Source organism: Amblyraja radiata, chromosome 20 (genome assembly GCF_010909765.2).
Source record: "Amblyraja radiata isolate CabotCenter1 chromosome 20, sAmbRad1.1.pri, whole genome shotgun sequence".
In the NCBI taxonomy this organism is placed as follows: Eukaryota; Metazoa; Chordata; class Chondrichthyes; order Rajiformes; family Rajidae; genus Amblyraja; species Amblyraja radiata.
The window spans coordinates 32,322,977-32,467,155 of NC_045975.1; the positions used below are offsets into that span (position 1 = coordinate 32,322,977).

The 144,179-nt window shown below is 43.8% G+C and overlaps 2 protein-coding genes and 1 long non-coding RNA gene across 10 annotated transcripts in view; all 3 read right to left on the minus strand.

Moving 5' to 3' along the window:
* Positions 1-3,409: 3,409 nt before the first annotated feature.
* mdk (midkine) lies at positions 3,410-64,448 on the minus strand. Of its 3 annotated transcripts, XM_033039205.1 has the most exons (6): positions 64,309-64,404; positions 46,458-46,521; positions 13,277-13,365; positions 9,692-9,859; positions 8,721-8,879; positions 3,410-4,150 (listed from the first exon to the last, which is right to left on the minus strand). In XM_033039205.1, the coding sequence occupies exons 3-6, from the start codon at positions 13,362-13,364 to the stop codon at positions 4,125-4,127; spliced, it is 441 nt and encodes a 146-aa protein (XP_032895096.1). In that variant the 5' UTR covers position 13,365; positions 46,458-46,521; positions 64,309-64,404; the 3' UTR covers positions 3,410-4,124. The 3 variants fall into 3 exon arrangements, with proteins under 3 accessions (XP_032895096.1, XP_032895095.1, XP_032895094.1); XM_033039204.1 differs by lacking the exon at positions 46,458-46,521 and having other exon boundaries at positions 64,309-64,448; XM_033039203.1 differs by lacking the exons at positions 46,458-46,521; positions 64,309-64,404 and adding an exon at positions 64,128-64,300.
* On the minus strand, positions 6,810-8,714 carry LOC116984813. The gene is made up of 2 exons (XR_004415125.1): positions 7,094-8,714; positions 6,810-7,058 (listed from the first exon to the last, which is right to left on the minus strand). It is a non-coding gene; the product is annotated as an uncharacterized LOC116984813 (long non-coding RNA).
* A 39,065-nt stretch (positions 64,449-103,513) lies between the features above and the next one.
* Positions 103,514-144,179, minus strand: part of dgkz (diacylglycerol kinase zeta) — a 549,506-nt gene continuing 508,840 nt past the window's right edge. For 5 of the 6 annotated variants that reach the window (XM_033039211.1, XM_033039212.1, XM_033039207.1 and 2 more), the window contains 5 exons: positions 135,848-135,894; positions 131,390-131,510; positions 130,428-130,464; positions 126,869-126,968; positions 103,514-104,668 (listed from right to left, as the gene is read on the minus strand). In XM_033039211.1, the coding sequence (XP_032895102.1) occupies positions 104,552-104,668; positions 126,869-126,968; positions 130,428-130,464; positions 131,390-131,510; positions 135,848-135,894 (422 nt within the window). In that variant the 3' untranslated portion in view covers positions 103,514-104,551. The remainder of the gene's footprint in view (positions 104,669-126,868; positions 126,969-130,427; positions 130,465-131,389; positions 131,511-135,847; positions 135,895-144,179) is intronic. The other variant, XM_033039209.1, reaches the window with a different exon arrangement.

Consider the following 144,179-nt stretch of genomic DNA (forward strand, 5'->3'; position numbering starts at 1 on the left):
CCATTGGAGGAGACGGGTGCATGGTGGAATATTGGGTTGGGGGATCACACCATTGGGGAGCAGACCCAACGGGTCTGCACTTGGTCTAGTATACTATTAAAACTCTGTGGCTGCTGCCTGCCGTCCGGCTGCCGCCTGCCGTCCGGCTGCCTTTCTGCCTTTCGATTCGTTCCATCGTGTGATGTCACAATGCCCAATACTCGATGTCCAATCGAAATGGCCGATGCTCGCAGATGTCCAATCGAAATGGATCCATTTACATGTACGGCTGCCGGCTGCATTTCTTCCTTTGATTCCTTGCCACACCGAATCCAGATGCTCAATCGCTGAGATCTTTTCCATTTCGGTAGAGATTTCACTTTTCTTTCTAAGTATCCGCTCCTCATTACATTTCGTCGTGTTTAAGTACACGTTTTTAATCAAATCCTTCTCCCCCCCCCCACCCCCCAATATTTCAAAAATAAACTGGCTTCTCACCCATAGAAGCAGCCATTTCAGTAGACATTTCACTTATCATTCCAACTATCCACTCCTCATTAGATTTCGTTATGTTTATGTCCACATTTTTCATTAAATCCTTCTCCCCCCCCCCCTCCCTCCCATTTTGTCGCCTCCTGCTGGCCAGCGACCATAACGGCTGCTGGCGCCCGCATCTCGCCTCAAAGACGCCATTTAAAACCAGCCGCACTGCTCATTCCTGAGCCGCTTGAGTTGGAGGACCACGTCTCCCGTGGGGGCTACAGGTAGGGAACGGCTGCATTGGGGGAGCAGACCCAACGGGTCTGCCCTTGGTCTAGTGACAAATAAAACTGAACTGAACTGGCACAGGGGAGGTGGGGGAGCAAATGGATGGGGGGGGGGGGGAATACTATTATTATTCAAGTGGATAATGCTTGAGAACTCTTCCAATTGATGCACAAACATTTGTTTCAATTAGCTAAAAACAATAAAAGAATTGTTTATAAAAATCAGTACAATTTATGTTATTGTCCCTCTGGTTTTTCTCTCTCAATTGCTTGCTGTGGTTATTTGTCTTTATGCAGTTAGATTTAATTATTTGAAAATAAATAAGATCTTTTGGATTGATTACAGTATTTGATTACTCAATCTGGTATTTTATAATACAAGACTAAATATCTTTCAAGAGAGCTTTAGAGTAGCAGAACCATTGCGGTCTACAAATAGAGAGCATTTTGGGCCAAAAACGTCAGTTATAACACTGGCCAAGCTATCCCACAGAGTATTGGCTCTTGCATCAGTTAACACTGAAAAAGATGTGGAGATGTAAATGTTTGCAGAAGATAATAGGAATTAGAACAACAGGAATTAGATAATAGGAATTAGAACAACTATCATGGATAGAATGTGTTCAAAAGGGAACTGCAGATGCTGGAATATCTTCTTCACCCAGAGGGTGGTTAGTTTGTGGAATTCACTGCCCCAGGGAGCAGTGGAAGCAGAAACGTTAAATATATTTAAGTCAAAAATAGATGGTTTTTTAGCTGCCAAGGGGATAAGGGGCTACGGGGAGAGGGCAGGGATATGGACCTAGGTATGGTTAGTATAGTAGACCTGAGTGATCTCCTGGACAAGTGTCGATCGCCTGGATTGGGGTCGGAGAGGAATTTCCCGGATTTTTTTCCCAAATTGGACCTGGGTTTTTATCCGGTTTTTTGCCTCCCCCAGGAGATCACGCGGTTCTTGGGGTGGAGAGGGGTGATAGCGGTATAAAGGGGAGGGTAGTGTCTTGTGTTCTGTGTCTTGTGTCTACTGTTTGTGGGTAAGTGTGTCTGTTTAGTGTTCAGCCATGAGTGAATGGCGGTGCGGGCTCGACGGACCTGGTGGTCTACTCTCGCACCTACTTTCTATGATTCTATAATATCGAAGGTACACAAAATTGCTGGGGAAACTCAGCGGGTGCAGCAGCATCTATGGAGCGAAGGAAATAGGCGACGTTTCGGGCCGAAACCCTTCTTCAGACATGGATAGAAGATTGGCAGACTGGCAGAAAGCAAAGAGTGTCTTTGGCAACAGGAGTTTTTTGTAATTGGCTGCTAGGGGTTTGTATTGGGTCCATTACTTTTCGCGTTTTATGTTAATGATCTGGATGATGGAATTAATGGTTTTGTGGCCATGTTTGTGGATCATACGAAGGTAGGTGGAGGGGGCAGGTCGCTTTGAGGAACCAGGGAGACTACAGGAGGACCTGGACAGGTTGGGAGAGCGGGCAAAGAAGTGGAAAATGGAATACGGCAGATGAAATTGCTAATTGCGGATGGTATAATAATACTCTGTTTGTAAGAAAAGAAGTTCACTATGTGTTTGCACTTCGCACATGTGACAATAAGGCACCATTGCACCCTACAGACAGAACCAGATGTCAGGATTGAACTCCAGTTTCCGGTGCAGTGAGTTTGTTGGTCCACAAGCCACTAAACGTATGACACTTAGAGGTGAAAAGGGCTATCAAATGTGCCATAGGAAAATAGAGCAATAAAAAACATTTCAGAACTTCCTTGATGTTTGATCTTGAGCATTATACGTGTATTGATCAAAATAACCATATAAATGTCTTTCCTAAAGTCATAGGTACACAAAAATGCTGGAGAAACGCAGCGGGTGCAGCAGCATCTATGGAGCGAAGGAGATAGGCAACGTTTCGGGCCGAAACCCTTCTTCAGATTGAAAGGGGGTGGGGGGAGGCGGGGAGAAGAAAGGAAAAAGGGAGGAGGAGCCCGAGGGCTGACGTAAGAAGGGGAGGAGATAGCAAGTGTTAACAGAATTGTGAGAATTCAATGTTCATGCTACCAGGATACAGACTCCCCAAGCGGAATATGAGGTGCTGTTCCTCCAATTTCAGGTGGTGCTTGATCTGGCCGTGGAGGAGGCCCAGGACAGAGAGGTCGGATACGGAATGGGAGGGGGAGTTGAAGTGCTGAGCCACCAGGAGGTCAGGTTGGTTAGTGCGGACCGAGCGGAGGTGTTCGGCGAAACGATCGCCAAGCCTACGCTTGGTTTCACCGATATAGATCAGCTGGCATCTAGAGCAGCGAATGCAATAGCTGAGGTTGGAGGAGGTGTAGGTGAACCTCTGTCGCACCTGGAACGACTGCTTGGGTCCTTGAATGGAGTCGAGGAGGAGGTAAAGCGACAGGTGTAGCATCTCTTGTGGTTGCAAGGGAAAGTGCCCGGGGAAGGGGTGGAGCGGGAGGGAAGAATTGACAAGGGAGTTGTGGAGGGAGCGGTCTTTGCGGAAGGCAGACGTGGGGGGAGATGGGAAGATGTGGCAGACAGGGGGGAAGACTAAAGTCATAATGGTTTGTTCTTTCTGAACCCACATATACTGTAAGCATTGATTATCATTAGGAACAAATGGCAATTATCAGTCACCTTAGAAAGCACAAAAGCATATGTTTATAAAAAGATTTTATTGAAAAAAACCTCTCATCAAAGATCTGCTCAATGAATGGCAAACATTTAGGATAGGAAATGTATTATTTTTCATGAGCTATTTTATGCCTTCCAAATCTCCAATTCACAGCTTTAAAAAAAAAAGTTTTCTGATTTAGTTGTGTGGCGTTATTAGGGATCTTAATGTGTCAATATCATGCATTGTCAAGAACGCAACAATGGCGGTTTAGCAAAGTGGCCATTTCTGATCACATCACTAACTGCTTTAACATTTTTCTAAAAGAGAGTTAGGTTTTTTTTTTACAAAAGGAATATACTTGATGCATTGAGACGCCAAGGTCAGAAAACGAAAGCTCTAAAATTCTGCAAAGAACACATCGAGAAACTAAAAATAATTTTGAATGGGATTTAGAAGGACAATTGATACACTGTAAAAACTACTACAATCCTAAAGATTTGTAAGGCATTCTACATTGAAATTATACTGTTGCGGAAATGTACTGTACACACGCCAAAGTCTCAAGTTTATAAGCGATGAGACGAGAAAAAAAGCAACCATTTAAAAAGGTTGTTCCTTTACATTAAATTCTACAGATTAAAGGATTACAACAAAGCTTGGTTAAAGGTATTTTGGTGAGGGGTGGCTGTATAGATTGTGCTGCAGTTCAGATCAACAAAAGGTGGGTTATACTGTCAAATTTCTAGGAAGTTCTTCACATCGCCTTCCTTCCCTTCTTACCTGTTGAAAAAAACAAAACAAGATTGGCAATTAGGTTTACAGAAAGATAACTTTCTCAAACAACTTCCTGCGATATGACCCTCCTATCCATCCTAGTAGGACATCCTACTGGTTAACAAGAGGCTACTGTTCTTCTGGTTGGTCTTCTGATTCCAGGGATGGACATTTGTCATATGAGGAGAGTTAGGCAGCCTAAAGGGCCTGTCCCACTTTCCCGAGTCCTCTGCCGAGTTGAAAGGACCTTAAAAGAAAAAAATTAAGATTTTTGTGATCTACGAACTCCTCCTCCCAACTATCTTTTTACTCGGGGACTTTTTTGTCATGCTGGAAAAAACGTCCCAACTTACCTGATGCCCCGAGTACCTGCGGCTGGCATAATGAGCCGCTACGATATATCTACGGACTCCTACGGTCTCCTACGGACTCGCTACGGACATTCTCCGAGTTTGAATCAAGGGGAAAACTCTGGAGAATCCATGAGTAACTCGGGAAAGTGGGACAGGCCCTTTAGTTTGCACACTGGCTCCTCACTCAGCAATAACGATACATTCCTTCAAATTTGATTCACCACTTCACACATACTTAAAGCAAGACTCCAGTCTGAAAAGACTGGACCCTTTCCCACCCACCCCTCTCCAATCGCCACTTCACACTCAATTACCCACAACCTCCGTGCTGCACAACATCACTTCTCCATTATTAACAATAAAAATAGAGGAGGTGAAGAGACTTTTCAGAAAGCAGAAAAGCCGGAAATATCCAAGACCGGACAATGTTTCCCCCTCTACTCTCAAGCTCTGTGCCGAACAACTGGCACCGGTCTACACAGATATTTTTAACCAGTCCCTGCAAACCTGTACTGTCCCTGCCTGCTTCAAAGTCTCCACTGGTGTCCCTGTGCCCCAAAAGGCAAGGATTACTGGTCTTAATGACTACAGGCCTGTCGCACTGACCTCTGTAGTCATGAAGACCCTTGAAACGCATTTGCTGGCCAAGCTGAAAAATATCACAAACTCAGCAGTTTGCATATCAGGCCAATAGATCTGTGGATGACGCAGTCAACCTGGGCCTGCACTTTATCCTCCAGCACCTAGACCGCCAGGGGACCTACCTGCATGTGAGGATTTTGTTTGTTGATTTTAGCTTTGCATTCAACACCATTGTGCCCGAGCTACTACACTACAAACTTTCCGAGTTGACTGTGCCTGTACCCCTCTGTCGGTGGATCACCAGCTTCCTGACAGACAGGAAGCAGCATGTGAGGCTGAGAAATCACATCTCAGACCCGCAAACCCTCAGTATAGGAGCACCGCAAGATACTCACCCCACTCACCATCAACAACACCACAGTGCCAGAGTCCTGGGTTCAATCCTGACTATGGGCGCTGTCTGTATGCAGTTTGTACGATCTCCCTCTGGGACCATGTGGGTTTTTTCCGGGTCGTCCGGTTTCGTCCCACACTCCAAAGACGTATAGATTTGTAGATTAAGTGGCTTCGGAAAAATTGTAAATTGTCCCTACTGCATCAGATAGTGCTGGTGTACAGGGATTGCTGGCCAGCACAGACTCGTTGGACCGAAGGCCCTGTTCCCACACTGCATCTCTAAAATCTAGACTTTCTATGAGAAATAATGTAGTTGATGATAAGTCAGCAGTCCAATTCTACAGCTCTCATGATTTCCATTATTTAATCAATGATGATTAATTCCTCAAGATTCCCCTTGCCCTTCTCTCATCCTGAAATACATGAGCATGTGCCCTATGGTTCCTGTCATTCCTCCCAAAGTTCCTCTTCACCCTTTGTCACAAGTCAAACCTGATTTTGTCATTTGCTAACTATGTTGCTGATATCCTCTTCTGAATCACGTGATTGATATGTGAATACAATTACTACCTGCAGACCAGTACAATTCCACTTTAGTTTAGATCAGTCTGAAGAAGGGTCTCGACCTGAAACGTCACCCATTCCTTCTCTCCAGAGATGACGCCTGTCCCGCTGAGTTACTCCAGCATTTTGTGTCTATCTCCACTTTAGTTTAGTTTCGAGATACAGCGAGATACAGCCCACCGAGTCTGCACCGACCAGCAATCCCTGTACACGAACACTACCCTATACACACTCGGGCCAGTTTACAGCCTATTAAACTAGAAACCTTACATCTTTGGCGTGTGGGAGGAAACCGGAGATCCCGGTGAAAACGGACTTAGGTCATGGGGAGAACATACAAACTCTGCACGGACAAGCGGCCATAGTCAGGATTGAACCCGGGTTCTGGAGCTGTGATGCAGCAAATCTCCTGCTGAGCCACCGTGCTGCCCCTAATTATATTCCTCGGCTAAGATCACTTCCCAATCAATCATACTTTTGTGTTCCCTCACTCATCCAATGCAATCCATTTAACACTCCTGCAAATCTTTTAATAAAACATTCATGGTTTCTCTCTCCACAGATGCTGCCTAACCCATTGAGTGTTTTGAGGATTTTCGCATTTTTATTTCACATTTTAATTACCTGCACATTTTAGATTTTCAGTTCGTTCCCAATCCTTTACAAACTCTTTTCCCCAAATCTTTTGTCTCCCTGAAATCCATGCCTTTTATACTTCCATCCTTACGCTTCTCAACATCAATAATCACCAAACAATTATTTCCATTTGCCCCTGTAGGACTCTCCTTCATTCTGTTTGCTTATTCTGATTTTTGTCCATGTTCAGGTGTCCAGTTGCAGATGTTAATTTTATTACCCTCTCCAATCCTGAGGTGAAACTCTTTGCCCCTATATCAGCATTTCCTTATATAAATTGTTGAACTGTCACATCATGTTCAGCACTGTCTGCTTCTGCACTTTCCACTGACAAAAATAGCATTCTTTATTGCTTTTACCTCTTTTGCCCTCACCATTTTGTACTCACAAATGTCCAATTAACCTTAATTTCATAAACTAATCTGAATTCATTTCCTTGCTTGGCTCAACAAGTTTTCTTCGACTGATCCTTATTAACCTCTGCCATAAACAATTTCTAATCTTGGGAGTGCCGTTAATAAAGGCTACCCTTTGCCAAGGTTTTCTTGCCAGAGCTCCTCTTTATATATGGTTTTAAATTATTTTGTAAGCTCCAACCATTTTGCCACAACTGCTGCCAACTCTGTTCTCTCGCCTGCAGGTAAATCTATTTTAAATCTCCAATTTAAAAAAAGCTCCTTCATCAACAACAGCGTAAGATTCAGGAACAACACTAAACACAGTTTTTATTTTGCCATTTCCATTAACGAGATTGTTTTAGACCAGGTTATCACTTAATATTGAGGTTGCTTACTTTCATTGGAAATCTAAAAATGAAGAAAGAGCCACCACCAAGCGAAAGGTCCTTTTTATTTGTACAATTACATATAGAACAGTGCAGCTCAAGAACTGGCCCTTAGGCCCACCAGCACTAAGCTCTGACTATGATGCCAGTCTAAATGCATCCAATCTGTTTGCATATGGTCTGCATCCCTCTATTCCCTGCATGTTCATGTGACTGTTTAAAAGTAGCTATCATATCTGATTCTACTATCTGCCCTGGCAGCGCGTTCTAGGCACCAATCATTCTCTGTGTAAAAAAAAGCTTTGCAAATCTTCTTTCTTCACCTTAAAGCTATGCCCTCTAGTATTTACACTCCCATCTACGACTATCTACCCTACTCACCATTTTATAAACATCAATCAGGTTACATCTCAGTCTCCAGTGCACCAGGGAAAACAATCCTGGGATCAGCAATGTCAGACCAACTCCAGGCTCTTGTTTGTTATAAGAATGTAGCTGTTCAACCTCTCCTCTGCCCCAACACTCCCGACCATGCATGGAGTAATTATGAGATTCTTTCATCACTTACAATGGACTTCAGCTGTACGTCATCTGCCTCACTTCCTATACTTGGCCGGAGGAGAAACTTGGCCAATATTTGCCATTTCCTCTTATAGCATTTGACAATTTAGTTTTTCTTCAATTGATGCACTCTCTCCCTATCCACCAAGACCCTTAATCTCCACAGAAGCCTAATCTGCTCTAAGAAGACCTGACCAAGCAGTGGCTCGCCAATCTCCTAAACTGGCATTATTAGCATGAACCTTGGCATTCTGCCACATCAAGGAATTCGAGGAAATCTGCAATGCGATTTTTCCCGTCTTCCCACCCCCAATTATATTCTTCAGCTATACCATCTACAAATGATCGACAAGTCTCTTCACCAAATGCTGAGACTGGCAACCTAAAATAGGACATGGCAGTAAAAAGGGCAATTTCAAAACAGTAAATCCCGATCTTACACACTCTTCTTCCTCACAAAACGCCTACACTTGCAGCAACTACTTGTCCTCCAGAGCGGTTACCCTTTCATGTAAACATCAGGGGTGTTAGTAATGGTAAGTTTTCAGCAAGATGTTCTTAGTTCATCTATCTCTGCCAATGAACATTTGTAAACTAGCAACTCTCCTTAGTTGCAGGAGGGAGTTATAATTCACTATTGTGAGCCCCTTCTCTCTATTCGCTATTTCTTGCCCCTTCTCTCAGCAGGGTGAACACTGACCTTTTGATTTTGTCTTGGACTTATCACAGGACTTTGTGACCTTCACCGACTGCTCACACTCCGCGTTGAACAGAGCCTTCTTTAGAGTGCCATTGCGAGTCTTGAGGCCAGTCTCGGTGTCACATTCTCCCCAGTTTCCAAACTTGTACTTGCAGTCACCTGTGGAAACAGTTCCAGGTCAGGAAACCAGGACCTACATTAGTGGTCGATGGGTGAAAGTCACCCAGGTCCAACGGCCAGAATTCAGTCGTTGACCCTGTTCCTTGACAACCAATGCTGCATTATGAATGCAAGAACGATAGGAAGCATGCATGAATGGAGAGGGTGAATGCATGCAGAAGTGGCAGAACAAAGTGTAAGAGTAAGGAAGCGGGTATATATATGAGGAAGCAACAGATGAAAATCATAAGCAGAGTGTTAGAAAAGGCAAACAAGTGATTAGTAATTTATCAGGTAATATCGATTTGCCTAAATGAAGAAGGGCAGAAAAATAATTTTGCCTAACCAAGAAAAAAAATGGTGTGATACACTCTGAAATTACCTAATTATCACAACTGCCATTCATTAAGCTCCAGGTTCATAACTGTATCATTGCAGCAGTGAGCAATTTAAAGTAGCCACTGGAAATAATGTACAATAAGGGTCTATAAGCCCATAATATCAACCAGATGGCTAATTGCTTCTAAAAACTTATGGCTTCGGTAAAGTGAGCCCATTACTTTGAGTAAAGGAGCCAAGGTTAATTGGCCCAATAATATTGTGAGCTTTTCCCTCTGCCTCCTCGGGTTTTAAGATTGTCAGGGAGTTGCTGCAACTCTTATACACCTCCCCACAGCCAGTTACAAAATCGCCAGAGGCTGAGGTCTCAGTGCAGATCATTGGGAACGATGTATTTCCGTTGGGGGTGGAGTGGAGAGAAAATAAAGTCTGAGAAAATGAGACCCAGCGTTTCAAAAAAAAAACAAACTTACTTCCAAATTGTTTCTTCCAGTTACAGGGCACCTTGCACTTCACAGTCTTGGTGTCATCGTTCTCCTTGCAGGTTCCCTCACGCAGGCCAGTGCCACAGTCACCTGATGCTGGCTCGCACGCTCCCCACTCCCACTCCTTGCAGGCAGAGTTGGATTTCTTTCCTTTCTCTGAAATGCAACACAGCAGCACAGTCAGCCTATTGATTATGGTTTCGGTAAGGGGAAAGGGGGGAGGGGTGAGGGTGTTGAAAGAGACTTGCCGATTCAGTTCAGTTCAGCTTATTGTCATGTGGGCCAAGGTACAGTGAAAAGCTTTTGTTGCGTGCTATCCAGTCAGCGGAAAGACCCCAATACATGATTACAATCGAGCCGTTTACTGTGTATAGATGCATGATAGTTCAAAGCTCTTTATTTGGGTCTTTGCACCAGAGCTTCCCTCTTCTGCTGGTTGGTACTCGGGATGAAGATCATCCATCCTATCTCAAGAGATCCTTCCAATAAAAACAGCACAGCAATAAAAAAAGTGGCACAAAGGCACAGCTGGTGGGGCTGCTGCTTCACAATAAACAATAGGAATAGGACAATAGAGTAGGCCATTCGGCCCTATGAGCCAGCACCACCATTCAATGTGATCATGGCTGATCATCCACAATCAGTGCCCCGTTCCTGCCTACTCCCCATATCTCCTGACTCCATTATCTTTAAGAGCCCTATCAAGCTCTCTCTTGAAAGTATCCAGAGAACGGGCCTCCACCGCCCTCTGAGGCAGAGAATTCCACAGACTCACAACTTTTGTGTGAAAAAGTGTTTCCTCAACTCAGTTCTAAATGGCTTACCCCTGATTCTTAAACAGTGACCCCTGGTTCTGGACTCCCCCAACATCAGGAACATGTTTCCTGCCTCTACCATGTCCAAACCCTGAATAATCTTATAAATTTCAATAAGATCCCTCTCATCCTTCTAAATTCCAGAGTATACAAGCCCAGCCACTCCATTCTCTCAGCATATGACAGTCTAGCCATCCCGGGAATTAATCTTGTGAACCTACGCTGCACTCCCTCAATAGCAAGAATGTCCTTCCTCAAATTAGGGGACCAAAACTGCACACAATACTCCAGGTGTGGTCTCACTTGGGCCCTGTACAACTGCAGAAGGACCTCTTTGCTCCGATACTCAACTCCCCTTGTTATGAAGGCCAACATGCCATTTGCTTTCTTCACTGCCTGCTGTACCTGCATGCTTACTTTCATTGACTGATGAACAAGGACCCCGAGATCCCGTTGTACTTCCCCTTTTCCCAACTTGACACCATTTAGATAATAATCTGCCTTCCTGTTTTTGCCACCAAAGTGGATAACCTCACATTTATCCACATTAAACTGCATCTGTCATGCATCTGCCCACTCACCCAACCTGTCCAAGTCACTCTGCACTCTCATAGCATCCTCCTCACAGTTCACACTGCCACCCAGCTTTGTGTCATCTGCAAATTTGCTAATGCTACTTTGAATCCCTTCATCTAAATCATTGATGTATATTGTAAATAGCTGCGGTCCCAGCACCGAGCCTTGTGGTACCCCACTAGTCACTGCCTGCCATTCTGAAAGGGACCCGTTAATCCCTACTCTTTGTTTCCTGTCTGCCAACCAATTTTCTATCCATGTCATCACTCTACCCCCAATACCATGTGCCCTCATTTTGCCCACTAATCTCCTATGTGGGACCTTATCAAATGCTTTCTGAAAGTCCAGGTACACTACATCCACTGGCTCTCCCTTGTCCATTTTCCTAGTTACATCCTCAAAAAATTCCAGAAGATTAGTCAAGCATGATTTCCCTTACGTAAATCCATGCTGACTCGGACCAATCCTGTTACTGCTATCCAAATGTGCCGCTATTTCATCTTTTATGATCGACTCCAGCAGCTTCCCCACCATCGATGTCAGGCTAACTGGTCTATAATTCCCTGTTTTCCTGCTCCCGCCTTTCTCAAAAAGTGGGATAACATTAGCTACCCTCCAATCCACAGGAACTGATCCTGAATCTAAAGAACATTGGAAAATGATCACTGTGTCCATAATTTCTAGAGCCACTTAATTAAGTATCCTGGGACGCAGACCATCAGGCCCTGGGGATTATGAGCCTTCAGTCCCATCAGTCTACCCAACACCATTTCCTGCCTAATGTGGATTTCCTTCAGTTCCTCCGTCAACCCAGATCCTCAGGAAGATTGTTTGTGTCCTCCTTAGTGAAGACAGATCCAACGTACCTGTTCAACTCATCTGCCATTTCCTTGTTCCCCATAATACATTCACCTTTTTCAGTCTTCAAGGGTCCAACTTTGGTCTTAACAAGCAGTAACTCGGACCGATCTTGCTATTCACAATGCCAGAGACCTAGGTTCGATCCTAACCTGAACCTATTTTCATTGGAAATTATTAACAATGAATGGAGAAAACCTTTGTGGCTAATTTTCAATGAAGATAATAAGCTAGAACCAAGGAATTATGGGTCAGTTTATTTGGCATTATATGTAGATAAATGTTTGAATGCATAAGGAGCGTGCTATTTAAAGATGAGGTTCGTGGTTAATGAAGAATTGCCAAGTTTTGGGAAATGGAAGTCCTTTCTTTTTGATTTGAACACATTGAATAAGTGGTGGTTGATGAAGGTGATGAAGTTGAATTTCTGAATGAACCCTGATAAAGGATGCTAAGGACGTGCAAGCTCTTGGACTGATAAGCTGTTTAACTTTTCCAGCTCCAGAGGCGAGTAATAAATGTTAGTAGTACTGTAAATACCTGCAGCATTCAAGGAGGCAGCTCACCGCCCCCCAACCCCCTCTACCCCCCCATCCCAAAGCCAATTTATGGATGGACAACAACAAATGCCGGCCTCGTCGGTGATGCCCAGTCCCAAAACTGAATTAGTGACAATCATAGGAAGATGGTGCTTTACAGCACAAATGGGGCCATTGAGCCCATCATGTCCATGCATGACAGAAATTGAACCATTTTGGCCACTTCCATTTTCTACTTCACTATAGCATGTGGCTTTTAACTCCAACTGTTTCACCAAGGATATTTTAACTGTGACATGGATGTTCTGCCTCCATGACCTTTATAGGCAGCAAGTTCTTGACTCGTTTGGTGAAAACATTTTCCCTCAATTGCCTTCCGATCCTTCTATCAGCTAAGATATAGCTACGTTCACTGGTTATTAGCCAGTCTTCATTCATTGCTGGTGCACTTGGCTGCCTTGTCTCACTGGCTGAATGGGGCACACATTGTGGTCATAAGAGACTGAAGGAACAATGTCCTTTGACCTTATAGAGGTACATAAAATCATGAGGGACATACACAAGGTGAACAGCCACAGTCCCTTTCCCCAGGGCATGGGAACCTAAATCTAGAGAACATAGGTTTAAGATGAGAGGAAAGATTTTGAAATGGACCCAAGGGGCAATGTTTTTCATCAGAAATTCTCTTCAGGTCAACAAATTCTCTTCAGGTAAAACTGGGATTGTTGCCTGTACTTTGTGTTAACACAAGAAAGAACCCAAGGGTTCTGCTGTGCTGCACTCACCTTTCTTGGTCCTTCCAGCATCCAAGCTTCCTGTCATCAGGACGAGCATCAGCATGAAGACCAGCGAGAAAAGGACACGGGGCTGCATCCTGGGAAGAAACACAACAATCCTGCATCATTTCCCAATGGATTCAATTATCCAAAGTTGCCCAACACAACGCAGCTCACGCAGACGAAGACCAAGAGCCCAAACTCTCAGCATCTCAAAGTGGACGATAGATACATAGAAACATAGAAAATAGGTGCAGGAGTAGGCAATTCGGCCCTTCGAGTCTGCACCGCCATTCCATATGATCATGGCTGATCATCCAACTCAGTATCCTGTACCTGCCTTCTCCCCATACCCCCTGATCCCTTTAGCCACAAGGGCCACATCTAACTCCCTCTTAAATACAGCCAATGAACTGGCCTCAACTACCTCTGTGGCAGAGAATTCCGCGATGGCTCTGGGTACAGGATTGCCACCAAACCGTTTAAAATGAAGAATTAACATCTTGCCCCTGTTGTTGCTGTTCAGACATCTTCAACAATGGCTTCTTAAAGGGCCACAGAAAACTTACCCACAAAGTAAACACCAAGGTAGGCAGAAAAAGGAGAAAGTCACTTAAACTTGTTAAAAATATGGTTGAATGGCGAACAGTGCAAACGTAACCCATTTTGTACTGATTGCATCAATCACTTTATCATGTTCTGGACTCCCCCAACATCGAGAACATGTTTCCTGCCTCTAGCGTGTCCAAACCCTTAACAATCTTATATGTTTCAATAAGATACCCTCTCATCCTTCTAAACTCCAGAGTGTACAAGCCCAGCCACTCCATTCTCTCAGCATATGCCAGTTCCGCCATCCCGGGAATAAACCTACACTGCACTCCATCAATAGCAAGAATGTCCTTCCTCAAATTAGGGGACCAAAACTGCACACAATACTCCAGTGGTCTCACTAGGGCCCTATACAACTGCAGAAGGACCTCTTTGCTCCTATACTCAACTCCTCTTGTTATGAAATACTGTAATATCAAATAATTTGTGATTCTCCCATCGACAGTCCTTTGTTGCTTGAAACTTATATATAGACAACTTTATTCCTCCTTTGGTCGACTGGCGACGTTGTGCAAATTTATCCCCTCTTCCCCTTCAGGGCCAAAGGTTAATTGAGGAAATTAAATAACAACTATAATTGTTTTATTTAATGAAAACCTGACTGTACTAACTAGGTCAACAAGAGAAAACCAGCCTACATTTCAACTAACCATCAGTTTGCCAAGGAGTATTTCATTGATAACTTTTTAAAAATCAGTTTAGAAATTTAAAAAAATCTGCTTTTCTCTAGTTGGGCTGGTTAGTTTAAATACAGGTTGGAGCAATTTTAATTGTCAATTAATTTCCTTGAGCGAAGTCTATCGAGGAATTGTGTGTAAATTTATCAACTGACTTGTACCCTCATGGTGTAAACTGTCTAGTAAATTCATCGATAAAAGAGCTGATACTGACAATGAGCTTATTACTCTACAGCCACATGTAATCTGAATCAATAGTAATCTATGCAGTCACCTAAACTATAGGCTCCACAATAGAGCTTGCCATTTCTCTTGCATGTAAAAAAATTCTGGTCTCTTTGAGCAAAATTAAATGAATAAATTCCCCCAACTTTGCAGAGGAAAATATTCCACTGATCATTGGGATAATTGTGCCTGAATTAGAACCAACTGCAGAATACAACTAGTCTTTCTCTACAAAACTGAACACACTTTCATCAATAAATGGTCAAGTGCAGAGAACCAGGATTAAACCATCTAACAATTGCCTTCTGTGAGGCTTCACCCATTCACTGCCCTGATTGTTCCGAAGCACCTGGGAATCATTGACAACAGGCATAGGAAGCAAAATCATTTCAAAGTCAGCCCATCTGAAGCTTTGGACTGAAGCTGATATGAATAGTGCTTTGCAGACATGAAGGGCAGTTATTCAATAGAAGTTGCCGATGGGCTTAATGAAGTATGTAACAGCTCTGCCAGGATTGCCCCCAGCATGTCAATCCTGAACAAGCCACCGTTGTTAACCCAGATTCCAGGTGCACGATCGGTTGGCACCAGCCAATCCTGGATTTGCAGACTGAAAGAGTAGACTATTTACCGCACTGTGTTCCAGCCTGCATCACTCCCTACGCAATGGTTCTAATCATTTAATGGTCACCAGCTGGATGTCCCAAAGGCAACAGACAGTATTTTTTTAAAACAAACATGCAGCATTCAATCATGTTAATGAACAAGGGAACACTGACAAGTTACTTTCTTCCAGAAATCATGAACATATGGGAAAGGTTGAGGAGGATGGGCAGAGGGGTATTGGGAAGATTTCTTCTGAACATTTAAGATCCATTTTTCTACTAAAAACACAGGCACTTTTAAAGGCATCAGATATCAACAATCTAAACACTGCGTTTTGTAATTAATTGTACATTAATTGCTGTGGCTCCTTTCTTTCAACATTATCAACACTTCAACTAAACACTTTGCTGGCTGCAGCATTTTTGGACATTCTGTAGTTGAGAAATCTAAATGCGTCTTTGTCATATTTGCTTACGAAAAGAGAATGTGGCCACTCAGCCCACCGAGTCTATGCTGGCTCTCGGAACAGAACCACCTCATGGGTTCCATTCTCCGGATTATTTCCCTGCAACCCGACCACTCACAAAGCCAGCTAACACACGCTGACTGTCCTTATCACGCACCCACACTAGGGGCAATTCACAGCAGCCAATTAACCTCACAGCCCGTATGTCTTTTGCGATGTGGGCAGAAACCAGAGCACTGGGGCCAAATCTACATAGTCACGTGGAGGGCGTTGAAACCAAAGTTTGAATCTATACAGACAACACTGAAGGTCTGAATCGAACGTGAACCACTTTGGGCTGTGAGTCACCTGCAATGCCTACAGCGCCACACAGCCTTTCTTTCTCTTCCACCTCCCCTTTTCCGTGGATTATTATGAATTATGGGCACTGTGAAATTTTATCAGTACACAAGGCTACCCCCGAGAGTGATAACATCAAGACTCAAGAGAACAATTACCATCCTAAGGTAGACAAGTTCCAAGTTCTTGCCAATCCCAGGTTCGGCATTAATCTATTAAGCGAGAGATATCATCAATACTTCTGCACTCCAGGTATTTACACAACATACAACCTGCTGGATCAGTCTAATCTTAGTACAATTGAATCTAAATTCCTTGGCTTCGACACCACATAGAATCTGCTGAATCAGTCTTGTCTTAGTAAAATGGAACCTAATTTCCTTGGCTTCTCCCTCTCCATCACCTCTGCCTCTCCTTCGTCCAAGCCACTTTTTTCACATTCTCTGTGCTCAGTCCTGCCTTGCAGCAAAATACTCAGCAGCTGTGACTTCCGAACTTTCACCTGTGAGTAGTTTCTGACCTCAGGCACAAATGAGTTCAGTTCTTGTTCGAACTGAATGCTTTGAAATACCCGAATGGCTGGAATTTCAGGGCCAAAAAGCAAAATCCACCATGAATAGGATTACCCGAGGCAGTGAGGATCCAGCCCTACTTCTGGGTTCAATGATTATCATTTTGCAAATACTGCACAATGTCCACTATTGGTGCACATTTTTAACACACAGCACAAGAAGTTGGACATAAGAGACATTTAATGAGAATAATCACCTTACCATTAATGCTTCTATTCTCTGTGAAGCAACTGGATATTAACTCTTGAAATGCTGACACTATAGTTTACATTGACTGCCTGCAAGATGTGTTATCAAATTAATTTTGGGATTCATCGAGCACCATCTTTACTTTTAGTTACCCCAATTTGCATCAGCAGGACTGAAATGAAGATGGTTGTGAGCTGCAAGCTTCTAGACGTGAATATAACCAATCATTTGTCCTGTCCAACCACATTGAAGCTATGTTCAAGAAAGCACACCAATGTCTCTACTTCATCAGAAAACTAAGCAAATTCAGCATCTCCAATGACTCTTACCAATTTCTACAGCCGCACCTTAGAATGCATCCTATCTAGATGCATCACTGCTTGGTATGGCAACTGCTCTACTCAAGGCTGCAAGAAATTGCAGAGAGTTGTGAATGCAGCCCCATACCTCAGGCAAACCAGCCTCCCCCCCATTTACACATCACACTAGCACGAGAAAGTAGTCAAAATAATCCAGGACCACTCACACCCCGCGATTTCCTCATTCCCATTAGGCAGGTGATGTAAACACTTGATTGCACGTACCACCAGATTCAAGAATAGTTTCTTCCGTGCTGTTGTTGACTCATGAACGGACCTCTCTGAAGCCAACGATGAATTCCCAATCTACCTCATTGTGGCCCGTGCACTATTTTTTTAACCGCTCAGTCTGAAGAACGGTCTTCGAGCCGGAACCCTTCTTCCGACCCAAAACATCACCTATGCCTATCAGTCTGAAGAAGGGGTTCGGCCCGAAATGTTGCCAATTTCCTTCACTCCATAGGTGCTGCTGCACCCGCTGAGTTTCTCCAGGATTTTTGTGTACCATCACCTATTCCTTTTCTCTAGAGATGCCTCCTGTACCCAAAGGGCCAGTTTCTCTCTATCATGACATACTGACATCCACTCCGAGGTTAATATCACAGTATCTGGGAGCTTTGGAATTTGTCTAATAATTTATTTCAGTCCAATTTGCCAACTCATTTCATCCAAAAGATTATTAACTGCTAATTAACTCAGTAGGCCAGTCAGCATCTGTGGAGGGAAATGGCAAGCTGAACGATTCGGGTCAGAACCCTTATTCGGAAGTCCCAAGTCAAAACATTTGTCTGGCCAATTCCCTCCATAGATGCTACCTGACCCACCAAGTTCTTCTGGCAGTTAGTTCTATGCTCAAGATTCCAGTATTTACAGTCTCTTGTGTCTCCAAGTCAGGTTAGCCCCTTGGTTCTATATCCCATAGTGCCTGTATTCAATAAAAATATCAGAATTGGGGTTGAATTTTTTCAAATTACCTATTGCTAGCTGCTTTTCTGGGTGGGCAGTATATTTGTATTCCCTTTAGTAAGAAAGGAAAGCATTGGAACTACTCAGCAGTCAGTTAATATCAGTGGAGATAGATTGAAGATCCTTCATCAGAATGGCCTGAACTAATGGGTAGTTCCCGCAAATTCAGTTTTATTTCAGATTTCTCACACCTGCAGAGTTTTTATTTCAATTTCATCAGCCCCTCTCTGTTTGAGGGACCACATGAAATCTATCATTTGTCTGCAAGCAAAAAGGCAGCCAGACAATCTTGGGAGGGCCTTAAGCCAGGACTCAAGGGTCTGAGCTGTTGGGAGATGTTGAGCAGGATGAAGGGTGATCTCATAGAGGTGTACAAAATCATGAGAGGAATTGATCAGGTAATCGCAGATTCTTTGCCCAGATAGGGGAATCAAGAACCAGAGGACATAGGTTTACGGTGAGATGGGAAAGATTTAATGGCAACCCGAGGGATAACCTTTTTTTATACAAAGGGTGGTTGGTGTATCGAACAAGTTGCTGGAGGAGATAACTGAGCCACTGGCTATCACAACATTTAAGAAACATTTAGATAGGTACATGGATAGGGTAGGTTTAGAGGGATGTTGGCCAAAAATGAGCACGTGGGACTAGAGTAGATGGAGCACGTTGGTGGGCATGGGCAAGTTGGGCCAAAGGACCTGTTTCCACGCTTTGCCCCTTTGTCTCCTGGCAACCAATATTTTAAACCCAGTCTGCCGCTGGCTGTATGACTCTAGGTCATGGAATTATTAATTCCCATTTTACACTAGTACACAAAGATTGGATGCCCCTCGAAACTGGCAGACAGTTGGATGCAACTCTGCCAGAACACATGGTCCTAGAGGAATTAGAAACATGACAATGCAGAATCAGTTACATCTATCACTTACAGTAAATCAAAGAAATTTCTTTGATTACTGTTTAATAATTGGAAAAAAAATCATATTGAAATTTTGGAAGGGAACATTATCCCCCACAACCAAAATGTGGGCAACAGAGATGATGGAGACGTTACATCTGGAAAGAATTAGATTTGTCCTATTGGACAAGTATAATTCTTTTGAACAGATATGGTCTCCATATATACAGTATTTAGAGAAGTAGCTGTTCTTGGCAACACAGCTCGGCGTGCACCCTGCGGGATTTGGTGAGAATAATTCATTTTTATATTGGAATTACATATATGTCTTTATTGATACTATCACTTGTAGTAGTGTTATTAATAATACATATTGTGGTTACTAAAAAATTTTTTTTTTTTTTTTTTTTCGTTTCTCTTTTCTTTCTTATATATAATCAAATTATTATTTAATCACTCTCTTAATGATTTATAACTGTTCTATTCTTTCTCTATCATTATTTCTAAAAAAATAGTAGATAAGTATTACTAGTGTTTTACTTAATGCAAATTGAATTAATTTGATATAAAGTTGTTTGAAGCATTGTAATTGATTACCTTTAATAAAAAAATATATTAAAATAAAAATAAAAAAAAAGAATCAGTGTAAATGGGTGATTGCAGGTCAGTGTAGACCAAAGGGCCTGTTTCCATGCTGTATCTTTCTATGACTATGATGCACTCGCATGCAGTCTGAAGTATATGGCATGGGAGCTGTGGGCAGGTCAAGGCTTTCAGTTTAATTCACCATTTAGTGGCCTCAAGAAGAGCAGTGAGTGTTCTTAGCTGAAGGCAAAAATCAGAACATCAAGGGATTGCTGCAAATTCAGGTGTCACTAGCAAGACCATCATCTTGCCTTGAGGCTATTGTTCACATTTAAATGAGTGATTTTCATGTTTATTGACAGTAAAGGTTAACATTATTGTTCTGATCATCAAAAATAATCTGTCCACCTTCAAATAAGCCTGGAGCACCAGCCGAAAACCCAGGAGGTGTGACTGGGGAGCAACACTTAAATCCAGCACTCATTATTCCCTGAGGTAACAAATGTGCTGTGGGATGAACAGAAACTAGGCAAAGAATTGCTAGGTACACAAAAATGCTGGAGAAACTCAGCGGGTGCAGCAGCATCTATGGAGCGAAGGAAATAGGCAACGTCGGTTTCGGCCCGAAACTTTACCTATTTCCTTCGCTCCATAGATGCTGCTGCACCCGCTGAGTTTCTCCAGAATTTTTGTGTACCTTCGATTTTCCAGCATCTGCAGTTCCTTCTTAAAAAAAGAATTGCTAGGATCACAAGCTCTCAATGAAATAATTTATGCATTGGATAAATTAGTACCTCACTGTATTTCTCACATCTGCTTCATTGTAATTATCCAATTTGTAAATATATGGTTTCTTGATGCTTTACAGCTCATCACCTTTTGGAGCGAGCAAAACATACTAGGAATTGGGTTGACCCTCTCCGAGAGACCAGGACACACTAGGAACTGGGCTAACTGTCTCGGGATGAGCAGTGGAACATTAGACTTGGGTGTGATCTTAAAGGACCACTGTGTGCCCTGCATCTTATCAGTATCATGTGGATGAGTGCAGGTCATCTCGGCCATCTACGCAAACTAAAATTGTTGGGAGACTATCAACTTAAAGTCAAATGTGTCAATGGTGTTTTATCGTAACTATTTCTGGGACAAGTTCTATTTCAGCTCCACAGACTACAACAGTGAATACAACATTGTACAGGACAGGACTGAAGTGATGAACTCACACCTACTTTACACCTTTCATCTCCTTAGAACATCCAAAATCAATTCATAGCCACGCGACACATCTCATATGTAATTTAGGCAAAAAGGGGCACCCAATTAGTGGACTGAAAGCTTAAATAAAATAGCTAATTATTAATGACCCAATGGTCAGTTTTTGGTGAAGTTCCCAGAAAGATAGAGTTTTCTATACTGGAGTGGAACTTTTAGATTCCCCAGATTAACCTTAATTTAAATCTTAAATCCTGAATGTGGCAAATCTGACAATGAAGCACCCCCTCAACACTACACTAAAGTACCAGCCTAACAGGGAAATATTATCCAGGTCTTGCTGTGTGCAAGTCCAATTTCTTTTCATTTTCTGAGTAGATGCAAATAGAATTGAACACTGTGGATTTATCAGTGAACATCCCCACTTCTGACCATATGATAAAAAGGTAATTGATGAAGCAGCTACAGATAGTTGGAAGGAGGTCTCTGCTCCGAGGAGCATCTGCAGTGGTGTCCAGGAACTGAGAGGATTGACTTCCAAAAAATCGCAACCATCTCTTTTTGTGGAAGCAATGAATCCAAGCATTGGAGTGTTATCCTCTTAATGCCCATGATGCCAGGTTTACCAAGGCTCCTTAAGGTCACACTCAATCCAACAACACCTTCATATCAAGTACACTCATGTTCACCTCACCTCTTTCATCCACATTATGCCAAGGCCGAGATATATGAGCACAGTGCTCCTAGTGAAAACCAAATTGAACAGGATACTGGTGAGTTGTGTATGCCCCTGTCCCACTTAGGAAACCTGAACGGAAACCTCTGGAGACTTTGCGCCCCACCCAAGGTTTCCGTGCGGTTCCCAGAGGTTTTTGTCAGTCTCCCTACCTGCTTCCACTACCTGCAACCTCCGGCAACCACTTGCAACCTCCGGGAACCTCACAGAAACCTTGGGTGGGGCGCAAAGTCTCCTGAGGTTTCCGTTCAGGTTTCCTAAGTGGCACAGGGGCATAATAATTCTACTGTTAAAGAACTGCAAACGTCACCTTTCTCCATTTTGCGGCTGATTTGAGAATGGATTGGAGGGTTTGTAGCCAGACTGGATTTGTCCAGCATTTTTGTGAATGGGACACACCTGGGCAATTTTCAGTACTGTCATTCAAATGCCAAAACCGTAACAGCTTAGCCCTGGAGTGCACGTCTTCAGTACCACAGCTGGGATGTTGTCAGGTCCGAAAGTCTCTGCTGAATCCAACACTCACTCCCAGACATTTCCTGATGTCACCTGAAGTGGATCAAAATGCCTGAAGATTTGTTTCTGTGATGTCAGTAATCTCAGGAGGTTGTTCGTCTATTTGACACATCTAGTTAAACATGACTGGGAATGATTCAGTCTTGCCTTTAATACTCACAAGCTGGGAATGTTTTAGGAACTTCTGCCTCCTTGCAACTCTTTATTTAATCATCCACCACTATTAGAATGGCAGGACTGCAAACCTTTGATTTAATCCATTGGTACTGGGATTACTTTGCTTGGTGTATTGCATGCAGTCTGTACTGCATATGAATTTCTGTGTTGCTGTTCCATAAGATGGGCATCTCATTACTAGGTCCCAGAAATGCTCCTTGCACTCCTAATTGAACCAGGTTCATTCCCTTACTTGAATGTAATTAGAGAACCAAGGGCTATATATATACAGGGCTATGAGGTTACAGGTGGTAGTGAGGTTCATTTCTGCCGGTGATAATGTTCACACATACAGCACCATGGAGGATGTCCTCAGGTCTGCACAAGACCTATGGGTTGGTCACTTCCATGAATGACATCAAGAACAAACGTGTCTGCTAAGGGTAGATTGGTGAGAATGAGCTCGGGTAAATCTGTGCCTCGTTCTGGTTCACTCGTAGCATGGAGGACTTCATTGTCCATCACCAGGTGTGGCTCTTAATACTCACAAGCTGGGAATGTTTTAGGAACTTCATTGCACCATGAAGGTCACGGTAGACCTTATTGTGGGTCAATGTCCCTCATGACTCAGTCAGTGGTGATGCCACCAAGTCATTCTTAGTGATGGGCAATGAAGTCTTCTACCCATAGTAACTGCCACACATTTGCTACTTTCAGAGCTTGTTCAAAGTGAAGGAGCACTGATTCATCCACCAGCTCAGGGAGTAGGCGGCCATCAGGATAGGTTTTCCTTGGCCTAAATGTGACCCGATTCTATGAGGCTTTGTTGATCTTGAATCAATATTGAGGATCAATACAGATTCCCTCTGGTGGATTTCACCAGCCATTGAGGGAGAATGTACCCTTGGATTGGGGGAGGGAGGGGGCATCTATAAAGTCTGATGCTGTGAATACAACTGTCTGGCTGTTGATTGACTAGTTTTGGGAACAGCTCTCTCTCTGGTCACCAGGAGGCCTTTGCCTGGTCGACTGCTCTGAGACCAACATTGCTCATTGTTGCACCCAGATTTGGTGCCTGGGTTGAAGCCAGGAAGTCTGCTTGGTTTTATTCTTAACTCCGCTTTATTACAGCAGTTATGAGAAACTGTTGGGTTTGCAGCACCAGTTCGCAGTCAATCACATTGCTGTGGATCGAACCTGGCGTTGGAAGGCAGCAACTCTACCACTATGTCACAGTGCTGCCCAAAGGGCCTCCTTCTCAAGAGCAATTAGGGATGGGAAATGAATAGCTTGCTCAGCCCAAGTAGCCTTCATCCCTTGTATGAATGAAGCAAAATCTGCTGTTTTGGGCACTAAATTAAATCTGAAGAGAGGCGAGAGACTTCATATAAAACTGCTGCACACAGAACCAACACGAAGTGAAGAATTGGCTGAACATAAACATTGCAGGGAAACTTCAGCTGGGCAAAAATCCAACTTCTGCACCCCTCGTCATCATTTGACTCAGCGGAACGGAGTCAGAGCCACCTGCAAAGTCGCGACATGGCCAAGTATACAATACGACAGCTACTGCAGCTGAGCGAGAAGGTTAGATGCTTAAAAGAAGAGAACCAAAGGAACTTGGCATCGATCGACAGCTTGTGTATGTGTTTGAGGAACATCACACTAGAATGAACGATAAACATAACCATTTAACACCGGTGAGAGATAAATGGAAAAGTCAATAGGGTACATTGAAGCCAATTTAATCAGTTGTTACCGAGTCAACAGCTGTGAGGAACTGGAGATAATTAATCTGGCTACATTCTATAGAAAGTCTAGTTACCGATCAAAGACAAATTGATTTGTTATTTTAAGAAACAAATTTGAAACAGGGTCAGGTTGAAGTGAGGCTGCTTTGATGCACAGTAATTCTGCTCAAAGCGCCAGAGACCCAGGCTCGATCCAGACCTCACATGCTGTCTGTGTGGAGTTTGCATGTTGTCACTATGACCACGTGGGTTTCCTCTGGGTACTATGGTTTCCTCCCACATCCAAAAGACGTGCGGGTCTGTAGGTTAGTAGGCCTCTGTAAATGGATGCAAAAGTGGGATCATATAGAACTAGTGTTTTATTTTAGTTTTGTTTAATGTCATGTAGTTAAAACCTTTTTTTTTTTGCATGCTATCCAGTAAGCGGAATCAAGTTGTCCACAGTGTACAGATACTGGAACAAGGGAATAAGGTTTAGTGCATGATAAATTCCTGTAAAGTCCGATTAAAGATAGTCTGAGGGTCTCTGGTGAGCTAGATTATAAGTCAAGTCCACTCTTTAGTTGGTGATAGGATGGTTCAATTGTCTGATAACAGCTGGGAAGAAACTGTCCCTAAATCTGGACATGGAGTTTAGAACTCCACAAGTGTAGATGGAGCCAATGTAGATGGGTTGTGTGATGGTCTGGGCTGCGCCCACAATTCTCTGCAGTTTCTTGCGGTCTTGGATGGAGCTGTTCCCAAACTATAGTGTGAATAGGCTATCAATGGTCGGTGTGGGTTCAGTGGACAGAGGGCTTATTTCCATGTTGTAACTTTCAATTAATCACCGAAAACATCAGCCTGGTTACAGCATTGAGTTGCTTCCCACACTAGTTAATTGGTTGGCAGACAGGAAACAAAGAGTAGGGATTAACGGGTCCCTTTCAGAATGGCAGGCAGTGACTAGTGGGGTACCGCAAGGCTCGGTGCTGGGACCACAGCTATTTACAATGTACATTAGTGATCTAGATGGATTAAAAGTAGCATTAGCAAATTTGCAGATGACGCAAAGCTGGGTGGCAGTATGAACTGTGAAGGGGATGTTATGAGGATGCAGGGTGACTTAGACAGGATGAGTAAGTGGGCAGATGCATGGCAGATGCAGTTTAATGTGGATAAATGTGAGGTTATCCACTTTGGTGGCAAAAACAGGAAGGCAGAATACTATCTAAATGGTGTCAAGTTGGGAAAAGGAGAAGTACAACGGGATCTGGGGGTCCTTGTTCATCAGTCACTGAAAGTAAGCATGCAGGTACAGCAGGGAGTGAAGAAAGCGAATGGCATGTTGGCCTTCATAACAAGGGGAGTTGAGTATAGGAGCAAAGAGGTCCTTCTGCAGTTGTACAGGGCCCTATTGAGACCACGCCTGAAGTATTGTGTGCAGTTTTGGTCTCCAAATTTGAGGAAGGACATTCTTGCTATTGAGGGGGTGCAGCGTAGGTTCACCAGGTTAATTCCCAGGATGACAGGACTGACATATGTTGACAGAATGGAGCGGCAGGGCTTGTATACTCTGGAATTTAGAAGGATGCGAGGGGATCTTATTGAAACATACAAGATTATTAAGGGTTTGGACACACTAGAGGCAGGAAACATGTTCCCGATGTTGGTGGAGTCCAGAACCAGGGGCCACGTTTAAGAATACGGGGTAAGCCATTTAGAACTGAGATGAGGAAAAACTTTTTCACACAGAGAGTTGTGAGTCTGTGGCATTCTCTGCCTCAGAAGGTGGTGGAGGCCAGTTCTCTGGATGCTTTCAAGAGACAGTTAGATAGAGCTCTTAAAGATAGCGGACGGAGTCAGGGGATACGGGGAGAAGACAGGAACAGGGTACTGATTGTGGATGATCAGCCATGATCATATTGAATGGTGGCGTTGGCTCGAAGGGCCTACTCCTGCACCTATTGTCTATTCATGTCAAGAAAAAGAGGCAAATGCGACTTAGGCAACTGCAGAGCTGGTCTTTCTGTTACCTGCATCATCAGTGTCCCATTCACCTACCCTTCCTCGTGGTTGAAGAGTTGTTCCCACGTCACTATGGATGCTGTCCACATGGAGGCAGAATGCAACAACTTCACCAGGCAACAAGTCCAGAAGAAAAGCTGGCTATTCCACCATTATACACATCTTTGATAGCCCTCGGTAAAGCTTTTGGCTCCTTCAGTGAAAGTGGCACTGCGGGGTCTGCTTCTCTAATCTTCCCGAGGACAGATATTTAGCTCCATCTTCCTTCTACTTAATTATATCTTTCAACCAGTAGCCAAAACAAATGAGTTTAGCTTGACCAGCATTCTTTCAGAAAGAAAGCTCATCAATGCCTCTACTTCCTTAGCAGTTTGAGAAGATTGGGTAAGATTTGATTATGGGCCAAACGTAGGCAGGTGGGTCTAGTGTAGATGGGACATATTGGTCGCTATGGGCAAGTTGGGCTGAAGGGCCTGTTTCCACACTGCATGACACTTTGTCAATGAATCCTCCATTGAACTTCTTCTGGTGTACGTTAGAGAGCATTACTGACGGTGGCATCAGTGCCTGGTTCAACAAATCGAATGCCCAGGAACTAAGGAAATTGCAGTGTTAGACACTGCCCGATTCATCAAAGGTATTGACCTCCCCAACATTGAGGGGATCTAAAGGAGGTGCTGCCTCAAAAATGCAGACAATATCAAAGACCCATGCAACACCTGCTCTTGCCATCGGGAAGAAGGTGCAGGAACCGGAAAACCTTGACCACCAGGTACAAGAATGGCATGTCTTCCACAACCAGCAAGTTCTTGAACACTACACAATACTAAACTCAGCAACTATGTTTTTCTATGTCCTATATCTTTGTTGCACTCGACTTTGGTTTCTGCACGAGACGACTACCTAGTATCAGTTATTAATTTATTACATGTTTAGGTTTTTAAAAATATATATTTTAATCTATATTGCATTTACAATCCTGATATGCTGCTGCAAGAAAGAATTTCATTGTTCCATTGTGGATATATATGTCAGTAAAATACTCTTGACTCTTGAGCCTACAACAGAGCCAGGCCCAGTGTGGACCCGCTGATACCAGACTCACAATAAGAGATTCGATTTCAAGCCCTGTCATGGCAGGAGATCAGCACATGGACAGAAAAGAAGATTCAAGGATGTTCTCAAAAAAACGTACACCACCCCCACCAACTTGGTGATCCTTTTTAGATGGCCATCTAAAAATGGCGAAGAAACAATTGAGATGGCACTGAGCTGTAAGGTCTATTAATCAGAAGCTCACAGGAGACCACTGCCTCCCATGCTACCCACTTGTCTTATGACTTCTGCCGGTGACAGGGTCTACAGATCCTGTCTCACACCTTCTGCTTTAATTTCTGGACTTTGTTCCAACCATTTGCCAATCATAAACTCCCCTCAACTGTGCCCTCCTATTGCCTGCCACACGTTGTCCTACCCCTCCGCGCTCCCAGCTTTCTCCCACCCCCTTCCCCATAATCAGTCCGAATGAAGGTCCCGACCCGAAACATCACCTATGATGCTCCAGAGATGCTACCTGACCCGCTGAGTTACTCCAGCACTTTGTGTCCTTCTTTCTACAGACCGTACATTGGTCTCAAGTGACCAGCCCTGAAAATATCTCTGATACTGAGAGAAGGCCTATGAAGTGATAGTGCCAGTGATACTCCATCTAATTAGAGAACTCGCTGTTGGAACAACTTAACCCAGGTCATGAAACAGAAGGGTAAACAAGCAGGGACAATGGAAACCATTTCAAAAGGATTCAGACAACAAAGCAAGAACCTCTGACAATAGTCAGCTGAGCAAATAGGTGTCTTGGTTCAGCTGAGAATTGGTTCAGTTCATTCTCGAGCCTAAGGGTCGTGGGTGTCTTGATCTGGCTAGTATTTACTCCTCAACCAACCTCAAAGAACAGATTAACTTGACACATCTCACTGCTATTTATGGGTCATTGTTCGATCTAAACAATTTCTGTGTACCCTCCATTAGAAAAAACACTGAGCACCACTTCAAAGTACTTCATTTGTCTGTGAAACACTTCAAGACATCCTGTTGCAAAGAAGGTACTCTTAAAATGCAAAGCCACCTTTTTGTTCTTGATGTATCATTGTCTCCGAGTGCTTCAATGTTCACAATCAGCCAGTTCTATGAGCAAGGCGAAGTGCGGATTCAGAAATGGTTCAGGAGGTGATAAGAAATGCAATGCAGAAAACTTTTTGTTTGGGATATTTCAAGGTATTGAACACTGGAGTCATGCAACCAACTGAGGCAATAATCTGAAATTACATTTACTGCCTAAAGTCACTGCTGGGAAACTGACCTTAACCAAATGGTAGACAAACAAGATGTATGGTAGCAACTGATACACACAAAACTATTTGCAAAATCTACCAGCAGCAATTTTAAAAACAACCCCAGGTTGTATAGGAAAACAATGAACAAATTGCATATTCTGCAAAAAGGCACTTTATAATTCATTCCAAATTGATAGGAAGACTCAGAAAAGGGCATAGCACTTTGGGGATGAGGAAAAATATTTGTGGATATCAAAGACAAAAAAAATTGAGGAATTTCATCTACATTAAAAAAAAAGATTAATAACCGCAGGCTCCTTCTGAATCGACAGAGCTGACTTAAACAATTCCTGGAGCAAATCCTTCGATACAGCTTTGAGCTGCTAACTTGTAGCAACAAGCGTTCTAAGTCTAAAACCTTAAATATGGCTGCAGCAAGAACAAGTGGATAATGAAAAGGGAAACAAAACCAGGTCACGAGGATGGTTTTGCAGGTCAGACCGAGTGGTCACCAAAAGGCCAGTGATTATGGTTGTCTTGTTGCTTTGCTTTCTTGTCCTGGCCTATTGGACCTCTTTGTACGCTGCAGACACAAGCCCTTTTCAGGATTACAGTCTATGCGCTGGTGCGTCAAACAAACGCTGTCACGTTGAATTATACAATGAAGTAACTCAAATTTACAAAAGTGCAACAACATAACTGGCAAGTCAATATGATTATTCCAGGCCACATCAAGGCAAAATTCCCTGCCCCGGGCTTTCAGGAAAACAGACTGCAACAAATTCTGGGCTGTCAACCATTAAGGTGATGAAAATGCCAGATTTTGATTGCTCACCACGCAAATTTTGAAAGCATTAAAGTGAAGGCAATAATTTAAATTCCCCCTTCCATCCCTCCACCCTAACTCTTACCAAATTAACTCAATGAAGGATTATAATCCAGATATGACTGGAAATTGGATAGTGTATCTATTGAGCTCTGGGTGCATCAATACATGTGAGGTGGTGTGGGATTGATATGCAGCTGGTTGGACAAAGACCAGAGGAGAAAAGACAAAAAATGTGAGATAAGGATAGAAGAGGTGTTAATTGTTAAACTAGAGGACAGAATATAGATGGAAGGGCTGGGAGAGGGGAAAGGAGAGACATGATTGCAAATCCAGGGTAAGAGAAACAAAAAGGGGTTGTTTGTAGGTTAGTTACTTCAAATTGGTTAATTCAATGCTCATACCGTTAGGTTGTAAGCTACCCAAGCAGAATACGAGGTGCTGTTACTTCAATTTGCATGCGTTCTCACTCTGGCAATAGAGGAGGTCTAGAACAGAAAGGTCAGTATGGGAATAGGAAGGGAAGTTAAAATGTTTAGTGACTGGGATATCCTGCAGGCCTTGGAAGTCCGGGTGCAAGTGGTCGGCGAAACGGTCGCCAAGTCTATCCTCAATGTGAATTGGGAGGCTAAAGTGAGTGAGGAAGAACATTTCTTTAAAAAGGATAGGGAGCTGGTTGCATCTGGAGGAGTTGTTCTGGACTTATTGGAAAGTGGTAATTTACAGATCAAATACAAATTCAAATGCTGCGTTTTATCTTAATTGCGAAATACAGAACGCTTACAATGAAACACTTTTTAATACCAACTTTACTGGTGAGGCACACATACCTGACCCCTGCCTTTGGAAACTGAGAACCCACTTTGTTCCTGTAATTACCGGACTCATACACATATAAAGATACGACACATCTTTATTAGGATATGCAGTACATTACATGTCCGAACTGCTACATCTACTGCCTGACTTAGGAGAGTTCTTAATATTATAAAGCATGTACTCGGCAGGGCTACTACTAACAAGCACTATGATTGGCTAGCATGCTATAGCCGATCTTCAGTTCCTATCATCATGTGTAGGAAGGAACTGCAGATGCTGGTTTATACCGAAGATTTACACAAAGTGCCGGAGAACCTCAGCAGGTTAAGCAGCATCTCTGGAGAAAAAGGATAGGTGACGTTTCGGGTCGGAACTCTTCTTCAGTCTGGAGAAATGTCACCCATCCTTTTTCTCCAGAGACGCTGCCTGACCTGCTGAGTTACTCCAGTACTTTGTGTCTTGTCTTCTTGTTCCTCTCATCATTATGATTCTGCCTTCAGACATGGTCTGATCGCAGGAATGTTGCGTGAAAGTCCAGGTAATTACATGTGTCTCGTGTCTTATGCTTACAATGAAGGCCTGGGTTTCAAGATATCAGTTAGTTTAAGGGGAACACAAAAAGCTGGAATAACAGTGGATCAGACAGCATCTCTGGAGAAAAGCAGCAGGTGACGTTTCGGGTCAAGACCCATCCTCAGCATTCGCAGTTCCTTCCTACCCAGTTATTTTAAAGGCATGGGTCAGCTTTTCTTTAAATGGTCGTTAGTTATCATGTGCAGCTTATCACTCCAGAAGATTTCTGCTGAGAAAGACAATGTGAACACAAACATTTTTGAACACACAAGCCTCCTTTGAGTGAAAGTCCGTGCAATGGAGGGGTTGGATCCAAAGAAATGTCGATTTAATTGGAAGACAACATATCCATTCACAGAGTTGAAAAGTTAATGTGCGAACAGAAATTTTCCAGCATGATAAAAACTGAGTAACTTATTGAGGTGTTAATCCCGATCTCCCAACCTCCTTCATTGCTTACGGCCCTTGTGCTTTTTTAAAAAATAAACTTTGCACTTTCTCAGTAACTAACGTTATAATGCTTTACACTATATATATTGTGGACTGTGTTATTTTGCTCTTTGCATTATCTATTGTACTTCTGTATAGTACTCATTGTACTTGGTTGTAATCATGTATATGATTTGACCGGATAGCATGCAAACAAACATTTTCACTGAATCTCAGCATGTGACAATAATAAATCAATATGATTTAACTTCTCCGATGATAAAAGCAACATTAAATTGAATGAGCCCAAAGAATATGAATGTAAGTGTTCACCTCCCATTTGATCTATGTGAACCTATGTAGTTGCCCACCAACACATTCTAACTATGAGGTCTTCAGACATTTCATCAGCAACCTTACAGTGCTCAATGAAGTCACCCACCGGAAAGAATTGGCAGACCCCCAGCTAGCTGGGACAAAGACCCACCCACCACACTAATCTTAACACTCCTATTTAAAATAAAGCACGTCACCCTCTGAAATAATGCTGAAATAATCCCCTCCCCCACCCCGTCCCAGAAGATATATTGTTAGATGAATTGATGGGGCAAACATTTGTCCAGCACCACAGGCTTGAAGCAACTCATGAATTGAGTTATTTGATCAGCCCCAACACGAGGCCTCAAATGATTTATTTGTTTTAAACGTTCAGTTCAGGGGACTGAACAAATGTGGTGGAGAAACAAATGCAAATAGTCCTAAAGCAACAAAAAAGAAAGCATCTGCAGTTCCCTTTTGAACAAAAAAGAAAGCAGTGTTGAGAAGTGATACCATGAGGAAGCTAAATTTAGGCTTTGTTTCTTCAACAAGTATATTTTTCCTAAAGAAAACCCCGCTGACATTTTTTCCCCTGTTATGGTGTCTATAGAGTTTTCATTGACTAAGAATGGCCTATTCTCCTTCAGTAAATGAGTTGGACAGGCAATAGAAGTTTAGTGCTAAACATACCACACAGCATATGCCATTCACAAAGAAATCCGACTAAGGCTTACTCCTCTCATTGAGTGCAATTTTCAGATATCAGTTTCGCCTTCTTGAAAAGTGACCAGTCAATATAAAACCTGACAAAGACCAAAGGGAATCAGTAAATGATGTGCGCACTCCATTTTACATTCCTCCCCAAAAAAGGCAGGCCATGCAATAAACCAAAATGCCTTCTAAAGTCTTTTCCTTCAAAAAGCAGCTACGAATTGAGATTAACTGTACTTTGTGAGCTTGACTGAATGCCAACAACACTTAGCACAAAAGAAGGGACATCAGTCCTTATTTATTCTACGTTTGAGCAGCACAACCCTGTATCTGAAGTGGTTTATGGTGTTGAGACAATAAGAAAGCCTTTTGTGACTCAATGGGCTCTAGATTTCTGTTCACATCAAATGGGGCTGCCATGGGTGTTAATTTATTGAACCCCAACTGGTGTTCTACCTCATTCACAGTGCCCAATCCATGAACAAACAATAGCTGACAAAGGAAGCATTTCTTCATGAACCCATTCTCCTGCTCACGGTCTGTGTACTTTCTCAGTTTTTTCCCAGCTCCCTGGCTTCCCATAAATCAATGCTAACTAAGAATGTTTAGTTTCCCTATCGCACAGATGATCTGGCGAGAAGCTTCAGGTGAATGCACTGCACTTCTCAACAGAATTATACCTACACGCAAAATCCCAACAAAGATGGGAATCATTTATGAACTTTTACAGTTTATGGAGGTGCAGTGGCAAAGTTGCTGCCTTACAGCGCTAGAGACCAGGGTTCAAACCGATTACGGGTGTTAGGTGCGTGTTCTCTCTGTGACTGCGTGCGTTTTCCCCGGGTGCTCCGGGTTTCCTCCAACATCCCAAAGACGTGCGGGTTTGTAGGTTAATTGGCTTCTGTAAATTGTCCCCAGCGTGTAGAATAGAACTAGTGTACGGGGTGATTGCTGGTCGATGCACTCGGTGGGCCAAAGGACCTGTTTCTGTGCTGTATCTCTCAACTAAACCCCAACCTGCTCATCCCTGTATTATATTTATTCTTCCCTTGAAAGGGTGCCCCCGTGACAAAAACTGCTAAAAAAACAAAACTGGTTAAAAGATACGGAAAAAAGATTTCCTCACTCACATTAAAGTGCCCGGCCAAAGGGAATATACTTTTTTTTGAACCATCTACTTAACAAATGAGTAATGACAAAAAGAGAGGGAAAAAGAAACAAAGGTAGGAACTGTGAGATGATCAACAGCAGACACTGGTTATCTGATGCAAAAACCCGATAGATCGGGCATCATTTATGGAGATAGAAATACAGAGTCAGGGTGGGCGAGCTGACATCAGAATTGGTCAGCTCAGACACAAGTAGGAGAAACCATTATTTGGTTATTTGAAAATTCTGCACTCAATACTGAGTAATGAGGCCGGCTAGTGGGGTAAAGGCATTACCTTGGATATCTCTTATGTCTAGAATATTCGGTTATATACTCTCCCTCCTGGAAGTCTGACTGACAATCTGCAACTTTAAATCATTGTTCTGTGCTTTTCGAAGAATAAAATTATTGAAGATAAGGGCGGCACGATGGCGCAGCGATAGAGTTGCTGCCTTACAGCGCCAGAGACCAGGGTGAAATCCTGACTACGGGTGCTGTCTGTACAGAGCTTGTACATTCCCCTGGGACCGCGTGGGTTAGCACTGGGTCCTCCAGTTTCCTCTCACACTACAAACACATGTAGGTTTGTAGGTTAATTGGCTTTGTGTAGGATAGTGCTACTGTATGGGTGATCGCTAGTCAGCACGGACACCGTGGGCCGAAAGGCCCGTTTCCACACTATCTCTAGAACTACATATGAAGTTGATCAGTTACATACCATTGCAAATGATTTTCAATCAAACAGAAAATAAATGGAGGGTTTTTAACTATGCTTAAACATTTAAATTTGGTGTGGGATCATTTTATCCACAGGGCCAGATCAAGTACTCAAAAACACTTCCTGCCTAATCAGATCAGCTGGGCGGGGGGAGAACCATGAATAATCTTTCCCTATTACTGATGGCGAGGCCATTCACACAGAAGAAGCGTGTCCCTGCTGAGATCTAGCCTTAATCTCTCAGCATTGAAGCAGTAGCTGGATTTGAAGGAACACACATTCATTGAAGGGTTTGTCCATCGCTGCATGTACTTTAGTGAATACACTGGGACAGATGGGAACAGAACAAATAATCTTAGGAAACGGTCTCCTTCAATGAGGCAAAGCCTCAGCATCTTAGCCAACCTCGCTGAAAGCTGAACTTACAAACCAAGCAACGCGCGGCTTCGGAAACACCAGGAGGCTTTTTGAATTTTGGACTGTCAGATTGCACTTGTTCCCCTGCTAATCAATCAGTGGGAAGGGCAGCTGCTCTGTGCCGCATGTTACGAAGCAATCTCCACCACGTCAGAGCGAGGGAATGGGTGGCAGGTGGGAGAAGATGAAAACAGAGCAAAAAGAAATAGACAGACTTCACTGCACAAACCAGGAAGATTTATCATTAGCCAACGTGCCGCATCCAGTTCCCCTCCCCCCCCCCCCCCCCCCCAAAAATACATTTGCATCCAGATACAATTCAGACGTATACAGTTCGAGCAGTTTTCATCCAAAACATGAGAAGGTGGGGTGTTCGGCCACTTGCTAAAAGGTGCAGAAAAATATATTGCCAAAGAACTCCAGATGCTGGTTTACAAAGTGCAGGAGTATTTCAACGGGTCAGGCAACATTTCTGGGGCACATCGCTATGCAATGATTCGGGTCGGGAGCCTTCTTCAGACTGCTAAAAGGGCAGGCTATTTACAAATTAAGGTACAATAAACTTATTAAGCACTATGTACATTAACATTTTAATAATGGTCCATACAGAATGAGATGAGGGTAGTTCCATTAAAGATCATACTTTTGCTAGTTGTCCACATCTCTTGAACCCAGGCTCAAACAGTAAATGTGATACGAGTTACACATAGATCAACCTTCTTTGTGGCAAAGAATTCCAGATTCACCACCCTCGGACTAAGGAAATTCCTTCTCATCTCCTTTAAAAGGTTATGACCTCTAGTCCTAGACTCTCCCACTAGTGGAAGCATCCTCTCCACATCCAAGCTGACCCAACCTGTTTTATGCTGAGTGTTGAAGAAGGAACTGCAGATGCTGGAAAATCAAAGGTATAAGAAAATGCTGGAGAAACTCAGCGGGTGCAGCAGCATCCATGGAGCGAAGGAGATAGGCAACGTTTCGGGCCGAAACCCTTCTTCAGACTGTTTTGCATGATCTCCGTGAGCCTGCGGGCTTCATCCAGGGGCTCCATTTTTCCCCCACATCTCAAAGATGTGCAGACCAGTCATTGAACATTGTAAACTGCCCCCCAGGGTGTAAGTTAGTGGCAGAATATGGGAAGTTGATGAGCATGTAAACAGAATAAATGGGATTAATATATGATTAGCGCAAATGAGCCCCACTCCTACCTTGACTTGACTTTCTCCCTTCATGCCTCTTGCACAGACACAATCCTTTCTTTCAGTTTCTTTGTCTCTGCCGCATCTGCTTCCAAGATGAGGCTTTTCACTCGAGGACATCTGAGCTATCCGCATTCCTTAGCAAAAGTTGTTTCCTCCCTTGCTCTCAGAGATGGATCCCTCTCACCCATCATGTATCCTCTACGTCCCCTAGTTCTGCTCCCGCTCTCCCATCCCCCAGGTGGAACAAGGATTGAGCTCCCCATGTCACCTGTCACCACAGCCTCCGCATCCAACATGTCATTCTCCAACATTTTCACCACCAGTCAGTCACATCTTCCCATCCTCACTCCTTTCTGCATAGACTACTCTCTCCATAACTCATTGGTTTGCTTATCCCATTCCACCCATACACCCCTTTCCCAGGCATTTTCCCCTAAAACCACAGGAGATGTCACACATGTCCCTCAATTCCATTCAGCAACTCCAGCAGCCCTTCCAGGTGAGACAGAGATTCACTTGTACCTCTTCCAACCTCTTCTATTGCATTCGGTGCTCCCGATGTGGGCTCTGGTAAACCAAGCTGGAGATCCGTGAATGACAGAGGACTTCAACCATCCTATATATACTAGGATATGACGGTAGGGACAGGGTATGGGGATGTGGGGAAAGGGATTTTTGATACGTGCCCAGTTAAACTTTCTTAATGAATACGTTTCTACTCCAGTGAGGATGGAAGCATTGTTATCTTACTTGTCCATGGGGGAACCACATTGCAGAATCATGATTATATATTCATAGTTTAAAAGATCTATGGTAAAGTATATGGCCCTCTCCAAGGTAAAAGTAGGCAATTGGAGATCAAACAATTTCAATGGGATGAGATCAAATCTGGCCTGGGCACATTTTTTACAAATATTGACAGGAAAAAAACTATATTCAATGATGAGAGACCTTTAAAGAGTTGATGCTTCGGGTACAGTTTGGGTACTTAGGGCAATTAATGCCAAAGCTTCAAAAATAACCAAAGGGATAACAAATATATAATAAAGAAAGGTAATATTGCGGATGCCAGGTTATGAACATGAGTGTGCGCAAGGCTATTGTAGGAAGTTCACAGGGGAAGTGAGAAAGGAAAGAGGGGCAAAGAGAGGGAATTAGAAAAGACAGTTACAAATACAAGGAAGAATTAAAAAATACTGAACAGGAAACAAATAAGTAGCATCGATTGGAGACCATGCAAGGATACAAAGACAAAGAGCATGGCTGAGATCATGTTCTAAGTGATAGGAGCAGAATGAGGCCATTTGGCCCATCAAGTCCATTCCGCCATTCAATCATGGCTGATTCTCCTGCTTTCTCCCCATAACCTCTGACACTCGTACTAATCAAGAATCTATCTATCTCTGCCTTAAATATATCCACTGACTTGGCCTCCACAGCCTTCTGTGGCGATGAATTCCACAGATTCACCACCCTCTGACTAAAGAAATTCCTCCTCATCTCCTTCCTAAAAGAATGTCCTTTCATTCTGAGGCTATGACCTCAAGTCCTAGACTCGCCCACTTTACGTTAGTCTTCTCAAGAAGATGCTAGTGGAATCGCAGCAAAGGAAGATGTAATCGAGTTGCTGGATGAGCTAACCCTTGAAGAGTAGGTTTAGAAAGACCAGCTGCACTTAGTGGATAGATTATCTGGTTCGAATGCAATGCATCTCGAATTGCTGACCAAAGTAAGAGGAGGGAAGTTTTGAAGAATCGAGCCACAATCTTCCAAACACCTAGAGATACATGGGCAATGCCTTAATATTGCTTTTCCAAAAAATGCTATGAGGATATCCTCAGCATTTACGGAGCCACCAGGTCAATATTTATGGTGGGAAGATTATTAAAAATGATAATCATGAAAGAATTTGTAATCACTTGGGCATACGTGGATTGATATGGGAAAGCGAGCATGCATTTGTTAACGGGATGCTTAAGTAATTGGCAGGTTACTTGACGAGGTGAATGAATGGGTCGATCAGGGAAGTGATCTACCCTAATGGACTTTACAAAGCCGTTTGATAAAGTGCCACTTAATATGCTTGATGGAGATTGAAGTCAATAGCATGGACAGAAGATGTGCTTAGTGAAACAGGGAGTATTTAGGCAGTCAGGAGGGAAACATGTTCCTGGTTCAGTACTTTGATAAGTAGACACAACAAGATGGTGATATAGAGAGAGAGATATAATACATAATATAGATGGTGATATATAGAGAGATATATAATACATTTATGAAAGATATGCAAAAAAGTATCAATGATAAAGGAAACAGGCTGTTGTTTGCTAGGGGCAAGGTAAAAATGAGTTAGACAATGAGACTCAACAAGACGACTTTGAAGTTAGTATAACGGGTGGGGGAGGGATGGAGAGCAGGGGGATGAAAGGGATACTTGAAGTTAAAATAAATCAATATTCATACCGCTTATATCGGTTGTGAGGGAAATTTGAGGTACTGTTCCTCCAATTTGAGTTTGGCCTCACTCTGAAAACGGAGGAGGCCCAGGGCAGAAAGGCCAGTGTGGGAATGTGAAGGGGAATTAAAATGCACGGCAACTGGGAGATCAGGCAATAAAGTGACTTGGACTTGCTTGTAAAGGACATTATTGCCTTATTTGCAGATGACACAAAATGTGACAGCATTATGAATGACAAGTTGGGTACAAGATACAAAATGGACAAAATATGGTGGAAGAAACAATGCAGAAAAATAGTGGGTGCTATATTTTAGCAGAACAAGGAAAACCAGAGGGTACCACTCCTAAAAGAATATAGGAACTGAGAGACCCAAGGGTATTTGTGAATCATTTGATAGAAGTGGAAGGGCAGGTTGAGAAAGTAGTTATAAGTAAACAGGATCCTTTATGTTTTTTTAAACTGAAAAAGAAAATATTACATGGAAATCACGATGAGCTTCTATAAGGAGTTTTGCAGCAAATTCAGGACATTATACCTTTGGAAAGCCATGAAGTGCTGAAACATGGCATGGGATAGATTTACAGTGTGTCTCCAAAGATTTGTGGATAGCCAGATGTTCTTCTGGGAATAGAAGTGGCTGCAAGTGAATCTGACAGAGGCATTTAATTTAATGAATCATCTACACAGAGTAAAGAGAGAGAAACTGATCCCAATGGTAAACTGATCAAGAACAAAAAGAATCAATTTTAATAACTGGCAAGAAAAAACAGAAATGGCAGGAGGAAAAGCATTTAAGCAGCAAATGGAATTCACTGCCAAGGATAGCAGTGTAAATAGATTCAACCATAGTGTTCAATGGGGACCTGAGCTATGGGGAGATAGCAGGGGAGTGGGACCTGCTGAATTGCTGTCAAAGAGTGCCCACAGAGATATGATGGGCCAAATAGCCTCCTTCCATGCTGTAATCTCTCTACAATTCCAGCATTCCCTCAGGATCCCCAGGGTTGGACAATAAATGCAGTCTTGCCAAAGTCTTATCTACATCTCAAGATCAATTCTTTTCAAGAATAAATATCAACTCTTCCTTCTTTCTCATTAGCAATTATTATCCATTACGTACTGTATTACATGTGTAATATTACATGCATAATATATGGATTTATTACATTATAGGAGTCTTGGACTGGTAATCCCATGTACGAAAATTCACAATTTTACTAGCATACTCTGAGAATCGAAATCAGTTTGTTTCTTTAAATCCATACTGTAGGTCCTGACTGTCATGATATCTCAACTGGGTTCAATCCCGACTATGGTCGCTTGGCTGCTCGGAGTTTGTACGTTCTCCCGTGACCGGCATGGGTTTTCTCTGAGTATTTCTTCCCACACTCCAAATACGTAAAGGTTTGGAGGTTAATTGGCTTGGTATAAATGCAAAATTGTGTGGGAGAGTGTTAGTGTATTGGGATCGCTGGTCAGTGCAGACTCGGCGGGCTGAAGGGCCGATTTCTGCACTGTATCTCAAAACTAAACTAAACTAAACACTGCCTTCCTTCAGTCTGTTCTGTTTGACCACAATCTGAGTAACTGACCCTGGAGTAATCAAACAAGGTTTCTCGTTATTTCAAGCTGCTAATTGAGGTGACTAATGATGGCGATTAAATGCTAGCCTTTCCAATGATGGGGTATTTGGAAAGGTTTGATAAATTCTTATTTCTCTTCTCTGAGCCCTTGAAGTATGGTAGGATGTGGCTACGGATAGGGTAGAGACAATAGCATTATTATCATAGGAATTTGATGAACACTGAGACACAAGGATGAATTTTAAATATTAAAAAAATTAGAAAGCAATCGATTCTGCAGGTCTGGTATTAGGGGCGGCACAGTAGACGGTGGTAGAGTTGGTGCCTTATAGTGCCAGAGACCCAGGGTTTGATCCTGACTCCAGGTACTGGCTGTACAGAGTTTGTACATTCTCCCAGTGACTACGCGAGTTTGTCCAAGGTGCTCCGGTTACCTACCACACTCCAGACATACAGGTTTGTAGGTTAATTGGCTTTGGCATTTTGTAAAATTGTCCCTAATATGTAGGATAGTGCTAGTGCATGGGGATCGCCAGTAGGCTCAGTGGGCCGAAGGGCCTGTTTCTACACTGCATCTCTAAACTAAATTAAACTAAACTAAACTATAAGAATGTTTGAACAAAAATACCCTGCACCTTTGCATACCGTTGCTTCCTCAAAGCATTCAGACTGCAGGTCAGAGGACCCACCTACATCATCACAGCATTACAAACCCAGCTTGACAAAGCACAGATAGACACAAAAAGCTGGAGGAACTCAGTAGGACAGCAGCATCTCTGGAGAGAAGGAATGGATGGCATTTGGGGTCTCGAGTTACTCCAGCTTTTTGTGTCTACCTTCGGTTTAAACCAGCATCCTACACACTTCATAAAGCACAGCATGGGACTAGTGTTCGAAGATTAATACTCTCCACACAATTTTATACTCCATACTAGCCAGTGGACATCTGCACTGATCTGAGGTTCGAAGAGCCTGCTCTCCCTATATGTTTTTCTCAAGTGAATAACAGATCCACTCACTTCAGTCAAAGAGCCATTCCTTTTTCTTGGTGAAGTAATGGGATTAGTCCAATATCATCCATCCTTTCCTGAACAGCATTGAACCGACCATTTGCAGGCAACTCACCCTTTCGAGGACAGGACCTTTGAACTCTTTTGCAACGCTTTCATTGCAAATAAAAACCTTGAAATTAGTTTTCCGTCACTCTAGTTTCAGTTCACCCTTATAGTCACTTTCACAGAGAAATCCACAGGAAGCTTAAAAGATACGGTGCCATAAATTAATATTTATTAGCATAGTCCAAATTACATTATAAGTAGTAAAAATCAAAGGACAGATGCATTGGTAATCTCCTTCCCAATAAGTACATGAAATGAGTAGTATGGCTGTCAAAGCTTACAGGGAGAAGGCAGGTGAATTGGGTTGAGAGGGAAACAGAGATAAGCCATGATCGAATGATGGAACAGACTCGATGGGCCGAATGACCTAACTCTTCAATTCTAAACTGCATCCAAATAAGATTGCAATAAAACGGAACAGTAAGGACCCCTTTCATTGAGCCACTTATCTCTGTATCAAAAATCCCAAGTAAATTAGAATGTTAAGTCATTCAAAACAGTCAGTTGAACATAGTTAGGAAATCACCTGAGCAACACATTGATGAGGTTTTCTGATACTGTCACATTATTTGATTAAAACTATTGATTAACTAATAAAACTGATACGATCCAAATGCTAAATTGGTTTCAATCTTAGGGATTAATCCATCAATAATCTCAACTGGACATCAATAAAGTGAAGTTGCATGCTTAGTGATAAACACCTCAACACTCCTTGGGGGAGCCAAGGGGGACATCAGTAACATGAACTAAGCATACATGGTGTCAGAGGTTATGGGGAGAAGGCAGGAGAATGGGCCTAGGAGGGATAGATCAGCCATGATTGAATGGCGAAGTAGACTTGATGGGCCGAATGGCCTAATTCTACTCCTATTCCTTATGACTTTATGATAATGATTCAGCAGCTTCTGACACCTTCTGATTTTAAACAAAAGGACATTTAGCCTCAATAAAATTTGCTGCTGATTCTCTATGAGAACCTCACTTTGAATGCATTTCACATATTTGCAATGCTGATCAATTAAAACCATCCACTATTCCTCGTCAATGTTCTCGTTACCATCGTTGTTGCCAAACTACCACACTCCACCCACACATTCAATCTTATAAAAACTATTGTCTATGCAAGAAACTAGAACTTTGTTTCACTTTAATATACCTCACAGCAAGCTCCCTTTATTTCACAGCCACAGATCATCTGCTGGTCCTAGGCCTGTAAAGAACAAGAATGTCAAACTTCTCCTTCGATACAACGTGATAGCAGCATGATGGAAAAGCAAAGCAGCTTTTAAACACAAGGCCCCCCGACAAGACCATCAACTCCCAAGCGTTTGGAAACCAGTACCAGAGAAACCTGAAGACAGATGAAATCCATTTCACGCTCAAAGGACTTTTCTAATCTGGAGACTGTCAAGAGTATATTCAAACACATAGTCAATTATATTACAATAGTCACATTTAATTAACTTCAGATCCAATAGTCCAAAATGACATTCAACCCTTTCAGTTCTATACAACGTTCAGAATTAATCAAACCAGGCTTTTCCAACAGGGCAAGATTTCATTGGGCTGGTAAATTGTTATTCTTGCTGTGTGTGGAAAAACAAGAGTTCCAAATGAAAACGGCACAGAACAGTGACTGATCCTTACATGAGAGGGGAGGGACAAGCAGCTCTAGCAGAAAAGATGGTGATTCAAAGTCATCCTAGTGCAACAGGATAAAACGGGGTAGAACACAAGTATTCACCATTGAACACCAGTGTAGGGAATAGTGTGCAGTCTGCTGCACCGTGCTAGTCAAAGGCCTGCATGCACGGATATCAATGAATTGTAATAGATCAAATCTGCTCTTGGTGCAGCCAATGCCAAGGCTCTCTGGGGCAGGACCACAGTCTAGGTTTCTTCTGCTGACATTGGGGGGGCAGGTATGGTGGAGTCGCCGCTCAAACGAGGGAAGGGATATCACCCCAGGGGGCCACATGAATGGCAAGGGTGCCGGGTAAAAAAAGATATTTGTGAACACTATGATGCAACGCTAATGAATGCATGTAAAGCCTCCAAGAGTGTAGGAAGAATTTTTGCACAGTTCTTGTTTTGTTAATAATTTTTATTCTGAATAAAGTTGACTGTTTTTTTTTTAGGATCCAATCTACTGCCAGATGGGGAGTGAACAACGTCAAAACCTTCAGGACAGAATGTGCAATTGTTTAACATGGGCAGAAATAAAAGCACACTAAGAAACACTCTGCTGGTCGGGCAGCATCTGTGGAAAAAGAAACAGTTAATGTTTCATGTCTAAAGTTGGATCTCGACCCGAAATGCCACCTATCTATGTTCTCCAGAGATGCTGCCTGACCTGTTATTACTGCAGTACTTTGTATCCTTTAATATTTCATGTATGGAACCCATTATCAGAGGTTTGATGATGAAGGGTCCTAGACCCGAATCAATGTATCTGTTTCTCTTACCACAGATGCTGCCTGACCTGCTGAGTGCTTCCAGTACTTCCTGGGTTAATTTCAGATTTTCTAGCATCTGAAGTTTTTAAAAAAAATTTTACTTAAGGGCAGAACCTGTAAAACTCTCCCGTTTGCAGCAGAAATGTTTCTCTGCATTGGGTCAGCACTAGGTAGGGAGAATTTGTTCAGCATCTTCCCAATATTTGGCATAACTGCAATGGCATACCATTTCTTGGGGGTCTCAACAATACTGCAATAGGAGATTGGGAGAAGCTTTTAAGGTGTCCAAGATTATTTCCAGTGCCATAAACCAATAACAAAATCGCTCCTGATGAAGCAGACTATCCTGCTACACCGTAAAGAGAATGAAAAGCGACTGAATTATAAAGGCCGACTCACAGGCAACACAAATCCAGGGTCCCAGGTTCAATATTGACCTATGCTATTAAACATGTGGAGTTTGTACAGATGTCCCCTGATTTACGATGCTTCGACATGATATTTCGACTTTACGATGGTGCAAACACTCGGCAACGGCAGCGAGCCACAGCTCACTTCTGGTCACGTGATCAAATTGCATTAAATGCATTTTTTACTTGCGATATTTTCCATTTACGATGGGTTTATCGGAACGTAACCCCATCGTAGGTCGAGGAACAGCTGTTCATTCTCCCTTGTGACTGTATTCTCTCGTTTCCCCTCCATATCCCAAAGGTATGCAGGCTGGTGCACATAACATAGATTAGTACAGCACAGAAACAGGCCTTTCAGCCCACAATATCTGTGCTGACCACGACTCCAATCTTAACTCCATCTGCTGGCACCACATTGTATCCCACTATTCCCAGCCTGTCCGCATGTCTATTTCAATGCACTTTACAAGTTGCTATCATATCTGCATCAAACATTGCCACTGGCAGCGGGCTCTAGGCATTTACACTCTCTGTAAAAGAAAAAAAAACTTGCCTTAAAAAGTCACCTCACTCCTGTACTAACGAGTATTTAACATTTCCATGCTAGGAACAAGACTCTGACTATTTACTCTATCAATAACTCTTATCATTTTATATATTTCTATCAGAATACTCCTCAGCCTCCAACGCTCCAGTTAAAACAATCCAAGATTGTCCAATCTCTCTTCATATCTAATACACCAGAATCCAGGCCTCATCCTGCTGAAACTCTTCTACATTTACCTTTCGTAAGCGTTCACATGCTTCCTGTAATTGTGTGCAATTCTGGTTGCACACAGTACTCTCTTAACTGTGGCCCAACCAAAGTTTTATTCATCTGCAAATGGGTTCTACGGGCATTTGATCATTTTCACCATTGTGTAGGTGAATTATAGAATCTGGGGGAGATCGATGGGAATGTGGAAAGAATTAACTAGAAATGTAATGGAATTAGTGCTTTGACAGTCAGCTCTGCATGGAGTAAGTGAGCTGAAGGGCTTGTTCTAGTGGTGTAGGACTGTGAAATTTCCATTCTGTATGAGCTTACACTGAGTGATAGATGATAAATAGACTCCGTTATTGCAGGATTCATAACATGACCTTCACCTCACACCACATAAAACCTCTATGTTTATAACTGAGAAATGAAAATCATTGAAAGCAAGGCAAAATAAAGCACCAAATCTATTCAAATGTAACTTCTCCATTAAAACTTGTAACACATGGGATATTAATCTTCTGTACTTTAAGTTTCTGAATCAATTCTGGTGACCAAGAGATAGGAGTCATAGAGTGATACAGCGTGGAAACTAGCCCTTCGGCCCATCTTGCCCACACAGGCCAATATGTCCCAGCAACACTAGTCAAACCGGCCTGCGTTTGGTCCATATCCCTCCAAACCTGTCCTATCCATATACCTGTCATTAACTGTTTCTTAAATGTTGGGATAGTCCCATCCTCAACTACCTCCTTGTTCCATACACCCACCATCCTTTATGTGAAAAAGCTACTCCTCAGATTCCTATTAAATCTTTTCCCCTTCACCTTAAAATCACCTTATGATAATTGGTGTCAACTACTTTCTTTTGGCGCACAGTACACATTCCATAGAGTAACCCCATTCGCCAATACCCATTCACCCCTTTCTCATAAATTCACACAGATCCTACCATTCATACACAAGGGGCAACTCATCGTGACCAATTAACCTGCCAACGGGCATGTCTTTAAACGTGGAAGGAAACTGGATCACCCAGGGTAAACTCACAGTCAAAGTACGAATGTGCCAACTTCATGCAGACAGTGCCCAAGGCAAGGATTGAACCTAGGGCCCTGGAACTGCAAGGCAACAGCTCTATCAGTTGTGCCACTGTGCCAATCCAGTCAACACGATCATTGGTCCCACCTACCTTCCACCCTTAGCTCCCCCGCTCAGTCTAAGCATCCAGGGAGATACCAGAGCCACAGCCTGGCATTGCCACATCTTGCCAAGCAAACCTTCCATTGGCATTCACACGAGGGAGAAGTTAGATTTCATGTCTAAACACCCGCGCTGTGTTACTTCTGTCAACTCGATAAAGCAAATTTAAATTATGTTTAAATCAAGACTTCAAATACGGGTCCTGGTTAATCATTCATTGGGGGGAATCAAACAGAGAAAGAAACAGACTGTACATTAAGCAAAGTGCTTGGATTTCTAAAGCATCCTGCTGTCTCTGCTGGGAGACATTTGGTGGCCAATTGCTTCCAGTGATGTACAGAGCATCAAAAGCCAGAGAACAGGAATCAATGAATAATTGAATTCAGCCAAGAGAAAAACATGCATCTATTCTGAGAACCACCCGTTCCTCTTGCCCTGTGTCATTAACTCCCCACAGGGTCAGTGAGGCAGCTCGTGTCCAAACATTTATCTGCAGAATTATAACCAGTCAGCTGGGAATTCAGGCCTCATTGCTCTCACAGATCATGTGCTTGCATCAGGCTTAGATCGTCTGCTGGCAACACTTGGATCTTTCTTGGTTAAAACAAAAAATATATAGTCATAAGAAGAGTTGTACAGCAGAGAAACAGACCCTTTGGCCCACTGACACTGCCAACCATTTTGACCACCCACACCATTCATCTGTATTAAGACTATATCCTTCTGTCCCTTGCCCATTTAAGTGCCATGACTCTTAAACAGAGTGATCATATCTGATTCTCCACCTCCCCGGCTACATGTTCCAGATACAAATCATTGTCAAAACTTACCTCAAAGAGCCCTTTTGAAACTCCTTCCTTTCGCCTTAAAACTATGCCTCCTCGTTTTTGAGCCCTATACATATAGAAACGTTTCTGACTCATGATCGCATCTCTGTCTTCCATAAGTGTATAATCTTCCCACATGTCACCCCTCAGCCTCTTTCACTTCAGGTCCTGCCTATTTAATTCCTCCCCTAAACCAAAGTACTCCAAGCCAGGCAAATTCTGGTAAATCTCCGCATCAAAAAAAATAGAACTTATTTTGAATTTCAATTCCCTCATTCTTTAGGAACACAGTCGATGATAGCATTTGATTCAGGGCTGTAATTTCTACATGTAAAAAAAAAGGAACTGCAGATGCCGATCTGAAGTTGGGTACCGACTTGAAACGTCAACCATCCATTTGCTCCAGAGATGCTGCCTGACATGCAGTGACATTCCAGCATTTTAGAAACATAGAAACATAGAAAATAGGTGCAGGAGTAGGCCATTTGACCCTTCGAGCCAGCACCGCCATTCATTGTGATCATGGCTGATCGTCCCCAATCAATAACCCGTGCCTGCCTTCTCCCCATATCCCTTGATTCCACTAGCCCCTAGAGCTCTATCTAACTCTCTCTTAAATCCATCCAGTGACTTGGCCTCCACTGCCCTCTGTGGCAGGGAATTCCATAAATTCACAACTCTCTTGGTGAAAAGGTTTTTTCTCACCTCAGTCTTAAATGGCCTCCCCTTTATTCTAAGACTGTGGCCCCTGGTTCTGGACTCGCCCAACATTGGGAACATTTTGTAATTTAGACAACTACATTAACTAATAACATGTTTCTACTGGCATGTTTAAAAGTAATTTACATGCAGACAAAATGTTACGTTAAACAGCTCCAGAGACTGGAAGATATATTTGCCAGGGACAAAATATAGCCCACAACCATCCATTTAATACTGGGTATGTTTAAGTTACAGAGTGAAGTGGCAAAATACATTAATTACATGGGTTGCATTTTAAAGTCCAATTTACCAAGTTTGTTTACTTCACACAATAGTTCCCCTGTTACAGCAGGAATTGTAAAAGTTAACAGAAGGGAAAAGGGCTCATGATTCCTCTCTGAATATGTCAAGTCTTTGTTAGAAATTATAATTCACTCCCCACACCACAGCAAATATTTATTCCCTTCTCGCTCACTCTCTCTCTCTCTCTCCCTCCTTTGGTTTTCCAATTCAAATACACTCTTTGGAAAATCTGTTCACAAACCAACCACCTGCAGCGTACCTAATTCCTTGTTCAATTCAAACAGCCAAGCAGCAGTTTTAGTCCACAACTTTATTACATGTTGGCTCTCCTACCCAAGAAAACTCTGCTCAGGAAACACTGCATGATCAAAACAAATACTTTAATTACCCCTGAAGAAAGATTCCGACATAAAATACTACCTTTCCAGATGCTGCCCAAACCACTGTGGACTCCAGCACTTTTGACTTTAATTCTCCTCACAGTCGTCTCTACTCCAGTCTTTTGAGTGTTTAGTTTGTGTATATATGGGAGCCCTTGCCTAATCAGCAATGGACTATGTTGTTTAAGAAGGAACTGCAGATGCTGGAAAATCGAAGGTACACAAAAATGCTGGAGAAACTCAGCGGGTGCAGCAGCATCAATGGAGCAAAGGAGATAGGCAACGTTTCGGGCCGAAACCCTTCTTCAGACGCCCTTCAGAAGAAGGGTTTCGGCCCGAAACGTTGCCTATCTCCTTCGCTCCATAGATGCTGCTGCACCCGCTGAGTTTCTCCAGCATTTTTGTGTACCAATGGACTATGTTGAATGGGGTGTGGAGAAGATCAGTAGCCTTACATCGGGCCTTATGAGTTTAGGCTCCTTAGGAGGAACATCAGGGAATTTTGTATACATTCTAAAAGAGTTTGAAGAAGAGTCCCGGCCTGAAACATCATCTACCCATGTTCTCCAGGAATGCTGCTTAACGCACTAAATTATTCCAGCATTTTGTCTTCTCTCCGCATATCCTATTTTGTCAATGCCTTCCTCCTCTGCTGGGAAATGGATCAGTGGATGCTGAGCAAGGACATCCCCCCTGCAGCTGCCTCATTCCTCCTGCTCCTTTTGCTCGTGTTTCCTTCCAGGTTCTGCCTAGTGGCCCTCGGGCTCCAGATCTCCTTCAGCCTATCCTCTAGTGAGGCTCCACGATATGGCCTCCATGCCTTGGTGCAGATAATAAAACCCAATGCGTCAGAAGGAGACCAGCATGTTTGTATTGGTTTTCAGCAGCAGTGGGCAGTCATGGGAGGCAAAGGTTGCCCTTGTCCCCAATAATCAAGCTCACAGGACATTGGCAAGCAGTATGGGCTCCTTCACCATGAAATAGCCAGGTGTGTGTCTGGAAAACATGGCACTGACCACCCCGATATTCTTCTGGCGATCCACCACAGTTCACACATTGAACGAGAGAAAGCCTTTCACGCTGGTGAAAAGGTCGGGATTATTAATGGGAGCCTTTGTTCATAAGTTGTAGGAGCAGAATTGGGCCATTCAGCCCATCAAGTGTACTCTGCCATTCAATTGTGGCTGATCTATCTTTCCCTCTCAACCCCATTCTCCCCACAACCCCCAATGCATGTACTAATCAAGAATCTATCAATCTCCACCTTAAAAATATCCACTAACTTGGTGTCCACAACCTTCAGTGGCAAAGAATTCCACAGATTCACTTCACCTTCCTCTGACTAAATCCTCATCGCCTTTCTAAAAGTATGTTCTTTTATTCTGAGGCTATAGCATTAATGAGCTTCAATGAGCTTCCCTTCATCTGAACTCCAGCGAGTACAGTCCCAATGCCGTCAAACGCTCACCACCACCTATCCATGTTCTCCAGGAATGCTGCCCGACACACCTAGTGCAAAATCAAAACTGGATCACATATTACTGAAAATGGTCATGTTTAGAGGCAGGAGGGTCCATAATGAGATGGAGCACCTGCGAGGTTCAAGAGGTGGGTTACAGCGAGTGAGGGAAGTGAAGAAATACTAAATTTAGTACTTAATATCAGTTTTAAGGTAGAAAGAATGCATCACCTAGACCGTGAAACCAGAAGCATGTATTCGGCCCCAAACTAATAACACATTTATACAGCCTCAATGTTGGACTGTGCACAATGATTTTCAGACAAGGAATGCATTATATATCAGGCATTAAAACTATTGATGCCTTTTGTGGCAGACTCCACTCTACTTTTAACTGTAGGGTGAGATGAGACAGATGGAGAGGGAGAGAACAGGCCAGTATTTCACTAATTTTAAAGCAGTTTTCAGACTACACGCTCCAAATCTCAACTTCCAAAACCTTTCCACCCTCCCTGGAGCTCTGCCATGTTACCAATAAGCCTAGTCTCCTTGTCTTCATGGGTATTATAGTTAAATAAAGAAAAAAACTGTGAACAGGAAGAAACTTCTAATGAATGTCTAATAAATGTTTAATAAAACTAGCCACTCCTTTGGCCCAAGTCTACATCAATGGCCATTATATCATCCCATTTAATTCTCTCCATAGTCCCATCAACATCCCCCAAAATAGACAGTTCATTTTATTTTTTAAATCATCCATCCCTTTTAAAAATCAGTAACACGAGGGCAACTCTACCACTTGTGCATTTCCTGCCATGCAGAGAGAGGACAGCATGAAAACTGGCACTTTAACACATTGAGTCAATCTTAATCCTACGGCAATATAATTTTATTCTCCCTACATTCCCATCAACTCCACTGGATTTTCCCACATCTACACATCACGTGCAATTAAGAGAGCCCAGACGATGCACCAATCTGAAAGTTCCAGAGATGTGGGAAGAAACAAGGGCATACAGAGGAAACTCACACAGTCACGGCAAGAACATGTAATTTCCTTACATGCAGCACCAGGGGTCAGGATTGAACCCGGATCAGAAAGCTGTGGGGTAGCAACTCAATATACTGTGCCACTACGCTCCCCACTGATGCCTGTACTAAGGTGCCATCCCTTGGCATGACCTGCTGAATAACCCACTGTCTTGGATGTTCTATCACATACAGGTGTCAGGCATTGTGTGTGATCTGCCATCACTACAGCAAGTGGGGGTTGGAGACAGGGGATGAAGCAGTGGTGAGGAATGGATCATGGATATCAGGGAAAGGGTTACCAGTGGGTGTGAGGGGATCAATACCTGGGAAGAATTTTAGAGAGCGGATTGGCATGGGTGGCATTGAGAAGATATCAGCATCAAAGTGAAGGGGAGGTGGAAAGAAAGCTCTAATGGAGAAAGATAAAGAAGGCACCTACCTGGAGAAAGATGGACTTCCAGGATGCTCCCGCAGCTGCCCAGGCATGCTCCGCCCTTTAACATACGTCGAAGCAGGTCTTGTCCTGCTGACCACGGCTTGCGCTATACCTCACGGTTCTCAAGTGCATGTTAGAACTTTATACTTGTGAGGATATACCATGTGACAGCAATACACATGTCTAGAAGACGGTGTGTCTGGTGCGCAGATGTGTCGTTAACAATATCAGTGTGTGGTTTTCAGAAAATGACCTCTAAACACAAAGCTTTGGTCAACCCAAAATGAGACCGGTTCTGATCTGAGCTCCTTCATCATCCTGTGCATCTACTCATTCACCTCACCTGATGAAAATCTCCAATTGTGGTTTCAAAAACCCAACTGACCCACATGAAGAGGGGTCGAGACTTTTGATTATTCTTGGGTTGCAAAATGCTTCCTGAGATCCCTCTCATAATGTCCAGACTCCATTTATAAAGATATTCCCTCCTTGATTCACCCATTGGAGGCCATGAAGAAACAGGAGCATACAGAAGAAACCCACCTCTGTATTGATCCCATGGAAAAAAACAGCAATGGTCACATCTTCAATATTTGGACATATTTTACTTAGACGCCTCGTCTCAGTAAGTTGGAAAAAGCTTCCTCACTTTAGTTTACTCTTTACTTTGGAGATAATACGGGGAAACAGGCCCATCTCGCCCCACCGAGTCCGTGCCGACCAGCAGTCACCCCGCACACCTGCACTATGTTACACACTAGGGACAAATTACAATTTTATCTAAGCCAATTAACCTACAAACCTGGATGTCTCTGGAGTGTGGGAGGAAACCAGAGCAGCCAGAGAAAGCCCACGTGGTCGCAGGGAGAACGTTCAAACTCCGTTCAGACAGCACCAGTAATCATGTATTGCCTTTCCACAGACTGGTTAGCACGCAATAAAGGCTTTTCACTGTACCTCGGTACATGTGACAATAAACCAAACTGAGCTAAACCCTCAGTCAGGATCGGACCCAGGTCTCTGGCGTTGATTATATTTAAGCAAATGCATGTTGTAGCCCAACAGTGGCAAAGGACTGCCAGGCCAGTACATTTTCCCAGCTTGCATTTAACATTGCTGGAATAAAGATAAATCAGATAATGTTTCCCCTCTTTCCCCCCACAAAATCTTCAGGGCAACCTTTGAATCCTCAGCACCAACAATCGAAATGGAAAGATATTGATATAGTAGCTTTAACACCAATGCATCAGACTCCTCCAACATCTTGTGCAGATGGTAGCTCCGAGCTAGGGAATTACCTCAAATCTCCAGACCTCCTAGGGAAGGCTTTATTAACATGTCTGCTGAAATTGACCTTGTATGTATGAAACCTTCGGAAAGGTGAATTTATTAATTCCTACTACCTTAAATCTAGTTGGGCAGCATGGTGGCACAGTGGCAGAGTTGCTGCCTTACAACGCCAGGAACCCAGGATCGATCCTGACGGGTGCTTGTCAGTACGGAGTTTGTAAGTTATCCCCGTGACCTGCGTGGGTTTTCTCTAAGATCCTCCCACACTCCAAAGATGTACAGGATGTGACAATAAACCGTTCACAGCTTAAGGATAAGGGGGAAATCCTTTAAAACCGAGATGAGAAGAACTTTTTTCACACAGAGAGTGGTGAATCTCTGGAACTCCCTGCCACAGAGGGTAGTCGAGGCCAGTTCATTGGCTATATTTAAGAGGGAGTTAGATGTGGCCCTTGTGGCTAAGGGGATCAGAGGGTATGGAGAGAAGGCAGGTACGGGATACCGAGTTGGATGATCAGCCATGATCATATTGAATGGCGGTGCAGGCTCGAAGGGCCGAATGGCCTACTCCTGCACCTAATTTCTATGTTTCTATGTTTCTATGTAGGATGGTAGGTTAATTGGCTTGGTATAAATGAAAAATTGTCCTGAGTGTGTAGGATAGTGTTGATGCGTGGGGAGTGCGGGTTGGCGCGGACCTGGTGGGCCAGAGAGCCTGTTTCCACACTCTGAACTAAAATAAAGGTAAGTATGTACACATATTCTGTGTCCGTCTTTTTACAATCACCTCTAAGATGCATGAAATCATCTCACACACTCCTTGGCAGACAAGCATTTCCTTACAGAATGGTACAATTATCCCTCTCCCATAGAGAGAGATCCATACTTTTCACAAGAACAACACTGATTGAGTGACATATTCCTGGCCCACCCCACCATTAACAGCATGGACATGGTAGCAAAGTGCTTACGTTCCAGGACTGGGTTAGAACTTTCCTGATGCATATACAACAGCAAACTCAATCCTACTGTTGCAGTTTCAGAATTTAGGGGCGCACAGTGGCATAGCGGTAGAGCTACTGCCTTACAGCGCCAGAGAGCCTGGTTCGATCCTGACTACGGGTGCTTGTCTGTACGGAGTTTGTACGTTCTCCCCGTGGGTTTTCTGCAAGATCTTCGGTTCCCCCCCCACCCCCACACCACAAAGACGTACAGGTTTGTAGGTCAATTGGATTGGTATAATTGTAAAATTGTCCCTAGTGTGTGTAGGATAGTGTTAATGTGCGGGGACCGCTGGTCGGCGCGGATTCGGTGTGCTGAAGGGTCTGTTTCCGCGCTGCATCTCTAAACTAAACTTTAGCTTGTGTTTCCAATAAAACGCAGTAATGAAAAGAAACACTGCCCGTATAGATAGTTCTTGAGACAAATTGTTAAAACACCCAATGATATTACTGAATAAATCTTCCATCCTTATTGATTGTGGCTAATATATTATTCTGGTCCTACATTCCTACTGGTTGACCCTTCAGTGATTCCTGTGTGGGTCAAGCATGTAAAAGGCAAACTATAAAATCAACCTTCAAATGATTTTGTAAAAAATATGCACTTGAGTCACCCACATGTTATAGCAGTATTTTAATTTCCCCAAAAGAAAGGAAGTTCTTTCACCAAAACCCCTTTACCTTGTATGCTACCTCACGAGGCTGGAACTTTATGCCCATAGCTAATTACCCTTGAGAAGACAATAATGAACCCCCCCCCTTCAATCATTGTGGTTCTTTTGGTGAAAGCTCTCCCACCATGCAGTTGGACTGGGAGTTCCAGCCTTCAGTCCCGGTGAAGATAAAGGAATTCAATTGCAACGTAATGAGAAATTTGGTTTAAAAAAAATAAAATAAAATCAGCCAGGATGTCAAGGACATTTTATTTAATTTCACAGCCAAATGACTAAAGGTCAACGGTCAAACCACGTGACTTCCCAGAAGACAAAAATAATGTCCCTTTCGTTGTGGGCTCCACTCTTGATCACAGAATGAAAGCTTCAGAGATCACAATGCTGATCACTGCAGGACAAACAAACGCCTCACAACTGTAACAAAGTTAAATAGTTTCAAGAATTAGATGGAGACGCTGTGCGGCAGCAATTAAACAGATTTGGGAGGATCTTTTTTGGTATTAGTGATTAACATAGCCTTACTTCAAGGTAATGGTGTATTCTGCCACATGTTATAAACTGACAATTGTTAACATCTGCATCTCCCAAACACCCAGCTGGAAGAAAAGACAAAAAGAAGAAAAAAAAGAAGAAAAATCAAAAAAAAAAAAAAATCAAAAAAAAAAATCACATCTAGCCTAACACTGACCCCTTTTTTTAAACTTTTAAGTATTAAAAAACCAACTCTCTTCTCACTCAACTCCTTGGGATTAACCTGTCTGATGTGGGAGAGATTCCATATGGAGTAAGCAGACACGTTTCTGTTACACACCAGTGTCTCTAGAGAGTTGGTGGGGGTCGGAGGGGAAAGAAAAAATTGGATACATAGAAGCCCAAGACCCATTAAAAAGACACTTTATATAACCAAAAATCTCTCAACAAAACACATTCATCATGTCATTTTCACGCTTTCCTTGCTTGGCAGCTGAAAACTAAATTAAACAAAAAAAAAAAGCAAGATTCAAAACTATTCGAGTCACAATCCTTTAGCCCCATCTGATGCATCTGGTAAATGGGAATCTAAAAGTGTTCAATTGGGCTTCTGATCAGTAACCACAAAGTGACTAATATTGTTGGGCAAATGATCCCAATATACTTTTTGAAACGTAATCTGCACAGTGGTCTTCAACCCTTTCCCCCCAGATTGATGACAATAAAGGACAAAAGGAACGTGTGAACTGTTTTTCTTATTTCAGACAGCAGTTTACTTCCTTCCTTAAAGAATAACTGGCAAATAAATTAAAAGCAAAACACTAAGTGCCAGAATAATTCAGAGGGTCAGGCAGCACCTCTGGAGAAAAGGTATAGGCGATGTTTCGGATTGGGACCTTTCTTCAGACTGATTGTAGCAGCGGAAAGAAAGCTGGAAGAGAGATGTGGGGACAGGATAAAGTTTAGTGAGGTGGAGTCACAAAGTGCTGGAGTAACTCAGTGTGTCAGGCAGCATCTCTGGAGAACTGCCTTTTAGGTGACGTTTCGGGTCGGTCTCCTTCTTCAGACTGGGTCCTGACCCGAAATGTCACCTATCCATGTTGTCCAGAGATGCTGCCTGATCTGCTGAGTTATTCCAGCACTGGGTGGAGTAACTGACAAAGGCGAGAGGTGAAAAGGAGGCAAAATGAAGGAAATTAGTGAATGTAAATTCAGAGAGAGGGATATAGATGAAAGGAGAGGGGGGGGGGGGGCGGGAAGGTAGATAAGTGTGTGCTTATAGGGGTTTGGCACAGGAAAGGGAGATGAGGATGGGAGGTGGGGGGGGGGGGGGGGGGGGGTGTTACTTAAAATTGGAGATTAAACACCCTAAGCGCATCTGCCTGTATGGTGATGAACCCACAAGGTGAAAATGTCATCCGCAGGTTGTCCACAACTTGTATTGCCCAACGATAGGGCAAGTAAAAATCCCCTCTGCAGCTTGCCACTGTCCTTCATAGTGGCCAATTTTGTTCCAAATTTTAAAAACCAGAAGAAATCTAAAGAAGGGTCCCAACCTGAAATGTCACCTATCCCTGTCCTCCAGAGATGCTGCTGACCCAGCACTTCATGTTTCTTACTCAAAATTCCAGCATTTGCAATTCCTTGTTTCTCTGTTTAAAATCCTAACAGCTTTCTTAACCTAAATAACAGTCACTTCTGGAGTCAGCATGGTGGCACAGTGGGGCAGCAGTAGCGTTGTTGCCAGACCCGGGTTTGATAGTGTCTACGGTACACTCTCTGTGACCCGAGTGGGCTTTCTCCAGGTGCTCTGGTTTCCTCCCACATTCAAAAGACCTGCAGGTTTGTAGGTTAATTGACCTGTAAATTGTCCCTAGTGTGTCAGATAGTGCTAGTGTATGGGGTGATAGCTGGTCAGACACGACTCAGTGGATCGATGAGCCCGTTTCCACGCTGTACCTCTAAAGTAAAGTACTAAACTAAACCCAAGTACAATGGAAGCTTTACCGGTCCACTGCTGAAGTGCCACATTTTAACAGAAAGCCAAAATGAATTTCAGTTGATATATATTTATTAAAGAAATGGTTGGAAATGGACTGTACCACCAATTAAGTGATTGTTGCATTTAAGAGCAAACAAAGATCACACATGAGGCAGGGCGCAGAGTGGATCTGTAAAATGGAGACACAAGAGTCTGCAGATGCTAGAATCCAGAGCAACAAACAATTTGCTGGAGGATCTCAGCAGGTTCAGCCACAACTGAGTGGAAAGGAATGGTTGATGTTTCAGGTCGAAAAGGCTAGATGGAGTAAAGTGAGAGAAGGCACAAAGTCAGCAGGGAAGCTTGGGGCCAAATGGCTGGATTCTCTGGTGTAAACAATGTAGCCATTTGAAATGCGTTGTGAGATAACACACTCAACCTCAACTGTTTGCTTCTGCTGGTGGGAGAAGTTATCTGCAAATGAGTTCTACTGATCTGAAGTGTTAAATGGTCAAAATTCATGGTTAGGGACAGCACGTTACTGAAGTGGTTAAAAGAGAGTGAAACGCATGAGTTGATGCCACCCACCTTCCACTCGATGACATTTCAAGCAGCCACAGTTCAAAAGTTTCAAGTCAATAGAGGCTGCATTTACTTAGCACTCCTGATTCTAGCACTTCTGGAAATTGAGTTTAGTTTATTGCCACATATACCGAGGTACAGGGAAAAGCTTTTGTTGCCTGCTAACCAGTCAGCGTAACGACAATCCACGATTGCAATTGAGCCATCCACATTGTACAGATACATGATCAAGGGAATAACGCAAAGAATGTTTAGTGCAAGATAAAGTCCAGTAAAGTCCGATCAAAGATAGTCCAAGTCTCTCGACTGAGAGAGATAGTAACTTAAGACTTGCTCTCTAGTTGTTGGCAGGAAGGTTCAGTTGCCGGATAATAGCTGGGCAGAAACTGTCCCTTAACCTGAAGGTACACAAAATTGCTGGGGAAACTCAGCGGGTGCAGCAGCATCTATGGAGCGAAGGAAATAGGCGACGTTTCGGGCCGAAACCCTTCTTCAGACTGATGGTGTGTGTTTTCACAGTTTTATACCTTTTGGCCAATGGGAGAGGGGAGAAGAGCTAGGATTAGGGTTGAAACAAAAAGTAAAACTAACTCCCCTGGGAGAATTATCGATCCTTGCTGGGAAAATCGAATTGCTCTTTAGAAAAGGATTAGAGCCTGTGCGACTCGTCAGATCGAAGAGCAGCACGAGGTTTCCAAACGGAAAGCCTGATCGGATTATATTCATCGGCTCCCAAACAAAAAGTTTCATTCAAAAAGCAGCTGCAAGATTTTAGAGATGTAATTTTGATTAAAATAAAGACTTTATTTAATTCGATTTTCCCAGCAAGGATCGATAATTCTCCCAGGGGAGTTAGTTTTACTTTTTGTTTTAAAGTAAAAGCAACCCCCGCGGTGCCAGTGATGTCAATGCCAACCTTTCAACCCTAATCCTAGCTCATGGATTGAAAGCACTTTGGTTCCTGGACAGATGTAAACAAAGAGGCTTACAGACCAGCAATGTGAAAGTGCCAGTGCTGAGGAGGACAGAATTTTAAAGGGGACACAGTCAGCTGGGAAAACTCTAGCGAGGCAGCTTGCCAGTACATACATACTGAGACATGCACTCTCACAATAGAATGGATCATAGAGTGAAGAATCATAGGAACGAAGGATCATTGAATCACAATAGAATAAAGAATAGAAATGTCTAATCAGTCATTTACAAAATATACCACAAACGGTTATGACACTGACATTTCTACATGAGGATCAAGCCTAATTTGGATTATCCAAAGGGCTGGGGTAGACCCAGAAAACTCCATGTCTGCAACATTCTTTCTCACGGAACTTACTATTAGAGTGGGATGACACACTGCAGAGGCACTCAGTTTCCATTATCGAGGAGACTCGCCAAATTGATTGCAACTGCACAATTTTACGAAAGAAGCAGAAATGAAGTCAAAGTTTATCCAAGACTGAGGACGTTGAGTGGTCTATGCGATCTCCAACTGGGTTGCTGTTGGATGCCATTCCAGTGCAAGCAAGACACACAGAGATACTCTCGACCAAGTTGAGAAAATCATTTTTTACACAGAGAGTGGTAAATCTGTGGAATTCTCTGACACAGAAGGTAGTTGAGGCCAGTTCATTGGCTATATTTAAGAGGGAGTTAGATGTGGCCCTTGTGGCTAAAGGGATTAGGGGGTATGGAGAGAAGGCAGGGATGGGATACTGAGTTGGATGATCAGCCACGATCATATCGAATGGTGGTGCAGGCTCGAAGGGCCGAATGGCCTACTCCTGCACCTATTTTCTATGTTAACACTTCTTGCTCCATACACCAGTCAAGAGGACACCTTCACATGGCATTTTACACTGCCGTCTTTTCTTCCCTTGATGGAATGAGGCAACTTTCAATCCAAAAATACTCCCAACAGAGTTAAATCTCTACTGCCATGTTAAACACACCTGCACCAAGTGACCTGGAGAGGACAGTAGCCGTATTTCCCACCCCAGTGCACCTTCTCAGAAAATATGAGCCAAGGGCTCGAGGCCAAGGCATGACTAAGACGGGAAGATAGAGCGTTTTACAAGGGAGGTCTCACGCCGTAGCAATTGGCTGGGTCCAGACTGCAAACACAAACCCCCAAATATCTACATAATCACAGCAAAGAAGCTTAGAATGGAGATCAGTTGCAAAAGTACAGACAAACTCAGTACAGCTCTGCACAGGAAGGCAGCATATTAGTTTAGTTTAGCTTTGTTATATTATTGACACGTATACTGTACAGTGAAAAGCTTTTTATGTTGCATGCTACCCAGTCATGCAATAAAACTATCTATGATTACAATCAAGCCGTTCAGTGTACAAATACAGGATAATGGTATAATGTTGAGTGCAAGATCAAGTCCAGTAAAAATGATTAAAGACAGTGGGGTAGATGGGACGTTCTCTAGTTGACGAGACAGTGGATTGATAGCAGCTGGGAAATTTGGAGCAGAGTGTCTACCCAACCATCGGTGGGCTAACCTTTGACCTGCTCCCTCACTGAGTGAAAGATTTTCAGCCCTTTTGAGGAAGGGGTTCTATAAATTGCATTACCACAACCTGCAGACAGATACGAGTTTCCAATGCAGGAGGGATGTTAATTGCAATTCCTCCATTATTGGCTGTGCAGCCAGAGGGAGAAGCTCAACGTTCTCCATGCTCATTCTGCATGTTCTCACGCATTGCCCAAACGGAAAAGAAGAGTCTATGGCCTACTCACACTGTGTTTTTGATTTTCTGTTTTTGGATTGAATTCTGTTTTTAATTTGTGTCTCTGTGATGTCTTTATTACTTGTTATATTCCGATTATATGTTATTCCGATTACTATGTAAGGTGTCCTTGAGATGTCTGAAAGGCGCCCACTAAATAAAATGTATTATTATTATTATTACTCATGAGTCTGCCCCCAGCAATCAATCAGCTAATAGTCACAAAATGCTGGAGTAACTCGCCGGCACAGGCAGGAGAGAAGGAAAGGGTGACGTTTCAGATTGAGACCCTTCGTCAGACTGATGTCAGAGGTAGAGGGAGATCATAGATTAGGAAACATAAGGTGTGAAAATAGAACAAAGGGTATGGCAATACAAGGAAAATGTAGAATAGATCATTGTTAGCTGGGAGAAGTTAACAGCAAAGCAAACAGAGATAAAATGTCAGAGACAGTAAGACTGGTTGGAGGGGGAGGGATAGAGAGAGAGGGAAAGCAAAAATTACTTGGAGTTAGAGAAGTCAATGTTCATACCCAAGTGAAATATCAGTCAGGGGAGTTGTGGAGAGCAGGAATTCATTCGTGCTTAACAATTCAAGATTGCAGTTTCGAGGGTTTAAAAAACCCCACTGAATAACCATTATGAGGAAGAGGGTAGAATTTGCCAAATTACATTCTATCCTACTGTATCTACAATAAGTTGGATAATTATCTCCCAATTTAAGAGTTGGAAACATTTCTCAATCCCGAGTACCTTGTTTAGCCATTCATACAACTAGACAGGCTTCAAAACAGGAAGCAGGTCCTAGATATCAGGACGATTACCATTAACGGATGATAAAATAATTTCTTATTGTTGTTCTTTCCACACATCTGAGAGGGAAAAAATATCCCCACTTCCATACCCCAAATAACAAAGCTCTCAATTGCAAATCTCGGGAAATACAAATGGAAGCCCGTCTCGTTGAAAAATTGCAAGGGTGGATGTAACAGAGGCATATCCCCAACCTACAAATCAGAAAATAATTAGTTTGTTTTTTGCACCAAATAATTTCATCTGATGCTCACCAGGGGAAGTAATGGATACTCAACAGAGTTTCATGGCGACACAGTTTTATTTTCCCTTAAGAGTACTTTGACATAGAGCAGTTCCCAGTTACTGCACAATACAGGAAGCAACAAAATATATTCTGAAATAAATGCCATCCGCGAGCAAGGTCATCTTCACTGCTTGGCTCCCAACACCTCATTATGGAGAGGCTCTCCTCAACAGCACAAGTTACACTACCAACCTATTAGACTGAAACTGCAACAGTGCTGTAAACTGCTGGAAAGCAAGTTAAACAAAACACATTCTGTCTGCATTGCAAGGAACACTTGGGCTATGCGAACGAAGGGTTTAGAGTTACATTGAGTGGGGAGGGGGGAGGTGAGAGAGTGAGAAGAACAGTTTTGCTGGCTGGCAGACTCTTTGATGCAAATGATGCAGTTGGTTCTGCTTCAATCCAGTTCCAACTTGCATTTCCGACAAGCACGGAGTTAGCTGCCCAGCACTTTCTCAAACAAACTAAAGCAGCTAGCAAAAGTTAATTATTCTGCAGTTTTCCCCCAACTTGAGAAATACAAAACATCAACGTTTTACGAGGATTTGCAAGGTACTGCGAAAGCATTCCAAATACCAATTGATTTGATGTTCGCAATTTGCATGAGTGTTAGAAATTGAGCAAATATGAAAGAGGATTTAGGATTTCTGAGAGCTATTTTTGCAGTTATCTCTGTTTAACAGCATGCTCCCAATTACAACCATGCCTACGTAAGGTCAAGGATCCCCACTGAGGTAAAAAAAACACAAGGTGTCAAACTCTGCCTCATCAGACGCCTCCAAATGACCCGAATCCAATTCTGTGAGCAATTTTGTCCACCCCCTCAGTTGAACCTGGGGAGAAAATGTAAATCAACGGTTTAAAACGTTCCTCAGTCTTTAATTAACCACAGGTCCATGAGTTTAATTTGACAGAAAGTGTTACTTTAAAGCAGGCTGTTCAGAATTACTCACCAAATTAATTGTGATATCCACAGACTTTATTACTGTTTACTTGCCTTTTGTTCAAAGACCGTAACTTAACTTTACAGCTTGCACTTTAAAAAAAAAAGTGATGGTTTCTCAAACACAGTGGGAGATTTTCTATGAAGTTAAAACAAAGCTAGAATTCTCTCAATTGCCTTCCTCAACAGTAGGAAAAAAAACTCGCAATGGGACATAATTAAAATCTGCTTTACACAGTATCTGGGCTCCATTGGCTGTGAATTGATCTGGATATCCTGAGATCATGAAGAGTGCTGTCTAAAATACCAAATGCTTCCTATTCCCTAATCATGCCCCAGTTCCATCTGGCTGCAGAGAGCCACAGCTATAGTTTAAATGGTGTATTCCTAAATTAAAAATTGCTCCAATCTTCAGCTTTCCACAACACAGTCTTCCCTTGACGACTCCACCAAGAAGCGTTCACGACAGGTCACTGATGTGCCCAGTGGTCGCAGCTCAGTGCTGGGGGGTAGGACCATTCTGTTCATCCATGAGGCTGCATTGGGAGAGACTACTGCTCACCACCCACTAGTGCTCACTCAAGACTTTAATGCACCCAGTGTGTTCTGGAAAGATGATCATTGGGCAACAGTGAATTGCCACTGACACTACTACTCCTAGCCCAAGTTGGGGGTGGAGGACAAACCAATTTCTACTGTTGGAAGGAAGATAATTGGCAAGAACGATTTTTTTTAGCTTAAAATAGACACATAAAAGCTGGAGTAACTCTGGAGAGAAGGAGTTGGGTATTCAGCTTGTTCTTTTCTCAAAGTAGTTTCACACCTTTGATTGTTTTATCATTTGCAAACTGGAGACAGTTTTGACATAGGAATGTTCAGAAGGCAAAATTACACAGGGTGGTGCTAAAACTAACAATGGGAGCACATTAACTGAGATGGGGAGGGTTGAATATTTTTCTCCAAGTAGTGCCATGGGATGGCATCACTTTCAGTCAGCGATTGAGGTAACTTTCTTAATCTAAACCAACAGCATCACAGGCATCCATTTGAGTGAAACTAATGCCCAGCATTTACAGAAACACACTCTCTCTATATTTCCTAACGTTTCTTGGTTAGTTGTCTCCCAATTTCTCAATAATCCCAAATCCCAGTACCGCACTCAAGGCTGTTTATAATCAAGGTGCGGGACATTCCCCTCTGGTCAAACTCATCTCTCAATCCCTCAAATCTCCCCTCCCCTCCAATTTGTCATACTTTCCTAATCTTTCCCGTCTCCCCTCCCTACTCGATTTCCAACTCTCCAGTAATTCCCTTTCGCCGTTAAGACCCCAATCCATCGATCTTATCTCGCCCCGCCATTTGTTCTGCCCTATCCCTCCCGAATAATCAGCTTTGGGTTAGAAGACCACCGGGCTCTGGGTTAGACCACCGGGCAGGGTTTGGGGGAGAGGACGGCGTTCAGCTCCTTGGTTGGCGGGAGTCTATCCCCAATAACACCGTAGACAACTTCAACCCAATTGTCCTCCTCACCGCGTCCCGGGGAAGGTAGGCGTCTAAAGTTCCCTTCATTCACGCCAGCCAACCCACGGGCTTCTGTAGCCCGAAGAAAATAGATTGCAAAGAAATTACAACAAGTGTCCGGGACGGGAGCGGGATAGGACCGTGCTGTACTCATTCCACCACCTGCATCGCCCCTTGTTATTGACCCTAAAACTCCCAGCCATCCCCCACACCCCCCTAACGTCTCCATAAACCTTTCCCTATTTCATCTTCCCACTCTCCATTCAACCCGTTCATATCTTCTCATCCCCCAAACTGGATTCTTTCATCCCACGATCTCGACCCCCCCCCCCCCCCCCCCCGCTCCCCACCTAATATCCCGCAGACATTTCCCTCCCACAAATTCCCTTGTGACGCTGAAACATCCTCCCGTTGATCGCCCCGGGACCCCACTTTTTTTCCTCAGCCCATTCCTCCAAGTTGAATCATTGCGCCCAATGTCCCAATACTCAAGAGTCGGGACTTTGTGCAAGTCTGCAAAAGGGTCCAGACCCGAAACGTCCCCTATCGATTCCTTACCCAGTTGCTGCCTGACCAGCTGAGTTCCTCCCAACACTTTTGTGGCTTGCTCAATAATCCAACCTCTGCACAGTCTCCTTTGCCCCAACACTTACCCCGTGTTCCCCTCTGCAACCGCCCGACCACCACCCCACTAACAGAGACAACCCCATCAATCTCCGCTCGCCACTTGCACCATCCCCACTGCCCGTCTCAAAGACCCCGACACCAAGTCCACCACCAGTGCCCAGATACTTCGCAACTCTTCATAAACTCTCTAATAAGATTACGCACACCGGAGCCGCGAAAACCAAAAACAAAAGCTCCTCCACCAGTCACGTCCAGCACTTGTTACCTCACCGATCTTCCACCCTTCCCACAGGAATTCCTTGGGGGGTGAAAAAAAAGGGGAACGATGCATTGCCCAAAGGTCCCTTGTCAGAGAGAGAGAACTTTCTCATCCCTTCCCAGATTCCCATTCAAATGTCCAACCCCAGGAAGATCTTAACCATCATATTACCCTCCATCAGCAACAGCGTGCTCCTCAATGCTAAACTTGCCCAGTGCCGACTCGCACCCCCACACAATGTAATCTCTCTCTTCCCACCACCCACCACCACTCAGAGACTCCTTCAGCTTTCTCTTTATGAGATAGAGATTCATTTATTTCACACACACACAGCGCCCGAATGCTGACTTACTTTGTAGGATAATGTGTTGCCTTGTCTCAGCTCAGACTCCCGGTGCTCGTCTCTGCCTCTTCACTCCCTCTAAGTCTTTTGAAACTAGTTGGAGCTGGAAAAAACATTTACATTGCCCCTACAGCGACGTCACGCTCACGTGATAGAAACTTACCTTTCAAAACAACGGGATGAAAAGTGTTAACTTTTGATTTAAAAAATCTTTGCGAGTAACTAATTGCACAAAGCAATCCCTTTGTTCTCGGCCACCTTGCATCCCTTGATATTCTGACCGCTGCACCGATCGATATTGCCATTTACCAGATTCGGTTTATTTTTTCTTTCCCTCAGTGTAAGATAAGGACAATTACCAACCATTACCAGAGGGGGTAAGTGACCCGAGAGTCGCCTTTGGTCAGTGAGCGCGTTTCAGATACTTTGGCGTTCGGCGGCAAGGTTGTTTCTGAGTAACAAGGCGGGCACCATTGGATTATCGCCTGGATTCAGCTGGAAGGATTTAGCTTACCGTACAAGGTGACCCTGCAGCACAATGCATACCCCAAAGGAGTAGCAGTCGGTCCCATAAAACTTGCTCTGCCTTTCCACAGTCTCAGCTCCCCTTTTGTGCAAGTTCCTTGTAGCCCTCAATATCCCAATCTTTCGTCTACTTTATCTTTAAATACTTAGAATTATCTTTTCTCCACAACCCTCCAGGTTTCCAGACATTTGCCAGCCTCTGTGAGAAGTTTCTACACGCATCAGTTTTAACTGACCATTCTCTAAGTTTAGAACTATCTTCCTCCCGTGCAAAGTTCTCCAATGAGTAAAAAACACCTCAACATCTAACACATCGTGGTCCTTCAGTGTCTTGCATGTTTCAGTAGCAATTGCCCTCAGTCTTTTAAACTCCATTTAGATTTAATTTCTTCATGATGGGACAACCCTCTCTGTATTTCTTGGAGATGCAGTTTGCATGATTGGCCACTAATCCGAGACCCCATTTTCCTTGCCCTCCAGACCAATGGGAAAGGTCACACAACCCTTCAGATAGAGGCAAATGATTGCATCTTCATCCAAATAAGTAGTGTTCCTACCAGTTTCCTGGCCAATGTTTGTCCTTCAATGCCATCACCAAATCAGCTTTTTGTATTGGCTGCTAGATGTTTGGGAACATCATGAGGCCACAGTCCTCCAATTTGACGACCTTGCAAAGATCATCCACTCATTTATCTCCTCCCGCCTTGATTACTGCAACACCCTTTACACTGGCATCAGCCAATCATCCCTGTCCTGCCTGCAATTGGTCCAAAACGTGGCAGCGAGACTTCTGACGGGCACCCGAAAAAGGTACCACATCACCCCGATTCTGGCTTCTCTCCACTGGCTCCAAGTGCGGTTCAGAATCAATTTCAAGCTCTTCCTTTATGTTTACAAAGCAGGCTGGCCCCCACCTACATCATAAATCTGCTAACCCACCCATTCCTCCTCCAGGTCCCTGGGGTCGGCCGACTTGGGGTTACTGACCATCCCGCGGTCCAGGTATAAGCTCAGGGGCGACCGTGCTTTTGCGGTTGCAGCACCTAAACTGTGGAACAGCATCCCTCTTCCCATCAGAACTGCCCCCTCAACTCTTTTAAGTCTAGACTTAAAACTTACTTCTACTCACAAGTGTTTCTTGAGGTCCTCTGAGGGAGCACTGTATGTAATTATGTATGTATTGTTAGATCTATGTACCACTGTATGTAGCACGTTAGAACCTGCACTAATGTAAAGCACTTTGGTCAACGAGAGTTGTTTTTAAATGTGCTATAGAAATAAAATTGACTTGACTTGATAACAATGCAAGGTTGCTCCTTTCTCTGCTGGAGGAGAGAGTAAAATAGTGCAGCACAGTGGTGCAGCGGTAGAGTTGCTCCCTTACAGTGCAAGAGACCCGGGTTCGATCCTGATTAGAGGTGCTGTCTGTACGGAGTTTGCCTGTTTTCCCTGTGACTGCGTGGGTTTTCTCCAGGTGCTCCGGTTTCTGCCCACACTCCAAAGATGTGTGGGCTTGTAGGTTAATTGGCCTCTGCAAATTGTCCCTGGTGTGTAGGAAAGAAATAGTGTACGGGTGATCATCGGTTGGTGTGAACGTTGTGTGCCAAAGGGCCTGCTTCCAAGTTGTAGCTCTAAACTAAACTAAACTTGGATGAGCTGTGCCACGATTACTAGTTTTGCTGGAATGCAGGGTGCTTGTACTTCCTTTTAAGATGGGACATTGCAGGCTTGGTTTATGTCTGAAACAAGTTTCATTTTATTCTGTTGAGATACATTTCCATTACATCCGTGTTGCGTGTTCTATCTGTTACTTGATCCCACATTTACTGCTTTTTGAGCATTTAAAAGCAGGGTGACCCAATGATGCAGTTGGTAGAGCAGTTGCCCCACAGCACCAGAGACCTTTGTTTGATCCTGATCTCGGGTGCTGCCTGTGTGGAGTTTACACATAGGTTACTACTGTGACTACATGGGTTACTCCAGGTGCTCAGGTTTTCTCCCACATCCCAAAGACATTTAAGTTTGTAGGTTAATTGGCTTTTTTTTTAAATTGCCCCTAATGTGTCAGGAGTGGATTAGAAAGTGTGATAACATAGAACTAGTATGAATAGGTGATCAATGGTCAGTGTGAACTAGATGGGCCAAAGAACCTGTTTCCGTCCTGTTTCTCTCATAAGACCTATGAGCAGAATTAGGACATTCGGCCCATCCAGTCTGCTCTGCCATTCGGTCATGGCTGATCTATCTTTCCCTCTTAGCTTATTCTCCTGCCTTCTTCCCGTAAACTTTGATGCCCTTACCGATCAAGAACCTATCAATCTTTGCTTTAAAAATACCCAGTAATTTGCATTTCACAGTTGTTTGTAGAAATGAATCCCACGCATTCATCACTATCTGGTTAAAGAAATTCTTCCTCGTCTCCATTCTAAAGGTACGTCCTTTTATTCTGAGGTTGTGCCCTTTGCTCCGAGACTTTCCCACTAGTGGAGATATCTTCTCCACACTCACACTATCTAGACCGTTCGTTATTAGGTAGGTTTCAAAGAGATACCCCCCCCCCCCCCTACCTCTCATCCTTTTAAACTCCAGCGAGTACAGGCCCAGAGTCATCAAACGCTCCTCATACTTGAATCCCTCCTGGAAAAATTCCCAATCGTCCCTGGAATCATTCTTGTAAACCTCCTCTGGACCTTCTCCAAAGTCAACACATCTTTCCTCAGATAAGAGGCCCAAAACTGCTCACAATATTACAAATTCACCAGCATCTTATAAAGCCTCAAAATTACATCTTTACTTTTATATTCTTGTCCTCTCAAAATGAATGCTTCCTTACCATCACCTCAACCTGCAAATTAACCATTTGGGGATCCTGCATTAGCACTCCAAATCTCTTTGTACCTCTAATTTGTGAACCCTCTCACTATTTAGTAAATAGTCTACGCCTGTATTTATTTTACCGCATACCAAATGACTGTACACTTTGCTGTGCTGTATTCCATTTGCCTTTTGTTTGCCCACTCTCCCAACCTGTCCAAGTCCTTCTGCAAACTCCATGCTACCTCAACACTACCTGTCCCTCTAATCAACCAGAAATTTGGCCAAAGCCATCAAACCCATCTTCCAGATCATTAATATATAACGTGACCCTTGTGGAACACCACTAGTCACCAACAACCTACCAGGAAAGGTCCACTTTATTTCCACTCTTTGCCTTCTCCCAGTCAGCCAATCTTCTATCCGTGCTAGTACCTTGCCTCTAATAGCATGTCACCTAGCTCCCAGATACTCCTGCTCCACTGTCATTCGTGCTAGGGACCCCTTTCAATCAACTTTAGGCAGCTCCTTCTTCATGCCTCTGTCGTTACCTTTACTGAACAATAATACCAATGAATCCGCTTTCAGTGTCTCCCTTTCTGGTTGAATTCTATCACATCATGATCACTGCCTCCTCGGGGTTTCCTAACGTTAAACTCCCTAATCAAATCTGGTTCATTATGCAACATCCAGTTGCCTTTTACCTCGTGGGCTCCACCACAAACCATCTCAAAGGCATTCTACAAATTCCTTCTCTTGGGATCCAGTACCAATCTGATTTTCCCAGTCTACCTGCATATTGAAATCTTCCAAGACCTCTGTAACATTGGCATGTAATGTCAATTGACAGTGCATGTCTATATGATCTCCTAATGGAATTTGTATCCTACAACCTGGCTGCTATTCAGAGGCCTGAAAATATCTCCCATCAGGGGATTTTTGCACTTGCTCTATCCACAAGGATTCTACGTCTTCTGATTGGATTGAAATGTATTCCTTACCAACACAGCCATCCCAACCTCTCTTCCCACCAGTCTGTCTTATTGTTGGGATGTGTATCCTTGGATATTCAGTTCCCAGCTCAGATCCTCTATTAGCCATGAATCTGTGATGCCCACAATGTCGTAACTGCCAATTTCGCTCTACGCTGTAAGCTCATCCACCTTGGTTTGTATGCTGCATGTATTTAGATATAACACTTCCAGTTCTGTATTCAGCCAGCCTCTTCTCAAATTGGTCCCCATGTTGCCTGATATTAGACTCTTATCCCTTTATAAACTTTCTGTCCCCTTTCTTATTCAGCAAACTTTGGTAACATTTCCAATCGAGGGAGAGGGAGAGGGTGACCCACACTGGACAGGTTTATGAAGAGGATGATTACAGAAGAGTCTGACTTTAACTTTATCCATACTTTTCCAATCTGTTGAGCCATCCTTTTCCCTATCAAAGACCCTCTTATTTTAAAAACTTCATAAAATTTAACTTAACTTTCTATGCTCTTAGAATTCCACCAGCTCTTCAGTCTTTCAACACAAATGGTCTTCTCATTCCAGGTCACTTTGCTATCAAAGCCTTTGACATTCTTCCAAAGGCATGGTGCGCAATGATACACGTGAGCATAAAAAGTTAATTGAGATTTAGCATTATCTCCTTCCTTTTATACATTTTTACTTTATGAGGGGAACCCGAAAAATAATTGAATATGAAATGGACTTTGTGACGATGGTCTCCCGTAATGTTTTTTCCACCCACATCAGCGCGGTTGCCTCTGGTGTCCTCCAAGGAATAATCCATGCCCCCACAACCTATTTTTCATTGATGTCCGGTCTCCGCGCAACATCAATTATAAACAATGTCAGTCTCCACATGACCGCACTGTGTTATTTCAGCTCTCTTCAACCTCCTCACTGTTTTACAGACATTATTTTTGGAGGAGGAGAAATTTGGACATTGGAGAGTTGGAAGCCTCAGCCCTCATACACTCTGGTCACAGTTAGAGAAGGACACAAGGACATAGGAGCAGGAGTAGGTCAACAGACTCCGCAAGACCGCCCTCCACTCAATCTAATCATGGTAGATCTATATTGGCCACACCTCCTCTTCTGTGCCTGTTCCTAGTAACCTTCAAATCTACACTTTTAAAAATATGTTTCTATCCCCATCTAAATAGAACAGTACAGCATAAGAACAGGTAGCTCTGCCCACAATGTTGATACCAAACATGATGCCAAGTTAAACTGATCTTTGCTTGCATGTGATTCATATCCCTCCATGCCCTGCATATCCACATGCCTCTCCAAAAGCTTATTAAATGCCATTCTTATAACTGCCTTTACCTTTTGCAGGGCATTCCAGGCACCCACCGCTCTCTGTGTAAAAAAACTTGCCCTGCACATCCTCTCACATTAAAACTATGCTCTCCAGTCCTTGCCGTTTCCACCCATGGAAAAGGTTCTGACTGTCTACCTTATCTATGCCTCTCATAATTTTATGAACTTCTATCATCTACCCTCAGCTTCCGACCCTCCAGAGAAAAACGATCCAGGTACATCTAATGACCCGGCCTCAGTGCAAAGAATTCCAGAGATTCACTACTCTCTGAAATTCACCATCACCTTCAGTGCACCAGTGCAAACTTAGACTGCCAAATAAAAATGGTGGTCGAAGATCTAGGCAACAAAATTCATGGTCCATCAAATAGCACGACCTTTGCTCTCCTACATGTTTCTGAGATCTGGATTTCCTGCAGAAAACACCTCTAGATGCTGGAAAGATACCACCAACACTCCCTTTGCAAAATCCTCCAATAGAATAGAAGGATAAGTGAACCATCGTCCATTCCTGCTCCAAAGCACTGAGGTCCTAGTTACACTCAGTCAGCTCCACGAGGTAAGCCACTTCATTCACATACCTGCCCCATCACAGGAAGACATTACCACATGGATGGGGGTGAGGGGAGGGCGGAGGGGGATGGGGCGGATTGAGTCAAGATGTTCCCAAACCATTCCTTGAAACAATTGCAACATTCCCCAGCCCGTGACCACTCAAAGCAGGGAAGGAGCATTCGGGATGGTATTCGGAAACATCAGTCCTTGTTAAGGAAGCAGACTGAAACACCATGTAAAAGAAGTGCATCACCCTCAAATACAACTCCCTTATCCCCATTCATCTCCACATTGACCTCATCGGTCACCTCAGAACACACAGAATGGAATGGGAGTAAGTCACCCTCCATCACATAGGATGCCCCAAGAAGAAAAGCCACGGAGTTTCAACTTTACTGACCTGAAAGAAAACACGAGTGTGGAGAATGCAGAAGACAACACCAAAACCCACTGGACCTTAACTATTGCATTTACACGGCTAATTAAATACGCGCTTCTTATTTTGAATAGACGACTTGTATTTTAGAGCCCATCTTGCGTGGTAAAACATTATAGTGCCTTTCACAGGAGTGATGGCAAACATTCTTTGATAACAAGCTACATAAGGACACATTTGGAGAGGTAACCAGGAGCTTAACTAAAGAGATAGATTGTAGGAGAACTTTACAACATAGAACAGTACAGCACAGGAGAAGGCCCTTCGGCCCATAATACTTGTGCCGAGCATGATGCCAAGATAAACTAATGTAATCTGCCTGCTCAAGATCTATACCCTCCACCCATTCCCTGCATATCCTTGCTCCTAACTAAAAACCTCTTATATGCTCTATATGCTTATTACTGTATTACAGACAACGTCCACTCTCTGTGCTAAAAAACTTGCCCTGCTCATCTACTTTGTATCCCTTCATATTCATCACTTCCACACTCAACAATAGACCATTGTGGGCTCCACCTTTCCTTGGTCATCAGTGCCGGCTCTGATTTGTTCTGAACGTATTCATACTTCTAGTTTCCCTCTCCCCTGAGTCTCATTATGAAGGAGCGTCTTGATCCGAAATGTCACCTATTCCTTTTCTCCAGAGATGTTGCCCGACTCGCTGAGTTACTCCATCATTTTTTGCCTATCTTGATGGAGTAACTCAGCGGGTCAGGCAACTCAATTTTATTGTCTCCGACTACAATTTGTCTCTGTTTGCTTTGTTGTTACCTTCTCCCAGCTAACAATGATCTATTCTACATTTTCCTTGATCTCCATTCCCTTTGTCCTGTTTTCACACCTTACATCTATGTACCTCTCTCTTCCCTTTATGGCTAAGATTCGTCTAGATTACCCAACAAACAGCTAACAATGGCATGGTTCCTTTATGATTATTACTTTTTTGCATATCTTTCATTCATTGTTCTTTATCTCTCCACATCATCGTCTATATCTTTTCCCTTTTCCCTAACTAGTCTGAAGAACGGCCTTGACCTGAAACGTCACCCATTCCTTCTCTCTGGAGATGCTCAATGGTGTTTTATTGTCACATGTGCGAAGTGGAAACGCACAGTGAAATTTCTCTTCTTACAGATAGTCCAGTAGAGTTCACCATATGACCCCTGATTAGCAGTTGTACAGAAATAGTCTACTGAGCCCATATGGAATTGGCAACATTTTCCTATTCCAGTCCACACTCCAGTTGGTAAGAGCAGTGCCTGATTCAGGCAAACCCCAGGCTGCTGCGGGCCTCCAGCCATCGTCTTCCTCGGTCGACCGGCAGCCTCTCCTCGCCCGTCCACCTTTGTATCCTGGGGGTGCCTCCCGCAGCCGACCTCGAGGACGCGGTGGGCCAGACCACCGTTCCCTCTCCTCTCCCATCGCATCCGTTGTCATCATCGTCACTGGGTTACTTCCTGTACCCTCTCCAGGCTGGCGACCGTCTTGCTAAGTCTGATGGTCTTCTTCCTCAGGGATCTCCAAAGTGATGGTTTTTAGTTGCGCAATGTACAGCAAGATCATAGCTCTTCAAGACTGCGATTAGCAGTAATGTCCCCAGACACTTGAAATGCATCCTACAGCTTGCCATCAAGCTGTACATGAATGCTTTTGCTGACTGCATGGACCTGACCATACCAGTGCACCTCACAACTCCTGGGAGACAATTATAGTAGCATTACCAGCCTCTGGTGCAGTGCCACTGACATCAAATTGGCAAACTCACTCGCTGGAAGTGTGCCTAATACAGCAAATAGAAACATAGAAACATAGAAAATAGGTGCAGGAGTAGGCCATTCGGCCCTTCGAGCCTGCACTGCCATTCAATATGATCATGGCTGATAATCCAACTCAGTATCCTGTACCTGCCTTCTCTCCATACCCCCTGATCCCTTTAGCCACAAGGGCCACATCTAACTCCCTCTTAAATATAGCCAATGAACTGGCCTCAACTACCTTCTGTGGCAGAGAGTTCCACAGATTCACCACTCTCTGTGTAAAAAATGATTTTCTCATCTTGGTCCTAAAAGACTTCCCTCTTATCCTTAAACTGTGACCCCTTGTTCTGGAAGATGTCAGGATGGAAAGAACGTCCGTTTCAATATTGCTGCAATTCATCTTGTTCAAGCAAGAACAACATCTATGCAGAGCCACAGCATTGGTAGATGAGAAGGGCCATCTTTATTTTGCATCTAGTTACCCTGAACATGGCCTGTCCGTGCTTACTAAAGGGCACAGGGGACAATCAATGGGAAAGGACACATGGTGCTAGGGCAGCAAATCAGGCAGCATCTCTGGAGAATGTGGGTTGGTGACATTTCTGGTTTGGGCTCTGTTTGTTTTTACAATATATGGGAAGTTCACCATTCCACCAGGGCTGACAAGTCTTGTTTGGAAGAGCACAGAATTGCACCCAAAACCAAAATATCACCTTGCCTTTGTCTTTCTAGATCAATGCAGAGAAAAGATTTAGAACAACACAGCAAAATGCGGAACAACATTACACGTGCAATGAAAGCAAGGGCATTTACTCAGCTGAGGCTGGCAAAGAAAGTAGGAACAAAATGTGCTTTCAGTTGGTGTCTGTGAAACAGGAAATAAAGCTTATGAGTGATCGTAACAGGGTCAGTACTGGCACTGTGGGCAATGTTGAGAGGGTCAGGTTTTGAGGCTCATTAAGTGGGATAGCTCTCTCCCACACCACGTTATTTGTCCGGCGTTTTTGCAAAACATGCCAAGTACAGCCAAAGGAGAAACAGTGTGGATTGAAAGAAAAAGGTAACCTAATTTAAATCACTCAATGTTTATTTCAATGGATACATCAAGGACATAGTTTTATATTTTGATGTGAGATCTGTTGTTGTGACTTTTTATTATTTAATATTTTGGTATTATAGGCTTTGCTGGCGAGAGAACATTCGTTGGCCATCCTTGTGTCCTTGAAAAGGTGGTGGGTGGGTGAGCTACTATGAGGACAGATCTCACAAAGTGTAGGTAGACAAAAGTGCTGGAGAAACTCAGTGGGTGCGGCAGCATCTATGGAGCGAAGGAAATAGGCAACATTTCGGACCAAAACCCTTCTTCAGACTGTGATATTGTTATTGGGGAAGGGGTTCCAGTGGCGATGGATGAAGGCTGGTGTATTTGTATTTCCACAGCACCAAGTAAACTTCTGGAGGAATTTAGTGGGTCAGGTAACATTTATGTAGGAAAAGAGATGGTTGATGTTTCGGGTCGAGATTCTGCACCAGGACTGAGGGTGTAGAGGGGAGATGGCCAGTTTGAAGAGGTGAGGGGAGAAGCTGGAGATGGAAGCACTGGGTGGATCTAAATGAGGAACACTTGATGGGCAGTTGTAGATGGACTTTCAAGTCAGGATGGTGCAGAACATAGAGAAGGAACCTGCATGTGGTGGTTCAACTGCATGGGCGTTACTGTCTGTCTGAGGTGCTGTGAGGCAGTGACTTTACTAACTGTGTACTGTGGACATACTGCAGCTGCATGTGCCATTGTGGGATGGGGTGAATGTTTAGGGTGCTTGACAGGCTGTGAATCACGTGGGCTGCTATATCCTGAATTGTGTCAAACATGTGACCAATGCCTTGTAGATGGAATGTTCTCCACGAGCTGGGACGAGTCCTGCTCCAGCACTTAGTATCTAACGCATTGTAGAAAGCAGACTGGTTTGGGTCAGTCTCATTTTATACATCCACCTGTTTACATTCCATTGAAGTCACCCAGGGAAATGACGCAACTGATTCAATGGTGTAGGAAATGTTTTTACATCGGTGTGCAGCTCAACTGGAAAGTGGAGCTAAAACTCTCATAGAAAGCTATTTTTCAAAGTTGCTTTTTGTTATCTCATGATGAGTGTTAAATCCTCTATGTAGACTGAGTTCACCACTGTCTTGGAGACCAGTTGCAATTATTTCCTCAATCCATGGACCAGAGGACATAGCTTTAATGTTAGAGGGGCAAAAATGTAAACAAGATGTGCAGGGTAAGTTGTTTTACACAGAGAGTGGTGGGTGCCTGGATAACACTGCCAGGGGCGGTAGTGGAGGCAGATATGAGAATGGCATTTCAGAGGCTTTTAAAGAGGTACATAGATATGCAGGGAATGCAGGGACATGGATCACGTGTAGGCAAAGGTGATTAGTATATTCTGGTATCATGTTCAACTTAGACACTGTCAGCTGAACCGCATGATCCTGTGCTGTATGTTATATGATTATATGTTTATATGATATATATTATGTGTTATATGAGTATTAGATATGGATAATGTACTCAAGAAGTGGAGCTTGCGCCTATAAAGCATTGCCATCTTTATTGCCTGTTGCTTAAGTCATCAGTCATCGGTCTTGATAACGAAGCAAATCCCAAGTTGGCTTCACAACAGGTTGAACGTGCATTTAATGTACTCAGATCACATTTTACAATATCTTGGAATAAGCATTTGAAAGCAACGTCTCTTTGACTGGATTGATTTACTCAATTCGGACACCTTCTGTAGAACTCTTTCAAGCATTGAATCCTTCAATCAGCAACATACCATAGCTACAGGGTGTTCTAGTTACAGGATGCACTCTTGCCATTTGCCAAGACTTTTGCATCACCTCTCAAATCAGTAATCTTAACAATCAAATAGCACAAAAGTTGCAGGTGCTTGGAACAACATCATTTCCAAGTTCCCCATTACATTACACACCTGACATGGACTGTGGGATAATTTCAGAAGTGCTTTAAAGGCATGACCTACTTGGACACTGCTCATTTCTTCTACATAAACCATATGTGCCCACGCAATTCCAGTATCATTGTTGTATATATATGAAACTTTCCTTGTTTTAGTCCCTCTCAGGTACACACCCCTCAACATGATGCATGACTGTAATGCTGCCATGCCTTCTTTCACCTTTAACCAAACCAATTGATCAACGTTTATCCTACTGTGTACCCTACTCTCACCTTCATGTAGTCAATTTCTGATTTTTCAGTTCCCTTTCTCATTTCTCCATCTACATGTCAGAATGTTTTGGTTTATTATTGTCATGTGTACCGAGGTGCAGTGAAAGACTTCGTTTTGCGCGCTGTCCAACACAGATCAGATATATCGTAACTGAATACAATGAAGTCAAACTCAAGTACAATAGATAGAGCAAAGGGTAAGATACATACTACAGAATATAGGTCTCAGCATTGTAGAGAATCAGTTCCATAGACATAGATGGAATAATCCTGGAAGAATAGAATAGAATCCTGGAAAAATGCACTTTATCTGTTTATTTATGTGTGTATATATATATTTTCTATGTTATATGGACACACTGATCTGATCTGTATTTATGCCTGCAATATTCTGTTGTGCTGCAGCAAGCAAGAATGTCATTGTCCTATCTGGGACACATGACAATAAACTCTCTTGACCTGACTTAAACTAACCATTGACTTCAGAAAGGGGAAGTTGAAACACCACAAGTCAGTTTTCAGTCCTGGAAGGAATTACTAGCTTCATCTTCATCAGCACTAACATCTCGGATGACCTTGCACATAGAAGTAATCTTGAAGAAGGCACACCAGGGCTTGTATTTTCCTAGAAGTTTAAAGACATTTGGCATGTCTCCAAACACACAAACCTCTACAGATGTGCTACCGAAAGTATCCTAACTGGTTGCAGCATTACTTGGTCTGGCAATTCCAACACACAGGAACACAAAAGGCTGCAGAGAGTGGTGGAGTCAGCCCAGTCCATCATGGGCACAGCCCTAGTCGCCATCAAAAGCATCTTCATGAGGCACTGCCGTTAACATGCAGCATCTATTACCAAGGATCCCCACCATACAGGCCATGCCCTCTTCTCACTGCTACCATGAGGCAGCAGGTAAAGAAGCCTGAAGCTGCACACGGTCAGATACAGGTACAGCTACCTTGCTGTAACTATCGAGGGTCATTAACCAACCTGCACGACCCTAACCCTACCTTGACGACAGAACACTAAGGTCCACCCCTTGCACTAGCATGGATTTGTCTTCCAATTGTGTTTTACACAAATAACTTATTTTCTGCACAATCTTTTGTGCAGAAACTGTTGTGCAGAATTCCATGTGTAACTTGTGTGTAATTTATGAATAATGTATGTTTTTTGTGTGTTGTCCAAGTCTGTAATGCTGCAGCATTGTACTTGTACCTTACTGGCCTTGTGCATTTGACCGTAAACCTGACGACTTGATTTTTCTTTAGAAACCAGGGGTGGTGACCTGAATGCATCACGTGTCCGCAGACTCCTGCAGCGACTTGATCCCATTTGCTCTCACCCTGTAACTGAATATTTTATTTGGTCAGCATAATCCATGTGTCCTTATCAATAGCTCTGTCTAGCCACAAGTCCAGTAAGACACAGGTACACTGCATTATTTTATTTCAACTCTCTCATGCTGCACCATTCAGTTGTGAATCTGATTGAATGATACCTGTTCCACCACGTTTTATTACATACAGAGAGACAATAAATACTATGCTGTTGTATATATGCCTTTAACTATTTAACCTAATCCATTTGTTGATATGTTGGGGAGATATTTGAACAGTACCTATGCAATCACTGAGTTCACTCAATGTTCCAACACCCTGGCAACAATGAAACTAATGCAAATGAATCTTTCTTCAAAATCTGCCTTCCTGTTTATACTAGTTAAAGATTAACAGGAGCCCATATGGGTTTGTATAATGTGGATCAATATAAATCTTGATCTGGAGTTTCTATGACAATATTTAGAGATACAAGGTGGAAACAGGCCCTTCGACCACCGAGTCTACACCGACCAGCGATCACGCCGTACATTAGCACGAACCTACACACTAGGGTCAATTTACAATTTTACTGAACCCAATTAACCTATACGTCTTTGGGTTGTGGGAGGAAACCAGAGCACCCGGGGAAAACCCACGCGGTCACAGGGAGAAGGTACAAACTCCGTACAGACAGCACCCGCAGTCAAGATCGAACCCGGGTCTCTGGTGCTGTAAGGCAGCAAATCTACCATTGCCCCACTGTGTCGCACAATATTACCAGTCCTGCTTGAGATAGAAGAATGTTTTCACAATATACCACAAACACACATTAAAATACATAGAGAACTAAATACAGGACACACTTGGAAACAAATAGTAAGGAATTTTGTAGGACATCAAAGTTCGCATCCAAGAAAATAAAGTGGAATGAAGTGTTTTATTCCATGAGTTCAGTACAGTGATATTCAAAGTGTGCAGAACAATAGATGGGAGATACAGAGGGACCTAACAGGCGTGCCTGGCTTATCTGAAGCTCAGCTTGGTTTATGCACATGCACACATGGAGCATGTATGATCAAATAAAACATCAGAAGCATCATTTTTATTTACAATATGACACTGACTACACCTTTAAAGAAAAGGGTCAGATGAATGTAATAGCATTTACAAATTTGCTCATATAATTGATTCGCTGTTCTTCAAATTCTCTTCAACCTTCCCTAGCTATATTAGTGTTGATCGTGTTGATTTAACACACACTAATGAGAGACACAAAATGCTGGAGTAACTCAGTGGGACAGGCAGCATTTCTGGATATAAGGAATGGGTGACCCTTTGGGTCGAGACACATCTTCAGACAATTCAAACACTATAGCAGTTCTTCTTCAACCATTGTTAGACTCACTTGGGAGTATGTTCACAGCCACAATCTTCCTATTCTTGTGGGCATTTTAAACTGAGATCAAGTGGTTGACATGAACCCTGCTGAATCTTTCACTAACTCTCACAAGACCATTGTTAGAACTGCACAGATTCACAACTTTTCCAAATTCCACTTTCTGGTCTTCAACTTGTCTGCACGTCCCAACACATGAACCTTGCCGAGTAATGTGGACCTTGTCCCTTCATAGGATGTGTTATGTTCTCTTTGTTTCAAAAGGTTTTTATCCACCTTCCCTTCTAGATTTGGCCGAAACAGACTCTGATGAGTCTTCAGTCTCGTAAACATCACCATTTCAGTCAGAGTATATGCTGAAGTGGAATAGTGGGTAAATCGATAGTTCAGAGGAAAAATAGCAAATCAATACTTTGTAACAATTTGCTTTCCACAATATGCTTTCACACTTTCCATGTTTGCAGCTGAATGATTATGAGATTTGCAGCAATGTTTGATCTCCTTGACAAGACCGTGTAATTTAAAACTGAACAAGTTCTGTAAAACTGTGTTTGGTGTAGTATATGATCTACCTGCTTTAGCATGATCCATTTGGAATGGTTTGTCCACCAAACACCAGAAGCATGCTCACATTTCTCTCGCACTATGTTGACAATCCAGAATAAATCTTGGTGGCAACAATTGTCAGTCTTGGCAGTATGTGCACATACTTGCTAGTCTTCCTCATCTTTGTCCACTCTGGACTAGAAGACAAGGCTTTGAGCTACTGTTTTCATGCTGGTGATGCCCAAACGTTGCAAGTGAAGCTCCTCCCTTACTCTGCTCTGAAGAGTAACTACACTATAGTGTACACTGACTGAAGAAGGGTCTCGACCTAAAATGTTACCCATTCTATCTCTCCAGAAATGCTGCCTGTCCCACTGAGTTACTCCTGCATTTTGTATATATCTTCGGATTACACCAGCATCTGCAGTTCCTTGCTACACTGAAGAGCACTCCACTACACTGCACTCAGTGGCTCCTTTTGGTGCAGCCCTGGCTCATGAACAACAGTGTGATGGAAATACTCATATATTCTCACTTAGATATGTGTCTGAATAAGTCCAGTGCCTAATAGTATATTTTAGTGCATTAACTATATTTTCATTGAATTTTGCTACTTCTGCGGATGTTACAGAAAATTTATCCCATCCAATATTAATGATCTGGATGAGGGAATTGAAGGCAATATCTCCAGGTTTGCGGATGACACTAGGCTGGGGGGCAGTGTTAGCTGTGAGGAGGATGCTAGGAGACTGCAAGGTGACTTGGATAGGCTGGGTGAGTGGGCAAATGTTTGGCAGATGCAGTATAATGTGGATAAATGTGAGGTTATCCATTTTGGTGGCAAAAACAGGAAAGCAGACTATTATCTAAATGGTGGCCGACTAGGAAAAGGGGAGATGCAGCGAGACCTGGGTGTCATGGTACACCAGTCATTGAAAGTAGGCATGCAGGTGCAGCAGGCAGTGAAGAAAGCGAATGGTATGTTAGCTTTCATAGCAAAAGGATTTGAGTATAGGAGCAGGGAGGTTCTACTGCAGTTGTACAGGATCTTGGTGAGACCACACCTGGAGTATTGCGTACGGTTTTGGTCTCCAAATCTGAGGAAGGATATTATTGCCCTAGAGGGAGTGCAGAGAAGGTTGACCAGACTGATTCCTGGGATGTCAGGACTGTCTTATGAAGAAAGACTGGATAGACTTGGTTTATACTCTCTAGAATTTAGGAGATTGAGAGGGGATCTTATAGAAACTTATAAAATTCTTAAGGGGTTGGACAGGCTAGATGCAGGAAGATTGTTCCCGATGTTGGGGAAGTCCAGGACAAGGGGTCACAGCTTAAGGATAAGGGGGAAATCCTTTAAAACCGAGATGAGAAAAACCTTTTTCACACAGAGAGTGGTGAATCTCTGGAACTCTCTGCCACAGAGGGTAGTTGAGGCCAGTTCATTGGCTATATTTAAGAGCGAGTTAGATGTGGCCCTTGTGGCTAAGGGGATCAGAGGGTATGGAGAGAAGGCAGGTACGGGATACTGAGTTGGATGATCAGCCATGATCATATTGAATGGCGGTGCAGGCTCGAAGGGCCAAATGGCCTACTCCTGCACCTAATTTCTATGTTTCTATGTTGCCTGTAAAATGCATATTTCATCCTCTGTATTTGTACCTGTGTCTTCATATGACAATCTTAACTATTGTATCGCTATGGCATTCTGTTTAGTTGCTGGACATTTGTTGTGATGATAATATTAGAACAGGCGGATAATCCATCGCTGCATTCTTCAGTTTCCAACGGTGCAAATTGCTGTCTTGGATCTAAGAGCAGCCAATAAGTGTTTTTGGTCTCCGACCAACAACAAACAAGTGGGACCCTGTGCAACAAGGCGACATTGTGGTGAGTTGGGCAACATGGTGGTGCAGACACCACAAAGACCTTCTGGGCAAAGACCACAGTCTAGGGACCTGCCGCCCCTGGACCTGCCAACCCGGACAATATATATATATATATATATATATGAATCACACTGGCTCTAAATGTTTTGTGTAGAATTCATTCCATAGTCTTTAAACCTTCTAATAACTGTGCTTAGAGACGCTACATCTGGAAGATATGAGACTCGTCTTAGCAGGAAAATCAGAGCAATTTTTAAAGACATGGTCTCCTTTTATTGATTTATTGCAAGTATACTATGGTGCAACACAACTCTGGAAATAAACCGATTCACGAACTGGGTGATGGGTGTGGTGAGATATGAAGCAGGTATATCCCTACACAAGGGTCTCTTTTTTTTCTCTGGTTTTCTGTTTCTTTTCTCTTTTTTTTCTTTTCTATTTTTTATTATTTTATGGGTTTTTGTCTCTATTTTTCTACAGGCTATCACTTGTTCACCCCTGGACTGCCCTTCGGGTACTCTAGGGGTTTACACATCACTACTTCCTTCACTCTTCACTCTTTCTTTTTCTCGCTCTCTCTCTTTCTTGCTCTATCTTTTTCTTGTTAAATTTAAAAGAGAAGTTGTACACAAAATGTATTTTGTCATATGCCGCGGTTTATACTACTGTACATTGCTTCTTATAAAAAATACTGTGCTTAGCAGTGATTTCTGGATGCATTAACTAGAATGGGGTTTTGAACTGTGGATTTGACTGAGTCATTGAGCTAAAAGAAACAGCCTCTTGATGGATATAAATCGCAGATAAGTTATCAGGCAGCTGGAGGCAACAACTGCAAATCGATCTCAATTATTACAATGCCAACATATATTTACTGGCACTGACAAGAGATGAGGCAAAGAGATTCTGTTTTAAACTCCTGGCTTGACAAACACCTGTAACACTCTGTGTACAGTATTGGTGGGGCTGATAAGGCGAGGGACTTCCATAATGCCGGAGGTCACTGTGTCCAGTCATGCTTGCAAGCTGTTGCGGTCGTACTATCCCAACATCAGCCCCCGCATAGTTCTGGATTGGATGGGACTGACTTGAAGGAGCTGGAAACAAACATTTTGTTCAGTTCTCCCAAATGAGCTGAGGATGACAGATTGTTGTGTTCAGATTGACGGGTATCTTATCGACAGGGTACTGAATCTAGACTAAACAGCCACAGAGCATAAGCAGGTCAGCAGCCAGCACCCCAGCAGCTGTAGTGCAGCAGGTCCTTACAACAGGGACAGAACTTCTACTATACACAGGGGAAGGGCGAGGTGGGCTCCAAAGGCCTGGTCTCCCTGCTATGTCACAGAAAGTCACCGTTTATGTAGCACAGAAACAGGCCCTTCGGTCCAATTAATGGAAAGAATACTTAGAGATAATATATATAAGCATCTGGATAAACAGGGTCTGATTAGGAACAGTCAACATGGATTTGTGCCTGGAAGGTCATGTTTAACTAATCTTCTTGAATTTTTTGAAGATGTTACTCGGGAAATTGATGAGGGTAAAGCAGTGGATGTTGTGTATATGGACTTCAGTAAGGCATTTGACAAGGTTCCTCATGGAAGGTTGGTTAAGAAGGTTCAATGGTTGGGTATTAATGGTGGAGTAGCAAGATGGATTCAACAGTGGCTGAATGGGAGATGCCAGAGAGTAATGGTGGATGGTTGTTTGTCAGGTTGGAGGCCAGTGACGAGTGGGGTGCCACAGGGATCTGTGTTGGGTCCACTGTTGTTTGTCATGTACATCAATGATCTGGACGATGGTGTGGTAAATTGGATTAGTAAGTATGCAGATGATACTAAGATAGGTGGGGTTGCGGGTAATGAAGCAGAGTTTCAAAGTCTACAGAGAGATTTATGCCAGTTGGAAGAGTGGGCTGAAAGATGGCAGATGGAGTTTAATGCTGATAAGTGTGAGGTGCTACATCTTGGCAGGACAAATCAAAATAGGACGTACATGGTAAATGGTAGGGAATTGAAGAATGTAGGTGAACAGAGGGATCTGGGAATAACTGTGCACAGTTCCCTGAAAGTGGAATCTCATGTAGATAGGGTGGTAAAGAAAGCTTTTGGTGTGCTGGCCTATATAAATCAGAGCATTGAGTATAGAAGTTGGGATGTAATGTTAAAATTGTACAAGGCATTGGTGAGGCCAATTCTGGAGTATGGTGTACAATTTTGGTCGCCTAATTATAGGAAGGATGTCAACAAAATAGAGAGAGTACAGAGGAGATTTACTAGAATGTTGCCTGGGTTTCAGCAACTCAGTTACAGAGAAAGGTTGAACAAGTTAGGGCTTTATTCTTTGGAGCGCAGAAGGTTAAGGGGGGACTTGATAGAGGTTTTTAAAATGATGAGAGCGATAGACAGAGTTGACGTGGAAAAGCTTTTCCCACTGAGAGTAGGGAAGATTCAAACAAGGGGACATGACTTGAGAATTAAGGGACTGAAGTTTAGGGGTAACATGAGGGGGAACTTCTTTACTCAGAGAGTGGTAGCTGTGTGGAATGAGCTTCCAGTGAAGGTGGTGGAGGCAGGTTCGTTTTTATCATTTAAAAATAAATTGGATAGTTATATGGATGGGAAAGGAATGGAGGGTTATGGTCTGAGCGCAGGTATATGGGACTAGGGGAGTTTATGTGTTCGGCACGGACTAGAAGGGTCGAGATGGCCTGTTTCCGTGCTGTAATTGTTATATGGTTATATGGTTATTATATGGTCCATCGCATGCACTCCAACCCTTAGGGGCCAACTGCACCAGACTCATTTGCCCACATTCTTTCAGCATTTATCTGTTTAAATGCCTTTCAAATGAGCTGAATATATATGATTCCACCAGCTTCTTTGGCAGCATGTCCCAAATATCAACCACTTTAAGTTTAGGGATACATCATGGAAACAGGCCTTTTAGTCCACTGAGGCCACGCAACACATCGATGACCCTTTCACACTAGTTCTATGTTATCCCACTTTCTCATCCATTACCTACCCATTTTACAGATGCCAATTAATCCAAAAGACCTGTACATCCTTGAGATGTGGGAGGAAACGGGGACCCAGAGGCAACCCATGCAGTCACAGGGAGAACCTGCAAACGTCCACACAGACACCACCCGCCTGCACCAACTAATCTACCAGCACGTTTGTGCAATGTGAGAGGAAACCAGAACAATCGGAAGGAACCCACTTGCGCAAAGGGAGAACATGCAAGCTCTGCACATGGAGCAGGTGAGTTCAGGATCAAACCCAATTTGCTGCAGCTATGCGGTAGCAGCACTACCTGCTGCGCCACTGTGCTGCCCATTCAGAAAAAGTGATCAAGAGAATATAGTATTAAGCAACATGAGGACAATTGAACTATGGATGGCAGAGCAGGCTTGAAAGGCCGAATGGCCTGCTGATCATGCCTATATCTTTACATGAAATTGAACATGTAGGAGAATGGAACACATGTTAGAATTAGAAGATAGACACAAAAAGCTGGAGTAACTCAGCGGGACAGGCAGCATCTCTGGAGAGAAGGAATGAGTGACGTTTCGGGTCGAGACCCTTCTTCAGATGTCACCCATTCCTTCTCTCCAGAGATGCTGCCTGTCCCGCTGAGTTACTCCAGCATTTTGTGTCTACCAGCATCTGCAGTTCCTTCTTACACATGTTAGAATTATTTTGTTAATATACAATCTTATTTTAATTTTTAATTTTTGTTATAAGCGAGCTGTATGAGTATCTTCCTCCCTAGCCTGTATTCAATGATGTAAGCTCCAGACTGAACAGAAGGCGTTGAAACTCTGGAATTCTCTACAGTGGGGAATCGTGGAGGCTGAATCATGAGAGTTATTTAAAGAGGAAATTGATAATTTTTTGAAAGATCTTTTGGGAAGATGATTGTTATTGTTTCATATTTCTTCATGATATTCAGGCCATAAAGTCTATGTTGACTCTCTATCATATCAATCCCCTTCTCCACTTATTTCCTGCAACCTATTCCTAATATTTCAGGTTCATCAGTTCCCACTAACTCCCATCCACCTACACCAAGGGCAGTTTATCGGATCTAATTAACCTACTGACAATTCAAAACAAGCTAAACTCTTGAAATGAACAACAGTGTGAAAGTGGTAAAAGATTTTTCTGAATAAAAATTAGATGCAGTTTGGAACAAAGATTGCAAGTCGACATGGAGCTACGAACAAGAATGGAAAAAGTGCCTCAAAGCAGAATTTCCTCTTCAACTCACTGCTAAGAACTGCTGTTCCTGGTCATCTTTTCTTGCCACATCTTTATTGCTTAGTTTTGCCTCTTTTTGAATCAATTTCCCCCCTTTCTTGATCAGTATAGATATAACTTCTGGTACACAGGAATCTTGCGCTAAAGATTTCATTTTGATGTTAAATATTGAAAATTGCAACCCTCTCTGTTTCACCGAAGCATTCCTTCTCTTAACACAACAAGGTGCTCTGCTTAAAGTGAATACATCTTAAGTTTGGAAGCAGAGTACAGCAATTCAACTTGAAAACTAAGAGCCTACCTCTGCAACCTTGAGCAACAAGCGTTGTTAAATCAGAGCTGTAAGGTTAATCACTATTTGGCTCCTTGTTGAGTTTGGATTGCCTTGTGGGAACTGTAGAGTTAATCACACATCTGTAATTAATCCCTCCTGTGCCTATCGAATGCTGAGGGTTGTTAGTGATCAGTATGACCCAATGTTTCCATCTGTTAACCTTTTCATCAGAGAAATTACAAAACAAGGCCAGAGTTCATTTCGTTACTAGATTTGCGTATTCAATTTATAACCTTGTCTTGGGCATTACACACTGCTCAGCAAGTTCCTCAGGTCTGGGGACACATGCTGAATTGATGCGTTTACCCGATCACTAAAGAGTAGGGCCTCTAGTTAGAATCATAGTCACAGAGTCACGCACTGAATGTGTGCCGATCGGTACCCACCCTTCTACACTAATCCTGCGGTAATCCCAACTATTCTCCCCATAATCCTGCCAACTCCCCACAAGGTTCTGCCACCCACCAATTCACTAGAGGCAATTTACAGTGGTAAATTAATCTCCCAATCTGCATGCCTTTGGGATGTGGGAGGAAACTGGAGCACCTCATAATGTGACACTGTAAGTGATAGGAGCAGAATTGGGCCATTCAGCCCATCAAGCCTACTCCGCCATTCAATCATGGCTGATCTATCTCTCCCTCCTAACCCCATTTGTCTGCCTTCGCCCCATAACCCCTGACACCTGGAAGAAACCCACACGGTCACAGGGAGAGCATACACTGTACATCCCCTGCACCAGAGGTCAGGATTAAACCTGGGTCTCTAGCACCGTGAGGCACTGGCTGTACGAGGTATAGATAGGGTAGACAGTTAGAAACAAAATGCTGGAGTGACTCTGCGGGACAGGCAGCATCTCTAGATAGAAGGAATGGGTGATGTTTTGGATTGAGACCCTTCTTCAGTCCCACATGCCTGATTCCATTTCATTCTTCCCAAAATCCATAAACTAATCTCACAGATCATTTCTGATTTCATCACTTCTAGCTGTCTGCCATCCACAGCCTCCAACCTTATAGTTTCCCAGCCCCGCACAGTCTGGTTTTACCTTCTCCCCCAAAATCCATAAACTCAACTGCCCTGGAAGACCATTGTTTCTGCCTGCTCCTGTCCCACGAAAATGATTTCCACGTACTTCGACCATCCTATCCCCCATGGTCCAATCTCTCCCGACCTATATCCAAGATACCTCACATGCCCTTTGTCTCTTCAATGACTTCCCCTTTCCGAGCCTCCACTCCCTCATCTTTACTATGGATGTTCAGTCACTCTCCACTTCCGTCCCCCACCAGGAAGGACTTAAAGCCCTCCGTTTCTTCCTCGACCGCAGAACCATCCAATTTCCCTCTACTAACACTCAGCTGGTCATCACCCTCAACAACTTCACCTTTGACTCCTCCCATTCCTCCAAGTCCAAGGCGTAGCTATGGGTACCCGCATGGGCCCCAGCTATGCCTGCCTCTTTGTAGAGTACATTGACCAATCCCTGCTCCAGGCGTGCACTGGCCCTATCCTGATCTCTACCTCTGTTACATTGATGACTGCATCGGTGCTACCTCCTGCACCCATGCAGAACTCATGGACTTTATCAACTTCACCACCAATTGTCAATCTGCACTTAAATTTACTTGGACCATCTCCGACACCTCCCTCCTCTTTCTTGATCTCACAGACTCCATCACAGGAAATTGACTATTGCCTGATGTCTACTACAAACCCACTGACTCCCACAACTATCTTGACTACACTTCTTCCCACCCTGCTTCCTGCAAAGAATCTATCCTCTACTCCCAATTCTACCACCTATGCCACATCTGCGCCCAAGATAAGATGTTCCATACCAGGACATCCGAGATGTCCTCATCCTTTAGGGAACGGGGGTTCCCCTCTCCCATCATAGATGAGGCCCTCACTTGTGTCTCCTCTGTACCCCGCAGCTCCGCCCTTTCTCCCCCTCCCCCCAGTCACTAGGGAGTCCCCCAAGTCCTTACCTTCCACCTCATCAGCCGTCGCATACAACACATAATCCTCCAAAATTATTGCCACCTCCAGCGGGTTCCCACCACTAGCCACATTTTCCTATCTCCACCCCTTTCCGCCTTCCGCAGAGACCGCTCCCTCCGCAACACCCTGGTTAACTCATCCCTTCACATCCAAACCAACCTCTCCCATGGTATCTTCCCCTGCAACCGCAGAAGATGCAACACCTGTCCCTATACCTCATCCCTTGACTCTGTCCAGGGACCCTGACAGTCCTTTCAGGTTAGGCAGAGGTTCACCTGCATCTCCTCCAACCTCAATTACTGTATCCATTGTTCAAGATGTGGACTCTTATACATCGGCGAGACGAAAAGTAGACTGGGCGATCGTTTCGCGGAACACCTTCGCTCAGCCCGCGTGAACCAGCCTGATCTCCCGGTTGCCAGACACTTTAATTCTCCTTCCCATTCCTACACAGACCTTTCTGTCCTCAATCTCCTCCATTAACAGAGTGAGGCTAAACGCAAATTGGAGGAACAGCATCTCATATTTCGCTTGGGCAGCTTACAGCCCAGTGGTATGAATATTGATTTATCTCACTTCAGGTCGCCCCGGCATTCCCTTCCTCTCCATCCCTCCCCACACAAGTCGCACTAGCTTCTCGTTTTCACTCTACAAACAGCCTGTTTCCTTTTTTTCATTGTTACTTTTTTGCATATCTTTTATTCATTGTTCTTTATCTCTCCACATCATCATCTTTATCTCCCGTTTCCCTTATCCCTAATCAGTCTGAAGAGGGGTTGCGATCCGAAACATCACCCATTCCTTCTCTCCAGAGATGCTGCCTGTCCCGTTGAGTTACTCCAGCATTTTGTGTCTATCTTCGGTTTAAACCAGCATCTGCAGTTCCTTTCTACTCATTGCCTTGTCTTTTCCTGGGTTTGATTCACCCTCCATCACAACCTATGATCCACCTGGACAGACACAAAAATCTGGAGTATCTCAGCGGGACAGGCAGCATCTCTGGAGAGAAGGAGTGGGTGAAGTTTTGGGTCGAGACCCTTCTTCAGACCACCTGGAATGTTTTTTGGACTGCTTTCCATAGCTAAGTTAATGAGGGTCTCCAAAGCCTCAGATTCCATCACCCTTGGATACGATCACTATTACCTTGATTCACAAGATGCACTGAGCTGGAATGTACACCATTCCTTTATCTTAATTTTTAGTTTAGTTTGGTTTAGTTTAGTTTGGTTTATTTCAGTTCAGTTTAGAGAATGCAGAATCAGGCCCTTCAGTCCACCATCTGCCCACCGCTGACTACAAAAGCTGTACACTAATACTACCCTGCCCACTAGGGACTATTTACAATTCTTACCAAAGTCAATTAACCTACAAACTTGTAGGTCTTTGGAATGTGGGAGGAAACCGGAGCACCTGGAGAAAACTTGTGTATCTCAAGGAGAATGTACAAACTCCATACAGACAGCTCTCGTAGTCAGGATTGAACCCAGGTCTCTGGTACTGTAAGGCAACAACTCTGCTGCTGCGCCACCGTGCCACCCCTATGAACACCCTTCCTAGCGACGTTAGCACTCAGTGGTAGCAGAACTTACTGAGATCCAGATTTTCACCACACTTCGGGGATGATTACAAAGATTGTCATGTTGGACTTAGAAACATAGAAACATAGAAAATAGGTGCAGGAGTAGGCCATTCGGCCCTTCGAGCCTGCACCGCCATTCAATATGATCATGGCTGATCATCCAACTCAGTATCCCATCCCTGCCTTCTCTCCATACCCCCTGATCCCTTTAGCCACAAGGGCCACATCTAACTCCCTCTTAAATATAGCCAATGAACTGGCCTCAACTACCTTCTGTGGCAGAGAATTCCACAGATTCACCACTCTCTGTGTAAAAAATGATTTTCTCATCTCGGTCCTAAAAGACTTCCCTCTTATCCTTAAACCGTGACCCCTTGTTCTGGACTTCCCCAACATCGGGAATAATCTTCCTCCAGATTTTCCCTGTCCAACCCCTTAAGAATGTTGTAAGTTTCTATAAGATCCCCTCTCAATCTTCTAAATTCGAGCGTGTACAAGCCAAGTCTGTCCAGTCTAATAGGTTCTGATTGGTTCTGTATTTGTTCCGACCGTTCTGGACAAAATTTCCTGAGAATACAAAATATAGAAAATCCAGATTCTGGCCTTGTTCAATTAGCTAACATTCCCAGGTGGCCTAACCATTATGCTAAGTCAGATGCTCAGTACTGCACACCCACATGCCACTCTGGGCTATTTAGCTGGAGGAATGTATTTCCCATGGCTCGCATATACATTATATATAGAACAGGAACAGGTTTCTCAGCCCACAATGGCCCTGTCGAACACAGTCAAATGAAACTAATCTCTGTTTGCACGTGATCCATATCCCTCCATTCCCTGCACATCCATGTACCTATCTAAAAGCCTCTTAAATGCCGCTATCATATCTGCCTCCTTCACTGTTCCTGGCATCATGTTCCAGTTACCCACAACTCTGTGTAAAAAACTTGCCCTGCACAACTTCCTTAAAGTTTGCTCCTCTATCCTTAAAGCTATGTCCTCTAGTCCTTAACATTTTCACCCTGGGGAAAATGTTCTGTCTACCCTATCTATGTTTTTCATAATCTCATATACGTCTATCAGGTCTGGCTTCAAACTCCAACGTGCCAGAGAGAACAGTCCATGCTTGTCCAACCTCTCTTTCTAGCTAGTATCCACTAATCCGGGCAACATTCAACTGAACCTCTTCTGCACCTTCTTCAACGTCACCAAATCCTTCCTGTAAAGGGGCAACTAGAACTGCGCACAGTACACATTGATCTATGAACACCAATGCATGGGATTCTTCTTGGTCCAGAGGGTTATATTGACCAGCACATGACACAACTAAATATTAATGGCAATCCCATGAAACTACAATACCAGATACATGCACACAAAATGGCAATAGCAGCGCACCATAAATGGAGTGACGTAATCCCACACCCAATACATCAGCTCATAGCTCGTTGTCATATATGTGTATATATAAGATATATTATATGTCATATCAGAGTCATATATATACACACAAAGAGACAAGCACATAAATATACATAAAATATAAGCAAACAATAATAGTGCAATAATAAAAATAATAGTCTATGTAGTTCAGAGCTTATAGGACTGAGATGAGAAAAACATTTTTCACACAGAGAGTGGTGAATCTCTGGAATTCTCTGCCACAGAATGTAGTTGAGGCCAGTTCATTGGCTATATTTAAGAGGGAGTTAGATGTGGCCCTTGTGGCTAAAGGGATCAGAGGGTATGGAGAGAAGGCAGACACAGGATACTGAGTTGGATGATCAGCCATGATCATATTGAATGGCGGTGCAGGCTCGAAGGGCCGAATGGCCTACTCCTACTGCACCTATTTTCTATGTTTCTATGTATAGGAAGTAGTTGTGTTCAATAGCCTGATGGCTGTACGGAAGAAGCTGTTCCTGAACATGGACGTTACAGTTTTCAGGCTCCTGTACCTTCTTCGATGGGAGGGGTGAAATGAGTGTGTGGCCAGGGTGGTGTGGGTTTCTGATGATGCTGCCTGCCTGCCTTTTTGAGGCAGTGACTCCTGTAAATCCCTTCGGCGGTGGGGAGGTCAGAACCCACGATGGACTGAGCAGTGTTCACAACTTTTTCACAACTGTGCAATATATCTTCAGGCAGTCATGATTGTTGTTGACATCGTTGATCTTTGCTGTGAAGGTAGGAGGGACGATTGCTGAGGGGGTCAGCGTGGTGCAATGGGGATGGCGACAAGGGAGGAGTGTGGAGTCAGATTCTTACACGATTGATGCAATGGGAAGAAATTTCCCAAAACAGAAAGCGAGTCTCCAACTCAATGAAGTCTGGGTTGAAGTAATTTACTAATGTCTTTTACAGCAGCATTTCACAAGAGGCTGCCTGATTTTCCCTCACCCATGGCAGAATTAAAAGCTAATATAAAAACAAATGGCTGCTCTAATTTGAATGGAAGGTAATTGAGTTGGACAGCCTCACAATGGTAACAGTGCTTCCCACATCTCATGCATCTCAAGCAGCCAAGCACTGGTGAAAGCTGTTTGATATATGCCATGGTGATGCAGCGAGAGGGTGGGTGAGGGGGGGGGGGGAGGGAGGGGGGAGTCATAGAACGAGACGTTATTGCTTTTCAAAAGCCCTCTATTTCTCTCTGTCTTGGCAGCCCCACAATGTGACACTGACTAATCGACACTAACCACACAGAGGAAGCTGAATGGTAAATCATGCATGAGACATTTCTGTTTTGTCCCTAATGGGCTCTCTTGGAATTATTGAGCAGAAAGTTTACTTTCAGGGCAAGCTTTGCACTGGATCAGTGATCCGCATGTGACGGGACTATTCCTCGGCACAATGGTGGGTGGTGGGGGAGGGCCAAGTCCCTTCACCAGCAACGGGACCACCAAGCCACAATGACCCACAGAGTGGGTGTACCCAGCTCTGGATCAGTGCACTGGGCAGACTGATGCCAAGAGTGCCCTCATATTAAGGTGCGTTCAGTTGGCGAATGTAGTGCACATTTGCCATTGGAGAGAGAGAGAGAGACGATGGCTGAGGAACCCCATCGTGGTGAACTTTCCTCAGCGGCGTGCGATGTGACATTGACATCAACTAGAATGGAGTTTGGAGCAGAGATGTGCAGCTGGTAGAACTGTTGCCTCACCCGAATCGGGAAATGCTCCAGTTGACCCAGCGCGCAGGCAGACTGGACTGTGGAAATGGCACTAAAACATGGCGCTGCCTAGGTGCGTAAATATGCAAAAGCTATTTCGCTGTGCAGCTGCACATGTGGCAATTGAAGCACCATTGAATCAATAAAGCACCAATCATCACTCCAACAACTCGACTTAAATCCTGATCTATGGTCCCGTCTGTGGAGTTTCTGTTCTCCCTGTGACCACATGCGTTTCTCCCTGGTGCTCTGGGATCCTCTCAAATCCTAAAGACCTGGGGGGGGGGGGGGGGGTGGGGGGTGGAAGGTTATTTGGCCATTGTAGAGTATCCCGTTGCTTGAAAGGATAGTCCATGCCGCCTCAATGGGCCAAAGGGCCTATTTCCGGGCTGTGTGACTGTGACTCTAATTTCTGGACCATTTCAGAAATCAGAATGGAGTGATTCACCCTAATGTCCCTTTCTCCCCTCCCCCCCACCTCACACTGCAACATGATATGTGTTGAGCCCCTGTCCCACTTAGGTGATTATTTTGGCGACTACAGGCGACTAGGCTGTCGCCACATGGTCACGGGGTGATGCCAGTATGGTCGTGAGTAGTCTCCTCAAGTCGCCTAAAGAGTCGTAACGTTGTTCAGGTCGCCGCTGGATTTTGAAACGTTCAAAACTTTTCAGCGACTGTGGGCTTGACGTAGCTTGTCTTCTCCTCTCGTAGGTGCTGTCACTGGCCAAAGTGTGGGATAGGGGTGGGTCGGCAACGAAACAATGTCAGCCTACTTGGGAAACACAGTCGAAAGAGCAAAGAAAGCAAAAAAACTACAGCAATGTCTACAATTAAACGGCAACATTTACCAAGTAAATATAATGAGTGGAGGATAGTTACATATAAATCGTGTACATAAACAATTTTATGCCACCACCAGCAGCACTTGATTAGTACGAGTACAATCCGCTTATCTCCACTCCAGCTCACTAATTGTACTGATAGAACACACAACAAGTATTTACACATAGAAAATCAAACTGCGTTAGTAACAAAAAGCTGGAGTAACTCTGCGGGACAGACCACATCTCTGGAGAGAAGGAATGAGTGACGTTTCAGGTCGAGACCCTACAGTCACAATTCACTTTGACCATGTACCACATGACCTTCCTTGAAAGTGGCACCACAGGTAGAAAGGGTGGTCAAAAAGTATTTTGGCACATTGACCTTTGTCAGTCAGAGTATTGAGTATAGATGTTGGGAGGCCATGTTGCAGTTATAAAATATGTTGGAGAGGGCACACTTAGAGTATTGTGTTCAGTTCTGGGCACCATGTTGTAGGAAATATGTTGTCAAGTTGGAAAGGATACAGAGAAGATTTACAAAGATGTTGCTAGGCCTAGAGGGTCTGAGCTACAGGGAGAGATTGGGCAGGCTGGGTCTCTATTCCTTGGAGTGCAGGAGAATGAGGGGTAATCTCATAGAGGTGTATACAATTCTGTGGATTTTTTTGCCACAGAAGGCTGTGGAGGGCAAGTCAGTGGATATTTTTAAGGCCAAGATAGACTCTTAATTAGTATGGGTGTCAGTTATGGGGAGAAGGTAGGAGAATGGGGTTAGGAGAGAGAGAGAGATCGGCCATGATTGAATGGTGGAGTAGACGATGGGCTGAATGGCCTAATTCTGCACCTATCACTGATGATCTTATGATAAAATCATGAGAGGAATTGGTCAGGCGGATGTACGGTGTCTCTTGCCCAGAATAGGGGAATCGAAAACCAGAGGACATAGGTTTAAAGTGAAGCAGGAAAGATTTATTAGGAACCTGAGGGGTAACTTTTTCACACAAAGGATGGTTGGTGTATGGAACGAGTTGCCAAAGGAGGTGGTTGAGGCAGGGACTATTGTAATGTTTAAGAAACAATTAGACAGGTACATGGATAGGACGAGTTTAGAAAGATATGGGCTAAACGCAGGCAGGTGGGACTGGTATAGATGGAACATGTTGGTGGCAAGGGCAAGTTGGGCTGAAAGGCCTGTTTCCACGCTGTTTGACTCGATGACTCTTTCTATCCAATGACGCTGGGAGATATACTCTTTTATGTTTACACACTGTGGGAATGGATCACTTTAATCAAGTCAAAGCCAGTTGACATTCTCATATGCACAATTTCAGTAATGTTCATGTATAATGAAAACCTTGCTTGCAGCAGCAGACAGAGACAACACAGGCAATACGACAGAAAGAAAGGAAAAGGACTGTTCAAAAACAAAAAACTAGAAAGTTCATGTTAGTTTAAGATGTGATCAGTTGAGTTCCGATGCCGAGAAGCATTAGTGTTGTGCAGGTCAGTTCAAGAACATTGCAGGAAAGTTGTAGGAAACTAGCTGTTCCTCAACCAGGGGTGTGAGACTTGAACCTTCTGTACCTCCTGCCCATTGGGGACTAGCTTCTGTACCTCCTGCCCAATGCTGGAGATCCCTTCTTGAGGTTGCATTTCATGCTGATGCTTTCAAGGGCGGGGAGGGCTGTGCCTGTGTTGGACCAGGTTGAGTCTACCATTCTATGCGGCCTCTTGCGTCCTGTGGTGAATTGCTGCACCAGACTGTGTCTGGAAGCCTGAGTGTGTTAAAAGCTATGCACATCCATGCAGCCAATTGGAAAGCAATCCTTCTTCACCAGATAAGTAGCCTCTTCGTGGAAATAGTCCCAGCCACAGGCTATTTCAACTGTGTGACTTCTGTAAGCAATGGAAGGGCTTACCTTGGTTTCCTGCAGCTTTGAGTTTAGTTGGAAATCTTTCATGTGGAAATACATCCAAGCAAATGCTATCATATGGAATTCAAATATCCACTTTATCCCTGAAGTCTTCAAAAAAGTGACAGCGATTTGTCAACTTGGATCTGGCCTTTCGAAATCATGCCCGCTGCTTCTTATTAAGTCATTAGGAAGGGACTCCCCTGGGTTTGCCATCCAATAATTTCCATTATTTTACCTGTTATCGACATTATGATGCATATAATAACATTGGGGGTGGAGGATTGAGAAATTGTTCAGTCTGACATGGCCAAAGAATGCACTGCTGTCACTCCTTGGAGCAATTTTACTCACAGTCAGTGACATAATAAATATCCTCCATTCATTTAGCCCCTAGCATTTACAGTAGCTATACATTTTAACCACAATTGCCCTCACCTTTAAGGATCTATGGAGATACCCTCCAGTCTATTTACTCCTCCACATCAATCAAAGTCCCATTAATTGTACATTTCCTTGCATTGAGATACGTCCCCTAATGTAGCACCCCACACTTCTCTGACTAAAATCCATTTGCCATTTTTCTGCCGTGACATTTTCCTCCTGTCTTATTTCTTTGCCACTACAGATACTGCTTGACTCATAAATGTTCTTCCAGCAGTGTAGGAAGGAACAGCAGATGCTGGTTTACCTCGAAGATAGACACAAAATGCTGGAGTAACTCAGCGGAACAGGCAGCATCTCTGGATAGAAGGAATGGATAATGTTTCAGGTCAAGACCCTTCTTCAGTGGTGACCCTGAAAGGTGACCCATTCCTTCTACCCAGAGATGCTGCCTGTTCCGCTGCATTTCGGCAGCATTTTGTGTCTAAGTTCTTCCAGCAGTTTGTTTTTTGCTCCGTATTCCGGCATCTTGCAGTCTCTCATATCGTTATCTACATCCTCTGCAGTCTAAAGCTTTTCTCCCAACTTTACGCCGCAGGGCTATTTTTATTTTGCCTGATGAGAAGCCAATTCAGTTCTGTTTTGTTCTGCATGGTACTCTCCTACTTGAGTGTTGCTGTTCCAATCATCCAGGCTGGTGGAGTGTACTCTATCAGTGTACTGACATACTGTGTAGGTGGTGAAATGCCTTTAGGTAGCTAGGAGGTCAATCAACGTTAAGTGAAATATTTATGTAGGTGGCCCAATTAAATTTATGTTCACTGATCACCCTTAGAATGATGGAACTTTAAGCTGCGTTGTTAACATCTCTTGTTGGAGATGACCATTGTGAATCATACCGTGAAGGCATGGACTATAATATCTGAGAACAGGGAACAGTCTGATCCCATGTATTCAATGTCCCCACTCCTGATAGTGCGTGTATCAATAACCTGTACCATCTACACGACGCACTGCAGCAACTCACCTAGACCTCTTAGTCAGCATCTTCCAAACCCACGTCTTCAACCAGCTAGAAGGACAAGGGTAGGAAAAGCATGGGAACACCACCACATGTAGAATGTCCTCCAAGCCAGACACCATCTTGATTTGGAAATATATCGCAGTTGCTCCACTGTTGCTGGGTCAAAATTCCAGAACTCTATCCCTAACAGCATTGGATGGTATACCCACACCTCGAAGACTGCAGCAGTTCAAGAAGGCAGCTCACTCCCACCTTCCCAAGAGCAACTAGGGATGGGTAATTTAATGTTGACTCAGCCTATGAAGCCCACATCCCTTGAATGAATTAAAAAAAAATGGTTGGTCATTAATGAAACTGACTGACCCAAGTGAATCTAAGAGGAACTCTGACTGCAATATGCTGGCTTTCAACAGAAGGAAGCATTAGTCTCTTGTGTCTCTGACTACAAGCACCTCCCTTTGTGTGAAGCATGATCCAGGTTTTAGACATACAGCGTGGAAACAGACGCTTCGGCCCACCGTGTCTGCGCCAACCAGCGATCCCCACACTAATACTGCCTTACCGAAGCCAATTATCCTACAAACCTACATGTCTTTGGAATGTGGGAGGAAAGCGGAGCACCCGGAGTAAACCCACAGGGTCACGGGGAGAGCGTACAAACTCCTTACAGACAGCATCTGTAGTCAGGATCGCACCTGGGTATTTGGCGCTGTAAGGCAGCAACTCTACTGCTGAGCCACCATGGCACCGGCTTGTTTCAAGAAAAAACATTAATGACCTTAAGCAATAACTGTTTCTCTCTCCAGTATCTGCCCGACTTGCTGAATGTTTCCAGTATTTTTATTACCAACATCCACAGTATTTTGCTTCTAGGTGTTTAAACAAGGTTGAAAGTGACCTATGTTTGATTATACTTCATTTGCAGGGTTTTTCATACCAAGGAAAAGACTTCGAATTTGGAAAGAGATAACAAGAGAATCTACAGCAAAACAACCATAAGAGAAAGCACTCGGAATCACAGCAGAAAAAAGGATAACCAAATGAATTAACCAAAAAGTTATTAATTAATGAACGATAGGCTCATTGTTTTTTTCCTTTTTGCTTCTTTTTATTGGTCCAGTCTGATGTCAATACAATCAAATCCATTTATATGCAACCCCGTAAAGGGACATTTATACCAGTCCCAGTTTGTTGCTCACTAAGTCAGCAATGATGCAGCCATTCCAGACTTCATGTATATTCAACTATTAGTGCCAGCTATGGTCATATCCTAACTATCCCCTGTCCGAGGATTTCATTCCGATATAAATCACACCATCTATAAAAGAGAGGTCACTGATGTATTTTGGTCCATTTACTTGTTCCCATGGCTGACAGGTATCAGAGAAGAGTAATGAAGAGATGTGGATCAAAGATTCCACAAAGCTTTATCCATTCAATCTTGTATCTTGGCAAACTGAAAAGGAGATGCACGTTCCTACTAAAGAAATGTCAATGGGTCATGTAACATGGCCAAGAGTATCTTAAATCTCCAAGAGACATCAATCAGTTGGGCCATTAGTGAAAAAAGAGTAGGAATCTTTACCACCCACCACATCCCGGCCAAAGCTCCACATAAACTGACCGGAACAAAGGAAAAGCTGGAACATTGCTGGTGTTGACAAAACTGGGTAGATGTGTAGATTCATAAACATTAAAGGGGAATGGAGAACAAACTGCACAGAAACTAAGGCTTGTGATCTGCTGTCCATCACTCAATACCAGACTGAGTTGTTAGGACTGGCTCACACTTCATTATGAATGGTTGAATGCTCCAGGAGCCCTTGAGATTAAATTATGATGGTTAATGTTTTGGGTCTTTTCCATTACACAATCAATCCACATTATAATAAATCTATAGGCCCATCTACATTTGCCAGCAATATTACCATGATCTCAACTGACCTACATGAGGGTCTAGATCAGTTAATCAGTATTTTCGTTCATCAAAGTGGGATTGTTGTGGTGGGTGAAGGAATCACCAGTGTCAATACTGCCTTATGTTATTTTTACTATTATTAAATGCAGAATGAATGCCCCACACCTGATGCACTTTTAACATCGACTCAATTATCACCCCCTAAGCCAATTTCCACATTCTGTCATTTCTAGTAGTGATGAAATTAGGAACCATTTTAGAATGAAGGCCGGTACTGGATTAAAATTCTACCGATCCCCTGTAAAACATCTAGCACCAATCGCCGCACATTATCCTTCGTATTCCATCTTACGATGCTGGAAATGAGTATGTTTTTTGCTCCTGTCACTATGCATCTGATGAGATGGGAAACTTTACACAGAAGGAATATCAGCTGGGCTGTTAACAGCTGAGGCAACAGACCTATTGGCGGGACTGATGGGTGGGGATATATGGACTTAGATATTGGAGAAAAAGGCAGAAAATTTGATTTTGAGAAACAACGACATTGTTTAAAAGAGATTAAAATGTATTAAAAATATAATTGTATGTACTAAATGCAGGTTAGGGACCGTATATAGACGACAGTGATGACTGATCAGCTTGTTCAAACATTTGGGTCTATTTTCTCACAAGCAATATCCTGGAAATGGTATCGCACAATATGTCTGACAATTAGGTGTCTAAATTCTCCATCACATGCTCTCATTATATAATAGGTTACTGTCTCCATTAGAACAGGAACCGAAGGAATTTAATGCACATAGTTATCATACAGTGTGATCAACAGGTCATTGTTTAAATAGGAGAACTTATTCAATGTCACTGCAGCAATTAAGCTAAACACTGCCCGTTTCACACCCCTAACCCAATTTTAGCTTGAGGGATAGACACAAAATGCTGGAGTAACTCAGCGGGCCAGGCAGTATCTCTGGAGCAAAAGGATGGGTGACATTTCGGGTTGGGACTCTTCTTCAGACTGAATGTAGAAGGTGGGGAATGAAGAGTTGGAGGCGGAAAAAGACCAGGACCAATTAAGGTCGGCACCAAATAACCACAGGAAGGGAAGTGCCCTGAGAGGCACATTTGTGTTTATCGTTGGTTCAAACCAGCATCTTCAATTCTTTGTTTCTACATTTTGGCTTGAGGGACTTTGGAAAGCAAAGAGTATTGATCTTGAATGCAAATGTGAAGTCTTGCACTTTGAAAGGTCAAACATAGCCCTGCCATTAATGTTACAGTTAATGGCAGGACTCATTACATCATTGATATGTCGAGGGATCTTGGACTCCAAGTTCTCAGCTCCCTGACAGTTCAAAACAAGTAGATGGAGTGGTAAAGAAAGTGTGTGCATATCGCCTTCAATGATCGGTGCATTGAGTATAAGAATCAAGAAATCATGTTGCAGCTTTATAAAACTCTGGTTAGGTTGCATTTTGAGTATTACATGCAGTTCTGGTCACCCCATTACAGGAAGGTTGTGGAGACATTGGGGAGGGTGCAGAAGAGGTTTACCAAGATGCTGCCAGTATAGAGGGTAATAACTACAAGGAGAGGTTGGACAAACATGGATTGTGTTTCTCTGGAGCATCGGAGACTGAGAAACAGTCTATATAACTGATAAAAGTTTCATAAATTACGAGAGGCGTAGATAGGGTAAACAGAATATTTCTTCCAAGGGGGAAATTTCAAAGAATAGGTTTGAGGTAAGTGGGGGAAGGTTTTGAGGAGATGTGCAGGGCAAGTTTTCTACACAGAGAGTGGTGGGTGTCTGGTACCTGCTGCCAGAGGAGCTGGTGGAAGCAGAAACAATAGTGGTGGTTAAGAGGTGGCACATGGATAAACAGGGAATGAAGGGATATGAATTGTGTAGGCAGAGGAGATTCATTAATTTGGCATCATTTACAGCACTAATTGTGTTCCTCTGCTGCATTGTGCTATGTTCTATGTTCTTGGGAGGCAATCCTCTTATATTATCACATCCTGAAAACATGCGAGGTAATGACATGCTGACTCAAGAGCTCACACTACTTCAGTGAGGAACACCCTGGGACTTGGTTCACAGTTTCAAGTAGGAACAAGGCAGCTGTATCCAACTCACTCGACAACAGGCAAATGAAGGCATTTGTATCTAAAATGGAACACGCGCACAAAATGCAAATATAAAAACTGCCAATGTCTGAAGTTATAGCAATCTACAAAAAGGGTCTGTAGTTAAGTATTTATACACAAAAATAGTCACAGACATCAAACCATCAGATACTATAACCTCACTAGAATATTACAATAATTGTACTATCCTGGAAAATTTACAACCAGACAGAAATGTTTTGTTCAAAGAACATATTTACACAGTCGATAGCAGAGATTGGAGCCGCCTGTCTCCATTCTGCTTAGGTAGAATTCCACCTTCTTCCTGCGGGAATCAGGAGGTCCTGGGTGTCAGCTTCAAGGGTTCGATTTCCTCCTTCCTCCTGGCACAGTGTTTCTTTTCCAGGTAAGGTCAGAGCCTGTAAACCTTTCACGTTTTAAATCTGCTCCAATAATAAGCAAAAAACACTGACGGGGACTACAATGTGTGGTGGTGGAATAAACCTGGCTACTTCAGAAATGTGAAATAACCTTCACGTTTTTCCATTCCACTGAAGTATAAGTTTAAACCGTCTTTGCTCCTTCTCTATAATAATCCAAGCAATGATAATGTTATTTACCCTACAACAGTACTAAGTTGGTGTTCCGTTGAAATTAAATCATACAATATATATTAATCTAAAGCAATCAGCAGAAATTTCAGAACCAAATTACCCATTGGGTGTTTTGTAAGGAAAATCTATTTCTGTTGGTTTAAGGCCTTGCTTGATATATAATATATACAGTGCCAGCATACAGTACCAGAGTGCAAGATTGAGCTTCCTAACATATAAACAGACACTGCTCCACCATGCTGAGCTAAAGAGACCTTTTTGAAACTGAGACTGTCAGGCTTCATGGGTGAGCCTGCAGCATCTAAAAGCAACCACATGTGTCTGATCTCAGGGCAAACACTTACCACCTGTCATAAGCTATCATCCTCAACAGCAACAATCACATTTGACCCAACAGAACATCCCAAGGAGATGTGGAAAGCAAAAGGAAACACAGCAGAGGCAGGTTGAGGGGAGGAGGTAGAGGTTACAATGGGTGAACAAGCGCTTCAAGGGACAGATCTAATGGAAGCAAAGGGTTTAAAAAGACTCCATTAAATCTGTGTAACATTCAGATTTCTTCAACATCCTCGCTTTGTTCATTCACCATTGATTGTGTTTCTATTCAGTGGAAGCACACGGAGGTGGGCAGGACCGTACAGGAGAGAAGTCTATGTTTCCTCAAAGTCGAATGGCAATTATCAAACGGATCTTGAATAAAACCGAGTGGCAGCTGTGGTTGAGTTGGTAGTGCTAATGACCTTACGTGAGAAACATGGGTTGCAACCCCACTGTGGAGATATGACCACAAATGTCTATACTGGCGATCCAATGAAATAACCCCTCCTTGTTCAGCGTAGCACTGCAGGAGTGCTTCATTGCCCGATTATCAACAAGATAAAAGCTGCAGGACCCACCGCCTTCTCACAGGAGACCCAACCTGCAGGGTTATCCTTGCTTCCTGGCCAATATTTATCATTCATTCAACCCCAAAACAAAATATCTGGTCATCATACTGGTATTTCTACAAAGTTCTCCTTCACCGTCACCTGTAGTTCAACAGTAGCTACACTTTAAAAACACTTGTGAAGCCCTTTGAGGAAACCTGAGACAGTGTACGGCACTATGTAAATGTAAATGGTTTTATTTTGACCGTGATTGCTTTTAAATGCTTTAACGCAGTGCAGGGTTCTCTTTCTGAAAGGTCCAAATCCAGAAGCGCAACTATTTTTTTTTTTAAAAAGGATATATTCCAATCAAGATTCTGAACAATTACCAAAAATATTATTTGCAACAACATCCCAAACGACCTAATTTGAAGATTCATTGGTAAGGTGCTGCAGAATGAGATCGCTGAATGACAAAAGCCATGTGAAAGATTGCCCTAATGCACATAGTTTAATCGCAGCCACACAGGCATTTTATGAAATATGTAAGAAGGATCTGCAGATGCTGGTTTAAACCAAAGATAGACACAAAAAGCTGGAGTAACTCAGCGGGACAGGCAGCATCTCTGGAGAGAAGGAATGGGTGACGTTTCAGGTCGAGGTCCTTCATCAGATTGGCCTGTTTCCTTTATCATAGTTACTTTTTTGCATATCTTTCATTCATTGTTCTTTATCTCTCCATGTCACCATCTATATCTCTCGTTTCCCTTATCCTTAACCAGTCCGAAGAAGGGTCTCGACGTGAAACGTCACCCATTCCTTCTCTCCAGAGATGCTGCCTGTCCCGCTGAGTTACTCCAGCTTTTTGTGTCTATCTACAATGAAATATTCTGTTTGTTTGGATGAAGTCTGCATTCCCTTCGAGTAGCCAAACAATGATTGCACGTCTAAACTCAGCAGCAGTTGGTGCTGTGGAGGCCCAGGGATAAAAAGCTTGGCTGTTTTTGATCAGTTCCTTCCTCTGTGACTCTGAAGCCCTCATTTAGCCCAGCTCAATAGCTGACGGCATGGACTGCCACTGCAACCTGGGACCAGCCCGGTCAGTGGGGACTGGCAGGCACGGACCATCGCCTCTCAGCTGACTGAGAGAGTGACAGTAGCTGAGAAATTGAATCTTCCTCTGAGCAAAGTCTCAGTAAAGACCTTGGTGCCAACCTGAAATAGCCTTGAATGTTTGTACATTGGATGGGACACAACTATTTCCTTATTCCATCCACTTAAGGCCTCCATGCATTGTGACTGCAGATTGCTAAAAACCGTTCCGAAATTTGTGTTCAACACATTTGAATCCTTTTTTCCTAAAATGCCCTACTAAAAGTAAACAAAAAGAACAGTGTTTCACTTAAAACAAATAAAATCAATTGTGCTCAAGGGTGCTTATTAAATGTCTGTCTCCATCCCTCAGCAGTACATCAACTTGCTAGTTACAGCCTGCATGTTGAGAAAAAAAGCAGCCACTCTTTACAACCGACTCTCTCAGTGCTCTCTAGCACTGGGGATGGACCACGTCCTCCTGTCCTCTACCTTGTACCCCAGTCACCATGAGCGGACATTGGATGCAACATCGCTCACATGCAAACCCACCGTAAACATGACAGAACCCCTGAAGAGATGGTCTTCCACACTGCTTGCAGGAGACTTTGCTTGAATTAACATTACATAGCATCTCAACGAGACGTTCCAATGTGTACAAAATAGAATACTTTTCCACATAGTTCTCTTTTCGCAAAATGCAGCCACTGAGCTATCAGATTCCATGTAAACCTTTTAAGCCTGCACTAGGATACATGTGCCCTTTTACCAAGCAGTGAGTATTCACTTTGCAGCCCGATATGTTACCTCTGCTACCACTCCAGCAATGACAACAGCAGAGGGCATGTCCCAAGAACATAAAGCTGCATGGGCTATTGGGTATCAATGTGTAATGAGCAATTTAAGCAAAGTTAACGTGAATGCTGATAGATGACCAAGGCTCTCCAACTTCATTAAATCCGTTGACCTTATCCACTCATTGCATCGGCGAGATACAGCTTGTCGGAATGCTACCACCACTGAACTGCTCGCTTGTAGTAAATGCAACAATGCCATTTTTTTAGTTTTGACTTCCGTGCTCCAGTTTTGGTATGAGTGGAGGGGAAGGAAAGGGGGTCGGGTAACAATAAACACCGACATTCACAGACACGTCTGAGATTCGAGTTGCCAACAACCTATGCTGTCATAAACGGCAGCAGGCATGCAGGGTCTGGGACGGTGCGGGTTGAGGTGGGGTAAGGTGGTGGGAGGAGATAGATGGTGGGAGAGGGGGAGGGATTCCCCATCATCTGCTCGCAGGAGGTTACACCGCCGTCTCCTGATCCTCGCGCTGAATCATCTGGTAGTGCTGCCGGTTCTCCAGGTACGCTGCCAACTCCAGGTCCAGAGCTTTCTCAGCTTTGTTTTTTGGCGTGTCCCCCTGCGAAAACAAAACGAGGCAGGCAAAGTCAGCCCCGAAACATGCACCTGCAGCACCACATATAGAAGTGAGATCGACCGATTGACCAAATGGTGCCAGCACAACAACCTGGCGTAACATCAGCAAAACCAAGGAACTGATTGTGCACTTTAGGAGGGGTAGGATAGGGACCCACAATCCCGTTAATATAAATGGGACGGTGGTGGAAAGGGTCAAAAACTTCAAATTTCTGGGCGTGCATATTTCCGAAGATCTTTCTTGGTCCCAAGCACACGGATGCAATTATAAAGAAGGCACATCAGCGCCTCTACTTCCTGAGAATATTACAGAGAGTTGGTATGTCAAGGAGGACTCCCTCGAACTTCTACAGATGCACAGTAGAGAACACACTGACTGGCTGCATCGTGGCTTGGTTCGGCAACTTGAATGTCCAGGAGCGGAAAAGACTGCAAAAAGTTGTGACCACTGCCCAGTCCGTCACCGGCTCTGACCTCCCCACCATCGAAGGGATCTATCGCAGTCGCTGCCTCAAAAAGGCTGCCAACATCATCAAAGACCCACACCATCCTGGTCACACACTCAACTCACCGTTGCCATCGGGAAGAAGGTACACGAGCCTGAAATCTGTAACATCCAGGTTCAGGAACAGCTTCTTCCCCACAGCCATCAGGCTATTAAACACGACATCAAATAAGCTCTGAACAATAACAGTCTATTATTACTATTGCACTTTATCTGTTTATTTATTGTGTGTCTATGGTCTATGGTCTATAGACACACTGTACTTTTATCTCCCGTTCTGTATTATGTCAACATACTCTGTTGTGCTGCAGCAAGTAAGAATTTAATTGTCCTATCTGGGACACATGACAATAAAACACTCTTGACTGAAGGCAGATAAATCCCCAGGGCCAGTTGGTCTGCATCCCAGAGTACTTAAGGAGGTGGCCCTAGAAATTGTGGATGCATTGGTGATCATTTTCCAATGTTCTCTCAACTCTGGATCAGTTCATGTGGACTGGAGGGTAGCCACTTTTTAAGAAAGGAGGGAGAGAGAAACCGGGGAATTATAGACCAGTTAGCCTTACATCGGTAGTGGGGAAGTTGCTGGAGTCGATTATTAAAGTTGTAATAGCAGCGCATTTGAAAAGCAGTAACAGGATTGATCAAAGTCAGCATGGATTTATGAAGGGGAAATCATAACTTTTAGAATTATTTGAGTATGTAACAATAGAATGCATAAGGGAGAGCCAGTGGATGTGGTGTATCTGGACTTTCAAAAAGCCTTTGACAGGGTCCCACACAAGAGATTAGTGTGCAAAATTAGAGCACATGGTATTGGGAGTAGAGTATAGACATGGATAGAGAACTGGTTGGCAGACAGGAAGCAAAGAGTAGGAATTAACGGGTCCTTTTCATAATGGCAGGCAGTGACTAGTGGATGCCGCAAGGCTCAGTGCTGGGACCCCAGTTGTTTACAATATATGTTAACGATTTGGGCGAGGGAATTAAATGTAACATCTCTAAGTTTGCAGATGACACAAAGCTGGGTGGCAGTGTGAGCTGCGAGGAGGATGCTATGAGGCTGCAGTGTGACTTGGGTGAGTGGGCAGAAGCATGGCAGGTACAGTATAATGTGGATAAATGTGAGGTTATCCACTTTGATGGCAAGAACGGGAATGGTGTCAGATTTGGAGAAGGGGAGGTGCAACGAGACCTGGGTGTGCTTGTACATCAGTCACTGAAAGTAAGCATGCAGGTACAGCAGGCAGTGAAGAAAGCCAAAGGCATGTTAGCCTTCATTGCGAGAGGATTCGAGTTTAAGAGCAAGGAGGTCCTACTGCATTTGTACAGGACCCTGGTGAGACCGTACCTGGAGTATTGTGTGTAATGTTGGTCTCCTAATTTGAGGAATTGCTGTTGAGGGAGTACAATGTTGGTTAACCAGGTTAATTCCTGGGATGGCGGGACTAACGTATGGTGAAAGAATGGGTCAACTGGACTTGTATTAGCTGGAATTTAGAAGGATGAGAGGGAATTCTTATAGAAACATATACAATTCTTAGAGGATTGGACAGTGTAGATGCCTGGAAAAGTGTTCTCGATGTTGGGGGAGCCCAGAACCAGGGGGTCATAGTTTAAGAATAAGGGGTAGGCCATTTAGGACTGAGATGAGGAAAAAGTTTTTCACCCAGAGAGTTGTAAATCTGTGGAATTCTCTGCCACAGAAGGCAGTGGAGGCCAATTCACTGGATTTTTTCAAGAGAGAGTTAGAGATTTAGCTCTTAGTGCTAAGGGGTACAGATTTTGGATGATCAGCCATGATTATATTGAATGGCGGTGCTGGCTTGAAGGTCCGAATGGCCTACTTTCTACTTTATAGGTGCCGAATGGCACCTATTTTCTATGTTTCTACAACAAAATAGCTGGTAATAACCGCGTTGCTGTTTTGGAGAGCTTCAGTGTGAAATTGGTGATGTGTTTTCTACATTGTATTGCTCTTCAAAAGCTATTTATTAGATGGAATGGCTTTGGGGTGTCCTAAAGATGCAATATAAACACATGTCTTTTTTTGCTGTGGATGCGACAATGCTCTCATTCTAGCATCCAGCACAGTCAGCTCTGTGCACTTACTGAATGCCAGGACTAACAACTCCTTGCACCTCACTCTCAAGAATAACAATGGCATGCAGCAAACAGTGAGTTGCTTCTTGTCAGAAGAAGATTACATCTGGCATGATCGTGCAGGGAGATGGCTGCACTGAAATTCCTGACTGTCTAGAAAACAGGTCAAAGGCTCAGTCCGCCATTTGCATTATCCGGTTTTTAAAGGAGGAATGAATCTCTTAAGACCAATTTTTTTAAATCCCTTTTCTGACCTTTCCTCTTTGTTTCTGCTTTGCAAAGTTACTCTGTATCTTTAAAAGTCTGTTACTGTCCATTATGAATCAAAAGCAGCCTAATTATCTGTTTTTAGAATAGTTTTAGCAAGGTCAGTGCAAACAAAGCACTGCCAAAACTGGTGCTGTTGTTCCTTCAGAGCGGGAGTGCCGGGTAGAGGCAGAATACTATAGTCAAGAGTGTTTACTCATCATATGTACCTAAACGGAACAATACAATTCGTATTTGCAGCAGCACAACAGGTCTGTAAACACAGTAGTCAATAGACAACAGAATAAAACAAAAAAAAGTTCATTAAATAAAAAAAACATTACTGTAAAACAAAACGAAAGCCCCTAATGCAAACAAGGTAGTTCGTAGTTCAAAGTTGAGTTGGTATTTGTAGGGTTGAATGGCCTTATGGTTGTTGGAAACTGTTCCGAAAGCAGGAGGTCACGGATTTCAGACAAGGTTTGTTGTTGAGGTTTGTGGAGAAGGTAGTTGGGAGAGGGGCAGCAATGACAACATTCGTCCCTGGTGACTATGGATTAGTTGAACCGGTAACACAAGAGAGAAACCAGCAACACCATTGCTCCATAGATGCTGCCTCACCCGCTGAGTTTCTCCAGCACTTTTGTCTACCTTCGATTTTCCAGCATCTGCAGTTCCTTCCAAACACCATTGGAACTGATGCCCAAGAAGCTTTGTAGGACATATCCCAACGTTAGTTGATAAATGCAGTTCAGTACTGGACGCTCATTTAAAAATGGTGCCTTGACTTTGTTGTTTTTGTAATATTTTTCTAATTTATAGTTGGAAAGTTAGTCTAGATTGGCTATGCAAAGAGGAGTCCTGTTTTATATCTCGCTTGAATTTCTCCCCCAAAAGGCTTTGTAAGAAAAAAAACTGGTGCTGCACTGATGATGCTGATATTGGGACAAGTAACCATGGATTGGGATTTTAAGTCCGAAGAAGGGCCTCAACCCGAAACATCACCTATTCCTTTTCTCCAGATTGCTGTCTGACCTGCTGAGTTACTGCAGCTTTGTGTGTCTATCTTCGGTTAAAACCAGCATCTGTAGTTCCTTCCTACACATTTGGATTTTAAGTGTTCTCCTTGCAACATCGAAGGAGGCCATTTGGCCCGTTAAGTCCATGCTGGCTCCAGTAATCCCATCAATCCAATTGCAGCATTTACTGAAGAAGGAATCTGACGAGAAACATCGCCTGTCCATGTTCTCCAGTCATGCTGCCTGACCTGCTGAGTTACTCCAGCACGTTGCCCCATTTACATCCTGCAACCTTTTCTCTCATCAAATGCCCGATAATTCCTCTCAATTTTCTTCCCACCCATCTGTACCATGGATGACTTGCTGTGGCCAATTAACCCCGTAAGGGCCTGTCCCACATAGGCTATTTTTTAGGTGACTGCCGGCAACTAGGCTGTTGCCACATGGTCGCCCGGATGTAGCCTGTATGGTCGTGAGTAGTCTCCTCAGTCACCCAAAGAGTCGTAGCGTTTTTCTGGTCGCCGCTGGATTTTGAAATGTTCACAACTTTTCGGCGACAGTCGGCGACTGTGGGCTTGTTGTAGCTTGTCTTCTCCTGACGTAGGTGCTGTCGTAGGTTGTCGCCAGGTGACGTAAGTTGTCGCCAGTGCTGACTTCGGTGAATTCCATTGTCGTAGTTGCCGGCAGTCGCCTAAAAAAATCACCTAAGTGGGACAGGCCCATTAGTCCAGTCGCCGGTTTTTCGGCAACCTGCTACGACCATGACAGTCACCGGCAGTCGCCTAAAAAAATCACCTAGTGGGACAGGCCCTTTAGTGAAACTTTGGGATGCGGGAGGAAACCGAAGCACACGGGAGGGGACACCCGGAGCAGTCGGAGGGAGAACATGCAAACTCCACTCAGAGAGCAGTTGTGGTCGCTGGGGTTTTGAGGCAGTTGCTCCAGTCCCTGTACCATGGACCTTGCAAAAACAGATCAAGAGGTAGGAAGGGAAATGCATAACTGTGAACCAATGAAGCTTCCTTTTACTGGGCTTTCTTTAATGTAAAGGCTGGAGATGTAATGATAGAGGGACTTGTGCACTCGATGGCATTGTGAGCCTAATCTCTGAGCTGAACTGGCGGCTCTCACAGCTCTCTCCGTACTGACCGCTCTAGCCAGCTGGACACCATCCATTAGCCTGCTCCTTCGTCACACAGGAGGGTCCCTCCATTATCCTTGCACTACTTTCTGCCACCCCACAGGCTCAGCAAAGTTGGCTATAGTAAATGATTAAGAGTAATAGAGTGAATCACACATTAATCCTGGAGGGCAGGATAAAAATAAAAAACTGTTCCAAATTCCTTGTAACTTTCCTGTTCTTTGGCAGAATTTGCTTTAAAAAGAGACTTCTATGTTAATTTCATTAAACCTCTCTCCCACCCGAACATTGATAGAAATGCAAGTACAGTTCTTGGCTCGTATCCCATTTGTAGTTTTATATTTAAGACTCACGTGATTGAAGAGATCCTTGAGGGGAAAATATCAGCTTCAAACAGTTTTAAGAGGTCTGTTTAAGTGCCAGTGTGGACTAATGATTAGTACAGCAATGGAATTAGCAGAAACTCTTTCTGTTGCCCTGTGGAATATAATGAACGAGGTTGTCTAAGTTGGGAATTTTCGTGATTGATTCTCCACTTGGTCACAAGTTTAAATTGAAGGGCAAACCATAGAGCACACATCTGAATACCCTGCTTGATACGCAGTGACTGCCCTGACAGAAGCAGATGTGTAAGATTGTAAGAATAATGGAAATTTACAGCTCTTTCCTTGATTATTTTGTTCTAAGATTCCTTCCGCGAACATCCACATAGCATCTCAATCTTTCCAGAATTGAAGCAAGTAACTGGAACACCTTTACAAAGGTCTAACGGAAAATTAAAGCATCCAATCTATACTTTGATTAAAAGGCAGGTTTGGGACCCAGGAAGATTCCATTGACAGTTCAAGGGAAACTCACTACTTGTCGACCTATTTAAATTAAATGTTTTCAGTGTGTGTGCACTTTTGCAAGTTGTGAAACTATTCAGGTACCAGTAATGCCTCTGTTTTGAAGCTCGTAGCATTTAGCGGACATGTATTACCTATCGCCTCAAGATTTTGAGACTTTCCTTGCCAAATACTGATGAATTGAGTTGTAGAATTGCATTGACTATGAATACTCATAGTCAATTGAGCCACAGACTAATTTGTCCCTGTTCAAGACAAATGATTTACAGATATTGAGTTATCCTGCAGAATATGCCTCTTGCTTTCCTTTAACTTGCTTCACAGTCGTGATAAGGTCAGCCCCACCTTGGTAAGCTGAAACAATGAAATGGATTTTCAACCCAACTTCCCCCAACTCTTCATATTGGCAGGCAAATTCCACACAATCTTTATGAATGAACTCTGAATGAAAGCCATTTCCTGAACAACTTTTCAGCCACCTATTTATTTCCCCTGCGGTTTCGTGGTTCAGGGCTGGTCGTGATGAAACTAAAGTGTGCGCCTATGAGTTACAATGCCACCCGGAGCCCTTTGAGATCTGTGCAAGGAAGCAGAAACTACCATTGTACAAAGCCTTTTGGCTAAGATGAAGTGTAGTATCTGTTCTTATCAGAGGTAAAAGAGAACATCTGTTCTTATTAGAACAGTGAAAGGGGCTATCTGTTCTTGTTAGAACAGTCCTGGCGGTCCATTAAGGACAAGAGCTGCAGATTGCGGTGTAGAATCGTAGCAATGGCAGCTGCAATTGGAGCGAGAGGACAGGCTATCCGCTATACCCTGAGGATTAGTGTAAAGGACCTCAGCAAGGGGATTCCCTTCTCACGAGACCTGTTCGTGAAGAAGGTCTTGCTTGAGACCTGCAAGTTTGAGGCCAAAGACATCTACTGCCTCCAGGACTTCCCGGGTAACGGATACTTCGATGTTACCTTCATGCATCCGACGGGATGGCAAATGTTTATGAAAGATTTCCAGGAAAAGGGGAATGAAGCTCCGCTGTCGCTGCTGAAAATGCAGCCACTCTTCACCCTCCCAAACCAGAAAGAAAGGATGATCACGGTGCACATGTTCAACCCACATGTGCCCGTAGTGGATGTCCTCACCTTCCTTGCTCGCTACGTCGAAGGAGCAGGGAACTGCGTGGACGTGAAGGACCTGCATGGGATTTGGACGAGCAAGCGGCAGGTCAAGGTAAAGCTGAGGGTGGGCAAGGAAGGAGCATTCCTCCACCCTCCCTCGGTGTTCGCAATTGGAGGAAACCGAGGTTATTTGAGTTACGTGGGGCAGCCCAGACTATGCAGGAGATGTAACAAGCCTGGGCATGTGGTGGCCCAATGCACTGCAGTGGTCTGCAAAAATTGCAAGACGGAGGGCCTACGAGACAAAGGACTGTCAGGCCAGCAAGAACTGCAACCTGTGTGGGGAGGGAGGCCACCTTTACAGGGCCTGCCCAAAAAGAGCCTGCATTTACGCACAGGCGACAAGAGGGGCGGCTTCCAGCACCCCCAGGGTAGGTGAGACACCCACTACCACTGCCAAGTCCCCAGCAGAAATGGGTAACAGGGATGAGGACAGCCCAACCACCTCAACCACTTCGAGCCCCCAAGTGCCAGGAGAACTCCAGCACCAAGCCCAGGAGGGAGAGACGATGGAGGAGGGGGGAGAGCAGAATTGGACGACGGTGACGTATAGAAAACACCAGAGGGGTCAGCACAAGGAGCAGAGGCCAGAAGGGGTTGGCAAGCCCAAAAACCCCCCCAAAAAAACGATCTCTCTCCCTGACAGAAGGCAGCAACCTCTCCTCGTCGGAGGATGAGGCGAACGGGAAACCCCACAGGAAGAAAACCGGGGAGGAAAGGAGAAGGTCCAGGCCGATTGTCCACCAGCACCAGGAGACCGAGAGCAGAGCAGCGGTCGAGGGGCTCCAGCCCCAGGACATCGGGAGCAGTACAGCAGCCGTTGGGCCCCAGCCCCTGGAGACCGGGATCATCGCAGCAGCCGATGGGGCCCAGCTCCAGGGCATCGGGAGCAGTGCAGCGGCCAATGGGCCCCAGCTCCGGGCAACCGGGAGCAGTGCAGCGGCTGATGGGCCTCAGCTCCGAATTTCTGGGAGCAGTAAGTCTGTCACCGTGCCCCAGCCACGAGAGACGGGGGAAACGGCGCACCCAGAAGGGGGTGAAACGAGCAGCCCCCCCCCAACGACACCTTGGGTTACGACACGGGGAACCCAACCCGTTGAGGATGCCGGGTACCTGAGCCCAGGATGGGTGAGGCAATTCACCGAAGCGGTGGGCATGAGGGAACACGAAAATGGTCAGTGACTCTAAAAGACAATGGAGCTCAAACTGGCATCTTTAAACGTGCGCAGTGTGAAGAGCACTGCGCGATGTGTTAATGCCTTACAGTACCTGGCCAAGGTCAAGACAGATGTGACTTTTCTCCAGGAGTGCGGGTTGCCACACCTCCGCTGCTATCGGAGGTGCTCGCGATGGTGGCCCCACGGACTGTCGGTGTGGTCGGGGGGCAATGATTGTCGTGCTTCCGGCCTGGGGATCTTGCTGCGGGGAGGGAACTTCGCCATCACTGAGGTCAGGGAGGTGGTTGTGGGGCGTCTCCTCGTGGTGGATGTAATGTACCGTGGTTCTCCGCTCCGGCTGATTAATGTGTATGCCCCACCCGTGCGGAGCGAGCGGCTGGCCGTTCTCCAGCAGCTCCCAGTGCTGTTGGCCACGTCCCGGCAGCTCGTTCTGGCCGGTGACTTCAACTGCATCATTGATGCGGCTGGACGATCCGGCAGTGCCGACAACAGACTGGACAGCACGTCCAAGTTCCTGATGGAAATGGTAAAAGACGCAAAGCTGCACGACGCCTTCAGCGACCCTGCAGGCGGGTCCCAGCCGCGGTTCACCTGGTCGAGATCGGACGGTTCAACCCGATCCCGGATAGACTTCGTCTTCACCACGAAGGCCGTCACGGTGAGACACACCGACCTCACGCCGGTGTTCTTCTCTGACCACTGCCTCCTTCAGGCTTCCTGTCACCTACAGGAGGACCGGAAGGCAGGCAGAGGGACGTGGAAGTTAAACGTGAAGCTGTTGATCCCAGAGAACGTTGAGGAGCTAAAGAGGGACTACGCACGTTGGAGAACGGTGAGGCCCCTCTTTGACTCCCCGACACTCTGGTGGGAAGCAACCAAGGAGAACATTAAGAGGTTCTTCATAGTTAAAGGGGTTCGGAGAGCAAGACAGTCAGAGGGAATTGTGCCAACTCCAGACAGATTTGCAACAACTGCTCCTTCTGCAGTCGAGGGGGGTGGATGTGAGGGAGGAACTTAGAGAGGTGAAGGACCGGCAAGCTCGGCTCTTTACCTCTGAATCCTCCAAGATCATCTTCCGATCCAGGGCCCGCCATGTGGAGCAGGATGAGACGTGCTCACGTTTCTTCTTCCATAAGGTTCACAGGGGGAGCTCTGTGATCAACAGCCTTAGGGAGGAGGACGGCTCGGTAGCATCCTCGCAGACAGACATGATGAGGGTCTGCAAATCCTTTTACACGGATTTGTATGACAGAAAGGCCACAGACAGCACCGCCTCCCAGAACTTCCTGTCCTCTATCACGGAGGTCTTGGAGGACAGCAAGCGGGAGAGTCTGGACCAACCACTGACCCTAGAGGAGCTGACTGGCTCCATCCGCTCCTTTGACTCGAGTAAAACTCCCGGAAGCGATGGCTTACCGGCCGAGTTGTATTCGGTTCTGTGGGACTGGGTGGGCCCGGACCTGCTGGAAGTATACAACGACATGCTTCTAGCCGGCAGCATGTCAGACTCCATGAGGAAGGGCAGCATCACCCTAATCTACAAGCAGAAGGGGGAGATGAAGGATATAAAGAATTGGAGACCCATAACATTGTTAAATGTAGATTACAAGATCCTGTCTAAGGCCATCGCCAACCGGGTCAAGTCTGCTCTGGGACGGGTGATCCACCCGGACCAAACCTGTGCTGTACCTGGCAGGAAAATCTCAGACAGCCTAGCGCTGCTGAGAGATACCATCGCCTACGTGCAGGACAGACGGGTGGATGCCTGCCTAGTCAGCTTGGACCAGGAGAAGGCCTTCGACAGGATATCGCACACGTACATGAGGGACGTGCTCTCCAAAATGGGTTTTGGGGAGGGAATCCGAAATTGGATCAAACTGCTCTACACCAATATCCGTAGTGCAGTCCAAATCAATGGGTGGGAATCAGACAGTTTCCCTGTTAGGTCTGGAGTCAGGCAGGGCTGCCCTCTCTCTCCTGTCTTGTTTGTCTGCTGTATTGAACCTTTTGCCGAGTCCATCAGGAAGGATGTGAGCATAAGAGGAGTGACATTGCCAGGCAGTGGGGGCATTCTAGTCAAAACCTCCCTGTACATGGACAATGTTGCCGTCATCTGCTCGGATCCAAGGTCGGTCCGCAGATTGATCAGCATCTGCGACCAGTTTGAGTCGGCCACGGGAGCCAGGGTGAACCGCAGGAAGAGCGAGGCCATGCTCTTTGGCAACTGGCCCGACCGATCTTCCGTCCCCTTCACCATCAAGCCTGACTTCTTGAAGGTGCTGGGGATCTGGTTCGGGGGAGCTGAGGCGAGTAACAAGAATTGGCTGGAGCAGATAGCCAAGGTGGGGAAGAAGCTGGAGCTGTGGAGGCAACGCTCCCTCTCCATAACCGGGAAAAATTTGGTCATCAGGTGTGAGGTGCTCTCGGGGCTGCTGTACTTGGCACAAGTGTGGCCTGTCCCACCCTCCTACGCCACGGGGATCACCCGGGCCATCTTCCAGTTCATCTGGGGGTCGAGGATGGACCGGGTGCGACGGGCCACAATGTACAACTCGGCAGGCAACGGGGGTAAATGCGTGCCCAACGTCGCCCTCACCCTGATGGCCACCTTTGTGTGTGGCTGCATCAGGCGGAGTGTAGAGCCAAGGCACGTGGGCACCAAGTGTCACGACCTGCTGAGGTTCTACCTGTCCCCGGTGTTGCGAAGGATAGGCCTGGCGCAGATGCCACGCAATGTGCCAGTCAGCTGGACATTGCCGCCCCATCTGTCGTCTGTGGAAAGGTTCTTCCGGACCAACACCTTTGACCCCAAGTCCATCGGGCAGTGGTCAGCACGGAATGTCCTGCAGGCACTGCAGGGAAAGGACTCGATGGATCCGGTGGCGTGGTTCCCAGAGCAGACTGCCCAGCTTGTCTGGCAAAATGCCTCATCGCCAGAACTGACCAACAAGCACCAAGACCTGGCTTGGCTGGCGGTGAGGGGAGCCTTCCCAGTTAGATCCTTCCTGCACCGTCGGAACCTCACTGCCAGCGCACGCTGCCCTCGGGACGGCTGCTATGGAGAGGAGACGGTTGCCCACCTCTTTGCAGAGTGTGGATTTGCAAAAAGAGTCTGGAGAAGTATGCAAGGGTCCCTGGAACGATTTATCCCGAACAGCTCCGTCACAGAGGACTCTGTGATTTACGGACTGTTCCCAGGGACACATTCAGAGGCTGACATCGAGTGCTGCTGGAGGGTCATCAACTCGGTGAAAGACGCTCTTTGGTCTGCCCGAGCGTTGCTCACCACCCAGCAGAGCGAGATGTCCGTCAGGGAATGTTGCCGACTGGCCCACTGCAGACTGCAGGAGTACGTGCTAAGGGACTCGCTGAAGCTTGGTGCAGCCAACGCCAAGGCTCGGTGGGGGAGGGCCACAGTCTAGGGTCCTTCCGCTGCTGGACATGGGGGGCACGGTATGGTGGAGACACCCCTCAAATTAAATTAAGGGAAGGTATCCCACACCAGGGGGCCACATGAGTGGCACGGGTGGGGGACATTTTTGGTGGAATTTGACAAATGTAAAAATATTGTGCTGAAAAAGAATTTGTATAGTCTCCGAAAATGTCGGATGAATTTTTTGTTCGAATGGTTCATGAATTGTATATATTTATCAATTGAATAAAGTCTATTTTGAAATTAAAAGAAATTAAAAGAAAACCAAAAAACCAAAAAAAACCCTACACAGCTTATATGCTTAAGCCCCAACCCCCCCCAAACCAGTAACTATACTCAACCCACAAAGAAGGTAGTCAGGTCTTCACTGGCACCCGAGCCATATTTTTCTCAACAGGCTTTTTATCAAACTACTGTTTCTTAATGCTGATTTTTCACCGTTTCCAATGGTTGCTATAGCGATCGTACAAGAGAGGCTTATAATGCGGTGAATGCTTATGATTTCCATGCCTAGCTAAATTTGGGCCTACAATGGATCTTCTCACACAGAGGTGCAGATTTTAATGCTTTGCCAGCAACTGAATTTGTTCTCCACCAAAACCCGTTGCTTCTTGAGGCAATAGAAGGCCGTTTTTAATGTACTTGTGCAGTGAAACACCCCACTGTTCTTCCATTAGCCGGGACAGCAAGGATTAATGATGCTGAAAGATTTGCGGGCTTTCGAAGCACCCTGGTGTTGTGATGCACCAATGTATGTGCACAGCCCCCCCCCCCCCCCCCCCCCCCCCCCCCCCACATCATTCAACGCAAGACAACAGAATCCACTACTTTAGTCAGAAGTCAAAGTGAAAGGTTTGTTCACAGACATGGCTTGGAATTGTGCACTAGGCGGAGCTGAGGAGAGGCACCCCCATGATAATCAGCACTCAAATATGAAGTTTGAGAAATGTCTGAGAATAACAGAGGCTAGAAGTTGCATTTAGGACCTTCAGCACAACTGAGGGCAGCACAGTGGCAGAGTTGCTGTCTCACAGCACCACAGACCCAGGTTAGATCCTGACCTCGTGTGCTGTCTGTGCGGAGTTAGTACCTTCTCCCTGTGACTGCATGGGTTTTCACCGGGTCCTCTGGTTTCCTCCCACACTCCAAAGACATGCAGTTAATTAGCTTTGGTAAAATTGTAAATCCTATCCTAGTGTGTAGACTAATGCTAGTTTATGGGGTGATCGCTGTTCGGCGCAGACTAGGTGGGCCAAAGGGCCTGCTTCCCAGCTGCATCTCTAAAGTCTAAAGTAGAATCCCGAGGCATTTTTAGACAAATTAGTAACCTATATAAAACAAAGACATTGATAGGTGGCGTTTCTGGTCAGGACTTTTCCTATGTAACCTATGTAGATTGTGTGATCATTGTTACAATGTTCACGACAATGGCATCCAATCTCCATAATGCTTCCAGCCATAAGACAACAGTCATGACTGGGCTCAATTAATTTTGTGGTGACACAAGATGCTGGAGTAACTCAGCGGGACAGGCAGCATCTCTGGAGAAAAGGAATGGGTGACGTTTTGGGTCGAGACCCTTCTTTAGAGTTTGTGGTTTGTTAGTTCAAAGGTGGATACCCAGAGATTATAATAGTTGATGCATGGCATCAACTGAGAGAGGGCAAAAGGGAGTTCATGCCAAGCAGATGGCCACATGTTTCTGGGCAGCACCCTTTGAACAGTGGCAAGTCTCATTCGTGAAGCACAGATCACTAAAGTGATGTGTGTGTGTGTGTGTGTGTGTGTGTGTGTGTGTGTGTGTGTGTGTGTGTGTGTGTGTGTGTGTGTGTGTGTGTGTGTGTGTGTGTGTGTGTGTGTGTTTATTTAGTGTGAGTTGCTAAAATTGGGGATGTTGTTAATGTACTTACACGTGCAATTAAGGATGTGGGTATTCCTGCAGAGATATGATTCATTGTGGATATGTATGTACATCAAGGTGACTGCATCTGATCTTAACAGATGAGGTGGTGAAGATTTCCTTATTGCCATATGCAAATAAAATTTCTTGGTGATTTTCAAATATACTTTTTGGATTATATCAGCTGGAGTCTAAAGAAAACATTTTGTAAATATTTATCTGGATCTGATTTTTCCCAAACTTTGTCGCTCCCTAAATTCGAGTTGGCAAATTCAGGGAAGGGAATAGTGGCACTCTAGAACAAAATACCATTGAAAAAGAGTAGATGCTAGATGTCTTTGAGGCCTTAAAAGTGGATAAATCACTGATGACTGGTACCCATGGCTGCCGTGGGTGATGGAAATTGATTGTTACGGTTCTGGTGAGATTTTCCAATTTTCCCTGGCCAGAGTTGGTGCCGGATGACTGGAGGATTGTGAAGGTAATGCTTATATTCAAGAGAGACAGCATGGTTCAGCCAGGTAATTGCAAGATGGTGAGTCTCATATCAGTGGAAGTCAAATTACTGGTAAAAAACCTAAGGGACAGGATCAATCTACTTGTGCATTAGTGAGGATAAATCTCGGAATATCAGCAAGACTTTGTGAAGGAGATATCATGCCTGAATGTATTGAAGAGCTAAATAAGTGTGTTGATGAGGATAGTATGGTTGATGTGATCTATCTGGACTTCAGTAAGGCCTATACCAGTTCCCACACTGAAGACTTGTCCAAACAGTAAAAGCCCATGGGATCCAGAGCAGTTTTGGCAAATGAGACTTCAGATGCTGAAATCTAGAGCAAAACACAAGGTGTTGGAGAAACCAGCACGCCAGGCTGCATCAATGAAGGGAATGGATAAACGGGTCAGGAACTGTTCTTGAGAAGTGAGATCTGAAATTGGTTTGATGATAGGGGACACAAGAGTCAAGTGTCAAGTGTTTTATTGTCATATGTCCCTGATAGGACAATGACATTCTTTCAGAGTGATGATTGAGAGATGACTTTGTGACTGGTGGTATATCACAGGGACTGGTGTGGGTCTTTGATGCTTGTTATATACATGAACAATCTGGAGGTATGATTTTGCAGATGACACAAACATGGCTGGTGCTGTTGATAGAAAGGCTTCGGCTACTGAATGATATTGATGATTTGGCAAGAGGTAGAGTAATGGCAGATGGAATTTAATCCTAAGAAATATGAGGTGGTGTATTTTGGGAGAACTAATAAGGTCAGGCTACACACAATGCATGGTAAGACCAGGAAGTACTGAAGAAAAGAGAGACCTTGGTGTAAATATCCATGGATTTCTAAAGCTGGAAAAAAGATATTTGAACATCCACACCTCAGATTTGACATGAATATATAATCAACGGCAGCAGTGAGTGCATACTGTCGTTGTGTCCTTGGGCAAGACACTTCACCCACCTTTGCCTGTGTGTGAATGTGTGTGAGTGATTGGTGGTGGTCGGAGGGGCCGTAGGCGCAGATTGGCAGCCACGCTTCCGTCAGTCTGCCCCAGGGCAGCTGTGGCTACAGAAGTAGCTTACCACCACCGAGTGTGACTGAGGAGTGAATGAATAATGCGATGTAAAGCGCCTTGAGTATTAGAAAGGCGCTATATAAATCCCATCCATTATTATTATTATTATTATTATATTTCTGACATGCATTTCATCAAAACGCAATATTACAAATTCATGGGCAATGACCTCCAAACAAAATAAGATAAAGTAAAATTGGAAGAATATAAAACGAGCTGCTGATTTGCTAACTTCCTTTTCCTCCTGCCTCCTGGGGTAAAGTCTTTCCCCTCTGATCACCTCAAAGTGCGTGTCCATAGATGACAGAGACGTCATGGGCGATGGCCCTGCTCCCAGACCAGCTTTTATGTTGCTTCAACTGGCAGCTGCTGATGTGTTGCAGTCTCTGGATATTTTTGCTCTTCTTAGTTTAGTTTGTAGGTACAGCAATGGAAACAGGCCCTCCAGCTCACTGAGTCCACGCTGACCATCGATCACCCGTTCACACTAGTTCTATGTTATTTCATTTCCCCATCCGCTCCCTACACACTAGGGGACATTTACAGAGCCAATTAACCTCCAAACCCATAAGTCTTTGGGATGTGGGAGGAAACCGAGTCACCCGGAAGAAACCCATTCTGTCACAGGGAGAAGGTGCACAATCTACACAGAGAGCACTCAAAATCTGGATCGAACCCGGGTCTCGGATGCTGTGAGGCAGCATTTCTACCAACTCTGCCACTGTGCTACCCTTCTCCCTGGGTTTAGAATACATCTCATTGCAGCAAGAGTTAAATAAAAAATGTTAGGCAGATTCAGTGGATCTCAGCAGTACACGATGGGTTTCCTAAAGATAAAAGAACACAGAGAGTTGTGAGTCTGTGGAATTCTCTGCCTCAGAGGGCGGCGGAGGCCGGTTCTCTGGATACTTTCAAGAGAGAGCTAGATAGGGCTCTTAAAGAGAGTGGAGTCAGGGGATATGGGGAGAAGGCAGGAACAGGGTACTGATTGGGGATGATCAGCCATGATCACATTGAATGGTGGTGCTGGCTCGAAGGGCCGAATGGACTACTCCTGCACCTATTGTCTATTGTCTAACATGGATGCTGTGTTCGTGGATCCACACAATGGAATGGTTTCTAACTCAGAAAAAGCTTATAATGGCAGTTTTCATTATGTGCATTATATGTATGTGCCGAGAACATTATTAAGACAGAGGTTGAACCGAAAAGTCCTTTCCATCGTTTGAAGACCCTTGAAAACGTTTATGTAATGTTAACATTTAACCATTGCTCTTCCATCTCAGCCTTTGCTATTTGTTTGTACAAGTCAGGCCATTGCGGGTGAGAAGCCTTTTGGTTAAAATGGAATGAGGTACAAACTGACCACTGAGCACTGACAGCTAGGTAGACACAAAATGCTGGAGTGACTTAGCGGGACATGCAGCATCTCTGGAGAGAAGGAATGGGTGACGTTTCGGGTCGAGACCCTTCTTCAGACTGAATGGGTGACGTTTCGGGTCGAGTCGCTTCTTCAGACTTCTCGACCCGAAACCTCACCCATTCCTTCTGTCCAGAGATGCTGCCTGTCCCGCTGAGTTACTCCAGCATTTTGTGTCTACCTTCGATTTAAACCAGCATCTGCAGTTCTTTCCAACAAAAGCTACTTGAACTAATCAGGGTGCCGCAAGAGTGGCTCTATCATTAATTGTCAGCCTCTGGGCCTGACCAAATGAGCCTCACATTGGCAGGGTGGATAAACGTCAGGACAGGATGAAAATCTGCGTGACAGCCTGCAGCAAATATGATGCCTTTTGCTGTGTTAAGAGATTACCACATGTTCAAGCCCAACAAAATGCAACAAAATTAGTTTGACCTTTAACCCAGTGACACTTTGTCCCTATCTGACAGGTAAAAAGGCACTTCACAGACACACAGATTCCAGGAATACTAACCTGTGGAATCCACTTAAACATTAGTGTTTATGAGGAGATGACACTGAAGGATCAGTTCTCCCAATCGTTTCCACCTGGTTGGTTATTAATGACACGGCCAGTACAGATTCCAGATGGTAAGACATTTTCTCTGCTCATTTTAAAAACTCCATCTGGCAATTTTCTTCCCTAATAACAGCTCCCATCTAATTTCGGAATGGTCCTCACATTTGCCTCCCTACCTGATAGCCGTGGTCATATTTTATAAAGTGTAGTCGCCAACATTGTGAGATGGGCTTGTCTGTGTGAATGTAGATAGTGTATTTTGGATCCAATCAAGTCCATCAACTTAGAGCAGGGTAAATCAGTTGATTGCGCACAATTTCTTCCCTACATGTCTCTTCTACACCCTCCTCCCTCACGTCTATATTAATTCAGCTGTCTCATTCAAAGACCTGGCTTCCAAAGAAAACAGCCTTAACATTCCCCAGCATTATACTGATAATGGAAGGATATATTATTTATATATTTTATTTATACCGTGTATAGCCTCGTTGTATCTAGATGATAGTCTGCAATGTATTTGGTATGATTTTTCACAAAGATCAACTGGGCAGCTAACTCCAAATCCATCCCCCGCTGCTATGACCCTTTCAAAATTGGGTCCCTTCAGTGTTAACAGCACTAAATACCTTTTCCACAATGAATGACAGTTCACAAAGCTTTTCCTTTCCCATGGAAACCTGTGCTGGTGGTCCTATGAGTTGTGGAGTAATAAAAATCAGACTTGCACCTCATGCAGTTTCTAAGGTTTGCAGTGGGGGGGTGGGGGGGGGGGGGGGACTGAATGGAAGCTGCTTGCCTTGTGATAAAGAGAGATGGACAAAGACAGAGAGATAGTCAGGATGAGAGGTGAACAGAGACAGAGAACAGACAGGAGAGGAAGATTAGTCCTGGCTCACGCTTACGTATGTCCCCAGAGTAATTGTCTAAAAGTAGAACTGTCAGAAGATTGGGATAGGTCAGCTGAGCTTTGAAGTCAGCTCTGTCGTATCAGTAAACGTTACACAATTTAAAAATATATTTCTTCTTGAATTTGTCAACGAGCAGGCAACAAAGGCAAACTAATATACTGAATAAGTGACTTTATCAATTACTGCAACCCCCACAAAACCTTAACTGGTATCATTATTATGTCTCTGCCTGTCCTTATTGTGAGTGAGGTCCACTTCTTCTAATTTGGTATTTTGCTCCACTTTCCCCATTTTAAGTGATAAGGCAGTTGCAGGCCTGTGCTGGGATTGAATGTCAGCATTGGAGTGTCGCCTTGTTAATCTTCCCTCCTTACTGTTAGTAAATGCCCAGCCTTGGGGCAGTACAGGTGACGTAAAGATCTCAATGGGTGACCGAGGGAACGAGTGATTCCAATCCAATTAAGTGACCCTGTTTAAACATTTGTCAATCAGAATTTACACCGCCAAACAAATTGTTTACTTCACAGCTCTGCTGGAATGTTTTAGACTTTACATTAGAGATACAGCACAGAAACAGGCTCTTCGCCCCACCAAGTCCACACCGCCCAGCGATCACCCCATAACACTAGCACTATCCTACATATTAGGGACAATTTTACAACTTACCAAAGCCAATTAACCCACAAACCTGTACGTCTTTGGAGTATGGGAGGAAACTAGAGCACTACATGGTCACAGGGAGAACGTACAAACTCCGTACAGACAACACCCGTAGTCAGAATTGAACCCGGGTCTCTGGCGTTGTAAGGCAGCAACTCTACCACTGCAAAGCTTTAAGGGCCTGCCACACTTGGGCGTCATTTGCGTGTCACGCAGATGGCGAGCGAAGATTTTGTACATCCCAAAATCCTGGGGCGCTGCGCGCGACCGTGCGTCATTGCCTACGTCACCTCGCACGCGTAATGCTCACCATGTGCGCGTCGTGTGTCGTGACGCGTAAATGATGTAGCGTAAATGACACGCAAATGACGCCCAAGTGGGACAAGCCCTTTACATTCCACAATTGCTGGTGGTGATCGAACAAAATCTGAGCTGATCACCTCTGGACTAATTTGTAAAACAAAATTTGCTGTGGCCAAAAACAGAATAATCTTGATTCAGATTTGACCAAACACATTCATAATGAACGTAAATCGGGAATGCACATAAATATCAACCGGGGGAACATCAGCTGCAACAGCTGGAAAGTAAGTAAAATTATTTGTAGTTTATTTTTGAAGTTCAGTAGAACTCATGCAACATCTTACAATCCCAAGTTGCTTGTGTTAACTTTTAAACAGGTGAATTGTATTACCCTTTGCCACAATCTCCTCCTCCTCTTATATTTTCTGGTTCACTGACGAGAAGCAGCAATCCATACAGAGGATCCAACCTCTCTATTTTTACCTGCCTTTCTATTTGCCCACATCCCCACAACTCTTCTAAAGTTGAGCCCTGTCACTGGCCTGAGATGAGCCTCGAGGAGTATCATGGGGATGAACTGATAGACAAAGTTGGAGAGGTGTATGCTACATATTTTGAATTGTTAGCAGTGAATAATCACATTTCCTAGGAACAAAAGACTTCTGAACCTGAGGTTAACTATAGAAAAGAAAGGTGCCGATTTCAGCCTTTGAAGGATTAAGTTAACCAGTGTGTTAATAACCATGTGACAAGAACATCAAGTTTGTGGCTGGAGCATAGGTACGAGAGTCTCATTAACTACAATACAAAAAAATGGCAAGGATAATAAACTGTCACAAGGAGCAGCCCTCAAATAATTTGAGATAAGTTCACTCTGGAAGCCTTGTTTGATTCGATATAAACAAACCTGATTGTTTATGTGAATTGACCATTTTCAAAGGTTGCAGGAAGTTCATGGCTTTTAGCTATGACATGCACCATTAATAAGACAAGCTGATACATGAGGGACTGTGGTTTTCAACAGTGGCTGGAGCAGGAAAGACAAATAAATTTAAATTGTAATTTCTCTACAGTGTGGTTGATCGCTTGTGCTGTGCATGAATAAAGTGTGTCTCCATTACCCATGGAAGGAAGTTGAGTTCCTAATACTGACTGGCACAATATTCCATGCCATCTACGTGGCTTTCAAAGTTCCCTTTCATACTTTCGTGTGGGGTTTGGACAGGTTTGTGGAAGAGACATGGAGGAAAGAAATTGTGCACATTCTACTGATTTGCACTGTCATCAATTAATGGATTCTATTGGATTGAAACTAAATTAACTCTCACAAGCCTGTCTCCCAAGCTGGCAACTACCCTTTTAAAATATGACTGCCACATGACTGGACACTACATCACCCCTAAACGGATGTTCATAAGTCATAGAAGAAGTAGGCCATCTGGCCCATTGAGTCTACTCCGCCGTTCAATCATGGCTGAACTATCTTTCCCTCCCAAACCTATTCTCCTGTCTTCTCCCCATAACCCTTAATAACCAAGAATCTGTCAATCTCTGCCTTAAAAATACCCAATGGCTTGGCCTCCACAACCTTCTGTGGCAATGAATTCCACGGATTCACCATTCTCTGACAAAAGAAACTCCTCCTCATCTCCTTTCTAAAGGTGCGTCCTTTTATTCTGAGGCTGTGGCCTCTGGTCCTAGACTCTCCCACTAGTGGAAACATCCTCTCCACATCCACTCTATCCAAGCCTTTCATTATTCGGTAAGTTTAATTGAGGCCCCCCCCTCATCTTTCTAAACTCCAGCGAGCACAGCCGTCAAATGCTCATCATACATTACCTCAATCATCCCCGGGATAATTCTCGTAAACCTCCTCTGAACCCTCTCCAATGTCAGCACATCCTTCTTCAGATATGGTGCCCAAAACTGTTCACAATACTCCAAATGTAATCTGACCAGTGCCTCATAAAGTCTCAACATTACACCCCTGTTTTTATACTCTAGCCCTCTTGAAATAAATGCTAACATTGTATTTGTCTTCTTTGATACTGATCCAACTTGCAAATTAACGTTTTGGAAATCTTGCACCAGCACTCCCAAGTCCCCTTGCATCTCAGATTTCTGAATCCTATTCCCATTTGGAAAATAGTCTACACAGTTTATGTGGTAGTTATTCCCCCTGGTAGTATATTCCCCCTGGAAATGACTTACTGAAAATATCCCAACAGGAAGCAAGAGTAATGGAACTGGCAGCCCTTATGGTTGATTCACTGTTAGTTACTGGAGTGATTGAAGCTGAGTTGCTGATAGCATTTGAGAGATATGGTGCATATGTATGTGAATATTTGAAGGTCCTGACTGTCAACGTCAACTGTCTATTTCCCTTCACGGTTGCAGCCTGACCCGCTGTGTCCCTTGACTTTAGTTTTTTGTTTGAGAAACTGTTCCCATTGTTGAAAGAGTTGTAAGCTGGATTTGAAACTGACAGAGGACCCAAAGGTGGCACAAAAAATAACTTCCTTCTGGAATAAGCGGTGAGCAATGAGCAATGGAGGCAGAGTCGATCATAGCTTCCAATAGGGAATTGGATCGGAATTTGAAAGAGCAAAAATAAGGTTATGGCTAACGGCAGGATACTGAAATCAGCTGCAATGGCCTCACACGGACCTGAAACTAATGGTTCTATAGTTACTAAGCACAAAAGGCTGGTGGTGTAACCAAATGAGTTTCTCTATCATCTGTGACAAAAATTGTGGGCCTAGCTCCTGCATTCTGCTGCCATGCTTGTCTTTCTGAACCAGTAACAGAATGGTCAACTGATAAAGGGAATAAATGCCAGCTCGCTACTGATGTACATGCCTTGATAATAAAATAAGAGTGTCCGGGATTATGGGGAGAATGGGATTGAGAGGGAAAGAAAGATCAGCCATGATTGAATGGTGGAGTAGACTCGACGGGCCGAATGGTCTAATTCTGCTTCTAGAAGTTAAGAAATATATTATATATATAAATATATGAATTGTGGCATATAAATAAGGTTCTTTGGCGCTGTATGTAAAGATTAGGATTAGGTATTAAATTACCATTGCAATAATAAGGCTGGATGGATGAGCACATGAGTCATTAAACCAGATGCTTTGAATTGAGTCCAAGTGAAGGAGTCACTGCAAAGTCATTGCTAAACAGAGATGACATACAAACCTGTAAGTCTGTCTTCATCAGGGATGCTCCAGCCTCCACAAGGAGATGGCAGATGGTTCGATGTCGGAGAGCAGCTGCTTTGTGTAGGACTGTCTCACCACTGCAAAAAGAAATCATATGTCCAGCACAATTCTCAGCAGCCCGAGGCTCCCAACATAGCACCAGGCATTATCTCAGCTACAATTGAAACTCAACAACAAAGAGATACAAACCAGAAGGCTTGGTGTTCTGTTAAAGCATGTTGGGATTCCAACATGTCAAGATAACAATCGGCGCTGTTGGTTAGATCGCACCTGACACCTACTGATTATAGAGAGCACTTTGTGCCCAATGCACCTCCCCCTTCCAACCCCCCAAAGTTTGGGGCAACATTGTCCAAATACCATAAATGAAGCAGCAGCGTTTATTAGTGCTTACAAAATGTAGTTAAGACAAATGTGGGTCCCTTGAAGACAGAAACAGGTGAATTTATTATGGGGAACAAGGAAATGGCAGACGAGTTGAACAGGTAATTTGGTTCTGTCTTCACGAAGGAAGACACAAACAATCTCCCAGATGTACTAGGGACAGAGGACCTAGGGTGATGGAGGAACTGAAGGAAATTCACATTAATAAGGAAATGGTGTTGGTAGACTGATGGGACTGAAGGCTAATAATTCCCCATGGCCTGGTCTGCATCACAGGATAGTCAAGGAGGTGGCTCTAGAAATTGTGGACGCATTGGTGATCAGTTTCCAATGTTCTATAGATTCTGGATCAGTTCCTGTGGATTGGAGGGTAGCTAATGTTATCCCACTTTTCAAGAAAGGAGGGAGAAAGCAGGGAATTATAGACCAGTTAGTCTGACATCGGTGGTGGGGAAGATGCTGGAGTCGATCATCAAAGATGTAATGGCGGCGCATTTGGATCAGGCGCGGTAACAGGAACAGTCCAAGTCAGCATCGATTTACAAAGGGGAAATCATGCTTAAGAAATCTTCTGGAATATTTTGAGGATGTAACAAGTAAAATGGACAAGGGAGCTAGTGGATATAGTGTACCTGGACTTTCAGTAAGCCTTTGATAAGGTCCCGCACAGGAGATTAGTGGGCAAAATTAGAGCACATGGTATTGGGGGTAGGGTAGTGACATGGATAGAAAATTGGTTGGAACATTTGCAGATTACATAAAGCTGGGTGGCAGTGTGAACTGTGAAGAGGATGCTGAGGATGCAGAGTGAAGGACTGGTTGGGTGAGTGGGCAGATGCATGGCAGATGCAGTACAATGTGGATAAATGTGAGGTTATCTTCTTTGGAGGCAGGACTGGGAAGGCAGATTATTATCTGAATGGTGTCAGGTTAGAGAAAGGGGAAGTACAACAAGACTTGGCTTGTCCTAGTACATCAGTCACTGAAAGTAAGCATACAGGTACAACAGACAGTGAAGAAAGTTAATGGCATGTTGGCAACATAAAGAGAGGAGTTGAGTATAGGAGCAAAGAGGTCCTTCTGCAGTTGTACAGGGCTCTGGTGAGACCACTGCTGGAGTATGTGTGTAGTTTTAGTCTCCTAATTTCAGAAAGGACATTCTTGCTATTGAGGGAGTGGAGCGTAAATTCACGAGGTTAATTCCCGGGATGGTGGGACTGTCATATGATGAAAGAATGGAGCGACTGGGCTTGTATTCACTGGAATTTAGAAGGATGAGAGGACACCTTTTAGAAACATAAAATTATTAAGGGATTGGGCACGCTAGAAGCAGGAAAAATGTTCCCGATGTTGGGGGAGTCCAGCACCAGGGGCCACAGTTTAAGAATAAGGGGTAGGCCATTTAGAACTGAGATGAGGAAAAGCTTTTTCACACAAAGAGTTGTGAATTTGTGGAATTCTCTGCCTCAGAAGGCAGTGGAGGCCGATTCACTGGATGCAATCAAAAGAGAGTTAGATAGAACTCTTAGGGCTAGTGGAATCAAGGGGTATGGTGAGAAGGCAGGAACGGGGTACTGATTGTGGATGATCAGCCATGATCACATTGAATGGCGGTGCTGGCTTGAAGGGCCGAATGGCCTACTCCTGCACCTATTGTCTATGTATCTAGCATTTACTTTAATTACAGCCCTGTCATTTGATCCAGTCTGAAAACAGGCACACACTGCACACCTCAAGTGGCCAGAGTACCGGTGTAAAGCTGGAGCTGCCAGCTCATTATAATGAGTCAGGCGTGCAGCTGCAGTGTCTCTGTTATTCATTGGCTGCGTGCCTACTCGGGGGGCATGGGAAATCAGCCTTGTCTGACCCTCATAAAACGCAGCCAGCACTTCTTAAAGCTGAGGAGCAGTGTAGGTGCAGGCAGAAAAGAGCTTGTAAGAAACAATGACTGTGGGGCCTTCATGTCAGGGTCCCAGAAGACAGAACACTCTGTACTCCATAGAGTAGAAAGTCCTCTGAGAAATACCTCCCTCTCAGCGAAAAAGTTGCAGGGAAAGTCAAAGCTAACGCTTAGCTCCCAAGGCCTGGCTGAAATACCAAGTTCAAAAAACACAGAAATGTTAAGATCTCAATTTCTCCCTCCTCACACATTAGTCTCTGTCTCTTCCCTTCTGTAATTTCCTCAAACTTCATTCTTTGCTGAAAAATCAGCATTAATCCATCTGACCCTAGCTGATGTGTGCAGGAAGAAACTGCAGATGCTGGTTTACACTGAAGATAAACACAAAACGCTGGAGTAACTCAGCGGGACAGCAGCATCTCTGGAGAAGGGATGGGTGACGTTTTGTGTCGAGCCCCTTCTTTAGAATGAGAGTCAGGGGAGTGGGAAACTAGAGATATGGAAGGCTACACTAGCTGATACAAGTTTAGAGTCTGGCAAAACATATACTCTGGAGATTATTCTAGAAGCATCTTTATAACTACTATAGCTTGAATATCTATGTCACACTTTGACATTGTAAAAAAACTCCTACGGCACTTCATAGTACGAATTAAAGAGTTGATGTGAAAGCACACAAACAGGTGTTTGGATAGGTGACCCCTGATTACAGCAGTAGGTTTTAACGAGGACCTTAAAATAGCAGAATTGGTAGGTAGGGAAATCCAGAATTTGGGGCCTGTCAGCTGAAGGCATATTTACAAATGATTGGGTGATGGACCCAAGGCACAAAAGGACCCAAAATATTCACTGATTAACCAGTAGTTAGACAACATGGCATTGGTGAGCCAGATCCTGTAGCCACCTTGCTTCGATGTGGCCGTTAATCATGTTGCAACTCATCTCAGACCAATTTCACAAATGGGTTGAGAATGGTCATCGGTTCCATCTTTAAATCAACCAGCATGGTATCAGTTAACTACCAGAGTTAAATCTTCAACATGATTAAATTCATAGCCTGATATCCCTATCTGTTTGTGAACAAGATTTAATCACATACTACTTGGGCCCAAGGCTAGAAATCTTCACCTTCTTATCTATAGAGAAATATCCATAACTCAAACTAAAATAACAGACTCTCTCTTTAATCACAATGATATAACGTAATTCATTTTCTCATTACTATTTGTGTAAATAAAGGGTCAAAACTTACTTCTCTTTCTCTGTTAAATCCAGGATTTCTGGAGAGGCTGGTGAGAGGATTGGCGTGGGGCAGGGAAGGAAAAAGAGAAATAGGTTAACATGACCAAAAGCACTTTTAAAAGCTCATTGTATACCTCCATCCATTCATTTATAGAGATTTCCCTGGCAATAGAGCATCCCATTACCCCACATCATTGGTTTTGATTAAGTTGCGTGCCAATAGTGTGAACATAACCTTGTGTGCACAGTATGTGAATAATTCGAGATAGACATTTGGAAAGTGTATAATGCTTGGGAGAACTTGTCATTCCAAACTCTTCACTGCTGGAGCTTCTTTGGTTCATGTCTGGTGTTCTTGTTTACTGGCAGACATTGATTGATAACGAGAAGACAACAACTTTATTGTATAATGTAGCAAACATAAAGGTGGAGTATTAGATGGGTCACAATCGTTTTTACCTATCAAGCAACTCCTGTGTTCCTTGCAGCAGTTGTTTATATTTTAGTTTATTATTGTCACGTGTACCGAGGTACAGTATACCCTCATTATAATGAACCATGGGGGTGGAGTGGGGTGGGGTGGGGGAATGGTGTCTGTTATTACCGATTGTCCGCTATAACCGAATAAGGGATTACCGAATAATAATAATAATAATAATACATTTTATTTATGGGCGCCTTTCAAGAGTCTCAAGGACACCTGATAGAGTGTCATTGTACAATTAGTAGTGTGCAATGATACTCCCCTCCCGGGGAGAGGTGAGGATTGGCAGAGTCATTGGTAGCGGAAAGAATTAAACATAATTAAAGGAAAAAAAGCTAGCGGTGAGAACATAGTAAAGTCCCCATTTGCAGTTCAGAGGGGTTGCAAAGTAAGTTTCCAACAGGAAGGGTGGGCACGTTGCCATTGAGATCTTTGCAGCTCATAGATTTACACAATTTAGATTTCCCAGCAGGTGTTCAGCTCCATACCATTGTCAATGATGTATTTCACAATCTCTTTGTTTCCCTCGCTGACAGCATGGTGCAGTAAGGTCCGTCCTAAAGAATCTCGCACCAGTAGATCAGCGCCTGACTTTTGCAACGCTTGTAACTGCAGATACAAAATATACAGTGCGGGTCAGTCTTTTTACAGAATGTAATGGAGTTTACATTGAAAAAGAGTTGCATCTACCAAAGTGTCCTTTGCAACCACAGTTCAGCCCAAAGTGCTTTATATCCAATCTAAGTTTCAAATGCAGTCACTGTTGTAACATGCCTGCTAATATATTGTTGACCCGGCAAGCTAAACAATGTGCCTTTTACATCCCCCTTGGACTCGAGGAGTAATGAAACCAAAGTCTAACGGTCTCTTCCAAAATATGGCAAAAGGCTTAGGACTTATATCCAGAAAACACTCATTTAAAGGCAAAAGCACCATCCACTAGGTCAGCTGCTGCATAATTCTATGCAATGAGATTTTAAATATTGCCAGAGAATTAGAAGTAGTTTAGTTCCCATCCCTTCTTGGGTTCTCTGGGACTTGAGAACTATCACAATTATCAGTGTATCTGATCTCCTCCAGCCTTTGGGTTTGATCCCGTGCCTCTTCCTTGCTCCATAGAATGTTCCTACCTATATTCAGTCCTCATTCCTTCCCATTTCATACACAAGGCATCTCAGTGCTTGGCACGGTACTTCCTGTCATCCTGTGCACTTGAAAGAATTCACAAGTTCACAAGTTATAGGAGTAGAATTAGGCCATTTGACCCATCGAGTCTACTCCGCCATTTAATCATGGCTGATCTCTGCCTCCTAATCCCATTTTCCTGCCTTCTCCCCATAACCCTTGACACCCGTTCTAATCAAGAATTTGTCTATCTCTGCCTTAAAAAATATCAACTGACGGCCTCCACAGCCCTCTGTGGCAAAGAGTTCTATAGATTAACTACCCTCTGACTAAAGATGTTCGTCTTTACCTCCTTTCTAAAAGAGCGCCCTTTAATTCTGAGGCTATGATCTCTGGTCCTAGACTCTCCCACCTGTGGCAACATCTTTTTCACATCCTCTCTATCTATCCCTTCATTATTCTGTAAGTTTCAATGAGGTCCCCCCTCAACCTACAAAACTACAGCGAGTAGAGGCGCAGTGCTTTCAAGCGCTCATCATATGCTAACCCACTCATTCCTGGAATCACTCTTGTAAACCTTCTCTGGACCCTCTCCAGAGCCAGCATATCCGTCCTCAGATATGGGGCCCACATTTGCTCACAGTACTCCAAATGCGGCTTGACCAGCGCCTCATAGAGCCTCAGCATAACTTCTCTGTTCTTGTATTCCAGACCTCTTGATATAAATGCTAGCATTGAATTAAACGAGGGCTTCTGATTTTCATACTGCCGTTCAGGCAATTCCTTTTGTTCTAAGACTTATTCTGTTTAACATTTCCAGAAGATCTGAAAAATCTGCAATGGAGTTTGGGAAAGGGGCTCCTATTGGGAACTACACCCACAGAGCACAACTTTGAATATTTTAGGCATGTGTTCTGTAATTTTTCATCATTCGATGCAATAGTTGGAATATCACAGACTGTGAGTGAGTGGTGCTAACTAGTAAAGCCAGCATATTATTCAACCATCTCAAAAATATCAACTCTTTATGCACTTAACCAATGCCATGACAGAGTTTCAGAGTGTAACAGGACTATTAGAACCCCTCCCCCCCCAACCCGACCTCACCCACACTAGCCTTGTCCTTCATTAAATGATGCAGTCTGATATAAACATTATTCTGAGCATCAGTATACTGCGGATTACATTATACTGTGGCATTTTAAATAATGCTTGGGTGACATGGTGGGGCAGCAATTGAGTTGCTGCCTTCCAGCGCCAGAGACCTGGGTTCAATCCTGACTATGGGTGCTGTCGGTACGGAGTTCGCACGTTCTCCCCATGACCCCGTGTGCTCCGGTTTCTTGCCGCATTTCAAAGACGTACATGTTTGGAGTTTGATTGGCTTCTATAAAAATAGTAAATGTCCATAGTATGTAGGATAGTGCTCGTGTACAGGGATCGCTTGTCGGCACGGACTCGGTGGGTCGAAGGGCCTTTTTCTGTGCTGTATCTCTAAACTAAATAACAAGTAGAAGACTATTTACTATTTCCTGTATCTCTTTTTACTAGCTTATTGTTTCCCTTCTTAAAAAAGCCCCACCACAAAATATTTATTCCTGAGCTTTTACCTCCATTACCTTCCAAGACCACCCCAGTCTTGTTTCCCACTTCTCGTCTTAAATTTCTCTTCGACCTCTATTTTATTTGTGTTTCAAATTCTAAAAACATAGAATCATACAGCACAGAAACAGGCCCTTGTGCCCACCTTGTCCATGTTGACCATTATATTTACCTGTGCTCATTTTAGTTGCCTGTATTAAGCCTGAATACCTCTTGCCTTTCCTATCCAGTACCTGTTCAAATGCCTTGTAAACATTATGATTATATCTGTCCCTGTCACTTCCTTTGGTACAGTAGTTTGTTATAGACATTCACCACTACAGTCTGAAGAAGGGTTTCGGCCCAAAACGTTGCCTATTTCCTTCGCTCCATAGATGCTGCCGCACCTGCTGTGTTTCTCCAGCACTTTTGTCTACCGTCACCACTATGCTTTGTTACAAAAACGTACCCCTCAGACCTCCTTTCATTCCTCTTACTTTAAGCCTGTGTCCTCTGGTTCTCCATTATCCTGACCTGGGAAAAAGACTCTTAACTATCCATCCTATCTATGCCACTCAGAATTTTATAAACCTCTATAAAGCCTCCTGCAATTTCAGTGAGAATAAACCAGCCTGTCCAATCTCTCCCCATAACTACAGCCCTCCATTTGAGGCAACATCCTGGTGAATCTCTTGTGCACCCTCTCTGGTGCTACCACATGTGTCCTGTGCCATGCTGCAACCAGAATTATACGCAATACGCCAAATGCATTTTAACAATGTTTTGTACAGCTCCAACATAACATCCCGACTCTTGTACTCAATTTGAAACACCGTTGCAACACAACCTTTCCAACACAAAAACCTTGTTTGAGACGTTCTCTCCTTCATTGTTTTATGTTTCCCTGGTGTATTTCCTGACCTCTCAAAATGCAGTCCACCCTTCCATCTTTGTAGATGCCATCTTACAAATGTGAATTTAATAAGCCCAGAATGTAAAACAAATTGTGACTGTCTGCATGAAAAATGAAACTCGCTGACATAAATTACTTTTTCTTGCCCTTATGCTTCAAGGGAAATAATGTCTTGCTTTTATATAATGGATATGTTTCCACAAAATAAGTTTTCAATTATTACTTCTGGAGGATAATTAATGAGAAACTTGACCCTGACATTAGTTGAAGATGGAAACAGCACAGGCGAATCAGAGGAACAAAATAAACCAAAACCAATTGCAGGGTTCATTTAATCGCAGGAGTCAAACAGATGCTTTCACATGAAGCTGCAGCAAACCTCTCTGGTAAATGTACAAACCTCGAGTTGTATTTGAGTGTTCAAACACCATTCCATCAGACAATGTCCCACACCCATCTCTGCAACCTCCTGCAACCCTGATATTTTCTACAGTCTGTGTTCCTCAACGTCCATGCTCATAAGCAATCATGGAAACATTCTTGTAAACCTCTTCTCGGCCCTCTCCAGAACCAGTGCATCCTTCCTCGTATATGGTGCCCAAAATTGCTCACAATATTCCAAATGCAGCCTCAGCATTACATCTCTGTTTTTGTGTACAAGCCCTCTTGAAATAAATGCAAACATTGTGTTTGCTTTCTTTACTACTGATTCGGCGTGTAGATTAACATTTTGGAATCCTGCACCAAGTCCCTTTGCACCTCCAATTTCTGGATTCTCTCCCCATTTAGAAAATAATCTACGCCTTTATTCCTACTAGCAAAATGCATGACTCCACACTTTGCTACACTATATTCTATCTGCCCATTCTCCCAACCCGTCCAAATCCTTCAGCAGAGTCCCTACTTTCTCTACACTACCTGCCCCTCCACCTATTTTCGTATAATCCGCAAACTTGGCCACAAAGCCTTCAATGACCTCATCCAAATTAATAACATCCCAGACTTCCTCTGTGCAATCATGCTATTCATCTTTCTTGAATTCCCTCCTTAACCTGATCCTGTAAGGTGTATCCTTGCTTGGTTGTGGTTTATCTGACGAGACTTCTGAGATCCTTAACTATCTTGTAAGGGTGCTACGTGCATGCAAGTTGTCTTTATGGCCCAGACCACAGGAAACTAATACATAATCTAGGTCCCCTGTAAACTGCTCAGAACCCATGATAGTTCTGGCTATTCTTCAGACCAGGCATTGCATTAAGCTGGTTAAATATCACTGATACTGTTTTTTATAAAACACAATGGGCTTTCTGTCAAAGCTTTGCCTTACCTGCTGTAGGTCACTGTTCTTTATTGCATGAAGAAGGTTCTCATCTACTAAAAGAAGAAATGTCATAATTTAAGCAAAGCCATTCTGAAAACTGACAATATCTAAAACAAGCAGTTAATTCTCAAAAACATGACACCACAATTCCGCTAAATTCAATTGACCTCTTGTAACATCAGAAAAATGAAAGAAATGTCCCACGATTCACTTCACGCCTTTGCCTTGTATTCTGTGGGAAGTTCCATACAACTTCAGGAATTTTAACACCTCTCCTTAAGCCCTTGTCCCACTTAGGAGACGGAAACAGCAACCTCTGGTGACCTTGCCCGCCACCCAAGGTTTCCATGAGGTCACCGGGGGTTTTGGTCACTCTCCCTAATGGTCGAAAGTGGTTTCCGCGTGGTCGAGGCTTCATGTAGGTTGCTGCTATTTTTTCATCATGATTAAAACCGGCCTTGACTAAAAATAGGTTGTTGTTTTAAAAATCGATAATTATTTAGTCGCAGGTCTAGTTGAAGCCGGTTTTCTTCATATGCGTGGGAGGTGGTAGGAGGTTGCAGGTCACCTCGATCTTGATTTTTTTTTTGGGTGGCGGGCAAGGTCACCAGAGGTTGCTGTTTAGGTCTCCTAAGTGGGACAGGGGCTTTACACGCTTTGGACTTGTAGTGTCTTTTGCAATTCTTTGAATAGACATATTTTCTGTTACTTGAACATAACATTTTTGACGACGATCCACCATAATGAATAGTTGTACATTCAGCACAGGGGGAGGGGAATATTGTCATTGAAAGACAACTTGAAAAAAGGAACTTGGAATGGGATTAGAGTTAGTTGGCTGAAGAATGTGGGCGAGTGAAAAGTGGTAAAGAGAAAACGAGAGGAGGTTTTGAAAGGAAAAAGATTAGGGAGATGCTCAAGTGAAATAGGGAGAGAAGAAAGTGAACAACTAGTAAATGTGTGAAAAAGTGAATGTGAAGTGCAGAAGGACATTAAGAGCTACCGTGAAAGGTGTTTCTTTCTCCATAGATGCTGCCTGGCCTGCTGAGTATTGTGGCATTTTCATTTTAGATGTCTTGCAGCACCTGTGGTTTCATTTTGACTGTGATTATTTAAAGTTCCCATTTTTCCGAGTCCAAAACACATAACAAATGTATTTGATGATACAACTACAATATTAAGTGGTACTAATCGGTGCACATACAAATTTTAACCTAAGAAGTTAGGGTGATATTAATAGCATCAGTTTAGAACGGGTGACAGCTCTGTAAATAGTAACCCATATGATGCTATTAAAATATCCTGATTGAAAAGAAAAAGTTACGGGTAGCATGAATGATGTTTTTGTGTTCTTAAGACTGTAATATGCTTCCAGCCTTTCTATCCTTATGGCTCAAGGCACATCATCTCAGACATGTTAATACTGTGTTATTGTCATACTCACACGTATGGTGAGGCACAGGTACAATAAAACATTGTAACATGCTGCACACATTTTATTGGCTAGTTAAAGACTTTAATGCAACTAGTGAAAGAAAAGAAATATTTTCATTTACTGAGAGATCTTTTCATTCCCACAGGAAATGTCAATGCGCATTGTAGCCAATAAAATACCAAGTATTGGCACAGTTGTAATATAAGCACAGCATAGTGTTAGAATCTGTGACATCCCACCATAAACGATGACATCTTACAGCCTTATACTTGATCCTGGGCTTACAGAAATTTGGAATTGTGTGGTCTTACAATAATATCACTGATAAAAAAGCATGAACCTCATAGGACATGTAAAAGGAATGACTTCTACTGGCAGGACCTTGATAAAGTTACAACAATCCTGGACTCGCACACACTTCTTCTCTTCCCCCTCCCCTTCCACCTTTATTCCTTCGTCTGGGTTTATCATTCTCATCTCTTGTATCCTTAGACCTTTTGGGTTTTCATCTCGGGCTCTTGTCCCACCATATGCCTATCAACCTCCAACCCCCTCATCTGTATCCACCTATCACTCTGCAGGCTTTGTCCTGCCTTTCCTCTCTTCTAGCGTTCTCCGCTCCCCCACCACAATCAGTCCTAAGAAGGGTGCCAGCGTAATACATCACCTACCCATGTTCTACAGAGATGCTGTCTGACCCTCAGTTGCTCAACTACACCACAGCATATATGGTTTTCAGTTATGAACCCAGATCATATTCATAGAGGTAAAAAAGCAATACAAACAATTGAAATGTGTTTTCAACATTTACAGCACGGTGCTTGGCAGCTGAATTGCTGATACATTTTTGTTTTGTCAAGGAGACATTTGAGTGTAGCAAGCTACAGCTGTGAAGGTCAATGAACCAAAACCTTTAAACTGTTTAAGAATTGCTTCAAAGCAGAATGCAAGCCAAGAAACAGACATGGAAATTAGGCAATTTTCCTGAACCAACTTTTTAACGGCTACATTTCATAAACTATACGATAAAACTTTATTCGTCCCTGGAGGGGAATTGGTCAGCCGACAGTCACAACACACAAAGTACACAAAAATTTGAAATCAAAAGTGAAAACAAAAAGAAAAAGACAAGCGACTGTTATCTGGCTGCCGTGTACATAGCGCCTTCAACGGAACAAATGAACAAACACAGACTTATCGCCTGGGCAGAGGATTTTAAACTAGAGTACCCCCCTCCCCCACACCGGATCCCCCTTTGTTCCCCCACCGTCTCTCACAACGATCCCCCAACGCCGGGTCCCCATTGTCTTCCCCTCCCACCTCACGCTCATCGACCGCGAGGCCCCACCACCACCGAGGCTCCCTTTGCTGCCGATATCTATCACCAATTGCAAAATCAGATGGCCCAAAGTGCTATACGGTCAATGCTGTAAGTTTTGAGGGTTATTGCTGCCATGTGAGAGACCAGTAACCAATTTATAACATGTTCCCACCAACAGCAATGTAGTAACTTTAGTATGTGGAGGAAAGAACTGCAGATGCTGGTTTAAACCGAAGCTAGACAGAAAATGCTGGAGTAACTCAGTGGGACAGGCAGTTTCGCTGGATCAAAGGAATGGGTGACGTTTGCGGTCTGAAGAAGGGTATTGACCCGAAACATCACCCGTTCCTTCAATCAAGTAACATTAGTGGACACATAAAGAACTGCAGGTACTGGAAACTTGTGCTGGAGTAACTCAGCAGGTCAGGCAGCATCAGTGGAGGGAATGGATAGGTGATATTTGGATACATGAACAGATAGATTACTGCAGATAGATGAATGGATAGAGATGACTGATATGAAGAAGCATGGATCTAGTGGAAGGTGGGACATGTTGGCCGGTGTGGGCAAGTTGGACTGTAAGGCCTGTTTCTACACTGTATCACGATGACTCTAAGAGTTCTGACCCAAAACGTCGCCTAGCCATTCCTATTTAGGTGCTGCCTGATCCACCGAATTACTTCAGCATTTTGTGTTTTGCTCAAGTAACTTTAGTAACACGATAAACAAAGAATTGCAGATGTTGGTTTCCAAAAAAAGATACAAAGTGCTGGAGCGACTCAAGTGGCAGCATCTCTGGAGAACATGGAGCCACCCGAGACAGCCACATCACACCACATGGTCCACAGCAGCCTAACCCTCAAGATAGAGGAGCATGAGGTGAGGCGCACGCTGCGGGCCATCAATCCAAGGAAGGCTACTGGACCCGACGGCGTCTCTGGACGCGTGCTGAAGGACTGCGCTGACCAGCTGGCTGGAGTCTGTACGAGGATTTTCAACCAGTCTCTGGCCCAGTCCACTGTTCCACCCTGTCTGAAGTCCGCAACCATAGTCCCCTTGCCCAAAAAAAACCCACATTTCCAGCCTCAACGACTACCGGCCAGTCGCACTCACACCAGTGGTGATGAAGTGTTTTGAAAAACTGGTCCGGGGTCACATCACATCACTCCTGCCCCGAAGCTTTGACCCCCACCAGTTTGCGTACAGAGCGAATAGATCTACAGAGGACGCTGTAGCCACAGCTCTCCATGCTGCACTGTCCCACCTGGAGCAGCGGGGGAGCTACGTGCGGATGCTCTTTGTGGACTACAGCTCTGCCTTTAATACCATCCTTCCCCACAAACTGGTGGACAAACTGGGGGACTTGGGACTTCCACACTCCACCTGCATGTGGATAAATAGCTTCCTGTCGGGTCGCAGCCAGAGAGTCAGAGTGGGCCATCACACATCCACGGCCCTCAGCCTTAGTACCGGCTCTCCACAGGGCTGCGTGCTGAGCCCCCTGCTCTACACCATCTACACACATGACTGCACCCCCGCCCACCACAGCAACACCATTGTCAAATTTGCGGATGACACTACGGTGGTGGGACTCATCTCCGGGGGGGACGAGTACGCCTACCGGGATGAGGTGGAGCAGCTGACAGTGTGGTGTGGAGAAAATAACCTGCTCCTCAACACCTTAAAGACAAAGGAAATAATAATAGACTTCAGAAAGAATAAAACGGACATGGTACCATTAATTATCAGAGGGGACTGTGTGGAGAGGGTGGCGGACTTCCGCTTCCTGGGAATCCATATTGAGGAGGACCTGACGTGGAGCGTGAACACCTCTGCGCTGCTGAAAAAGGTCCAGCAGAGACTGCACTTCCTGAGGGTGCTCAGGAAGAATAACATCACTCAGAGACTGCTGCTGTCCTTTTATCGGTGCTCCATTGAGAGCATCCTAATATACTGTGTATGCGTATGGTACACCAGCTGCACAGCGGCTCAGAGGAAAGCGCTCCAGAGGGCCATTGACAACGCCCAGAGGATTGTCGGCTGCCCTCTCCTTACCTTGGAGGACTTACACAGTTCCCGCTGCATCAAAAAATCCCAGAGTATTATAAAGGACATTTCCCACCCCGGACACTCCCTGTTTGAACTGTTACCGTCAGGCAGACGGTACAGATCTACAAGGACAAGGACAAACAGACTTAAAAACAGTTTTTACCCCACTGCTATAAAGGCACTAAATGTAGCCGCCAAGGAACGCAGGGGCGATACATACTAAGAGACTGTGAAATCGACAGAAGGATGTAGGGCTGGGTGTTTATGCGTGCTATTTTTATGATATTTATTTTAGTTGTTTATCTTTTTTAAATATTTTACCTTGTATGTATCGTTAGCTTTTAGAAATGTTTGAATGGTGCACTGACTGGCTGACATTTTACAATTTCGTTGTACATGGTTCATGTTACAATGACAATAAAGAAACTATTCTATTCTATTCTATAAGTGTCATTTCTGGTCAGGACCCTTCTTCACACTGACCAACCAGTCACCGATCCATATATCTATCTGTCCAAATCGATCTATTCAAATATTGCTTTAGAAGGATCACAACCCAAAACATCACCAATCCACTTTCTCCAGAGATGCTACCTGACCCGCTGAACGCCTTTGCTGTTTTTTTAGTAACTTGATATTATCTTCAGATTTGGGAAAGACGCAGATAGGTGCATTCCTATCAGGATTATGTCGCAGAAATATGACATTTATACATTGAAGTTCTAAAAGAAATGATCTAGTTATTCTAGTTATCAAATAAGTTATGGTGGAATTACTGTCTGTTGCCTATTATGTTTTTTACAGTACAACAGTGAATATATACAAGTATTGCATTGACTCCACAGCACTTAGGGGCATTCTGACATTCCGAGTGATGATATATATGTCAGTCCTTTCTTGACCAAATGTCCCATTCTTTGTGAGCTATGAAGAAGGAATGTTTATTATTGCCATGTGTACTGAGATACTGTGAAACACTTTTGTTTAATATTGTGTGTTTAGCAGACACGGAAATCGCTATCAAAACATGGGGGGGACCGGGGGACACAATTTCTTGGCGACCGCTCCCTCCTCCAATCATCGCGCTGAATCATCATGGTCTCCCCCCCATTGCCTGCTGACCGACGTCTCCCTCGTCCAATCGGCGCCCTCGATCATCAGTCCCACCCCCACTGTCTCGCGGAAAGCGGAGATTTCACCGAGTTTTAAAATCCGGGTTACAAAAAATGGGGGGGGGGGGGGGGGGATCGTCCCCCACCTCTCAAAACAGGGGGGGGAACTTGTCCCCCCTCGCCCCTACCCCCCCCCCTCCCTGGATTTCCGCCCCTGGTGTTTAGGAATGTATGTTTAGGACTTGGGTTAATGTGGTTACGCTAAACTTAAGATACTAAAGTACCCGTTTGCTGTAACTGTAGCTGTAATTTGGGTGTATTTACTGAATGTGTGCACGTGGGTGTGAATAGTGGTACAAACTGTTGAAGGTTTCTGCGCAGCTTTCCTCGCCTCAGTCGTCTACGTCCATTGTAGTTCACACCAAAAATAATCCATGCCCCAGTATTAGAAAGCTCCAAGACATTCTCACACCTAGCACCTGAAACATGTTCATGAAAATACTAATGCTGAAGAACGTACAGAAATCCCAACACTTTGTGTAAGATTCAGCAGCAGTGGAATCCAAAAAAAGACAAGCACAACTGGACTTGGGCCTCATCATTCATCTCTCTTTTAAATTACACAGAGAGTCTTTTGGAGAAAAAAAAGTGGCTGACCTTTAAGCTGTGACAGGCAAAGTCCTGCCACAGGCGAGCTCAACCATCAGGATATAAATGCAGCTGAGAATTGCTTGCACCTGCCTGCTTCAGGATGTGAAGGAGAAATTCGGTCCAGTGACCTATGAAAGGAAGAATGCATGCCGTCCGGTTTTTGGCTGGCTTGAACGCTGATTTGTTAGCTATCTTGTTGTACTTTAGGCCAAAGGTGTGGTGCTATCAGCACCAGCAGACAAAAATACACACATTTTTGGACACAATCCATAAAATGTCTCCAAAGTACATTTTGTTCAAGACTCTGCAGACATTGACAATTACATCCTGTGAAATCTACTTACTTAAATCTTCATTCTAATTTATGTTTTGTGTATCGTCCAAGCCTATGGGCCTGTGATGTGGCTGCAAACAAGATTTCCATTGTACCTGTACCTCACCATACTTGTGCATATAATAATAAACTCGACTTGGGACTTGGGCAGTTGTATAATGATGCAAGTACATCTAACTGAACATTTGCTTCCTATCCGTTGACACTGTTCTAATTCTGGCCCAGTGCTTCAAATGGTGAAGATAAGCAAATAAATAGATGTCAGGAGATGAAGCCATGTGCCAAATATCACCGATTACAAAGGAGGCCATTAGCATTATTGCCTGAAGCTATGAACTTGAAAGAGATGAGTTTCTACAAAAAAATAAACATATTAAGTTTAAAAAAAAATCTACTCAAGGGTATAAAAGGCTCAGGATGTTTGATATTTCTCTCTTGTTGAATGCTTGGCAGTGAAACAAATTGAGTAAACTCCCAGAACTCATGACAATTGTGTATTATCCGTGAAGCAGTGTCTGTCAGATAGAGGATCTATAGTACTATTCTTTTCTGTAAATATGGACATTAATTATGCAGTTGCTCAATCTTGTGATTAATAATGCAATGCATAATTTATATATAAATGAACAAATTTAATTTTGATTAGCTCTTCTGAATTAGTACAAGTATCTGAGAATGATGAAACAATATTAATTCCAATTTCTTTAAACTGACACATTGATTTAATTAAATTCTCAAAGAGAAATCAACATGCTTTCTTCTCAATTTTGGTCCACACTGAACATCAAGCACGCTTTGAGACTAATCATACAGGACTTTGTTTGTTTCCCGGCACACATTCCTGTCAATTCCCTCCTGATTCTATCACACACCCACACATTACTTTACCAACCTTTGGGATGTGGGTGGAAATATCCAGAAGGAACCAATGCAGTCACAGGGAGAACATGCAATCTCCGCAAGGATAGCGCTGGAGGTTCCGATCAAGCCTAGGCCTCTGAAGTTGTGAGGCAGCTACCCTACTAGCTACACCACTGTGCCACCCTACTATAGAAAGAAACATTGAAGCAATTACATTTTGTCTGTGCTCTGCAGCACAACTTAAGTCATTTGGTTCCTTGCCTGTGCTCTGCCATTGAATAAGATCATGCCTGATCTCTCCCCCTCATTGTCAGCTACCTGCATCAATCCTGTAACATCAGTCCTGTGACTTAATATTAAAAAGATCTAATGATATCTTTCTTGAATATACTCAATTGTTCCAAGCTAAACTAGTTAATGAAACAATTGCAAGATGACCCAGTGTGTGGATTTGTTTGTGTGAGTGCGTATATGAACATAGGTGTGCATACAAACATGGTATCACACATTTTCCATGAAAAAGCTTTTATTTTAAGTTGCCCAAATGTACTTGAATAAATTCAAAGGACAAATGA

What these genes read in the sequence shown, in the direction of transcription:
- mdk (XM_033039203.1), bottom strand. Translation starts at nt 64,270, where the DNA reads ATGAATCTCTATCTCATAAAGAGAAAGCTGAAGGAGTCTCTGAGTGGT. An exon ending in CACGCTGTTGCTGATGGAGG is followed by an intron (nt 13,366 to 64,127) that starts GTAATATGATGG and finishes GTTTCTTCCCAG; the next exon opens with GATGCAGCCCCGTGTCCTTT. An exon ending in CTGGAAGAAACAATTTGGAA is followed by an intron (nt 8,880 to 9,691) that starts GTAAGTTTGTTT and finishes CTGTTTCCACAG; the next exon opens with GTGACTGCAAGTACAAGTTT.